General features: G+C 41.7%; 1 protein-coding gene across 2 annotated transcripts; it reads right to left on the bottom strand.

Annotated features, from left to right (window-relative positions):
* Positions 1–18,322: 18,322 nt before the first annotated feature.
* LOC126100755 (ceramide phosphoethanolamine synthase-like) lies at positions 18,323–89,024 on the bottom strand. 2 transcript variants are annotated; one of them, XM_049911380.1, is made up of 6 exons: positions 88,879–89,024; positions 88,338–88,522; positions 87,995–88,150; positions 82,239–82,597; positions 59,636–59,910; positions 18,323–20,718 (listed from the first exon to the last, which is right to left on the bottom strand). In XM_049911380.1, exons 2-6 carry the CDS (start codon positions 88,512–88,514, stop codon positions 20,312–20,314), a joined length of 1,374 nt encoding a protein of 457 aa, XP_049767337.1. In that variant the 5' UTR covers positions 88,515–88,522; positions 88,879–89,024; the 3' UTR covers positions 18,323–20,311. The 2 variants fall into 2 exon arrangements, with proteins under 2 accessions (XP_049767337.1, XP_049767336.1); XM_049911379.1 differs by lacking the exon at positions 88,879–89,024 and adding an exon at positions 88,683–88,855 and having other exon boundaries at positions 18,324–20,718; positions 88,338–88,520.
* Positions 89,025–107,249: the final 18,225 nt, after the last annotated feature.

Here is a 107,249-nt window from a genome sequence, read left to right as displayed (position 1 = left end):
CTGTACTTTCATAGAGAGTGCTGGGGCTGTATGGCCACCAGCAGGAGATAACTTCATCCGCTTCATTTGTGGGTGATTCACCATGGTGCTACCCACTCTGAACAGAGGCTCTCCCCATGGGTGCCAGCAATGGCTACCTGGCCAGTAATCCATTGCTCGGAAGCCCCAAGCCCCAGGTACAACAGGCACTTATTCCTCAGCATTCATGGGGAATTTTCAGCTCAGGCACCAGCAGTGTGATCCCTGTGTGATCAGGGGGCTACTGCCCTGTGGGTACTTGACAACCCCTCCCCACCCCCCCACCCCCACCCCCACAACAGGATGGCTAACGTGCTAAGTTTTGGATGTATTACTGTATTAAAGGGAAGGATGAACAGATGGAAAGACACAAAGGTGGAGCACACACCACACTGTGTGACCTTCCGTGTATGATCCACAATTCTGGAGAATTGGTGGCAGGTCAAACCCAACAATGGGGACCATGTGCTTATTTAATGAAAAGTTGGAGAATATGCCAGAAGAGGAAACTCAAGGCCCAGTCATAAACTAGGTCCAAGCAGGGTCGGCACCAAGAAAACCATCAGATTGAGAGGCACAGGGGGAAAGGGATAGTGGAAGTATAAGCATGCAGCACAGAAAGGAAGTAATGCTGCAAAGGCTGGGGCCCTGTGGTAGCCAAGCACGTACCCTCCTGGGAGGGAGATGGGGGAGGGGGGAGAGGGGGGATGGTAAAGTGCTGGGGGAGTGGTGGAGGGGGTTGCTGGGGGGGGGGGAATGGGTGGGGGTGGTGAGTGGGAAAGGAGAGAAGTTGAAGAGGGAAAAAAGAATATTTGGTGTGTTTGGTGGAACAGAAGGGTGTGTAGTGTTGGAGTGGGAGCTGGAAAGTGGATAGGTGGGACAAGGACAAAGACTAATGAAGTGTGAGGATATAGTGGTTATGGGAATGTAGTATATATTACTGTGAGGGTTCCCATCTGTGCAGGTTAGAAGAGCTAGGGTTGGTGGGGAAGATCCAGATGACACAGGCTATGAAACAGTTATTGAAGTAAAGAGTGTTGTGACAGTCAGCATTTTCAGCAGCTAGGCAGTCCAGCTGTCTCTTGGCACAGTTTGTTGGTGGCCACTAGTGTGAACGGACAGTTTTTTGGCTGCCATGCCTGTGTAGGATGCAGCACAGTGGTTGCAGTGTAGTTTCTAGATCGCATGAGTACATTCACATGCAGCTCTCCCTTTGATGGGATACGTGATGCCTGTGGCTACACCAAAGTAGGTGGTGGTAGCGGGACGTATGAGGTTCTGGAGGTATGTGGATAAGGTGTCTTCATCCTTGATCCTGAGCATGAAGGTGTCACCAATGAATCTGAACCAGGTAAGTGGTTTGGGATTATGCATGGTTAGGAGGGATTTCCCTAGATGGCTCACGGATAGGTTGACAGTGCCATTTGGGTGCCCATTGTCCCACCACAAATTCTAAGTTCCTTCACAGACTAGGTTATAACCTGACCTGAAATTGTAGATACTGCCAAAACCTGATGAAGGAGTTGGACATACTGTCAGCTACTGTTATTGGGTGACCCCTGGCAACAGCACATGGAGTTAATTCTCAGTGATACTGTGAAAGCAGCCTCCTTTGTAGCCTGATTGTTCATCCCCAGTATACTACCAAGAAACTAACATCTGTCACCTGCTTAACCCATGAGTGAGCCTACATGATCATTACATTTCTCATCTCTACGAAGTGTTGTACCCAAGTATTGGTATGAATATAATAGAGGGAAACATTCCACGTGGGAAAAATATATCTAAAAAGAAAGATGATGAGACTTACCAAACAAAAGCGCTGGCAGGTCGATAGACACACAAACAAACACAAACATACACACAAAATTCTAGCTTTCACAACCAATGGTTGCCTTGTCAGGAAAGAGGGAAGGAGAGGGAAAGACAAAAGGATTTGGGTTTTAAGGGAGAGGATAAGGAGTCATTCCAATCCCGGGAGCGGAAAGACTTACCTTAGGGGGAAAAAAGGACAGGTATACACTCGCGCACACACACACATATCCATCCGCATATACACAGACACAAGCAGACATTTGTAAGTATTGGGATGAGTTGACTGATTCTGACTGTGACTCACTGATACTATAGTCATAGGATCTGAGAGCTTCAGGCGCAGCATCAAGCAATGGTTGACTGTAACAGGGGAAAGAAATACATTAGAAGATAAATGGGTAGCTTTAAGAGATGAAATAGTGAAGGCAGCAGAAGATTAAATAGGTAGAAAGACGAGTCCTAATAGGAATCCTTGAATAATGCAAGAGATATTGAATTCAATTGATGAAAGACGAAAATTTAAAAATGCAGCAAATGAAGCAGCTGAAAGGAAATACAAAAAGGCTAAAAAATGAGGTTGATAGAAGATCAAAATTCCTAATCAGGAATGTCTACAGGACAAATGTAAAGATTTAGAAGCATATTTCACTCGAGGAGAGATAGATACTGCCTACAGGAAAATTAAATAGGCCTTTGGAGAAAAGAGAAGCAGCTGCATAAATAACAAGAGCTTGGATGGCAAACCAGTCCTCAGAAAAGAAGGGAAAGCTGAAAGGTGGAAGGAGTATTTAGAGGGTCTGTACAAGGTAGATGAACTTGAAAGTGATATTATAGAAACGGAAGTGAACGTAGATGAAGATGGGACAGGAGATATGATACTATGAGAAGGACTTGACAAAGCTTTCAAAGACCTAAGCCAAAACGAGACCCACGAGTAGACAACATTCCGTCAGAACTACTAATACCCTTGGGAGAGCCAGCCATGACAAAACTCTTCCATCCAGTGGGCAAGACATATGAGACAGACTTCAAGAAGAATGTGGTAATCCCAATTCCAAAGAAAGCAGTTGCTGACATGTGTGAAAATTACTGAACTATCAACTTAATAAGTCATGGTTGCTCAGTACTATCACAACTACTTTACAGAAGAATGGAAAAACTGGCAGAAGCAGTTTGGGTTCCAGAGAAATGTACGGACATGTGAGGCAATACTAATCCTATGACTTATCTTAGAAAATAGGAAAGGCAAACCTAGAGGTATAGCATTTGTAGATTTAGAGCAAGCTTTTACAGTGTTGACGGGAATACTCTCTTTGAAATTATGAGGGTAGCAGGGGTAAAATACAGTGAGTGAAGGGCTATTTACAACTTGTACAGAAACCAGAGGGCAGTAATAAGAGTCAAGGAGCACGAAAGGGAGGCAGTAGTTCAGAAGGGCGTGAGTCAAGGATGTAGCCTATCTCTGAAGTTATTCAACCTGACCACTGAACAAGCAGTAAACAAAACCAAAGAAAAATTTGGAGTAGGAATTAAAGTTCAAGGAGCAGAAATAAAAGCTTTGCAGTTAGGTGATGATATTGAAATTCTGTCAGAGACAGCAAAGGACTTGGAAGAACAGTTGAACGGAATGGACAGCGTCTTGAAATGAGGATACAAGATGAACAACAACAAAAGCAAAACATGGATAATGGAATGTAGTCAAATTAAATCCAGTGATGCTAAGAGATTCAGATTAGGAAATGAGTCACTTAAAGTAGTAGATGAGTTTTGCTATGATGATGGCTGAAGTAGAGAGAATATAAAATGTAGACTTGCAATGACAAGAAAAGTATTTCTGAAGACAAGAAATCTGTTAACATCGAATATAGATTTAAGTGTTAAGAAGTCTTTTCTGAAGGTATTTGTCTGGAATGTAGCCATGAATGAAGTGAAACATGGGCAATAAATAGTTTAGATAAAAAGAGAATAGAAGTTTTTTAAATATGATGCTACAAAAAAAAACTGAAGATTAGATGGGTCAATCATGTCAACTGATGAGGGAAATGAATAGAATTGGGGAGACAAGAAATTTGTGGCACAACTTGACCAAAAGAAGCGATTGGTTGATAGAACACATTCTGAGACATCAACAGACCACCAATTTCACACTGGAGGAAAGAGAGAGAGAGAGAGGGGGGGGGGGGGGGGCAGGGGGGGCGGTAAAAATTGCACAGGGAGACCAAGAGATGAAAACAGTAAGCAGATCCAGGAAGATGTATGTTGCAGTTGTTATTCAGAGATGAAGAGGCTTGCACATGATAGAACAGCATGGAGAGCTGCATCAAACCAGTCATCGGACTGAAGACCACAACAACATCAACAACAACAATGGAAGATGATTTTTCATTTTCTGAAGTGCACAATTTCTCCACATTTAAAGCAAGTTACAAATCTTTGCACCATTTTTAAATGTTATCAAGGTTTAACTGAATATTTATACAACTTGATTTGTACAGTACTTCATTACAGATAACTGCATCTGGAAAAAGTATGAGGTTACGATTAAACAAAATGAACAGCAAGAACGCAGCATGTCATTCTCAATGGAAAGAAGTCTTCCGAAATAAGAGTGATTTCAGGTGTGCCACAGGGGAGTGTCGTAGGACCGTTGCTATTCACAATATACATAAATGACATTGTGGATGACATCGGAAGTTCACTGAGGCTTTTTGCGGATGATGCTGTGGTATATCGAGAGGTTATAACAATGGAAAATTGTACTGAAATGCAGGAGGATCTGCAGCGAATTGACGCATGGTGCAGGGAATGGCAATTGAATCTCAATGTAGATAAGTGTAATGTGCTGCGAATACATAGAAAGAAATATCCCATATCATTTAGCTACAATATAGCAGGTCAGCAACTAGAAGCAGTTAATTCCATAAATTATCTGGGAGTACACATTAGGAGTGATTTAAAATGGAATGATTATATAAAGTTGATCGTCGGTAAAGCAGATGCCAGACTGAGATTCATTGGAAGAATCCTAAGGAAATGCAATCCGAAAACAAACGAAGTAGGTTACAGTACGCTTGTTTGTCCACTGCTTGAATACTGCTGAACAGTGCAGGGTTGATAGAATAGGGTTGATAGAAGAGATAGAGAAGATCCAATGGAGAGCAGCGCGCTTCGTTACAGGATCATTTAGTAATCGTGAAAGCATTATGGAGATGATAGATAAACTCCAGTGGAAGACTCTGCAGGAGAGACGCTCAGTAGCTCGGTACGGGCTTTTGTTGAAGTTTTGATAACATATCTTCTCCGAGGAGTCAAGCAGTATATTGCTCCCTCCTACGTATATCTCGTGAAGAGACCACGAGGATAAAATCAGAGAGATTAGAGCCCACACAGAGGCATACTGACAATCCTTCTTTCCACAAATAATACGAGACTGGAATAGAAGGGAGAACCGATAGAGGTACTCAAGGTACCCTCTGCCACACACCGTCAGGTGGATTGCGGAGTATGGATGTAGATGTAGATGTAGAAGCCTACCAGCACAATTCTAGGGTCTCGCCCGAAGTTAATTCTACATTTGCTGGTGACTCTCCATCCAAGATAACCAGCTGGGTCCTCTCAACCAAAAAATCCACAGTCTAGTCATAAGTTTTGCCTGATAGCCCATACTATCATATTTTTGATAATAAGCATACATGTGGTACAGAGTCAAATGATTTTTGGAAATCCTAAATATTGCATCTACTTGACTGCCTTCAGTATGTCAGGTGAGAAAAGAGCGAGTTGGATTTCACACGATCAATGTTTTCGGAATCCATGCTGGTTGACATGGAAGAAGTCATTCTGTTTGAGATACCTTATTATTTTTGAGCTCAGAATATGACTCTAAAACAAATCAAAGTCAGAGATATTGGATGGTAGTTTTGTGGGGTCATTTCTGCTACCCTTCTTGTTGGCGGGTGTGAGCTGTGTTCTTTTTGCGAGAACTGGGCACAATTTTTTTGTTGGAGATATCTATGATAGATTACAGATAGAGAGGCTAACTCAACTGTAAATTCAGTATAGGATCTGATATTGACTCCATTAGGCCCTCAAGCTTTGTTTAATTTTAACAATCTTAACTGTTTCTCAATGTCACTGACATCAATATGTATTTCACTTATCTTTTCAGTGGTATGGAATAAAATTGGGGCAGTAGTCCTTAGGTTCCCTCTGCAAGGAACATTTCGAAACAGAGTTAAGCATTTTTGCTTTTGCGTTGTTACTGTTAGTTTCAGCTTCTGTCTCATTCACAAGTAGTTGTATGGTAACTTTGGTGCCACTAACAGCCTTTACACATGATCAGAATTTCTTTCAGTTTTGTAAAAGTTCATTTGACAAAATTCTGCCCCTGTGGCCACTCAAGGCTTCAGACATTGCTCTCTCAACTGCCAGATGTGTTTCATTCAGCATCTCTCCAGCTATAGCCCTATGTTTTGTTTTAGTTCTATTATGCAGTAGTCTGTCTTTCTTAGAAATTGCTTTATAGTGACTGTATATCATGAAGGGATCCATCATGAACTATTTTACTGATCACATATCTACCCAGTGCATGATCAACTATTATTTTACACTTAAGCCATAGTTTCTTTACATGGTCTCACACTGTGCCAAAGTTTCTATTTCTTCATTGAGGTGTCACTGCTGCTTTTTTTATCTAGTGTACAGAATGTGTAAATGTTTCACTTGCTTTAGTTGTCCTTTGTACTTTGGTAATCACTGTTGCCACAAGGAAAGCATGGTCATTGATACCAGTTTTGATATGAACATCCTCGAACAGGTCCAGTCTATCTGTTGCCATTATATCTAATATATTTCCATCATAAGTGGGGTCCTGAACTGCCTAAGTAATTTTTAGAGAAGGCATTTTGTAATGTTTCCCAATTGATTGTTGGATGATTAAAGTCTCCATCAAAAATTACAGTATAAATGTGGAATTTATGCACTAGGGAGCTGAAGCTTTCTCTAAAGTTTTCAGTTATAATAGGAGGCAAGTCTTGTGATCAGTAGAAGAATCCAATGGCAATTTTATATCCACCCCAGATTCTAAGTTTTGCTCAAATAATCTCACATCCAGCTTTGATTTGTATCTTGATGGATTTGAGTTCCTTGTTTACTGCAACAAATACACCATCTCTATTTCCCATTAGCTTATTCTTTCAATGTACACTTAAATTTTCCCCCAAAATCTCACTCTTATTAATTTCAGGTTTTAACCAGCTTTCCATACCTAGTATTATATGAGCTTCACTGCTTTTCAGGAACACTTGAAACTCTGGCACTTCGTTGTGAATGCTTTGGCAGTTAATAACAAGGAATTTAATACTCTTACCTGTGGGGGCAGTATTTTGGGTCTTATGCTAATACTTTTGGGTCTCCTAAAGCTTTATTATCTGGGCTAGATGGAGTTGTCCAATATAAAAAAAAAAAACTTGGGTGCACCACACACACAAACAGTTACCTCTGAACTTTTATGATAAGTTCAGCTGTAACAAATCTTATGCACTGTGATTGCCAAACTTCATACTGATGTCCACAAAATGAAGATGTTGGGAACCACATTAGAGTTTCTGATACACTGCAGTGGAGGAGGAGAGGAAATCCTCAATCACATTGTCACAAGTGATCAAACATGAATTTCATACATCAATGTGGGGATAAAAAACAATCAATTGAGTGGAGCCAAACAAGCCTTTAAAGTGTCACATTTAGGTTATGAATGTCTTACATAACACCACCAATTTAGCAGTAAAAGAACTGTATATTATGCATAGTGTGTTTCAGACATTAGATATCGATAACTAATCTACTCAGACTACAGAAAACGGTCATCCAAGCCAGGGTGGAAGCTAAGAAAAAAGCACTGCAAACATTTATTTGAAAAGCTAAAGCTAATATCCAGTCCAGCATATATATTTATAAGACCAATTTTCACAAAGAGAAACCCACAACCTCCTCAGAGCAACTGCTTGTTTCCATCAGTATGAAACTAGACATACAAGACGTTACATATTACCTAATCACAAAATAAACCTATATGAAAAAATTCACATTGTAGAGACATGAAATTTATAGGTACAATCTTGAAGGGGAAGTGTAACCCAAATCTAAAAAAATGCTGAAAGAGACCTGGAAGAACAGTGAAAAGTACATGCTACCGTAGTGCAAAAGATTTCTTGAATGATAACCATGTAAAATAACACCCATCTGAAGAAGTAACACCACATGTTCTAAACTTGGATTATTTTTATTAAAGTGATAATATTGACAAGTCACCTATGTCACAAACTTTAATTGCATGAGGCACATTATGTGATGATACATATATGACAAACAATTATTGATGGATTTATTGACGAGCTGCAAAACATTTTCTGCGCAAAAACTGATAAATGTTTTTCAGACAGAAAGAGCCTTGTTGATTTTATGCAAAGATGAATTGTAACTCCAGATGCACTGTAACTCCAGAATTTACTTTTAATGCTTAAAAAGCAAAGAACAGCCACTCAGAACAAACGGCACAGGATGCCGAGTTCTCGCATTGTTTTTGTACACGATAATGCTAGGCCACTTACTGCCACGCATGCGGATTCAGGTACAGAACACAAGATAATTGCAGATACTTTCTGGTGGAAGGCCCAAACCCTGTAGCAAATAGGACAGCTCTTCTAAGAAAACCTGCACATTATTGGAAAGAAAGTCCATTGTCATCCCATTCTCCATTTTGTGTGTAACCTGGCTCAATCAAAATTGTGCCAGGAAGTACATCTCGCAAAATCTGAAGGGCAATGGGTGCTCAAAAGTGGATGCTGTCACAGCAACTTCTTGCTTGTCATGCAACATCCAAAGAATATACCTTCATCAAAAGTGCAAAACTAATATTTACAAACCATAAATCAATGGAGATGGATAGAAATGTGTTTAAACATTGAGTTTTAGATGTATTACATGGTTACAAATGTCGTGCCCCTACAAAGTCTCATAAATATGTATGCTGGATTGAACACTAGCTTTAGCTTTTCATGGTTTAGAGACTGTAGAGACTGTCAGAGACAGTGCTACTTATATCACAAAGTTTGTCTCCCCCTCCCCCCCCCAATCCTTTTCCCTGTTCATTTTAATACAATACAGGAAAAAATTACACAGTGGCTGCTACGTAAAAGTAGACATGTCACAGCCAGTCTGGCAACACAAGTACATTTGCAGTCAGTTTGACCTTGATGGCATAGCAGCAGGAATGAGCCAGAAAGATGGTGTCCAGAAAGCGTACATTCAGAAACAAAAATTTACAGAATTTACTTGATAATTTTAGTGTAGAGGACTGGATTATGTGCATGTGCAACATTGTAAACTTGTGAGATGATTTCACTGAGATCATTGTCATTGCGTCTGATGACAACTTTGATACTGAATTTTAAAAACAAAATAACAGCCTGCACAGGAAAAGGGCTTCCCTTAAGAAGTATGCACTATAATTCACACAAAAATACATTGAAGACAGAAAGGCTCACAGATGGAGACTTGGCTGCTATTCCACTACAGTATCTTTTTGTCTGCAGTTCATGGTCTAGTGACCAGCCTCTGGGTCCGGTAGTCCCGGGTTTGATTCCCGGCCGGGTCGGGGGTTTTCTCTGCCCAGGGGCTGAGTGTTTGTGTTGTCTCCAGCATTCCATCATCGTCATTCACGAATGTGATGAGATTGGACTGAGTAAAGATTGGGAAATTGTACGGGCGCTGATAACCGCACAGTTGAGTGCCCAACAAACCAACCAAACTACCGTATTTTCAAACATTCTCCCTACATATGTTTCTGCAACCATAACAAATTGTTTAAAAACACCTCTGCTTATGGCTGTAAAATCTTTATCCCAATATGCTGTTGGCCAATATTAACTAACTTAATTTTCAAATGTGCACCTCTAGTTCACTGTGTGCAGCCATCTCAAACCTAAGTCTGACTGCATTGCTAACAAGTTTAGTGAGTTCAGTTCAACAAGTGTGCCCGGAACTAAAAGCTTCTAATATCTTGTTAAGTGACATTTCACCACCACCTTAAACTTATTGCTGATATTTGATTTACAAGTATACAGCTGTTGTCTGGAGCATGATTCTCTGCTAACATTTTGTCTTCCACTGACGAAGACTTCTGATGCTTTAATGACTGAGAAAACTGTTAGAAAGTGAAACAAACTCAGCAAGCTTGTCGAGCTCATTTGAGTATTAACATTTTTCTCAGTCTTCATCCTGGAAGACAAAACCTTATGTAGAGAATATTGCCTCCAACCACAGCGGTATAAACGTAAATCAAATATTAGCAATAATGCAAATACTGGCCTGCATTCTATGATTACCTTTAAGTAACATTAAAATTATTTATTACTCAACCAGTATTTCGGGCAAGCTGATCAGGAATCTGACAGAGGATATAATAAATAAAATTAGATGATTAAAATCACCATTGTCATATCATATAATAAAAATAACCAAGCCTTACAGTGGAACTAACCAAGTTCCAGTTGGTGTCCTGTATACTGCATAGCAACTTTCAGTGTCAGTTTTGACAGATTGCTGATGACAGGGCTGGCCCTAAAAACCTGTCGAGTAATATATAATTTGGCACAGCTTAAGGCTTTTGTTTTCTAAAAAAATTTGTGCATCTAGTATCCAGAAGCTGCGTGTCCAGTGCAACTGAAATGTTCACTTCCGATTTCAGACAACTGAGGTCAAGCATGCAAAAAATGTGGAACAGGTAGATTCCGCACTCACCCCTCCAATTGCACATCTCTAGTGTAGTGTGTTGTGTGGTAACTGTTGATAAAACATTGCTGCTATCACAGGTGTCCCTGCCTCTCACACAGTACGATGTACAAGTACTTGCAACAAGTATCCAATAGGGTGTGCTGGGTGCATGCAATAGGCATGTTTTATACCTGGTTCTTTCGACATAGACATGACCTGTCTGGTGGGGAATCACAAGGTTGGCATAAGGCTGGACCAGGACATTTCTGAGGTTGAGTGGGCTACAAAGACCAAGTTTGGCAGGGCTCTCATTTCAGGGCACGATGAAACTTAGTCAGAGTCCTGGTGGAGGGTGTGCCACTGCTGCTGGTTAGTGCAAGTTATAGCACATGTGAACAGGACACAGGAGATCTCTCTGTGGGTTTCCTGCCTGTGGAGGTCTATGGGGGACCTAAGGCCTTTCGATGACATTCACCGTACTGGGCAAGAGATTTCTCATGGATGCAAATGTGTTGTCTGTATATAGTCTAACAGAACAGGAGACTTTTTGGTGTGGAAAAAAAATGTAAAGAATAAAAGCAAAGGCACTGACAGTTGTTGGTATGTTTTTTATTTATTTATTTATTTTTCAAACATTAGAAATGTTGGATGCAGACCTGGCACATGGTCTTTGCCAACTGTCCATTTGTTCACTCTACAAGCCTTACCATGAAGATCTCATCCATGAAATCCAGCACTAACCCTGAGGCTTACTCAATACACTCCCAGAGCTGCTACCCCCCCCCCCCCCCCCCGCCCTCCCTCAATCTCCTTCCTCACTTCAGAAACCCCACACACTCATCTGTCAACCAGTCATCAAGGATGCCTTATCATAGCTAGTTACTGGGCTCCCTTAAAAATAATCTTTACTGTAGGTTATCATTCACCTATATCTCACTCACACCGTATTACCATCCACCTCCATGCTCATCACAGTTGACACCACCTCCCAAAGCACTGACATACTCCACAATAACAGATTTGTCCACATCAAACACCACACTCCACATGTCTTACCTAAGCAAAGCCAGCTGCAGTGGCCGAGCGGTTCTAGGTGCTTCAGTCCAGAACCGCGCGACTGCTACGGTCGCAGGTTCGAATCCTGCCTCGGGCACGGATGTGTGCGATGTCCTTAGGTAAGTTAAGTTTAAGTAGTTCTAGGGGACTGATGACCTCAGATGTTAAGTCCCATAGTGCTCAGAGCTATTTGAACCATTTTTACCTATGCAAAACCCATGACCTCATTACTTACACAAAAGATGAAATGTATGCTCATCCACACTTACTATGTTTTGGAGGAAAGACACACAAACACACATCATGCCTCCACCATGTGCCAACACATTTATGCACTACTTAGAGGAAGCCTTCAGTCGCCCAAGATGCAAGTTCACTGATATTTTCACAATTTGGGCAAAGGGCCAATACACTGTCTCCATTTCCCGACAGCCTCAACATAATTTCTCCTATCTATTTCATCAGGTAATCTACAGCTCTATGTGCTCCCCTCTGGACACTGGCTACCATTCTGTAGGTTCTCAGTTTAAAATTCATCAAACCCCAACTGTACCTCCAAATCAGTAACTGCCATCTCAATAAGGAGGCCACTGCTTTGAAATATTGCTACTTCTTCAGATATGTTAAACATTTTATCTCCTATTATCTTTCTAATATCCACCATGTAACAATAGTTATATATGTGGCAACACAAAACATATATTTACAGTAGGCATCTATATTACTAAATGGCTAACTCTGTGCACAGTTCATGGTCTCATTTTCAGCTTTCCTATCTAATGACTTCCAGGGGGCAACAAGAATTTGATCTTCAGCATTTCATTTAATTAATGACCGAATTCAAAAACTTCGAATGTTGTTGTTATCTGCTCACTAAGAGGTATAATCTTACTTTAAAGCTTTAACACTGGAAGACAAGTATTACAGTTAGAAACTGTGTGTGTCTAAAGGGACAGCACCTCATGGCATTCAAATTACCCTGACAACATTCACCAAATATTTCATAATAAGAGTGCTTACAAACTCCCAACAAACTTGACATGATTGCAAGCACTTTCTAAACTTTTCTTGCTTACATGGTTAAAGTCAAATATTTAATATATTGATTCATTTGTAAAGCAATCACGTGTCTCAAGCCCTCGAATGGGCACACCTATGTATAAAGTCCACCAACTGAAAACAACATTGTCCTACATTTTTCCATTGCTGTTTTACAATTATGAATCTATACCTACTCCTTCGTTATTGCTTCAGCTGCCACAGTGGGAAGTTGTGTTGTCATATACACAAATGAATAACAGTAATGTAGAATAAACACTCAAGCTAGGTGAGAAAACATTTACATTCCGCACACAAAAATGACCCAGATTCTGAGCTAGCAGAAAAATCCCAAAATGAGGCAGTTGTCTATGAGTTAATTAGCAATTGCATAACCTGTTGGCTGGGATCTGATACAAATGAGCTGCTTAATGATTTGAGTATTTGGGTCACACCGATCACATTCTAACTGAAACATTTTTAACAACAAATACAATTAATTAATTAATTTACTGGGAAGTGAGCAGGCATTAAAAGATCTTCACAGACACCTTACCAAAGCATTCTTATAATGCTCATGTTTACCAAATACTTTCTATCCTTTACTTATATTGTTTCAAGAGAGATCTAGAGACAACGATGACGACGACGAAGCTGCTGCCGCCACCACCGCCACCGCCAACATACGTTACATAGGCATGCCAGTGCCCTGGTATTTTGTTTCTAAACATTATCACAGGTCCTCCTTTTCTACTTTTCACTAGTGCTATTACCAAAACTGAGCACTGCATGTTTATTTAAGCATCTCGTATTCTGGACAAAATCAGTACATATTGTTCTTCAAAAAGATGGGCCCAAATTGATCAGCTTTTATTTAAAGAAAAAAATGGTGTGTGAATAATCTATATATACTCGTAGATGGAATCATCAAGTTGTAAAGTTTGCAAACACAGATCACAAATGTTCAGTGTGGTCTACTACTACTACTACTACTACTACTACTAAACAGCAAACATCAAAGAAGAATTCTTCCCACATGTGAGTAGTAGTCTCATGTTGTAGAATACAAATCAGCTTTGATATGTTTTGCGAGTTGGCCAGAGTAGTTGGTGGAGGTGTAATGTAAACTGCCTCTTACAAAGCACCACTCTACAGAAAACTTTCTTCAATTTGTCTTATGTCACCACTGGAGACACATTGTAGTACATACTTCACTCTCTACAGATACATCCACTTGGTTGAAACTACTTAAACCAACCCTTATGCTTTTCATAGTTGGTAGCTTGAAGCGAAATCTGAGACAAAATGCCCTTTGCTCTAAAATTACCAATTCATTTCTTCTGAACTCAGAAACATAGAAAGCTTAATGCACCATGCTCTCCATCTCGTACACAATTGAGAAGCTGGTTGCTGTTGGCATGAGCATTCTAGTGGTTGTGTATGCAACTATTACCACTTTAGTGGTGGTAATCTAAATTTGGATCCTTTTCTTTCCAAGGTGTGAAGATTATTCATATCCAATTTATATGTTGTGACATAAACATTAATTAAATTGAATCATCCTTTTTCAGTAATCTGATACAACACTGAAGGTTAAGAGAGGCAAGAGGGAATTTACAGTATCAATATCTACAAAGGATAGGGAACGCCAAATATATTAAAATAATACTGGCAATATGTTTTTTTCACATTAAGCCGTTGTTTAGTTGTGCTGTGACTTATGACACACTGCACTTGTATGCTATGTCATGCTGTAGTCACCATGCTCACGTAGGCAAATAAGATAACATATTTACATTACCTATAAGACAATGAAGTCTAGTCTAGATGTATGCAGAACACTTCCCAAACAGAAGGCACCATCAGTTAACACCTTTTGACTGCTTACTACTGTTTAAGAGAAATGGACACGCTTATACCCACAAATATCAACACAGTGTGGCAAAGAGCAGAGAAGACACCAGAATTTGGTGTAGAGGTACTCCAGTATATTTTGGGGGGAAAAGCCTTCATTCAGTGACAGAAATCTCTGCTACTAATTAGCTTTTTTGGAATGTTGCAAATGAGTATTACATTTAGCCTTACCACATAAAGTCCCATGCTCTGAAATACAAGGTTATCCAAGGCAAGCAAACTTTGAGCTTGGCATAATAGCAGTTTCAGTGTCAACTGTGTGAATTTCACCCAATCCATTCTATAGATACATTCAGCTATTTTTACTTCGGGTGGGGGTATTCAACATGCACAGATTAATATTTGGTGCATGAAATCTCATTACTCTGAAGAGTATGGTTACCAGGAAAGATACTGGCAAATGTCTGGACAGGTATCAGCAGTAACAACTTTACTACTAAAGTTGTTATTGTTGCATTAAACTGATTATAAGGCCATAATTATTTTCCCTTTCTACAAGAGAAACAATTAATGCATTTACTGATGGAAGACATTTCCCTCCACATACACCACAGGATGATGTGCCAAAAGCATTGTGCTCTGGCACACTTCACTCCAGCAGGAAGCAAATATCTCAGTACAGTACAAGTGGACTGGTCATAGTTGTTCTGAAGAGTGGTCTCCCAAATGACCTGCATTAACAGTAATGCATGTTTTGTTTAGGATTTTATGAAACACATTTACTGAACACCTAGCACAAAAGCCAACAGCCCTGCTGCAGTGGAAACACCAGTTCACGTCAGATCACCAAAGTTAAGCAATGTTGGTCTCAGCTAACAATTAGACGGGTGACCACCCGTGTCTGCCAAGCGCTGTCGGCAAGTGGGATGCTCTCTGGCCTTTTGAGGCCAACTGAGGAGCTACTCAATTTGGAGTAGTGGCTCTGGTGACAGAAACTTATAATGGCCAGGAGAGTGGTGTGCTGACCACATGCCATTTCTTTTCTGCACCCAGCAGTGTTTATCAGCTGAGGATGACACGGCAATTGGTCAGTACTGTTGGGCCTTCCGAGGCTTGTTCAGATGGAGTAACAACATCCATAAGAGGTAGATACAAGAATTTTTGAGGGCACAGGAATAACTTACAAAATGCCACAAATTTTCAAGGGGGTATATTGTCAGTTTTTTGGCATTATCAGAGGCAAAAAGTTAAAGTATATGATATGAAAATGTGACTTAAGGAAGCAAAGCACTTTAAAAGTTGTTTGTTTTCTTACTCATCAGTGACATCATTTACAGACACTATTATGGTTGTTAGAATGAATACAATTGTTTTTGTTAGTGGATGATAAACGATTCAGGCAAGAAGAGAACAGCATATTTTGAAATGTGGTGCTACAGAAGAATGCTGAAGATTAAATGGGTAGATCCAATAACTAATGAAGAGGTAATGAATCATACTTTGGAAAGGAAGAAATTTGGGGCAAACTTGACTAAAATAAGGGATTGGTAGTAGGAACCATTCTGAGGCATCAAGAAATCATCAGTTTGGTAATGGAAGGAAGTGTAGGCAGTAAAAATTGTAGATGGAGACCAAGGCCTGGATACAGTATGCAGGTTCAAATGGATGTAAGTTGCAGTAGCTATGCAGAAATGAAGATGCTTAAGCAGGATACACTAGTGTTTAGAGATGCATCAAACCAGCCTTTGAACTGGAGAGAACCAACCCATACAGTATGAAAACTCAAATCGCATGCTCTTTAAGATTTCATTATTTACCAACAATGTATCTTACAGTATTTTGTACAGACTACTTGAGTGTAATTTCTGTAGTGCAATTTATTCACTTAAAGCTGGTGTGGGCAATCTTTGGTGACCTGCGAGCCCAATTCATATACATAAGCTCATGGACAGCATCATTGCACTGTGACAGCAACGCCCCTAGCACACAAAGTCAAAACTACACTGTGTGTGATTTTAACGTTTATGGGATAATGCAGAAATATTAAGGGCATCCCCTTCCTGATATGCCACGCTAAGAAATTATACCTCGAAACACATGTTTTTGAGAAAACTTTCTTCCGCAGGTTGGAGCAAGCTGTCGTTTGCCCACCAGTGCCTTAAAGCAACATAATTATGGTACTGTTAGCACCCCCGATTTAATGGTCAAACTCACATAACACAAAAATCCATCCTGACATAGCTAGCCTTTGATACAAAGCTAAAGGTTGTAGAGATTCTACTGTTCAGCTTAAGCAACTAACTTTGCCTAATTTAACCAGTATCTGCACTATTTAGTGTAAAAGATACTAGCTGGGAAACATTTTGATACATATTAGGCATATTTGTCACAAACTGGTATTTTACTGGTATTTTAAGGCCTCAGATCCACACACTTGAGTTTCTCATGTAAGGAAACAAAGACACCCAACACTTCCTCCCTATGCCACAACCCAGTTATAAATACAATATGAAACAAGAGAACATATCTCAAACTGTCATACATTGTCCAACAGCTGGGTGACTATGAATAAAATGTAAAAAGGTGGAAAACCTGGCAGTACGAACACAGCTGCTTTTGGGCAGCAAATAGGATATCACAAAGAAGTTAATGCTTAACTGTGAGCTTCTACTCTCTTCAAGCTCCATAGCAGATGACCATGTCAACATCACAAGCATTGATGATCATATAATCAGCAACCTTGTTATAAACACAAAGACTGTCAAAATGGTCTCCGTTACTTTCTCTGGCAGCACACATCCAAATTTAAAGTTAAAAGAACATTTCGATGTATAACGCTCACTGTAACAAATAATTTATATGTATTTTTGTTAATTGAATTTAAAAGGGACACTTAATTACAAATTTTGCTATTATAAATGATTATTCAAAGAGTGTGAAATACTATCTGTGGCGGAGGATGTGAAAACCACCACAGAAGAAATGATATGTAATTAAAAATGACAAAGACTGTGCAAGAATTATTTAAGATATAAGTAGGCAATATATTGTAATAGAATCGCTTGTCTTCTGCATGGACTGAATGGGAGAGGAACCCGTGACGTTGCATTAGGCTCTTAGGTAGTCTTCATTTGTCATTAGCCAATGTTCGAAGCCATTCGTAGCTGGGATTGTAAAAGGTGTGTAAAGATTTTAATTGTTTCTGTTAAAATATATTTATCTAGTAAAATCTGTTTGTAACAATTACTGCAAAGTTCGCACCAGACATTACCCATTTTATTTAAGAAATTTCAGCATTTTATTGGATATCACTGGTGGTGCAGAGCTGCACCACGAGCGAGCAGTCTGCAGCAGTGGCAGATTTAAATATATGATCACAATAACGACCACATCCAAAAAAAGGGTACAGGTAGAGGTGAAGGAAAATTATAAAGTGTTTCTTTTCACAGCTTTCCAGACACAGAATAAAAAGAGATAGTAGATTTTATCTTGTGCACTCACAGGTGGATACAAGCTGCAGCTTTTGTAAATTTTCATTCAGAAAAGTGATAAATTCTGAACATATCATAGAGTGTATTTAAAAGTGGATAATTTTCATGAGAGCTTAGCAATATAACATTTATATATATTTAAAAAAAACACATTTTCATATTTTCATATAGTAAAGATAGCCTTATGCTTCGCTTCAAAGCTAGTCGGGTTATATCCAGTTAAACAAAAATCCACTGCAACATGAAAATGTTTGCTAAGTTCAATGGACAATAATATTTTCATTCTTGTGCAAAAAGCTTTAGTACTTGAATAAAAGTAAAACTTGAATCATTATTTTGGAATATTCAAAGAAATTCATTTTTATTAATCTGCAACAGAATATTTCATACGTAAAGTAATATCACACATGAAAAATTTATTGCAACCTTCCCTGTCTCATGTCCATCCATATATATCTTAAGTTCAATCTCAACAGTTTCCCAATCAAATTAAGCACAAAAAGCAAAGAAGGTTTAAAACCAGACGGTCAACTCCCGAATAATTAAAACAGACAGAATCACATTAAATCTCCCAAGTACTACAAGACCCTCAACTCAGACCAATTTTACTGTGCAAGTTCATTTAAAATGACTGCTTTAGACATGAAAGAGAATGCATTTGCACAGTGGCATTTTTTTTTCTTTTTTACGAAATCCTTTGAATTCTGACTTTTAAAATACAAACTGTAAGCGAGCGAACAATTCACAAACTAAATAAAAGAACTACAAATACAGATTTCCAGTGGAACTCTGTTATTAACAGATTCACAGTCACTAAATTCTGAGACCTCTTAACCAGTGGCCCTATCTTGTGGTATAAATGCATAAGAAGTAAATAAGACACTGGCAGACAAATGGAGTTAACAAGCTACAGGCCGGGTAACATCAGATATTTAAAATAAATATACATCTCTGTGATTAAATAAAATATATTTATCTCTGATAGATAATACTGCTGACAACTCAAGTCTTTTTCATTATATTTACATTGTAAGACATCAAAATTATGAGCAGTATCAGATAACTGAAAACCAGTTGTATTTCAGCAATTTTAAAAACAAACAAAATATTTTAGTTTATAAACATGTATCACAGTGTCCGTTAACCTAGAAATTTTCAGCATGAAACATTTGGATATAAACAGTTTTGACTACATATTTTTCCTGTATAAAAAAATATGAGAGAATAAAAAGAGAACTGCAGGAGTTTATACAATACAGATCCACATTAAATCCCATGTCTTATGAATTCATAGCTGAAAATATAGCATAAATTTCAGTATGTGCATTACACTTTGTTCTATAATAAAATGTTAAGCACACATTCAAACATTAAAGTTTGCCAAAAATTTCTTTACATTGCATTAGATGCAGAAACTAAAACAGAAAAATTCTTACCAGTCATGTGGATGCTCAAGATTTCAAATTTGGCACAACAGAAATTAATGTTTATGAAAATAAACACAATTCATAAATAAAGTGACATCAAGAGAAAGAGTACACATACAATATGAAATCTGCATGTTTAAAAAAATCTTTGGTGTATTATTGAAACTTTGTCTTTTCATGTTATCCATTACACAAAAAGCAACAATCTGTGTTGCAGAACAACACAGTACAGTAGATGTGATGCATAAGCCTGAAGTTCCACTTCAGCTACTTCAGCACTGCTCTAATTTGGTAATGGATAGAAACAGCCTCACCCCCCTCTCCCGAAACATGTTCTTTCGAGGGGAACATGGTTCATTATTATAGTACATAACGATATTTACTTGTTTACAACAAGCGGATGGCCCCATAACATTTCTCTTAGCCATATATTAATAACACCTGAGATTCAATTATTCTCAAGAACAACAATGTCACATTTTTTAAACATTCTTCCGCAAGCAAATATCTTGACTACCACTAGGAACATCAACAAGTTGCAGATGTCACACTTGACAGCTTGTTGCAACATTATAATAAATTAAAAATGGAACCACATATGTACTTATATGAAGAAAAGTCAGTCGTACATACTGGCTCCCAGAAGCATCTTACAATTAAGAAGGACCAACACTTTGCACCTTAAGTACTCCACTTCGAAATTTTATTCGAGCACACAGTTTCATATTAATTCCTGAAAACATAATTTCATTGACACATTAAGCTTGCCAACAAAGGTATTTATCAGCACCAGTTAGCTAGCAGTGAATGGGAGGACAGACTAACTGAAAAATACAATCACTTGTTCTTTGAGCTGTTCAACTGTGTAAGAACCCTTGCTATTGAACTGTGTTGTTGTTCGTGCATTGTCCAGGTCACAAGTAACACAACCTTATCCTTCAGCCAAAATGCCAGCTTACGCAGTGCCACAAAAGGAGATTCATACTCATTTGGCACTATTCCATTCACTGATGACTCAAAGAAGCTGAAGAGGGGAAACCAGATCCGTGTACGGTTTGAATCGCGCTGCATTAGAGCTTGGTTATTTGCCAGTGTGTGATAATACAGAAACAGACGTGATGTGATGTAGAATGCCACAAAAACGTCAATTGAATAGTGCTCATGTGCAGCAAGAATGAAGAAAATGCCAAACATGTTTAACACCCAAGTAAAGGTGTGTAGGTAGTACTGGTGTCTCGGTGAATCTGAAAAGAAAAATACATAAGTAACTAAAAATTCATAAAATTACAAAAATGTTCTTAAGCTTATAAGTTGGGTTGGAGCACATAAGGTGAGTCAGGACTGAAGGAAATATGGTTAAATATAGCATTTTCATCTCAGAAAATAGTTTTATAGGATTCTTGTGTATGAGACTTGTTGACAGACAATCTAAAGTTTACTCGTGATGCCACACTGTCCACAGTCAATAGAAAATTTAACTTTTTAATGTATCAGATAGTTAAAAATTTAAAAAGAAAGTTACCTGAAAAATAAAAATTCTCCATGCCTCTGGATAACATATACCACACTCCATGTTTATAAAATGACTAGATTTAACAAAAAGTTTTTCAAGGAAACATCTCTGACAACTAACCACAATACTACATTATTAAAAACCAACAGATTAAACGAATCAAAAGGAGCAGGTAGTTTACACAAAATCTGGTACATCCAAAAAGTGAAATACTATTGCAGTGTCATTTATCTGTTTTTATGACTTATGTTTTTAAGCCAATTTCTCACTAACAGACATGGATATCACTGATTCAGTTTTAATGCTTTTATTTTTAAATTCACAGCCTGTTTTGGGCCAAAAAATGACCCTCAGATTGAACTACTGGAAAGAAACAACAGAAATACAGAGTGCACTAAAAAATAATCTTTACACACACTTGTATGCATAAAATAATGAAAACTAATAACTACCATTTATAAAATTGTAACGGCAGTCCGGCTAGATATGGTTAAAAGTGAGAAGAATATGTTCAATAACATAGTAACTACTACTAATAAAATAGAGAAACTGCCTAGGTGAAGAGGCTTGGTATAAGCTAAGAACCATGACACTTAGGTAATATGATGAGAACCAGAGCCCTGTGACATTAGATAGAGGTGACCACCAAGAGTGAGCAAGAGAACAGAGAGGCTACATGAGGAGTGAGCTTAGTTTGTAAACACTGGTGTGATGATACTATGACCATCTTTTAGGACAACTAGGAGTGAATGACACAGACTGACTAGCCCAACTGTTCACATTTAGAATGATAATTTTAAATGCAGAATAGGAGAAAGAATATTATAAAGTGGTGTAAATGACACGAAAGGCACATAGAAAATTATAATATGACAAATTTTAAATGATTAATTAACACATTAAAACGAGGAAACAAATAGGTGATAAAAACCACACTATAAAAAGCTAGTAGTTTAAAGAGACCTACACAGAATAAAAGCTAAATGAACAGTAAAGTTATTGCTGTAAAAGTGATAAGCAGTGCTATTTAGTTACTCTACATTTAGCAAGGTTCCAGTAGCATGCCATAATAAAAAGTCAATAAAACCATTAAAAGTCTGCAGAATTCTATTGGAAGTAGAATTCTTAAGTGTGCAGAACAAAAACTGAACCATAATGTTTCTATTATAAGAGATAGTCATATGCCATTTAGTGGCTGTACACTTAGAGTTCTAGTGCTGTGCTGTAGTTAGGAATCAATAAGACCACTGAAGGTACATATGCAATGCAAAATTATCAGAAACTAGAAATAGAAAAGGATGAAACTGGATGCTGCTACAGGAAGGAAAAATTATGTAATAGGGCTGTGCACTTACGGAAGGTTTGTTCATTCTTAAGTGTACAAAAGATCATGATTAATATTGCAGAGAATTTCAATTTCTTCTAGAATGTTTAAAACTTTTCCCTTAGGCTGATGATGGCAAGTACTGCAATCTATGTTTATGGCCAAAATAGAGTGAGTATTATTTTTCACATCAGTCAGGACTGATTTTGAATTGCTGAGATTTTTGGGTTTACTGAAACGTATATTAAAGGAGCAGCCAGGTTGGACTGTATAGATAGATGTGCAGCCGCTACACTGAATCAGATAGATACCTGACAGTGTAGTGATTGTATTCTATAGTTTTGTGGTCTTTCATTTGGTATCCGACTTTATCGGAGGCATAGAAGCCAGGTAAAGTTCCCACTTTCCTAAGCCATTTACCAAGCCTATCAGATATAATACCTACATGTTTGATCATAGAGTGGGCCTCGACTACTGCAGTGAAGCACTGCTTTGTCCAATTCAAAGAACAATGAATAACGGAACTAGCTGTTGTATGTTTCCTGAATATGTTAACATCAACTTCGCGACCTCTTAAAATTATTTCCAGATATAAAAATGGGAGGATTGAAGCCACAGTGGTGTTCTAATTTAAACTGGATTTTGGGGTGCATTTTATTCATTTCTTGTTGAAAACATTGCAATTGAGTGCCAGTTTGACTGTAAAGAAGCAGTGCCAGTCTGACTGCAAAGAAGCAAAAGTCACTTATGTATCTTCTGTAACCGATTATTCATTGAACATGTTGGGGATGGGTTGAGAAGAATCCATACTCGGCATGGTTGATGCAAATATTAGCTATTACGCTGGCACCTGGAGATCCCACAACTAACATCATCAATCTGTCTGTATATGGTATTTTTGTAACTATAATCCAGGACAGTTCTGAGTAAAATTCTGTCTTGTTTTGTTTTAGGGTGCAAAAACAACTACAGTCATATGCACCCATGTCAGAACCTTAGAACACTTATGAAAAAGGAGTTAAAAACGACTATGCATTAAGCCCAATCGAGGGAAAGAAAGAGAGCTAAGAACAAGGACTTCCTCTTGGAGAAACATTCACAAGATACGCTGTAGAGACAACGGAGGTTCCAAACTACAGATTAAATGTCCTTCGCCATGTTGCTATGATGGACAAAAAGACAAGAGCACACGAGCAAGCGTGCCCGCACACACAAATAACCACCAACTTCAGCATGTATGTGTCTTAATTGCGTCTTGTCTGCAACTTGATGTGTTTTCTTTACAGTAAGTAGCAATCTGACTTTTCCTACATGGTTGATACATTAGAACTTAAGTAGAAAAAAGGGCATTTGAACAGGAAGTTGTAAACAGTCAAGGGTTGATGACAATGAGCACAAAGTGGTGGGGGACCACCACTTAACAAATGTCAATGGCTAAACTGACAGCGCCTGATACACGACCTAGCTAAAATGATCTCCTCATGGCAAGAGGGCCGAGAGGAGGTCGTCCCAGCTGCTGGGAGAGGTTTAATTCCCCAGAGCTTGTTCCCACGAAGGGAAGACCAATGGTTATGCCAAAGGGACACAGACAGCAATACAGAGATCATCGGAAGGAATGGAAGAACTAGCAGGCCGAGGTACGAGGACTGCAGTCTTGGCAGCAGCATCAGCGGCCTCGTTTCTTCTCAGACCAATGTGACCAGGAATACACACAAATGTCACAGTGACTCCATCAAAAGTGAGCAAGTGACAGCTTTCCAGGACACGTTGCACTAAGGAATGGACAGCGAACAGCACACAGAGGCTTTGGACAGCACAGTGTGTCAGAGCAGATGACGCAATTGAAAAGCCTATGTTGCCGGATGTGCTCTGTGGCCTGATACAGGGTGAAGAGCTCCGCTGTAAACACTGAGCAGTGTTCTGGAAGCCAATATCAACAGTCAGTGCCAATTGAAGAAGGCACACCCGACATCATGGTCAGTCTGAGAGCCAACAGTATACCTGAAGGTATTATCACTAACTTCCAAGAGAAGGTCAAGAAACTTACACTGCTAGATAGAATCTGGAATAGTGGCCTTAGGAAGTGAATGAAGTCCAAGGTGAACACAGGCCGCTCCACAAAGCCAAGGAGGTGAAGGTTTCACATCCATCTGGAAAGTGGCAGGTAGCTTAGAGTCAAGATGATGGAGCAATAGCCAAATGCGAACTCCAGGAGGTAACAAAGAAGAGGGACATGCCCCGTACTGGAGGTCAAAGGAGTCATTGAAGGAGGAAGCACAGGATGGGTAGCCAGGCACGGCAGACAAATGGCACGTGTATCCACAGAGTAGAACATCACGTCAGTATGACAGCAGTGGTTCAGCAGCTTCTGCGTAGAGACTTTCATCTGGGCTAGTGTAAAAGGCGTCAGTAGCCAAATGGATGCCACGATGGTGAATAGCATTGAGATGGCATAAGAGGGACAGATTGCAGATGCATAAACAAAGCAACTGTAGTATAGCTTCACATGGACAAGGGACTGCTACAAATGGAGGAGAATAGTCCAATCCACTCTCTTCAAAGTACCGCTTAGGACATGTAGGACACTGAGGGACCAGGTACAGCAGGCATCCATTTAAGGCATTTGGGAGGACCAAGAAAGTTTTCCATCACACACAAGCCATAGGAAATTCACAGCTTCAGCAAATAGAAGAGCAGTAGGCCCAAGATGTAAAGACGGTGGAAGAAACTCATTGCACCACCAGAAATTCATACAAGCAGTTTTGTAGGTGGAAAAGCAAAAGCCATTGTTGATGTTCCATGCGTCAAGATGATCGAGACATTGTTGAAGACACTGCTTAAGAAAACAAGTCCATGGAGAACTGCAAAATCATCGACAAAAAGGGAGACGGAGATGCCTGGTGGGAGACAGGCAATAACAGGGTTAATGGTTAAAGCAAAGAGGACGACACTCAGGGTGGAACCCTGAGGCATACTGCTTTCCTGGGCAAGTGTGTCTCACAAGGTACAACCCACATGCACCTTGAAAACTCTGCCTTTTAAAAATTCCTGAAGGAAACGGGGTAGGTGGTCTCTGAAGCCCCACGTGTCGAGAGTATGGAGGATACCAGTCCTCCATCCGGTATCTTAGGCTTTCTCTAGATCAAAAAACATTGCCACAGTCTGTTATTTCTGCATTAAACCATTCACGACATGGTCGGACAAAGTGATAAGACGATCAAATGCAGAACAGTGCGCTTGAAATCCATGTTGTGCAGTGGTTACTAAATTGAGAGACTCAAGCCAATGTATCAGCCGGGCATGAATCATACACTCCATCACCTTGCAAAAAGAGCTGGTTAGAGAAATGGGGCAGTAGCTAGAAAGAAGGTGTTTTTCCTTACTGGGTTTAGATCTGGGTATGGCAGTGGCTTCACACCAGCATCTGGGAAACATGCCCTATGCCCAGATATGACTGTACATATGAAGGACAAACTGCTTGCCCCCTAAAGAAAAGTGCTGAAATATCCAAATGTGGAAATCGTCCAACCCTGGTGCTGAAGTTTGGGATGAAGCGAGACCGTAATCTAGCTTCCTCATAGTAACGGCGGCATTTTAGCATTCACGATTCTGAGTGGAGAAGGGTATAGCCAGTGCCGCCTCCACTTGTTTCTGATGGAGGAAAGCATGGTGATAGTGGCTGGAGCTTGAAATCTCTGCGAAATAGCGGCCTAAGATATTGGAGATAGCAATGGGGCCCACAATGACACCATCTACTATGGTCAGGGGAATGGACCTTGGTCCCTGAGAGCCACCACAGTTCACCCACATGACGGAAGAGGGAGTGGAACTGTTAAAAGAACTAGTAAATGAAATCCAGCTGCCCCCCCCCCCCCTTTTTTTTTTTTTTTTTTTTGCTATCCCGAAGAACGCAATTACACTGCTCTCACAACTTTTCGGGGTTCGTAACAAATACAGTGTGCCATCATAGTATGGCTGCAAAAACACGGAGAACATGTCTCTGCAAGCGAATTGCTCCATGGCACATCTCAGTCCACTAAGGGCCTGGGACAAGGCATGGTAAAGATGAAGTGCAAGGAATGGAATGTTCTGCAGCGGTAAGGTTAACATTTGAAAGGCATTCTACCTGGTCATCACAACTGTTGTTTGGCGAATTTCACCAGGGAGGAGTAAAGCCAGCAGTTGGACATACAAAGCTACCAATTGGGTTTACACATAGGTGGGGTAGGAGTTAGCAAACAGACAGTAAATGGGAAGTGGTCACTTGAGTACATGTCAGAGAGAACAGGCCACTCAAAACAACATGCAAGCTGGGCAGTGCAGAACGAGAGGACCATATGCAAATATGGTGTGCATGGAGTCTGAAAGAAATATGGGTGCTCCAGTGTTAAGGCAAATGATGCTGAGTTGATTTAGAATGACAGATAAAAGGACACATTTTGGACAGTTTCTAGAAGAGCCCCCAAGGGATGGTGTTCATTAAACTCACCAAGCAGCAAAAAGGGGTGAAGAAGTGGCCCAATAAGCTGGAGGAAGTCTGCCCTGGCAACACCAAATGACGGAGGGATGTAGACGGTACAAAGAAAAGGTGAAGCGAAGTAGGAAAATGGTCTGCAACAGTTGGCAGGACTCAGCAGGACCAGCCATACCTCTGAGGATGTCCAACGCAGTATTGGACGAAACGTTAGGAATAGAAAAATTCCATGGACCACGGCCATATAACCCCGAAGAATTATCAACAACAGGTCTGCAACAGCTTGTAGCTGGGTGTTCAATGAGATAGTGAGATGGTTTCTCTGCGATCATCATCCCAGAGGAGCAGCACAACTCCCCACGAGATGGAAATTCATCCTCTGAGGGATGGTCAACACAGATCAGAAAGAAATGCAGGAGGTCAAAGCAGTCACGAGGATGCAATTTTGTTTTCTGTAGGCAGAAAACAAGTAAATGCTGTGATTTCAATAGCAGGCATAATTCCTTCTTGTTGGATCTAAGGCCTTGAACATTCCATTGGGGAAGATTCGTGACAAGAAAAGGAGAGAAGGGGAAAAAATGAAGCATTGTCACCTATGTGGCTGTCGAGTGCCAGCCTTCGAAGACTCACTGCTACAGGGCACAGAGGGTGGAGTATCCTGTTCCATGAGATACACAGAGTCATCAGCATTCTGAGTTGGCCTGTATATTCCAGTGCAGAAAAATGGTTGGTGGTGTGCACTGGTGAAACAGAGAGGTTGGCCAGGTGAGGGTATCATGTGGCGACACCGTTTAAGAGGTTCTCCAAGTTGGGAAAGGAGAAGACAGTTTGTCTTTGTTTGATTTTTTAAGAGCCTTTGCGATTGGCAAATGAAGACTCAGATGTTTGTTGACTGCAGGGACATAAGAAGTTTTCAAGAAAGCATTCTTTTTGTGCCTTCCGGTTGTGAAGCATGGGGATTTCACCACCAGTGGCAAAAATTTGGAGGCTTGGGGCACAGCTGGAAGATAAGGAGACGGGGATGCTACCATGATAGTGGGTGATTTGATAACTGCGCAGTGCTGACTTTTACGTAATAAGTCTGAGTGGCCACATCCTTCATGGAGAGAGGCATAGCAAGAGTTGTACTGTTAAGTGGCAGATGGCAAAACACTGGGCTTTTGACTAACAAACAACTTGTAAGCAACAGGGTAAGGTACTTTTTCTTTCACCCGAATCTCCTGGACAAACCACTCTTCGAAATACACTGGACATTCTTGAACTGAGGTGGAATTGCCTCCTTTACAACTGATACAGTGGGGAGGTGGAGGTGGGCAATCGCCCCCTTGAGCATCCCTACCACAAGTAACACATTTGGCAGTGTTTTTACAGGACATTTGAGTGTGGTTGTGAAATTGACACCGGTAGCAATGCATGGGGTTTGGAATGTATTGTTCGACTGTAATGACTTCATAGCCTGCTTTCATGTTCTATGGCAGCACTACTCGACCAAAAGTGAGAAAAATAGTGTGTGAACGAACTAAGGTGGCATCAATCTTTTTAGAATGAAATTTTCACTCTACAGTGGAGTGTGCGCTGATATGAAACTTCCTGGCTCGTTAAAACTGTGTGCCGGACCGAGACTCGAACTCGGGACCTTTGCCTTTCGTGGGCAAGTGCTCCACCAACTGAGCTACCCAAGAATGACTCATACCAGTGAGTTGTCAAGTTGTGCCACAAACTCTTCTTCTCCGCTATTCTATTCAATACCTCCTAATTAGTTATGTGATCTACCCATATAATCTTCAGCATTCTTCTGTAGCACCACATTTCGAAAGCTTCTATTTGCTTCCTGTCCAAACTATTTATCGTCCACGTTTCACTTCCACACATGGCTACACCCCATACAAATACTTTCAGAAATGACTTCCTTGGCTGGTGAAAATAACTGACTTTAACAAAGAATTTTTCTGTATGAGCTATGTGTGGCATATAAGCACACTGCTGGGATTTCACAAAGCAGTTAAATATTGACCTCACTGAGGGTATTACTGTCAGTCATCTGGTAATCTCTGAACTCCTTCCATATCGACTCTGAGGAATAAGAATCCCAAGCCACCAGAAAGTCCACATATCTTTCTCTTTTATGATGTGCTGTTCTGCATTTCACCATCACTCAGCAGTTGTGTGTCAAAGCTTCATGCTTTAGTCCCAGTATGTTTGGCAGTTTAACTGTCTTGTTATTTCTCATGGCAAATCCCATAACTTTGCTCCAGATCAATTCCAGTGGGTTCTGATTGCAGTGTTAAAGTAACAACTGTAAAAATGCGGCATTTGTACAGTGTGCTTGATGCCATGAAAATTGTTTTCCATGTTTCTACGATGCTTATCACTTTGGCTCATATGAGACCACATCTGTCTTACAAAACAATGGGCATATTCAAACAAAGAGTATTTGATTTTTTTTATTTTTCCCTAAAAAATTTAATTTTGTAATGTTTTCTTAACTTCAACAACCTTTTACAAAATATATATAATTAAGAATGTGTATCTCCAATGAAAACCAGAATTTTGTGTGCAATATGTAATTAGAAACTAGAAAATGTGCATTTATCTTGAAAAAAAATGGTCAAGTGGAAGTTAATTACCATATATGTGATGAATTTCATATTGATTTGGGTATTCAAGCTGAACAAAAAATATTGTAGACTGCAATGGATTTCAAACAGCTCCCAACACACAATTATAAATCTATGACACTACCGATCAAACCACGCACATAATTGAAATATTCTTCCTTATATTTATAACATTGTGTTTCTCATAAAATGTCAAAGGTGATCTTTCTCTGTAATCTTGTGAAAAACTTTAAGAACAACTCATTTCTAACAATTAATGATGTTACACGTGCATGTTTCACTATGAAGCAGTGTCCTCCAGTGTCACAGCGAGACAATCAGAGCAGAAGTAGTGCTTACAGAGATGGTAGCTGTAGACTATTTTTAAAATAAAAATTACGTAGCTAAATTATGATGAAGAAAAATGTTGACGGTTGTTAATACATCAGAATTCTTAAAGTTTCATTTACAGTGAGATAGTAATAACATATCTAATAAATAAGATAGACCTACATTCAAGAGCGAAACAACAGTGTACAAGAGCTATGGCTGCTGATCAATAATCGTGCATGTATTTGTTTACATCAGGTTTATTCTTACGATTAACGAAGTGCTCTCCCTGTTTGCCATGGCAGGCTGTTTCCTGGGGTGTAGCTCATGTTGGTGGTATCCAATCACTTTTAACTCTTTCCTGCCAATGTTGAAGCCTGTCTTCTACCTTTGACTTCACTAAGGAAGAGGCACTTTAGATAAAACTTTTCCTGCTGCAAAGATGTCAAGCAACAGGTTCATGCCCATGAAGTGGGTGGGTCATCAGTGCTGACTTTGTTCCTTTAAGATTTTGCTGTTGCTGCCTGATATCAGGTAGAGCTATTCCAGCCAGAACCTGAATCTTCTCAACTGGAGGTGGTGTCAAGCATCCTAGTCACTTTGCAATAACTTTTGTGAACAGCAATATAAACCTGGTTTGAGTGGCAGGATTGGTACCACACAGGAGAAGCATATTCTCCTGCTGAGTAGCACAAGGCAAGAGCCAACATCGTAAGTAGATGTGGGCTTGCCCGGCAACTTGTACTTTTGAGTTTTTTTAAAGATATCTGAGTCATGGTTCCATTAAGTTAGTAGACTGTTCTGTCTGATGCCACTAGCTCAAGGGTAGTGTCAACTATTCCTCTTGCACCCCTGTTGCCAATATCTCTGAGGAAGTGTTGGTATCTGTGGGTTGTGTCCTCATAAGCTCCTTGCTTGCAGATATATATACGGATTCACTGGCCCGAGAGATGAGGCACCAAGTTTGGGCATTGGCAGTAGGGTTGCAACAAGAGGAGTCACAAGGTCTGAGTGGCCGAAGCCATGAGCTACACAAGGAGGGCCTGCACAAAGTAATGATACGGGAGTACTTCACTGGGGTCAGTGTTGACTACAAGCTGCAGGCCGACATCCCATCGGTTGGCTGGCAACAGTTGTGTCTGATGACCACTCGGGCCTGGCTGCCCCCTTCTACCTGGCTGTCATTGGCACCACTCAGTAACCGTCTTGATGTACCATGGATCCATGGAGTTACTTGAAAGGGGAGTAACATTCTGTAATCCTTGTGGTGATTGATGTCACTGTCTACCTGATGGCCTAATTATTTTCTGGTTTGTACCTGACCCTCAGAGTTTTACTCAGGTGGCCCTTTGTCGTAAATATAGGCCGTAGTATTTTACTAGCCACTAGCTGTCATTTGAAAATGTTCTGACATTATACTGCCCTTCCTTTCTAGTTTACACCCGATCATTAATGTTTTAATGAGTCAGCTCCTGGTCGGAAACACAGTCTGAACAATTGTACCAAGGCACACGTTGCCACTAAACAGGGGGCTTGTTGTTAGATTTACATGTTAAATGGTTCAATTCCTTGATTGTAATTGTATTTGAGATAATCTGAACTACCTGCTGTACTAAGGTGTGCGTTCCTGTCTTTGAAAGACCAGGTCATTGTTGGTGTATTTTTAATTTTTAACTGGATCTTGTGGTTTTCCTGAGAGAGTTTTCTTGTAATAAGTGCTCATACATAATGTTTTAAAATGTTCCTTCAGAGCAGCCTTCATAACTGAGAAGCAAGACATTAACAGCCAACTGTCACCCACGTTTTAGCCAGAATAAGACTGTCAAAAGGGAAAGGTTGGGATCCAGTCGCACCTTGGTTGCTGATTGAAATGGAAAGGTTGCACGCTTTGAAGCAAGCCTTATCATTGTCATAATGGTTTCCTAATTTGTTTAACCTGTAAGCACAGGTCCACATGTAAACCCCAAACCTTTCAACATAGATTAGATTAGATTAGATTAGATTAGATTTACTTTCATTCCAACTGATCCGTAGTGAGGAGGTCCTCCAGGATGTGGAACATGTCAGAAAAACAACAATACACGACAAATATTTACAACTAAGACAAGTAAGCTAATGTACCATTCCACAGGTCCCAAGTGGAATGATTGTCATTTTTAATGAACACTAAGTCATTTTACAAATACTAATGCACTGAATTTAAAATAAAAAAGTTTTCTATTAATTTATAAGGTAATAAACATGTAATACAACTACTGTAATACTTATTTACAATGAACACATTACTGCACTGAAATGGTGCAGAAGTTAGATTATACTTACACACACACACACACACACACACACACACATTTTCAATGAACACATTACTGCACTGAAATTGTGCAGAAGTAATGTTGTACTTATATACAAATCAGTTGGTTTTACTAAGAAATTCATCAATGGAGTAGAAGGAGTTGGCCACCAGTAAATCCTTTAGGCTTCTCTTAAACTGAATTTCATTGGTGGTTAAGCTTTTTATGGCTGCTGGCAAGTTATTTAAAATGTGTGTTCCTGAATAATGCACACCTTTTTGTACAAGACTAAGTGACTTTAAATCCTTGTGAAGATTATTCTTATTTCTAGTATTGATTCCATGAATTGAGCTGTTGGTTTGAAAAAGCGATATATTTTTAATGACAAATTTCATTAAGGAATAAATATATTGGGAAGCAGTAGTTAGTATCCCTAGTTCCCCAAACAGGCTTCTGCTGGATGTTCTTGAGTTCACACCACATATAACTCTTACTGCACGTTTTTGTGCCCGGAAAACTTTAGCTTGGCTTGATGAATTACCCCAAAAAATAATCCCATATGACATTATGGAATGAAAGTAAGCATAGTATGCCAGCTTTTTCATTTTTATATCCCTATGTCTGACAAAATTCGCATTGCAAACAGAGATTTGTTAAGACGCTTCAGCAGTTCTGTGGTGTGCTCCTCCCAGTTGAATTTATTATCAAGCTGTAATCCCAAGAATTTAACACTGTCCACTTCTTCTATCTTCTTGTCATCGTATGTTAGACATATACTCTTGGGACACCCCTTACAAGTTCTGAACTGCATGTAGTGTGTTTTTTCAAAGTTTAGTGACAAAGAATTGGCTAGGAACTAGTGATTAATGTCCACAAATATTTTATTGGCTGATCTTTCTAAGACTACACTTGATTTGCTATTTATTGCAATGTTTGTATCATCGGCAAACAAAACAAACTTGGCATCTGGTAATGTTACTGATGAAAGGTCATTGATATACACAAGAAAAGGTAAGGGCCCCAAAATGGAACCTTGTGGGACCCCACATGTAATTAGTTCCCAGTTGGATGATGCCTGATAGCTTGATACATGTCTCTTTCCTAATAACACCCTTTGTTTCCTGCCAGAGATATAAGATTTGAACCATTTTGCAGCATTTCCCATTACACTATAATATTCTAGTTTACTTAAAAGGATATTGTGATTTACACAGTCAAATGCCTTTGACAGATCACAAAATATACCAGTTGCCTGCAATTTTTTGTCTAATGAATTAAGCACATTTTCACTGTATGTGTAGATAGCCTTCTCAATATCAGAACCTTTTAGAAATCCAAACTGTGACTTTGACAGTATGTTATTTGAGATAAGATGGTTATAAAGACGACTGTACATTACTTTTTTGAAAATTTTTGAGAATGCTGGCAACAGTGAAATTGGACAGAAATTTGATGCTATTTCTTTATCTCCCTTCTTAAACAGTGGCTTAACTTCAGCATATTTCAGCCATTCAGGAAATATTCCACTGATAAACGACTGGTTACACAGATAGCTTAATATGTTACTTAGCTCAGAATCACATTCTTTAATTAAGAATTAACAGTTTCCAAATTAAATAAATAAGTAAATATTACATCCGTTTGGGTAGTTGAAACACCCTTGTCATCAATATTACTTATATGTTTTCATGTGTTGCAGAAGGGCATTGAATAAGAGAAGTTGTGTCCAGTGTGGTAGTAAACACTGCTGTTTCACCCGATAATGGGCGGGCTGCAGGTCCGGGCCCTTGTAATTATTGTCATGTTCTTGTTTTGACTTCTCTTGTAAAAGCTTATCCATTTGACAGATTTGTTGATTTGTGAAGAAAACAATTATGATTATATATTGTCAAACAGTTGGGTGAAAAAGTTACACTGGTGGGTCCTCCCTTCCACATTTTCCTTAGTACCAGTGAGTACCATATCTCAAAATTGTTTTGTGTTGTGGCCTTCATTCTGACATTGTCACAATGTTCTCCGAATGTCACTCCCCCAGGTATTTAGCAGTAGTGCTGTAACAGAGGAGTTCCCAGCCATGAGACTTTTACCCGCCGTCAGCTTATTTATTATGGAAATTGAAAGTGCTGATTGACTTAAAGCTGCTGGTCTTTTAATACTTTCCCCAAGACATCAAGAGCAGATGAAAGTTGTCTTTCAATGCCTTCAAATGACTTGCAGGCTGGGTAGAGAGGGTCATATTGTCAGTATAAATAAATGAGGTGGAAGCCTTGTTAAGTGATTGATCAGTGTACAAGTTAAATAGTGTAGTAGCAAGAACATGTCCTTGGAAAAGAGCAGTTTTTGTTTTGTGCCACTGACTTTTGGTATTCTGAAAACTAACATAGCAGCTCTGCAGTGATCTTCATAAAGCCACAATCTTTTGTTTTGTTGAACAGTTTTAGGATAAATTTCCTGATGTTTAACATGTCATTAGCCACACTGAGGTCAACACCATTCCACAATGGGGTACTTCATAAACGTTGCTCAGCAGTTACTTAAGATTTGGCAGAGCCAGTCAGTACCTCTTTTGCCAATGTGTTTAGCTGTTCTACAAGTACATTGTCTACCCTGACAGCTTTGCCACCTTTCAGAGCTCTGGTACCACTAGTGACTTCTTTGGTTGTGATAGGATCGCTGATGCTGTCAGTTTCTCATTTTATATCACCTGTTACCTTATCACCAATCTTCAATCTGCTGCACTTTCCATTAAGTAGAAGTTGATGAGGGGGTTTCATTTGCAGTGACAATGCTAAATCTTACAGGTTCATGGGGGTTGTTGAATAATTTATTTACTGTGGACCAGGCCTTCTTGCTGTTGTGCGGTCTGTCATCAGTTTGCACCACTCAGCTCCGAGTGATACTAACTTTATACTTTGGAGTCTCACGCAACTCCCTCATTACGTCAGAGAAAGGGTATTCCTCAATGCTATGACAGTAATCAGCATATATCAGTGCTTCATCATCCTTGTAACCCTGGTATTCAGATGGTTCTGCAGCACCTTGGGATGCTCTAACACGCAGCTTTATGCACGAGCTTGATGAATGCACCATTATTCTTTGGACTGGGATCTATTTTCAACATTTTGTCTTCAACCCAGTTTGGTGGGGATGTCCCACTTGGGCTATTCATAGTTGAATTTGTGTCTAAGTTGTGTGACTTGAGATTATAAAATTTTTTGAGTGGTACACATAACTGGTCAGTGTTGTGTGGAGAGTATTGCTTAGAGAACCAGCTTCTTTATTATCTGACTGATATCATACCTGAAAAAAAGGATATCAGGTTTGTAACTCTTCTTCCATTGACAGCAATAGAATGTGTTTGGTTGTATTGGGTAACCTATGAGTGAGTAATTTGCACTCTGCCCACCACTCAACATCAAGTCCATTGTTGTTACATGCGCTATATCTGCAATCTTATTCTTCTGTCAGTCGTTCGCACCATTTGCGCATGATATTTCAATGGTGTGACTCACTGTTTTCTTCAGTTGCTGTCCGTCTTCTTCAGGGAGCATCTGAAGAAGATGGCAAGTCACGCCGTTGAAATATGTTCCGAGAACAACACGAACAAAAGCCTAAACAATTACAATGTGGTGGGTGCTGAAGTTGCTGATAATGATTTTTTGGGTTGTGGTGATTTTCTGGGGATTAGAAAACAAATTCAACGGCAGAGGGTTTGGAGACAGAAGATACAGTGCACTTGTTGAGTTCCACTATTAAAATTTTGATGTCATCATCACGTTAGATATGTGGATTTTATTACTAGGTTTGGTTTGCAGAATATTACACTCCATACTTTGAGTGAGGCATCTCTATAACTAGTCTCGTGCCATCAATTCTCTGTTGGGAGTTCTTTGTACCACAGTGGATTACTCGTATGCATAAAATATCACAGTCAAGTAATTAAATGTTCAATTCTTGATTGAATGATCTGTATGAAAATAATAATGTTTACTGAGGAAACTTTACAGTTCTTTGGTCAACAAATAGGCCAGGAAATTAATACCCATTCAACTTCACAACTAAGTTCCTTGCGCAAATTGAGAAGGGTCTTAAAGAAACATTTCCTGTTCACGTTGCTCTTTTAAAAGAACTGTTACCAATGAACCTGAGATCTTCTACTTTCAGATCTGTTAAGCCACACAAGCCACAGGCTACCTTAAGGTTGTTTGTTATTGCTGTTAATTTCCCGGCTTATTTTTTGGCCAAGGAGCTGCAAAGTGACCTCAGTAAACATTTTGATCTTCATTCACATCACACATCCAAGAATAGATACCATTTAACTACACATCTCAACCAGGTATCTGTGACCAACAATACAAATCCAGCAGTCTGAACATAAGCATGTAGACAAATATCCCATTAAAAAAATGATTCCTATCATCCAGCCCAAGTTCTGGCAGCACTCTCACTTAGAATCACAAATTAACAAATTCCCATCTTGCTCAAAATCACCTTGGATTACAGCTACAAAAACACCTTATACCAGAAATTCCACAAAGTGATGCATGTAAAATAAGTAGCTTTAGTAACATAAAACCAGAAAAGTAATTGCAAAAATAGTAGTATAAGGCTTAAAAAACAGTAGCAGTTTTAGTAATTCAACATTTATTGTTTATCATTACAACCAATTCATGCACATACAATTCATATTTATAAGACAAAGTATGATAAATCATGTAATTAGAATTTTAAGTGTAATGTTGTTGTTGTTGTCTTCAATCCAAAGACTGGTTTGATGCAGTACTCCATGCTACTCTATCATGTGCAAGCCTCTTTATCTCAGAGTAACTACTGCAACCTACATCCTTCTGAATCTGCTTACTTTATTCATCTCTTGGTCTCCCTTTATGATTTTACCCCCCACACTTCCCTCAACTACTAAATTGATGATCCCTTGATGCCCCACAACATGTCCTACCAACCGATCCCTTCTTCTAGGCAGGTTGTACCACAAATTTCTCTTCTTCCCAATTCTATTTAGTACCTCTTCATTAGTTATGTGATCTAAACATCTAATCTTCAGCATTCTTCTGTAGCACCCCATTTTGACAGCTTCTATTCTCTTCTCATCTAAAATATTTATCGTCTATGTTTCACTTCCATACATGGCTACACTCCATACAAATACTTTCTGAAAAGACCGCCTGACACTTAAATCTATACTCTATGTTAACAAATTTCTCTTCTTCAGAAACACTTTCCTTGCCATTGCCAATCTACATTTTATATCCTCTACTTCGACCATCATCAGTTATTTTGCTCCCCAAATAGCCATCAGCTACTTTACGTGTCTCATTTCCTAATCTAATTCCATCAGCATCACCTGATTTAATTTGACTACATTCCATTATCCTTGTTTTGCTTTTGTTGATGTTCACCTTATATCCCCCTTTCAAGGCACTGTCCATTCAGTTCAGCTGTGCATCTGGGTCCTTTGCTGCCACTTACAGAATTACAATGTCATTGGCAAACCTCAAAGTTTTTGTTTCATCTCTGTGAACTTTAGTCTCTACTCCGAATTTTTCTTTTGTTTCCTTTATTGCTTGTTCAATACACAGACTGAATAACATCAAGGATAGGCTACAATCCTGTCTCACTCCCTTCTCAACCACTGCTCCCTTTCATGCTCCCTTGACACTTAACTGCCATTTGGTTTCAGTACAAGTTGTAAATAGTTTTTCACTCACTGTATTTTACGTCTGCTACCTATAGAATTTGAGAGAGTGTGTTCCAATCAACATTGTCAAAAGCTTTCTCTAAGTCTACAAATGCTATAAACGTAAAGGTTTGCCTTTCCTTAACCTATCTTCTATGAGAAGTCGTAGGGTCAGTATTGCCTCACGTGTTCCTACATTTCTCCAGAATCCAAACTATCTTCCCTGAGGTCGGCTTCTACCAGTTTTCCCATTCTCCTGCAAAGGATTTAAGTTATTATTTTGTAGCCGTGACTTATTAAACTGATAGGTCAGTAATTTTCACACCTGTCAGCACTTTCATTCTTTAGAATCACAATTATTATATTATTCTAAAAACAAAGATGATGTGACTTACCAAATGAAAGTGCTGGCAGGTCGATAGACACACAAACAAACACAAACATACACACAAAATTCAAGCTTTCGCAACCAACGGTTGCTTTGTCAGGAAAGAGGGAAGGAGAGGGAAAGACGAAAGGATGTGGGTTTTAAGGGAGAGGGTAAGGAGTCATTCCAATCCCGGGAGCGGAAAGACTTACCTTAGGGGAAAAAAAGGACACACACACACACACACACACACACACACACACACACACACACACACACACACACACGTGTGTGTGTGTGTGTGTGTGTGTGTGTGTGTGTGTGTGTACACACACACACACACACACACACACACACACACACACACACACACACACACACACACACACACACGTGTGTGTGTGTGTGTGTGTGTGTGTGTGTGTGTGTGTGTGTGTGTGTGTGTGTGTGTGCGTGTGCGTGTGCGTGTGCTTGTGTGCGTGTGCGCGCGCGCTTGTATACCTGTCCTTTTTTCCCCCCTAAGGTAAGTCTTTCCGCTCTCGGGATTGGAATGACTCCTTACCCTCTCCCTTAAAACCCACATCCTTTTGTCTTTCCCTCTCCTTCCCTCTTTCCTGACGAAGCAACCGTTTGTTGCGAAAGCTTGAATTTTGTGTGTATGTTTGTGTGTCTATCGACCTGCCAGCACTTTCGTTTGGTACGTCACATCATCTTTGTTTTTATATATATTTTTCCCACGTGGAATGTTTCCCTCTATTTTATTATATTATTCTTTATATCTGCCTGTCTCATACATCTTGCTCACTAAATGGAAGAGTTTTGTCATAGATGGCTCTCCCAAGGCTATCAGTAGCTGTAATGGAATGTTGTCTGATATCGGGACCTTGTTTTGACTTAAGTCTTGCAGTGCTTTCTCAAATTCTTCACATAGTATCACATCTCCCTTTTCTTCTTCCTCTACATCCTCTTCCATTTCCACAATATTGCCCTCAAGTACATCTCCCTTGTATAGACCCTCTACATACTCCTTCCACCTTTCCGCTATCCCTTCTTTGCTTAGGACTGGTTTTCCATCCGAGTTCTTGATATTCATAGAGGTGGTTCTCTTTTCTCCAAAGGAAAATTAGTTTTCCTGTAGGCAGTATCCATCTTATCCCTTGTGATCTATGCGTCAACAGCTTTATATTTCTCCTCTGACCATTTCTGCTTAGTCATTTTGCACTTCCTGTCAACCTCATTTGTTAGACATTTGTATTCCTTTTTGCCCATTTCATTTATTGCATTTTTATGTTTTCTCCTTTCATTGATTAAATTCAATATCTCTCATGTTACCCTTGTCTTTTTACCTACTTTATCCTCTGTTGCCTTCACTATTTCAGATCTACCCATTTTCTTCTATTGTATTCCTTTCTTTCTTTCTTGTCAATTGTTCCCCAATACTTCCTCCGAGACCATCTACAACCTCTGATTCTTTCAGTTTATCCAGGTACCATCTCCTTAAGTTCCTGCCTTTTTTGCAGTTTTTTAAGTTTTAATCTGCAGTTCATACCCAATAAATTATGGTCAGAGTCCACGTCTGCCCCTGGAAATGTCTTACAATTTAAGATCTGGTTCCTAAATCTCCGTCTAACCATTATATAATCAATCTGAAACCTTCCAGTGTATTCAGGCCTCTTCCATATATACAACCTTCTCTCACTATTCTTAAACCAAGTGTTAGCTATGATCAAGTTACGTTCTGCGCAAAATTCCTTTCTCATCTCCATATTTACCTACTACCTTTCCTTCTCTTCCTTTTCCTTCTACTGAATCCCTGCCCCATGACTATTAAATTTTCAGATCCCTTAACTATCTGAATAATTTCCTTTATCTCATCATACATTTGTTCATATGCGGAGCTAGTTGGATATAAACTTGTATTATTGTGGTAGGTGTGGGTTCTGTGTCTATCTTGACTACAATAATTGGCTCACTGTGCTGTTCATAGTAGCTTATTCATGTTCCTATTCATTATTAAACCCACCCCAGATTACCCCTATTTGATTTTGTATTTATAACCCTGTATTCATCTGACCTGAAGTCCTGTTCCTCCTGCCACAGAACTTCACTAATTCCCACTGTACCTAAATTTAACCTATCCATTTCCCTTTTTAAATTTTCTAACTTACATGCCAGATTAAGGGACCTGACATTCCATGCTCTGATCTGTAGAACACCAGTTTTGTTTCTCCTGACAATGTCCTACACAGTAGTCACCACCCAGAGATCCGAATGGGACTATTTTACCCCCAGAATATTTTACCCAAGAGGACATCATCATTTAATCACACAATAGACCTAAATGCCCTCAGGTAAAATTATGGCTGTAGTTTCTCCTTGCTTTCAGCCATTCGCAGTACCAGCAGAGCAAGGCCAGTTTGGTTGACATTATAAGACCAGATCAGTCAATCATCCAGACTGTTGCCCCTCTAACTACTGAAAAGGCTGCTGCCCCTCTTCTGAAACCATGTGTTTGTCTGGCCTCTTGACAGATACCCCTCTGTTGTGGTTGCATCTACGGTATGGCTGTCCGAATTGCTGAGGCACGCAAGCCTCCCTGCCAACGGCAAGGTCCATGGTTCATGGGAGTTGGGGTTATGTGTAATAAAGAACTTAAAAGGAAAGATGATGAGACTTACCAAACAAAAGCGCTGGCAGGTCGATAGACACACAAACATACACACAAAATTCTAGCTTTCGCAACCAACGGTTGCCTCGTCAGGAAAGAGGGAAGGAGAGGGAAAGACAAAAGGATTTGGGTTTTGGGTAAGGAGTCATTCCAATCCCGGGAGCGGAAAGACTTACCTTAGGGGGAAAAAAGGACGGGTATACACTCGCGCGCGCGCACACACACACACGCACATATCCATCCGCATATACACAGACACAAGCAGACATTTGTAAATCCAAATCCTTTTGTCTTTTGTCTTTCCCTCTCCTTCCCTCTTTCCTGACGAGGCAACCGTTGGTTGCGAAAGCTAGAATTTTGTGTGTATGTTTGTGTTTGTGTGTCTATCGACCTGCCAGCGCTTTTGTTTGGTAAGTCTCATCATCTTTCTTTTTAAATATATTTTTCCCACGTGGAATGTTTCCCTCTATTATATTCATATCATTAAAAAGAACTTAAAAGTATATACAAAATTAAAATTACATGCTGTCAGGAAAATGGCTCAAACAGTACACTTTAAGCTATTTTACTAAAAAGGAGACAATCAAATTTGACTGTCATTTATGAATAATCTCCAAAATCTCATCTTCACTATTGTCAAGTTCCCTTTTTCACATAATATTAATGTGCCTTCCATTATTCCCCCAGCAACCCTGACACCTTCCACGTCTTTCTTACTTGTTTCATCTTTCAGTCTGTGGTTTGCTTCTTTAAAGAAAGTATGAGAAGAATTGTTTGTTTCTTTTTTCTCCTGTGACACTGTCCTCAACTGCTATTCAAGTTTCTTCAATTAATTTTTTAAAATTGCAAGTTTTTGTATCTTTATTTGAGTCTGTTTAGCTGCTACTTTTTCTCTTTCTCAGCTTTAAACTACTTATCTTCCACTTGTCTTTGCCCTTCAACGTGATTTTCATAATATAATCCAGCTCCATAAACAAACTTAGGTAAATCTTTCGTAATTGCGTTATTGATACTTGTGCTACACTGTCATAAGCTGTCAACACATCTTGAATTTATGGCCTATCACTTAATAAACATTCTGCATAGATGATTTTTCCTCACAAAGAACTCTTAAAAATTAGGAAAAATCTCTCACCATCATTATACCTGTGTGATGCAGATTAACACAATTTTACCTAAAATTCCAAGAGATCAATATTTAACATAGCTATACTCACTTTTGCTTTATACAATACCCATAAAAATTCTGACTGGCTGTTCACATAGTGAGAGTCCTGCCTTTAGCACACACCATTCATCTTTCATGTCTAGATCTTTCAAACCAGTGAATGCTATTAGATTAGACAATTCAGTAAGATCATTCATGCTTGACACTTTTTTTTTTTTGCTTGGTGACACTGAAAATATTATATATTACCAGTTTCTGACACTGCTTTCTGAGTCAAATAATTGTAAGATGCTAAATAACGGTTTTGTATCTTGTGACAATACAGATTATCTCTCTCTCTCTCTCTCTCTCTCTCTCTCTCTCTCTCTCTCTCTCTCTCTCTCTCTCTCTCTCTCACTTAAGGATTTTGTGTGTCAAGCAGTTCTTTCCTAAAACACTAAATCCACAGACTTGAGAAGATAGACTCTTTGAATTGTTTTGTTGAAATCTATGACTCATGCTTGCAAATACTCCCTGATATTTTTCCCTAATATTTCTCAGTTCAGTAGAAAGAACATGGGTAAGTGGTTCTGGACATACAAACAATTTTATACATTAACAACATATTTCAGCAGATCTATGACAAAAAGTTCTGCAATGATATCACCAAATTCACTACTTTAACAATACATTTGTACTTCTCTGAATTTAGTAAGTTCTTATGTTATAGAACATAGTTCAAAACATAATCTGCAGTTGCTGGCCACTGTTCAAGAACTCACTCTGCTGCTGGACCTGCTGTCAGCCATATGTTTGTATGTTCAAGAAAGCACAGATTCAGAACATTTTTCTTATTCAATTTCTTAATTTTTTTTTTTAAATCTGAATAAACCAATAATGAAATCACATGCAGTGTCCCCATAATCTTCTAGATGTTCCAAAAGAATTTTTAAATAGTATGTAAGTTGCGTGTGCCAACACTCAGTAAGCCTTGTCCTCTTTCTTCAATTAGTTTAGTGTTTAACAATTTCCATACCTTCTTGTTGTCATTCAGCTCATGTGAACCAAACACAAGCAATTTTTTCAGAAGTGAAACAGCATTATCCACAACCTGGACTGTCTGATTAATAATTTCAACAGCAGGACATGTGCTCAAGAAAAACAATTTGTAAATTTTTACATACAATTTTCTCTCGCCTCCCAACCAATACCAAACTTCGAACAACAGTTCTTTTTTGTGGGCATTGATAGGGGTTTCATCACAAAGCAATGAAAAATACGATTTCTATCATCATCTAAATATTTCTCATGCATTATTATATAGGTCAGCTTTGTTCAACATAACTGAAAACCTGTGCAATGGTGTCAGGGAACACTGCAGTAAAAACAATTTTTGAGTCTTCATTGACAGTGGCAGCCATGTTACATTGAACTGATTTCATTGTCCAGATTAGTTCAGCTTTTGTCATTTCCTGTTTTGAAACAAATAGCTGTAATGATGTTACACAAGTGTTCTCTTTCCTAATATCTGCATTTAAATTTCCTCTTGAGGCTGTAATTTTCCCCGAGTTGTTTTTAACAGACACAATTTGCTTGACATTTTGGCTTTAATGTTTTCTTTATGCACAACATACTGTGTCAGAAATAGGAAACTGTTTCACAAATTTTTTTGTTACAAATAACACAAAATACTTTTATTTCATCACTCTTTTAGCACACGAAGAAAAAATATGACCTAGGCGGTATGTTGTTCTAAACCACTCTGGGAGGACATAAGTTCTTTCCATTTTTTGTTCCCTGCAAAAGTAAGAACGTCCAAGAACGGAGAATCCAGGATGCAATGTAACAATATAATGAAAAGGATAGTTGCTAATCACCATATAGCAGGGATGTTAAGTTGCAGAAAGGCACAACAAAAAGACTCAGAAAGTTAGCTTTTGACCAACAAGGACTTTGTCAAAAGCAGACAAAAAAACAAAACAAAACAAAAAATACCACACACACACACACACACACACACACACACACACACACACACGACCACAGTCTCTAGCAACTGGAGCCAGACTGCGAGCAGCAGAGCATTTTGGGAGAGGCGACTGCATGGGGCTAAGGAGGAAGCTGGGGGTGAGGAGGGGGAGGGATAGCAGGGTAGAGGTGGGAGGTGGTAATGTGTTGCTGGGAGCATCTGGGATAAGGTGGGGAGTGGAGCAGCTAAGTGCAGTCAAGAGGTTAGACAGAGGGCAGGGGAGAGGTGGGGAAGGGGGTAGTGGAAAAGGAGGGACATAAAGACTGGGTGTGTTGGTGGAATAGAGGACTGTGTAGTGCTGGACTGGGAACAGGGAAGGGCTAGATGGATAAGGACAATGACTAATGAAGGTTGAGGCCCAGGAGGGTTATGGGAACATATGATATATTGCAGGAAGAGTTCCCATCTGCGCAATTTAGAAAAGCTGGTGTTGGTAAGAAAGATCCAGATGGTACAGGCTGAGAAGCAGTCATTGGAATGAAAAATGTCATGTTGGGCAGCATGCTCAGCAACAGGGTGGTCCATTTGTTTCTTGGCCACAGTTTGTCAGAGGCCATTTATGTGGACAGACACCTTGATGGTTGTCATGCCCACATAGAATGCAGCACAGTGGTTGCAGCTTAGCTTGTAGATCACATGATTGGTTTCAAAGGTAGCCCAGCCATTGATGGGATAGATGATGATTGTGACATGACTGGGGTAGGTGGTGGTAGGATGGATATATGGGACAGGTCTCACACCTATATCTATTACAGGGATATGAGCCACGAGGCTAGGGGCTGGGAGCAGGGGCTGTGTAGGGATTGACGAGGATATTGTGTAGGTTTGGTGTGCACTGGAATACCACTGTCGGAGGAGTAGGAAGGATGATGGGTAGGACATTACTTGTTTCAGGGCATGACAAGAGGTAGTCAAAACCCTTATGGAGAATGTGATTCAGTTGCTCCAGTCATGGGTGGTACTGAGTCATGACAGGAATACTCCTCTGTGGGCAGACAGTGGAGCTTTGGGAGGTGTTGGGTGACTGGACAGATAAGGCATGGGGGATTGTTTTTGTACAAAGTTGGGAAGGTAATTATGATGTGTAAATGCCACAGTGAGACCCTCAGTATATTTCGAGAGGGGACCACAAATGGCTAGGCTGTATGGATGGCACTTCTTGGTATGGAATGGGTGGCAGCTGTCTAAGTGGAGGTATTGCTGATGGTTGGTAGGTTTGATAGGACATGGGTACTGATATGACGATCTTTGAGATGAAGGTCAACATCGAGGGTGGTGGCTTGATGGGTTGAGTAGAATAAGGTGAAGCGAATGGGGGAGAAGGTGTTGAGGTTCTGGAGGAACATTGATAGGGTGTCCTCACCCTCGATCCACATCACAAAAATATCATGAATCTGAACCGAGTGAGGGGTTTGGGATTCAGGATGTTTAGGAAGGATTCTTCTAGATGGTGCACAAATAGGTTGGCATAGGATGGTCCCATGTGGATGCCCATAGCTGTATCCGGAATTTGTTTGTAGGTAATGCCTTCGAAGGAGAACTAATTGTGGGTGAGGGCATAGTAGGTCATAGCAACTAGGAAGGAGGTCATTGGTTTGGAATCCATTGGGAAAGGTAGTGTTCAATAGCAGTAATGCCATGGGCATTAGGGATGTTAGCGTAAAGGGAGGTGGCATCAACAGTGATGAGTGGGGCACCATGTGGTGAAAGACCATGAACTGTGGAGAGTCACTGGAGGAAATGATTGGCATCTTTCATGTAGGAGGGTATGTAGCAGTTATGTCTATAAGGGCAAAGATTCTCTCAGTGGGGGCACAGTAACCCACCTCCATGGAGCATCCTGGGTAGTTGGGTTTATGGACTTCAGGAAGCATGTAAAAGATAAGAGTAGGGGGGAATGGTAGGAGTGGGGGGGGGGGGGGGGGGGGGGAGAGAGAGAGAGAGAGAGAGAGAGAGAGAGAGAGAGAGAGAGAGAGAGAGAGAGAGAGAGAGAGAGATATCCTGTTGGATTTCTGGAATGGGGCCATTGTAGCAGGTTTTGTAAGTGGAAGAATCTGACAGCTAGCTGAGTCCTTCTGTGAAGTAATCCTTGTGGTCCAAAACAACGGTAGTGGAGCCTTTGTCAGCAAATAGGATTATAAGGTTGGGGTCAGTTTTTAGGTGGTGGAATGTGGATCTTTCTGTGGGTGTAAGGTTAGTTTGCATGTTGAGGGATTTGGGGAATGATGGTAAGACAGGGTTCAAGGTTAAGAAATTCTGAACAGTTAACAGGGGGTGATTTTGGGGCAGGGGGGAGGGGGGATCACAGTTAGATGGAGGAGTGAACTGGAGTCAGGCAAGGTTCAACACTGATTTTTGGTTGAGTTTGACTAGTAGGGTTGGTGGCAGAAAGGTGTCTCCACTGTAAGGACTGGGAGAAGGAGAGAAGATGTGTAACAAGTCCTGCATGACTGAATTTGGAGGTGGGGCAAAAGGTGAGGCCTTTGGAAAGGACGTACTTCTGTGGAGCTAAGGCTTTTGGAGGAAAGGTTCCTGACTGTGTTTCAGGTCTGTTTAGGTTCTGGATTCTGTGTGGTGGTGGGAGGGAGAATACTGAACACCTCCCAAAGCCCCACCACCCAGCCACGGAGGAGCATTCATCTCATGACTCAGTACTACCCAGGACTGGAACAACTAAGTCACATTCTCCACCAGGGTTTCGACTACCTTTCATGATGCCCTGAAACGAGAAATGTCCTACCCACCATCTTTCTCACCCCTTCCATAGTGGTATTCCTCTGCCCACCGAACGTACGCAATATCCTCATCCATCCATACAGAACCCCTGCTCCCAACCCCTTGCCTCGTGTGTCATATCCCTGTAACAGACCAAGACGCAAGATTTGCCCCATACATCCTCCCACCACCACCACCACCACCACCACCACCACCACCACCTACTCCAATCCTGTCACACATGTCATCTATTTCATCAAAGGCCTGTGAAACCAGTCATGTGATCTACTAGCTAAGCTGCAACCATTGTGCTGCATTCTATGTAGGTGTGACAACCAACAAGTTGTCTGTCCACATGAACTGCCACCAACAAATTATGGCCAAGAAACAACTGGATCAACCTGTTGCTGAGCATGCTGTCCAACATGACATTTTTCATTTCAATGACTGCTTCTCAGCCTGTGCCATCTGGATCCTTCCCAACAACACCAGCTTTTCTGAATTGCACAGATGAGAACTCTTCTTGCAATATATCCTACATTCCTGTAACCTTCCTGGCCTCAACCTTCATTAGTCATTATCCTTACCCATATAGCCCTTCCCTGTTCCCACTCCACCCCTACACAGCCCTCTATCCCACCAACACATCCAGTCTGTTTACATCTCTCCTTTTCCGCTAACCCCCCCATCTCTCCTCCGCACTCTGTCTAACCTCTCAACTGCACCTAGCTGTCCAACTCTCCACCTTGTCCCTGCACACTTTCAGCATCACTTTATGTCCCCCACCTCTACCCTACTACCCCTCCCCCTCCCCCCTTAGCCTCCTCCTTACCCCTACCCAGTTGCCTCTCCCATAAAGCATTGCTCCTCGCAGCCTGGCGCACGCGTGCGTGCGTTTTAGGATGCAAAAACAACTAGGGTCACATGCATCCATGTCAAAAACTATAGAACATGAAGACAGAGAGGAGTTAAGAAACAACTATATGTCAATCCCAATGACAGCTAAGAACAGGGACATGAAGAATGGCCTACAAAATACACCATAAAGAAACAGTGGTACAGAACTAAAATTTAAATGGCCACCGCCATATTGCTATGATGGATAAAAAGTAAAATGCAGTCAACAGCCCACTCGCCATTTGCTAAAACTACCAATAAGTCAGATGGCAAACCCAAGTGGGAATGTAAATGGTTAAAAAATTGGCATTCCATCAAGCAATGGTGGACAGCTAAAAGCTGGGTGCAATGTGCATGAAGTGGTGGAGGAGCGCCACTTAACGAATGACAATGGCTAAAAAGGCAGTGCCCAATATGCAACCTAGTCAAAATGATAACCTCATGGCAGGAGGGCCGAGAGGAGGTCACTCAAGCCACTGGGAGAGGCTTAATAACCTGGAGCTGATTCCCATGAACATAGGACTACCTCCTGACAGACGGCAACACAGAGATCATCGGAGGGAATATAAGAACTAGGGGGCTTAGGTACAAGGATTGCAGCCTTGGCAGCAGTGTCAGCAGCCTCGTTTCCTGTCACACCAACATGACCAGGAACCCACATAAACAGCACAGTGGCTCCATCAAGAGTAAGCAAGTGACAGTTTTCCTGGACCTGTTGCACTAAGGGATGGGCAGTGTATGGTGCACAGAGGCTTTAAAGGGCACAGAGAGAGTTTGAGCAGAGGACACAATTGAAAAGCCTGTGACGCTGGATGTACTCCGTGGCCTGATTTAGGGTGAAGAGCTCTGTTGTAAATACTGAGCAGTATTCCGGAAGCATATATCACGAAACGTCGGCGCAATGACGGAGGCACGCCCGACACCATGGTCATTCTGAGAGCCATCAGTGTATACAAAGGTACAGTTGCGAAGGTCCGAAACTGAAGGCGATAGAGCAAGGCTGGAGTAGTGTCCTTAGGAAGTGAATAAAAGGCCAAGGTGAACATGGGCCACTGCACGAAGCCAAGGTGGTGAAGTGTTCACACCCATCGGGAAAGATGCAAAGAGCGAGGAGTTAAGCTGGCAGAGCAAGAGCCAAAAGCAAACTCCAGGAGGTAACAGAGAAGAGGGACGCACCCCACACTTGCAGTCAAAGGTGTCATCAAAGAAAGAGGCATAGTATGGGTGGCCATGTATGGCAGACAAAAGGCATGCATACCTACTGAGGAAAATGTCACGGTGGTAGGACAGTGGTAGTTCAGCAGCTCCGGCATACAGACTCGCAACATGGCTAGTGTAAAAGATATCAGTGGCCAAATGGATGCCGTGATGGTGGATAGTGTTGAGATGGCATAGGAGGGATGGTCATGCAGATGCATAAACAAAGCACCCATTGTCTAGTTTCGAACAGTCAAGGGACCGGTAGAAATGGAGGAGGGTGGTTCGATCTGCACCCCAGGATGTACCATTGAGGACACGTAGGACATTGAGGGACCGTGTACAGCGAGCTGCTAGGTAAGACACGTGGGAGGACGTAGAGTTTCCTATCAAGCGTGAGCCCCAGGATTTTCCTAGTTTCAATGAATGGGAGTACAAAAGGCCCAAGATGTAAAGATGGTGGGAAAAACCAATTGCACCACCAGAAATTCATATGAATGGTTCCGGCAGTGGAAAAACAAAAGCCATTGTCAACGATCAAGGAGTAAAGACGATCAAGACATCACTGAAGACACCACTCAGTGAGATAGGTCTGTGGAGAACTGCAATAGATGGCAAACTTGTCAACAAAAAGTAGTGATGATGATTATTTGGGTTAAGGGGGTGCACTACATCATGGTCATCAGTGTCCTGAAGAAAAGTCAGCATGCAAATTCATGGGTGGCGACTAAGGTTGTCCCCACATGCAGAGCAGTTTATAATGTATTAAAGTCTGCCACCCTTCCCCACAAATTTAGGGATGAGGCCTGACCATTCACAAAATTTCTCCAGCGAGACAGAGAGCTGCCCCATTATCAGTATATAAGACACACATAGCTGCAGTATGCTGAAATGTAAGCAGCAAGCCACACACTTCACAAAGTGGTGAATCCTCCCGCAGAAGGAGGATGCCATGTGTGAAAGGGCTGTGCCCAATGTGCAGTCTGGTAACAAAACCTCCCAGCGCTGACGCTGACATGAAGTCCGCCAAGCCTTTGTGGTCAATTTGAGTGACCGTAGTTTGTTGTCTGTCACCTGCAACCATTCAGTCTCCCATTGACACATGATGCATCTGTCAGAAAATGAGATGATGGCGTGCAACAGGATGGGACACTGATGGACAGCACCATTCCTACAGGATTGATTCACCATGTCATTACCCTGGATCACGATGTGGCCAGGTACCCAGCAAAACATCACCTCCTTGCCACAGTGTTGCAGCTGCTGTAAGGAGTCGTGGATGAGCTGAATCAGCAGGTCTACTGGATACATTTGGTGAAGTGCTTGCAGCGCACCAAGAGAGTTGGAACAGACAAGAAACCTTGTACAGTGATGTCTGTGAACCCTCTCCAGTACCATCAGAATGCCATGTAACTCCACATCATATTTTGTAAATTGTTTGGGAAGACGCATCTTAAAACCCTATCAGGGAAAACAGCAGAAAACCTGAGAGCCTTCTCCTGCTGGGATTCATCTGTATAAATAACAAAAAAAACTGTGGTATGTACTTAAAGTAGATGAAAACAAAGTTGTGAAAACAAAATCTGGAGTACAATTTCTCATGTACTGCTTAAAATCACTTTGGGCCTCTGAAAACGCCAAGGTGGCAGTGTATTCCATCCCTGGGTGTGTATTTTGATGTCTGAGAGATCCAGATCCTTGAGACAGTTTGTAGCACATATACCAAATGGCTCGGTCACTTGGGGTCGATTCCTGAACTGGCGTTCAAAGGTGGGTTGGATCAGTGAACTAAATGCCAATGACTGAGGTGACACAGAGATTTTCTGCACCTGTCAAGCCAAATGGATATGTTGCCGAATCCAGAGCAGTGGTTCACCAGCCTCTGCACACAGACTCTGAACTGGGCTGGTCCAAAAGGCTCCAGTTGATATCCGAATGCCCTTGTAGTGGACAGCATCGAACATCCTGAGGTGTGAAGGACAGGCCGATCCACAGGCCATGCTGCCATTATCTAAGCATGATTGAACAAATGCCCTATAAAACTGAATGAGGCAGGACCTGTCAACTTCCAATGTTTATCTGCCAAGGCATTTCAAAATATTCAATGACTGGAAGCCCTTTGTTTGTAGATCTTTCAGATGTGGAAGCCAAGTTAATTTAGAGTCAAATAATAAACCCAAAAAGTGCATTGTCTTGAAAATGTAAAATGTTGTTCACCATTGTGACCACTGGTTGGTTAAAACTCCGATGAGCACGGTTGAAGTTGACACATGTAGTCTTCTCTGGTAAGAACTAAAAACCAGTTGTCTGGCCCCAGGTTTCCAGCCTCTTAATGGTCAGCTGTAGCTGCCTCATCATTGTTGTAAGATCATATGAAGAGTAGAAGATTGCGAAGTCATCCACAAACAAAGAGCATCTGACAGGGCTCCTGACAGCGGAGGAAATGCCATTCATAACAATAGCAAAAAATGTGACTGAGGAGACTGCCCTGGGCAACCCATTCTCCTGAACATAGCAATCAGACGTGGCATCACCAATGCCATAACAAACACACTGGTCCTCGAGAAAGGATTGACTCAGAAGTGGCAGGCGTCCACATATTCCCCATTCTGAAGTTGAAGGATGCTGTATACCCAAGAAGTGTCATATGCTTTTTCGAGGTCAAAAAATACACAAACCAAATAGTTTCAGTGTAAGAAGGACTCCTGTATGGCCTTCTCCAGTAGAATTAAGTTGTCAAGGGTGGAACGGTAGCACCTGAAACCACTCTGGGAGCAGCTCGGGTGATCTCGGGACTCTAGCAGTCGGACGAGGCAGTGGTTGACCACGCAGTCAAAAGTCTTACCTATACAACAGGTAAGGGCTACACCCAGTAACTGTTAGGGGCACCACAGTCCTTGCTTGGTTTCCAGAATGAAATTAATATTGCCTCCTTCCAAGGCATGAGGTGCTGAACATCAAATCAGATCTGATTGAAACAGGAGAGGAGTCATCCTTTCGCTTCAGGGCACATGAAGCATGGCTGCAGACAAAGCTGATCCTAGTTCCCACATGGAGAATGGAAGGTTGTAGACTTCCTCATTATGCGAGATGAAATTTAGCTTCCTCATCTCTGCAGTCCTATGGAATACCTGAACAGTGGGAGCTCGTCTGCATGACGTAGTAAGAGTAAAGAAGTGTTCAGCTCCTACACGAGCCATGTCTTCTGGCGTGTCCACCAAGACCCCATTATCTGACAAAGCCTTAAGGGGCATTCCTGAAATCTGTCTTACTGATTCCCAAACTTGAGCAGTGGAAGTGGGCCAATTAATGGAAGTCTTTAATTCCTTACAGGAAGTCCTCTTCCATTCTTTGATCACTCACCTTGCATGTGCACTCACAGACCTGAAGGCATGGAGATTGTCTGGAGGTGGACAGATGGACAGAGCTGTTCGTCTGGCCCCGATTGCCAATCAATAGTCATCATTCCACCAAGGTAAAGGCCATCGTATGAAGTGGTTACTAGACCTGGGAAGGGACTCTGCGGCAGCCCTTTGAATCTCACAAGTGATCTGGGCCACCGTCTCCTGTGCACAATCCTTTTGTTCAAAAATAGCTGGTTGACTGCACTGTAACTGATTTGCCCTTTGTATCATCCATCTGTGTGGTCTCCTATGGGCCACCGTTCTAGTCAGCAGAGGGTTCCACACTGGGAAGTGGTCAATAGAATGTAAATCTGGAGCCACTTCCCACTGAACTTGGTCTGCAAACGATGGGGAACAAATACAAATGTCAACGGCTGTAGAGACCCTGTAGCTGCGGGAAAGTGAGTCATCTGATCCGCATTCAGAAGGCAGATATTCTCAGAATGGACGAATCGCTCGATCTTCCGACCCCTGGAGGAAGTGGTAGCTGAGCTCCACAGCACACTGAAGTCCCCTACTACAAGGAGGAATGGGTATGGGAGTGCCTGGAACAGTTCTGCCACTGCGACTGCATCCAAAGCATCATTGGGGGGGGGGGGGGGGGGCAGGTACAAAGAACACACTGTGATATTAAAGAGTGCGAAAACTTTCACAGCAATTGCTTGAATGGTCGTGGTAAGAGGGACAGGACAGGAGTGGCATCTGTCATCAAGGAAAACAGCCACTCCACATTTAGCCCTGTCTCCAGCAGTATCATCCTTCCTGTATGTGTGGTGGCCCCATAATGCAGGAGTGACAGTGACTAAGATGCATTCTTTGTAAGCAGATGCAGAAAGGTTTTTCCAAGACCAGTAGCTGCAATTCTTCCAAATGTGAGGGATATCCATTCAAATTCCAATGCAACACGAAAGTCACTGCGGAAGCCATTGGTTAGCAATGGTTGTTCTTTTCTTTCTCCCTTGGAGGCGGTGATTTACTGGGGAGGTCAGGGGAACATTAGCTGATTATTTGCTCTCCGGTTCCACCAATTGGAAGTCCATATCCTCAAGAGCATAGTCCCCCCCATCAGGTAGGGACAGAGCTCGCCGATCTGAAGGTTTACCTACCACATTCTTGGACTTAGAATTACTTTTCAAAGGAAGTTTTTCTTCACTGACAGGAGGATGTGGTTGCCTGGGTTGCGGAGATGGCTTAGTTGGCTTCTGACGTTGAGTAGTGGTATGTGGCTAAGTTGGTAAGCCTATTGCTGACTGCTTCCGAACGACATCAGTTACAAATGGAGCGTTCCCCCCACAGGTACAAGTGCATGTGCTCGTACTCGAATCTGTGGTCCGAGTTTGTGTGGAGGCATCACATATAGCGACTGGTGTCTTAAGGGCTGATGCGAAAGAAGTAGCAAAAACCAGTGGCTCAATAGCTTAGAAAGCTTATTTAGCCTCACCATGGGGTACGCGTCTCTTTACTTTCAACTCCTGAATTTTCCTTTCCTCGTTGAAAACCCCACACTTTCTGCTCTACACTGGGTGATCCCCAGAGCAGTTTACACAGTTCGGAGGAAGTATACAAGAATTACCTGACTCTTGAGCTGAGTCTCCACAATTGCCACATGTAGGCTTCCCATTACATCCCATAGTAGTATGGCCAAATATTTAACTTTTGTAGCACGCCATTGCACTGGGTTAGGAACAAACGGGCAAACCTTGAGGATATAGCCTGCAAGGATATGTTCAGGTAATTCTGGAGTACCAAACTTTGGAAAAAAGTCAGCAACATTTATTCTAATTTGCCACTGACTCTCCTTATATAATTCTGCACTTCTGTGATGCCCTTATTTTTCCGTTCTTCACATAACTCCACGGGATCCACTTCCATTATATCGGAGTAGGTAACATGCCCTTAGTAAAGTTAAGGGTGTTATGCAACTCAGCCTCAAATGGGTAGTCACCTAATGCCTTACATCCCAGAAGCTTAGATATTTGGTTGGAATTAGCAGTTTCAACCAAAAGTGTTCCATTACGAAGTCGTTTAACACTTTTCAGAGACACAGCTATACCTTCCAATGCCTTGTGAATATAGAAAGGTGATATCGTCTCAAAGATCCCCCCTGTTCGCTTGGTTACAATGATTCTGAGACTTCTTTTTTGGAGGACTGACCAACTGAGCGCTCTTTGAGGAGTTGGTGTAGGTACTGCCTGACAATACTCCCCTCCCCCATCAGTAGTAGTAGTTTGATGAAACCATTCCATAGGGATCCCACGAGATGCTAAGGAAACAACCATTGACCCAGGCAGAGCCCAGCATGTCTGGGCAAGCCTTATACAACAAGGGGGAGGGGGGGGGGGGGGTGCGCAACAGCCACAGTCGGGGATTTCTGCAGAAAACCATTCATGACATGGGAGGACAAAGTGACGGAGATGGTCAACTGCAAAATGGCACACTCTAAATCACTCTAAATCCACACTGTGCAGTGATTAGTAAATTGCAAGACTCAAGCCACCATACCAGCTGGACGTGAATCACATGTTCCATCACCATGCAAACACAGCTGGTGAGATGGGGCAGTAGCCAGAAGGAAGGAGTTTGTCCTTACCGGGCTCAAGTATGGGTATGACAGTGGCTTCACACCAGCATCTGGGAAATGTGCCCTCTGCCCAGATGTGGTTGTACATATTAAGCAGAAAGTCCATGCCCATAAGAGAAAGGTGCTGCAACATCTGAATGTAGACAGCATCTGGCCCTGGGACAGAGGATCAGGAGAAACCGAGAGCACGATCTAGCTCCCTCACAGCAAAAGCGGCATTATAGCAATCACGATTCTGAGAAGCAAAGGATATCACCAGTTTCTTCCGTTCGTTTCTGATGGAAGAAGGTAGGGTGATAGTGGGAAGTGCTCGAAATTTCCGCAAAATGGCGGCCCAAGGTGTTGTAGATAGCAATATGGTCCACGATGACATCGTCCGCTACTGTCAGACCGGATATTGGTGAATGCATCTTGGTCCCAGGCAGCCATTGGAGGTTGGCCCACACAACAGAGGAAGGGGTGCAACTGTTGAAAGAACTAGTGAATGAAACCCAGCTAGTTTTTTTGCTATCCTGAAGAACATGACAACACTGTGCATGCATCTGTTTATAATGAATGCATTTCGCCATCATAGGATGACAGTTAAAAATGCAGATAGCATGTCTCCACATGCAAACTGTGTCACAGCATGCCTCAGTCCACCAAGGGACCAAACACGGCATGGTAAAGATGAAGCACAAGGAATGGAACATTCTGCAGTGGAAAGGATAACGTATGTAAGATATTCCACCTGGTCATCACAACTGGGGAAATCTTGTTCTTCAAAGGTCAAAGGTAAAGCTGCCAATCAGCCTTTGTAGGCTGCCATTTGGGTGTGCATGCAGGTGGGGCAGGAGTCAGCTGACGGAAATGGTCGCTCGAGTCAGTGTCAGAAAGAACGGACCTCACGAGATAATAGACAAGGTGGGCAGTATAGAGGGATACGTCGAAATGGAAGTAAGTGTGTGAGGAGCTGTAAAGGAATGTGGATGCTCCTGTGTTAAGGCAGAAGAGGTTAAGTTTATTATGAAGGTCAGCCAAGAGGGTACCTCTCTGACAGATTGTGGGAGAACCTCACAGGGGATGATGTGCATTAAAGTCACCGAGGGTGATGTAGCTGCCCGATAAGCCAAAGGAAGACTGCTCTGTGACAGCGAATGACTGAAGGACATAAATGGTATAAACGGAAAAAGTCAGGTGAGGAAGGAAAAAAGTGAAATGCAACAGCTTAAAGATGGGTTGACTACGAACGTCACCTCATATGAGCAGCACGACTCCCCAACGAGATGGAATGCCGACTTCAGGGGGAAGGTCAAAACAGACCGGGAAGAAATTCGAAAGCTCAAAGCGGTCGTGAGGACACAATTTTGTTCCCTGCAATGCCAAAAGCAGCCATAAATCCTCTTTGTGGGATTGAAGGCCATGAACGTTCCATTGGAGGAGAGTCATGCCGAGGAAAAAATGAAGGGGTGTCACCTCGGCAGCTGCCGAATGCCAGCCTGCGAAGACTCTCTGTTACACAGGACACAGAAGCAGGAGGATCCTGCTTCATGAAGTCCACAGGAGCATTCGCTTTCTTGTGCTGTCAGTCTGTGGAGTCGAATGCAGAAATATGGTTGGTAGTGTAGAACGATATGGAGGCCAGCCAGGCTAAAGTATCACATGGCGACATCACTGAAGAGGATCTTAAGAGCTGGCGAAGGGGAAGACTATTTTGCCTTTGTTGGATTTCTTTAAGCCTTTCTGGTTAGTGCAGGAAGACCCAGGTGCTGGTTGGCTGGCGGGACAGAGTAAGTTTTCACAGGAGTACTACTCCTGTCCTTTCCGGCCTGCCGGTTGTGTAGCTGGTGGCTTCACCCCTTGAGGTGAGAGTTTGATAGCTTGTTGCACAGCTGGACGAAGGGACAGCAATGCTACCAGGACACTTGGCGATTTCACAAGCTGAGGTCGCACGTCTGTGTGGCCATGACCTCCATGGAGTGGGATGTAGCAAGAACAGTACTGTAAGTGTCAGACAGAAAGCAGTGTTTCCGGCTAGCCAATTAACTTGCGATCGACCAGGCAAGCCACTTTTTCCTTTAACTGGATCTTCTGGGCGGCCTGCTCATCAAGATACATGGGACAATCTCAAGAGGAGGCGGCATGGCCGCCATTGCAGTTGAAGCAGAGGGGAGGAGGCAGCAGACAATAGCCCTCATGCGCATTGCTACCAAAGGTTACACATTTGGCTGGGTGTCAACAAGGTGTTCTAGTGTGGTTGAAACAATGACACTGGTACCAGCGTATCAGGTTCAGAATGTATGGTCAGACTGTGATAATTTCATGGCCTGCTTTGACCTTGGTTGGAAGCACCACTTCATCAACATTGAGAAAAAAGAGTGTGTGGGCACTAAGGAGGAATCAACCTATTTTCATCACCCGATGGATGGCAATGACACCCTTATCAGAGAGGTATGATTGGATTTCGGCCTCTGTCAGACCACTGGCCAGTCTAGTGAAACAACACACTGGGCCTCGACACGAACAGGCTAGTCATGGAGAAGCAAGGCGGCAAGCAGTTATGCTGGAGAATCAGAAGTAGTCTCCAAAAGCAAAATGCCATTCCGTAAACGAGAGCAGGATTTCACAGGGCCGGCAACTGCATCAACACCTTTCTGAACAATAAACTGATTTACCATTGCGGAGAACTGACCATCTTCAGTACATGGAACCATGAGGAACCTTGGTGCAGCTAGAAGAGTCTTCAAAAAATTAGCCTCATTCTGTCTACATTTCATAGATGTTAATTGTGAAAATGATTGGCTCATTGTGAGAAGATCCCCATGATTCCCAGAGTCTCCAATGGGGCACTCCTTCCAACTGGGGGCCCCTTCACAAGGGGGTTCACACCTCAGGACACATCTCCCGAACATCAGACAGAGGGACCAATGGTCAATTTCGGAAGGTAGCAGCTCGGGCAATCACCCCTCCCTGGGCCAGTCCTGTATCAGAGGGTATGTGCAAATGCTATCTGTTGACCCGGGATTGGGAATTTTGCATTACCCAGTCACCTGTTAGATGTCAGACACATGGGCCATCCTTCAGGAGCGCACAGAGAGGAAGGAAAAGAAGAACCTCAAATGCTGGAGTGGAGGAAGGATAGGAGAATGGAAACAAAGAAAGGAAAAGGGAACAAAAACAGTGGTGAGACTGTTCTTATGTCAGCGACAGATAATGCAAAACATTCCCAATAACACCTCAGACATGTTCCCCAAGGGATAGCAAGAGGAAAGACATGCAGCACGGAATGGAAAAGATGCTGCAAAGGTTAGGGCCCCATGGTAGCCAAGCACGAACCTGTCAAATAGTGGTGAGCCCCCTGGGGATGGCTCACTTGCGGTGGTCACCTCTGCTCTACCTAATGTCACAGGACTGTTTCATCACACTACATTAAGTGCCATGGTTTTTAGCTTATACAATACCTCTTCACCTAGGCAGTTCCTCTGTTTTATTACTAGTAATTACCCCATTATTAGTATTGAAATCAATGCCAAGTTTATTTATTCAAACTTCCAGTAACTGAATGGTTCTTTACTTTATTAATTGAAGCTTACTCGTAACTACTGTTAAAAACCAGTTCAAGATCATGACTTTAGCATAATCTTATCCTGTATGAACTAATTATTCCACTAATCTAAAATTAATGTTTTTGAAACTGATTGCTTAATAAACCAAATTTAAGCAATCTTCATAAAACTGACAAAAATTGACAACTTTCTCAAACTGTGTCATATTAACAAAATTTGAACATTTCTGAAAAATCAGGCAATTATGATCAATCGTGTTTATTTATTGCACATAAAAGTTAATGTAGTGCGTGTTGGTTAATTCTGGGTCAGTCCCAGCGATACTGACGTATGCTGGGTGACTTTTTAATCAAGTGGAATTCAAAGTGAACTGAGTGAGGCAATAGTCATTACACAAAATTTTATTAGATTGTTCAGTTGCAACAAATGTGGACACACACGTCATGACAAATTTTAGTTACCACATTGGCTATGTGGGATTAGGTGATGGAAAAATCTTGGAACTTATTTTAGTTATGATAGCTAACAGGCCCCAACATGAAAGAATATCAAAATGAAAATAAAATTAATTGGAAAAATCAACAGGCAGGTGCATTCAAGACAATGTGGGAATAGTGCCACTGGGTCTGAATTTATGTACTGTGGGTGTCAGCTTTGACTGTTGAATATGTGACAAAAATAAATTCACAGAAGTGTTCATGTCCAGGAAATGCCCCAAAGGCCTTCTTGAGTTGCCTTATTTCTACTAGCTTTCCTACATGTGTCTCAATAGTATTCCTTTTAAGTTACCATGATTTGCTCATGACTGACGTGGTCATGTACATTTATAATCTTCACTTTACAGAATATCTCCATCCCTCACTCCGCAATCTGCTCCCAAATCTGCACAGGTTTATCTTTGACAGTAGTTGTTACGAACATTGGCACTCTCCAGGGCCTCGATTTCACTACAAAACAATTCACTTATGACTCATCTGTCCAGCCAAATAATGTGTGTATCTTCCTGGAGGTCACACAGTACAAAGTCATTACAACCAATTCCTAGTATTCAGCCTACAGCAAAAAAATTTGATTTTTGTTCTGAAATAGTTTAATACATTCATGGCTACTTAAGTATCTGCCTTCCTTCGCTACCCCCCCCCCCCCCCCCCCTCTTATGACAACTCCTGCAGTCTTCATGTCCATGCGCTCAAATATTTTCAAATTTTTCACCAAATGAAAATGAGAATTTTTTTTAAATTTACTGATATTTGAATTCCTAACATGTATAAAAGTGATCAATAACAGAAATGGAACAGCAGATGATGAAATAGTAGTGCAGGTAATGCAATAGAGTAAAAAGAATATTTCAGTTGTCCTAACTGGACAAATACAAATTACTCACATTCGGTGATGAAGAAATTAAGCATTGTGAGGGCAACAGTATGTCCACTGAACATATAGTCTCCACACGTCCTAACACCTTGGATGGACATCCCAGCACCACGCCAAATAAAGTATGCCTTCTGCACCTTTGTCCACACATCGGCACCTGGCCTTTCTGGAGGGCTGCAATCCAAGTGGGTTCCAGGCACGGACAGCGATGTGATCAGCATTGTAACACATCGAAGAAGGAACACTGTGCCAGATAGAGCAAAGAAGCGACGCAGCAATATGAATCTGTCAAAACAATTAAGCAAACAATGGGAGTTGACTTCTGTAGTTCTGAGCAGTAGATCTAAAACCTACTAAAATCTTATCACAAAATAATTTTTGTATAATACTTTATTTCAGACCAAAAATTAAACAATGTAAACTCCAAGCTGGAATGCTAACAATGAAACAAAAAGGAATTGCTACTTCCCATAAAGATGACACATTAAGTTGCAGACAGGCACAATTAAGACATTTACACATTAGCTTTCAGCCACAGCCTTTGTCAGAAAAAGAAGAAAGAGAAACACGTACCATTCATTCACAGAAGCTAGCACACCTCACACTCACTTGACACCATTCTTCTCCTAGTTGCCAGGGTCGGTGGTCATGCAAGTATTAGGTGTGCTTGCTGTGTGGCTGAATAGTACATGTTTCTCCCTCTTCTTTTTCTGATGGAGACTGTTGCCCAAAGCAAATGTGACACTGTCTTAATTGTGCCGGTCTGCAACTTAACATGTCGTCTTTACAGTAAGTAGAAATCTATCTTTTTTCCTTACATTGTTCACATCAACAATTATTTTCCAACAGTATCTAATAAAAAAAGAAAACAACAACATAATCTGCAAAGTAAAGTAATTATCAAAGAAAAATTCTCTCACTCACTCACTCACACACACACACACACACACACACACACACACACACACACACACACACACACACACACACACTCTTTGTGATCTTGTTTCTCTTCTAAACATAATTAGATTTTTTCCAACATTAGAAGAGTTTGCAGAAGCTTTGGTCATGTAAGCACATTTCATTGTCATTCTGTAAGCACTTGTCTCGCAATGATTTCTTCAGCCAAGTAGAGATCGATTGATTGATTGAGAGCAGTTATGGGACTAAATGGTGAGGTATTCAATCCTGCAATTCCAAAGTTACACACAGAAGAGAGGGGGGTCCACTAAAAGTGGACTGATCCAGACACAGAAGTCAAACTATAAAATGAGGAAGTTAAAATATACACAGCAGAAGGTATAAAAGGGTAGCCCAAATCTAAAAACTGGGAAAACAGAGGAATAAAAGTGTGGTCTTTGCAAGGGGGAGTGGTCACGGGTCGCAGACCGAGAAAACATGAGGAGAGGCCCCCAACTACAACCACCCTGCCCCTGCTCCAGGAGTAAAGCAAAACCTTAAATTTGAAAATAAATCCACTCTCACGGAGGAAACTGAGGACCAGTTCAACCATCCATGAATGGTCTGCTAACATTAAATTTAAGGAATCTGGAATACTATAGTTAAAATGAACTGGCGAAAGAAGGGGACATTCCACCAATATATGGGATACCATCAGTCTGGCTCCACAATCACATTGGAAGGGGAGGGGGAAGGGTGATTCATTATGCAAGAGGAAACAACGAATGAGCCTTGTATGGTCAATATGTAGACAGCATAAGACAGTAGACCACTAGAGTAGTAGTAGTAGTAGTAGTAGTAGTAGTAGTAGAGGGGTTTTTTGGGTGCACAACAGCAAGGTCTTCAGCGCCCGTTCAGTAACATAGTGAGACGGGTGTCAAGAAAAAAACTCTGAACATTTATATAAAACGGAACATAAAACACGGGGCACAATCATTGAAAAATATGTGCTCACCCACACCGAAGTGTGGGATGAAGCAGGGTGTCAGCAGTAAAACATGGACAACACAGGAAGAAAATGGTAGAGGGAGCTAAAACAATGTAGCAGATGGAAGTGGCTGGCTGACCACAAGGAAAAAAGGGAGGAGTCAGCCACCCTGCAATACACTAAAACCTCCAGCCTAAAAGTTTAGGCCAGAGCCCAGACACATCACAGAACTTAGAAACCCTAGACACACACGTCTCATCATTAGCTAAAACACAAGGCAGATCCCCATCAACTTGTGCTTCTGCCCTTGCATCACGGTATAAAATGCAGTCTGTTAAAATGTGCCGGACAGAGATGTGCACACCACAAGCATCACAAAACGGAGGATTCTCCCGCCGTAATAAATAGCTACGTGTGAGATGACAGTGCCCGATCCAAAGACGTGTGAGGGCCACCTCTTCCCACCTGAGCAACCGGCAGGAGGAACGCCACGGCCGAGTGGTTGAATTTACTGACTGCAGTTTATTGGCCGTCACCGCCAGCCATTCGTCCTCCCACAACTCCATGCACTTCCTGTGGAGTGCAGCGATGACTGACTGCAAGGGGATAGGACACTGGACCACATCCTGCCCCCTGCAGGCCTCCTTGGCAGCCCGATCAGCCTGTTCATTGCCCCATATGCCGACATGACCAGGCACCCATCAGAAGGATACCTCTTTACCCCACCATTGGAGCAAGTACAGTTGGTCATGTATCAGCTGGACCATCTCCTCAGTCGGGTATAGGTTCTGCAGTGATTGTAAGGCACTAAGAGAATCGGAGCAGAGAAGAAATCAATCGCCCCGAACACAATGCATCTGTTCCAGTGCCTTCAGGATCACGTGGAGCTCCGCTGCGAAAACGGTATATTCAGCAGGGAGGCGAATCCGTGTAACATGATCAGGGAACACCACAGAACAGCCAAGGAAAGTCTCCTGTTTGGAGCCATCAGTGTAAACGACAGTGAAACCGTGATGCACATTTAAAATGTTAAAAAACAGAGATTGGAATGTAAAATCTGGTGTGCCATCTTTCTTAAAATTAGTCAAATCTAAAATAAGTTTGGGTCTCCAGAGGAGCCAAGGTGGAGATCTGCTCCAACCACGACGTAAAACACGAAGACCAGCCATAGACATCGCACTGAGGCAATCATGTGTGCGAATCCCATAGGGCTGCATCGCACGTTGCCGGTTATGAAACAATCGTGCCAGAGGAGGCTGAGCAACGGTATGGTATGCAGGGGTGTAGGGTGTGGACAAAGTTTTATACGCCTGGCGCACTGTAAGTAGCCGTCGCCGCATATGAAGTGGCGGTTCACCAGCCTCTGCACAGAGGCTTGGTATGGGGCTAGTTCGGAATGCCCCAGTGGCCAACCGAAGCCCTTCATGGTGCACAATGTCCAACAACTTTAAGTAAGAAGGCCTTGCAGACCCATACACCGTGCACCCATAATCGAGCCGAGATCGCACAAACGCCCTGTAAAACTGGAGCAGACAAGTCCTGTCAGCTCCCCATGTACTGTGGCTAAGACATTTTAAAATACTTAAAGCCTTAAGTGACTGCCATTTCAGGTCTTTAAGATGAGGTAACCACGTGAGCTTAGAGTCAAAAATGAGCCCCAGAAATCTCACCGTGTCTTTAAAATTAAGAATAGTGTCCCTCATCCTCAACTCAGGAAAGGTTAAAATCGAACGAGAATGGTTAAAAAGAACACATACAGACTTCTCAGTGGAAAACTTAAAACCACTCTTCTGTGCCCAGTCATCCAAACGCCTAATCGTAAATTGCAACTGACGAGTTGTCATTGCAAGGCTTGAAGAAGAGCAAAACAAAGAGAAATCATCCACAAACAAAGAACACTGGACAGGACTTTTCACTATGGACGTAATGCTATTAATAGCGATGGCAAAGAGTGTCACACTTAAAACGCTACCCTGAGGGACACCGTTCTCCTGCACAAAGCGATCAGACAGGACATCACCAATTCGGTATCTAAAATATCGTGGCGAGAGGAAAGACTGAATAAAAAGAGGAAGACAACCATGAAAACCCCATTCGTGAAACTGCTCCAGGATGAGACACCTCCAAGTGGTATCGTAGGGAGCCATCTATGATGGGGGTAGCACCTTCATCCTGTCTCTCCGATGGGGCGGGGAGACCGCAGCAGGTGGAGGGGCAGGCGTGGGGCGAGATGATTGCCCCACACATACATCGTATTCCATCAACTCTGGGGAAGAGCCACATGAAGCCTCACGTAAAACAACATCCGCATGGTCAGATGGTTTACCACGGGATTTGACCCGCTGTTGCTGCTGTACAGGAGTTTTCTGTGGTTTGGTGGGCTTTGGGGGAGCTGATGTGGGAGTGGTAATTGGCGCACGGGGCTTGGGAACAGCCTCAGCTGTTGGAGGTGCCAGGGGCTGGCCCAAGTTCACCACTGTACCTTTGTCTGCCGTTCGAGTTTGGGCTACTGGCTCGGAAACACTGGCTGCGTTGCAAGTGCACTGACAGCTGCAGGTGTTAGTGCCAACACTCACCACCTCAGTCTGCATTGAGGCATCGACTTTTGGAGTAGGCTTCTGAACCAGGGATGCAAAAGATGTAGCAACTGTGGGAGGTTGCATCGACTTATAGATCTTCTTGGTCTCACCATATGGGATACGCTGGGATGTTTTTATTTCCTGGACTTCGCATTCCTCTAAACATATTTGGCAGTCCCTACTCCAAACAGGGTGATTTCCAGAGCAATTGATACATCTGGCTGGAGACGAGCAACCAACTCCTTCATGAGCAGCCTTACCACAGTTGCCACAAGTCGCTTCGCCTTTACACCCTAAGGTGGCATGGCCAAAACGCTGGCATTTAAAACAGCGCATCGGAGACGGGAAATAAGGCCTCACACTAAGGCGAAGGAAGTCAGCTTTAATATGTTCTGGAAGTTTCGTGCTACTGAAGGTCAGAATAAAAGAGTCCAACTTCACAAGATTACCATCAACCCTCTTCATGATATGCTGAATAGCAATGATACCTTCCAGAACCCACTCACGCTGCAGTTCGTCTTTGGGAATGTCGACTAGATCCTGGCATGTCACAACACCTTTGCTATAATTCAACGTGCTGTGCAGTTCAGTGTCTATGGCATACTCCCCAAGGCATTTAGCAGCTTGCAGGTTAGTGGCTTGCTGGGAAGTGGAAGTTTCCACGAGCAAGGTCCCATTACGCAAACGCTTCACTGATTTTAAGGAGCCACAGATGCCCTCCAGACCCTTTTGTATATAGAAGGGCGAAACCTTCTCAAAACTACCCTCCTTCTGTTTTACAATGAGAAACACATTCTGATTACCAGAATGCATTCTGTTACTAAAAACTTGACTTGTCAAAGATGTGCTGCAGTCTGGGGGACTGACTGCACGAGCCCTCTTCAGAGACTGCGTGTTAGAACCTTCCAGTGGCCCACCCTTTCCGCTGGGAGGAGGAAAAGAGGATTTCGAAGGATCCATCTCGGTCCCACGAGCAGCTAGGGAACTAGAAGTCCACCTAGACAGAGTCCCGCGTGCCTAGGTAAGTAGACCACTAGACTCCTCCTTAGAGGAGCAGAAGGAAGAGTGCCAAACCACAATAGACTAATTGAGGGTGCGGAGTTTATTACTGAGAGTAGCACCGCACCAGATGTCATTCACTTTTGGGCAAAGAGATATTTGACACAGATACGCATATCCGCAGCTGTAATCGTGAAAGGGAATTGGGAAGTGGGAGGGGGTAAATATCTGCTTCTGCTTCTCTAGCCAAATGGTCAGCCAGTTCATTCCCTGGGATGTTCACAGAACTCGGGATGCAGAGAAAATTCTGCAGGTGGCATGGTCAAGGGCAGAGAGAATGTCACGGATAGCAGAGCCAAAGGGTGAAGACAGTAGCATCGGTCGATAGCCTGCAAGCTGCTCATTGAGTCGGTACATATTCATATTCAAACGCTGTGGAGGGTGGCCTGAGAAAAAGAAAATGGAAGGCCCTGGTCCTGTAGATGGATAGTGGCTCTGTTGTCATGATTCCCACAATAAATGGTGTTCCAAGCCAGTAGGAGATGTGAAAGCATATCCTGTCTTATGTATCATCTTAGAACCATCAGTGTAGAAGACGGTGGCACACTGGAACTCTGCAAGGATGGAACCTACAAGACACCAGAAAACCATAGGGGTCACAGAGACGATGTCCCAACAGAGGCAAGTGAGACTCATTCCCACCACCAATCCCACCCTTGGGTGATTATCAGGAGGGAGACATCCCTCTTTTGCAAAGAGGACAGGGTACACAGGATGGTCAGGGAATCGGTGAATGGCAACTGCTTAAGAAACCGGGAGTTGGCTCCTCAGATGTATTTGTAGAGGGGGGAATCCTCACTTCTACGAGGAGTCTGTCAACAGGACTACTGCAAAAGGCACCAATAGCCAGACGCACCCCATAATGGTGAACAGTGTCAAACATTTTCAGAGTGGAAGGAGCTGCTGAGCCATAAACCTGACTACCATAATCTAACCTGGGAAAGACCAGAGCATGATAAAGATGGAGAAGAGTAGCACGGTCTGCACCCTAAGATGTGTAGGCCAGGAGGCAGAGAGCATTAAGCTTTCACAAGCACGTAGTCTTCAGGTGGTGAACATGGGGCAGCCACGCCAGGTTTTTATCAAAAATAAGAACCGACAGATGGGACTGTGCCACAACATTGAGGATCTGGCTGCCTAAATAAGGTTCTGGATTGGCGTATACTGCTGGTCGATGACAAAAGTGCATAATCCACTTCTCGCAGAGAGAAAACTGGAAGCCACGCGAGACGGCCCATGCAGAGGCACATTGCACGGCACCTCGGAGCCGGCGCTCAGCAGACGCTACCGAGTGCGAGCTGCGTCAGATACAAAAATTGTCTACATACGACACAGGGGTAACCACAGGCCCAACAGATGTTATGAGTCCATTGATGGCTATGAGGAAGAGAGTGACACTCAACACACAAATCTGTGGGATACTGTTCCCCTGAATCTGATGAGTGCTGAGTAAAGTGACAAGTCAAACCCAGAAGAGCTGGTGGGATAAAAATTCTCAGATAAAAATCTGAAGGGGGCTGCACAAGCCACAGTCAAGGAGAGTAACTAAAATGTGATGGCCCCGAGCCGTGTTGCGTGCCTTACGTAGGTCAAAGAAGACCACAACAAGGTGCCGACAGTTAGTAAAAGCCTGGCCGATTGCAGTTTCCAATCTGAGTAAATGGTCAGTTGGAGATCATCCTTCCCAGAAGCCACACAGATACAGGGACAAAAGGCCCACAGATTCGAGCACCAAACATAATTGGAAGCTAACCATCCTCTCGAGCAGTTTACAAAGTACATTTGTCAGGCTTATTAGGCAGTAGCTGTCGAGAGACATTGGATTCATCCCAGGTTTAAAGATTGAGATAAGTATACTGTCTCGCCATTGCAATGGTAAAGCACCCACGAGCCAAATTTGTTTGGAGACCCTGAGTATATGTTACCTCTGGGTAGCACCCAACTGTTTGATCATCTGGTTGTAGATGGAATGTGGGTCTGGGACATGCCATGTTTTTTTTTTTTTTTTTTTTTTTGTGGTTTTAGGGCGCACAACTTCAATGGTCATCAGCGCCCTGACTACTCTAAAAATGCACCGCGAGGCACAAGTTGACAACAACAACTAAAAGGGAAAACACAATAAAAGACAGACGGACAGGCAGAGGATTAAAAAACATCATCAAATGTCCTTAGCGAGGTTTGTCAAATTGATAAAACAAAGAACACGAGCAGCTGCTCGTGGGTGGACATGCCATGTGAAGAGGTAAGAGCATGCAGGAATTCCTATTCAGTGAATGGTTCATTATAGGGTTCAGAGTGATGGGAGTTGAAACACAAGGGGTTCTGCTCAACTCGGCATTTCTGCCAGAGAACGGTAACAGGATAGGAAGAGGATGCCGATACTGTCACAAAGTGTATTGCGAGATGTTCTTCAAAGACCAATGGATCAGTAAACAGAGTACATTGGAGGATAAGACCCTGGACTGTTGACTGCCGATGGTGCCCCAGAAGGCTACAGAGCTTGGAATAAACCTGCAAGAAAAGGGCATACGACCCCAGGGAGGAAACATAGTGCTCCAAACACTCCTCTTTACTCTGCTTAATATTGTTTAAATTGCTTCAGCACCCATTGGTGGTCTTGGGCAGCGACACTACTGGTCGATGACGAGGGGGACAGCAGTGCGAGCAACATGAAGAATAGTGGCAGAGATGGCCTGCACGACGTAATCTATGCAGTTTGAGAGAGAGGTATGAAAGTGCACAGCAGATATATATAAAGGCCAATTGGCCCTGCAGAATGCCCAAGGTGGGGGAAGGGGGGGAGGGGGCTGTCTGCCTGGCAGCGGAATGAGAGAATCACCTGAAAGTGGTCACTGTCACAAAGGTAATCATGAGATGGCCAATATAGGAAAGCCACGACAGCAGGGGAGATCGTGAGATCCACAGAAGTAAAGGTGCCATGAGAAGCACTGAAGTGGTTAGGGGAACCACCATTGATGAGACACAAATCAAAGTCTGTAATAATTTGGTCAATTAAGCAACCCACTACCTATTAAAGTGGAACTCCCCAACAGCAGGTGGCATGCATTGAAGTCCCTGAGGAGGAGAAACAGGGGCGGGAGTTGCTGTATTAAGGCAGAACATAAGGAACATAAGGAAATAGCCTACCTGGAGGGAGATTGACATTGCAAACAGTGACTGGCGAAGTCATTTGCCCTCTAACCACTATTGCGTCCAGGTTTGTCCAAACGGGAATCCAGTCACTAATGACATTGGAGCGAACCAAAGTGCAGACCCCTGCAGATGCTATACAAGGGCCAGCACAGTTCCAACAGAATGCCCAATAACCATGAAACAGAGAGCCATCATGGAAGTGCGTATCTTGAAGAGCAAGATAGAACGCCGAATAGGAGGAAACAAGACGACGTATTTCTGGTAGGTGACGATAGTATCCAGTGCAATTCCATGAATTATCGTGTGGTGAGATCCAGGTTAGACAAAGAAGTCGAGAGGAAGTCATATCACTTGATCAGTGGTCGTCACCGATAAGGATAGGATGACATCCATAAATAAGATGTCAGACTCAGGTTGTGACAGGGCATTGGGGGGGGGGGGGGGGGGGGAGATGGCACCTCTGGAGACACCAGGGGGGGGGGGAGGGGAGGGGGGGATTGTCCTGGGACTTTGGTTTCTTCTCCTCCTCCTCCTCCTCCTCCTCCTCCTCCTCCTCCTCCTCCTCTTTCAGAGATGGAGGCAAGCAGGGCACAGAGGGAGTACAGGCTTTTGCAAGATCCAGAACCAAAAGAGAGCAGGCGACATTGGGGTGCACAAATGGTGCATCTCATGGCAGTTTTAGTAGCCTTCCGGCCTGTGAAAGGCCAGGGAGAGGGGTCCTGGGAGGAGGGAAGGGGGGGAAGGAGGGAGGTAGGGGAGAGGCTGGGCACAGCCCCATCACTGGCAGGTCCCGAAGAAGGGGTGCACTTCTTCAGCCAGGGAGGGAGAGTGGTTCCCTGAGAGAGATCGTGGGAACTGCAGTGTAGGGGGAAGGGAGAGGGGACAGGGCTGGAGTAAGGAAGAGTTAGAAGGCAGAACGGATGTAACCGAGGCAGAACGGATGTAACAGAGGCAAAAGCTGAAGTATGTGACACTGGATGGAGTGTCTCATATTTCTGGCAAGCCTCAGTGTAAGACAGGCGATCCAGGGACTTTTACTCTTGGACCTTTTTCTCACTCTTGTGAGCTGCGCAATCTGGCAAGTGAGGGGACTGGCGATTATGACAACTGACAAATGCAGTGACTTCCCTCATGGAATGGGTGTCCAGTCACCACACAGAGGGTCCACACCATACAGCAGGAAGACATATGGCTGAAACACAAGCACCTCGTGCATTTTGAGACGCACAGCTTCACCTCGCATCTGTTGCACATAACCTTGACCTTCTCCGGGAGGGTATCACCCCTCCAAAAGAAGGGAACTGCCAGTATTGGTGTGGTTGTCTCTACGACCCTTCTGCACATATCGAACAAAATGAATGCTGCTGCATCACTACAGATTACCCTGGAGTTCTTCATCAGTTTACAGGAGGAGGTCCCTACGAAAAACCACTCCCTGGGCCATATTCAGAGATTACTGAGGTGTAATAAACAATGGGACATTGCCAAGAAGATCACAAGCACAAAGAGCTGCAGATTGGGTGGCAGAAGAAGCTCTGATCAACAGGGAGCCCGACCGCTTCTTACTAAGAAACTTCACTTCACCAAACTTGTCCTCTATATTCTCCACAGAAAAGACAATGGCTTTGTGGCAATGAATGTGTCCCCGTCCATCCTAATACAGACTAAGTAGTGGGGAAAGTGTTTCATCCCAAGATGGAAAGCCTGGCCCTCCTCCCATGGTGTAGCCAGGGAAGGGAAGGCTGCCAGGTCATACGAAGTAGCATTCAGTGATCCTTCACCAATTCAAAGAGAAGGCCATTTGAAAATGGCCAGATTTTTGCACCTACCAGTGCATGGCACATATTACAATCTTTAGCACCATTTTGTTTATAACCGCTTAATATTTTTGACAAAAAAATTTAATGCAGCTAAAAGACAGATGAATAAAAGCATATAAGCATTGTCTGACTTATCTTTCAATTTCATGTCAAATGTTGCAAATGAGGTACAAATTGGACCTATAGACCAGAAAATCCCCTTAAATTCTGAAGGTGCCTGTCAAGACTTGAGTTTACAAGGCTAGTTGGCTCCCATTTCAGACAGAGGCTAACGCAGAAGTAAAGTGGAGCTTTGTAAGCACGACCAAAGCAGAGCCGAGTACGAAGATGGGATATCAAAGGTAAAAGGACCCCAGTACTCCGGTATCAGACTACTAAGAAGTCTGCCCAAAAACCTGCAAGATAGTGTACTTCATAATGACTTTCCAAAGAAACTTAAAGACTATCTCATTGAAAAAGAGTTTTACAGTGTTGCAGAATACTTATGCCATTAAATTTGTATATATGGTTACTCATTATCAGTGATGTAAAAATGTAAGCCAAAAGTGTAGAAAAATAAGTGATAAAGAATGTTAATACTTTGACATGTCCTATATTACACATACAGGGTGTTTCAAAAATGACCGGTATATTTGAAACGGTAATAAAAACTAAACGAGCAGCGATAGAAATACACCGTTTGTTGCAATATGCTTGGGACAACAGTACATTTTCAGGCAGACAAACTTTCGAAATTACAGTAGTTACAATTGTCAACAACAGATGGCGCTGCGGTCTGGGAAACTCTTTAGTACGATATTTTCCACATATCCACCATGCGTAGCAATAATATGGCGTAGTCTCTGAATGAAATTACCCGAAACCTTTGACAACGTGTCTGGCGGAATGGTTTCACATGCAGATGAGATGTACTGCTTCACCTGTTCAATTGTTTCTGGATTCTGGCGGTACACCTGGTCTTTCAAGTGTCCCCACAGAAAGAAGTCACAGGGGTTCATGTCTGGCGAATAGGGAAGCCAATCCACGCCGCCTCCTGTATGTTTCGGATAGCCCAAAGCAATCACACAATCATCGAAATATTCATTCAGGAAATTAAAGACGTCGGCCGTGCGATGTGACCGCACCATCTTGCATAAACCACGAGGTGTTCGCAGTGTCGTCTAAGGCAGTTTGTACCGCCACAAATTCACGAAGAATGTCCAGATAGCGTGATGCAGTAATCGTTTCGGATCTGAAAAATGGGCCAATGATTCCTTTGGAAGAAATGGCGGCCCAGACCAGTACTTTTTGAAGATGCAGGGACGATGGGACTGCAACATGGGGCTTTTCGGTTCCCCATATGCGCCAGTTCTGTTTATTGACGAAGCCGTCCAGGTAAAAATAAGCTTCGGCAGTAAACCAAATGCTGCCCACATGCATATCGCCGTCATCAATCCTGTGCACTATATCGTTAGCGAATGTCTCTCGTGCAGCAATGGTAGCGGCGCTGAGGGGTTGCCGCGTTTGAATTTTGTACGGATAGAGGTGTAAACTCTGGTGCACGAGACGATACGTGGACGTTGGCGTCATTTGGACCGCAGCTGCAACATGGCGAACGGAAACCTGAGGCCGCTGTCGGATCACCTGCTGCACTAGCTGCGCGTTGCCCTCTGTGGTTGCCGTACGCGGTCGCCCTACCTTTCCAGCACGTTCATCCGTCACGTTCCCAGTCCGTTGAAATTTTTCAAACAGATCCTTTATTGTATCGCTTTTCGGTCCTTTGGTTACATTAAACCTCCGTTGAAAACTGTCTTGTTGCAACAACACTGTGTTCTAGGCAGTGGAATTCCAACACCAGAAAAATCCTCTGTTCTAAGGAATAAACCATGTTGTCCACAGCACACTTGCACGTTGTGAACAGCACACGCTTACAGCAGAAAGACGACGTACAGAATGGCGCACCCACAGACTGCGTTGTCTTCTATATCTTTCACATCACTTGCAGCGCCATCTGTTGTTGAAAATTGTAACTACTGTCATTTCGAAAGTTTGTCTGCCTGAAAATGTACTGTTGTCCCAAGCATATTGCAACAAACGGTGTATTTCTATCGCTGCTTGTTTAGTTTTTATTGCCGTTTCAAATATACCGGTCATTTTTGAAACACCCTGTACATTTACTGTACACAATGTAATCTTACAGGATCAAATAAAATTCAATTCAATTCAACAGCCAGGTATCTCTTAAAGGGTTATTCTCTCCATAACAGGTTTCAACTCTTCCAATTTCTTCCCACCTCTTCCTCTCATTCCTTCCACTTTTCCCTTTATAATTCTTTCTGGCAGATAGTTCTTATGCAGTATATGTTCCAGCCAAGCTTTTTTTCCTCCTGATGACCACTTTTATAATCTTCTTTCTTCTCTTCATTCCACTATGTACGTTCTTTTCTTCAATCCACTTTACCTTGAGCATTCTTCTCCATAACCACACTTTGAACCTTTCTAAACTTCTTTCTACTGTTTTAATAGTCCATGATTCATTACTGTACAGTTAAGGATTTTACTTTTTCTCCATCTACAAATCTGTTGGAGCTACCTACTTGCTTATTCTCATTATGTTTGTCTTTCCTATATTTATCTTCATTCCATAGCGACTGTATCAAATTATGTGTCTTAACATCATGAGTTCAATGTAGCAGAACTGAGTTTTATAAACAATGATTGCAAAAACACTGATTTGCACTATCGGTCAACCAAATCTGGCACAATTCTAAGTAAAATGTCCTACAGGAGCTGAACTGTAAAGTGAACACATTCCGATACAGTTTGTCTGAAACTTGGCTGAATTTGAAATTTGATTAAACCCACTCGATTAAATTGACTGTAAATACAATCTATCACATGTATCAGGAACAAAATGTCTTAACCTAAATCTTTACTCCTTCCCTCAATTCATTTGTGTTTAATATGTAGGTTACTTCTGTGACAAATTAAGTATCATGCAGTTTGATGAAGACATCCCTCAAAAAATTCATACGTGATGTATGCTACATAAAATTAAGAGCAACACATAGATGAGCAGAACAGTGTGTTCTGTGCTCATATGCCACATTTATGTACTTATAAACATTGTGACAGTTGTGCGTGGTGGTGCACCTCATATTTTCATTCTTATTTAGTGTTTTCTGAGGTCATAACGTGAGTATTGTTTGGAGGAACTTTCCTAATTTTTTTTTTGTTTCAATTATGCTCCTGTTAACATAATTTTGTAGTAGTAGTGAACACAACTAGTGTGGTACAGTTTCCTGACATCTTAATCAACATCTGCTACCCCTCAGGGTCTTTAGTGGTCCACTGGACAGTTGGTGGTGAGTCTTGGTAGCACTTAGCGAGATTTTAACTGTCTCTGGGCAGCAATAGGGTGAGACTGTTTCAGCACTTTAAAATTGTATGACAATTTCTGAGTGGCAAGTGGGCACTCCAATATTTTAAAGGTGGTTTTGAGCATTTTGTGTGTTTGCAACTGGAACACTAACTTTGTGCAAGTAACAGTTTTATTTCATGCTAGGCTTCAACACACAGTAAAGCAGCATCACTACAAGCTTCAATATTAAACACAGTCATGGCTTGGATTTTGGTTCTGTTTCGACAGTGGCTGATCTAAATGGGGAACCTGTCAAATTTCATTTGCTGTTCACCCACTTTTAATTGCTCTTAGCTACAATCTTAATTCTATAACCTTGATGTAGAAATCCACATGCATTTAATGCTTTTATTAAGGTCCTCACATTTATTTTTGTATCTCAAGTGAATAAATAGAACATTTAACATACTGTGTTGACTACAGTCTTTATTAATTTGTTTCCATTGTATTATCATTCATGTTATTTAACTTATTTAATTGTTGTAATATAGAGTCATTACAATGAAAGTTCCCATTTCAAAACACTGTACAAAAATGAACCATGTTTTGAGAGACATCAAATTTTAACAGAATATGATTGAATAAGTGGGGTGCATTATGGAAACAAAAAAATTAATGTAAATTTTGCCATACGGTGCTGTAAGCAGTAGAATTTGTAAATAAAACACTCAGGGTACATGACTGTTCCTCAGTTTCGCAGCGCGCGGTACCAGACCGCCCACACTGTTCAATTGCATACAGGGAACCATGGATAGCAATGACCAAGGGATGGCAAGGGTGGCACTGGTCAAGAGCTTGTGAACTGCTCAAGGAGTCTCTGCAGAATACAAAGGATCCACCAGTGTATGAACGGATATGCTCAAGAACAGGTGAGACAGCTACCAACTCCGCAGTGAAAACACTCCAGTCATCTGGCAAGGAAAGCAGTTCAGTATCTCCTGCTTGAGTACAAGTAAAGCCTACTTCACCAGCAACCACCGAACCATCAGTGTAGATGACTCCTGAACCCTGGGATGTGCCACGGATGGAGAAAAATGGCAGCAGAGGCCTCAGGATGAACCGAGTCTTTTGGATCATGTGGTAGGTCAAGACAAGGCTGTGGCTGAGGGATGCACCACAGAGGAGTACAGAAGTGGGTCCAGAAGAGAGGTGGCAGACTAAACAACTGAAGTACTGAGTACAGACTGTATGCACATTGCAATCATATTCCCTGATCGGTGCCGCTGTTGGGGAAGATGGATTACTGCGTGTGGAAAGATGAGACGGTAGTTCACATGCTTAGAGAGCTGCGAACGTCGGTAGCATAATTGATGAACTGTTGTTGGTGGCACCTAATCCGCAATGGAAGGACCCCAGCCTCCACAAGTGAGCTGTTCACAGTGCTAGTTCAAAAGGCTCCTGTCGCAAGTTGAATCCTGCAATGGTGTACTGGATCCAGTATCCGCAATGCTGATGCTGGTGCCTAACCGTATGCCAGAATCCCATAATCGAGGCAGGATTGTGTCAGGGTTTTGTAAAGCTGCAGAAGGGTAGTGTGATATGCAGCCCAGCTGGTGTTAGGCAGGAAAGTGTACTAAGGTGCAGCTAGCACATTTGCTTAAGCTCGCAAAGATGGGGAATCCATGTCAGCCAAGAACATTACGATGGCAACAGAAGTGCATGAAACGAGTCTTGGCGGTGGAAAATCAAAAACCATGGGTGAGGGCCCTTGTCTCCACCTTTTGTATGGCACCCAAGCAGAGTGATAATGGGGACCTCGCCACTAGTACTAGATCGTTGACAGCTACTGGAAAGAGAGGGACACTTTGTACAAAGCCCTGTGGTACCCTATTCTCTTGGATATGGGGGCTAAGGTGTGAAGTACCAACTCAAACCTAGAACTTACAGTGTGACAGGAAGTTCTGAATGAAAATTTAGAGCAGACCCTGGAGACCCCACTCATGTAAGGTAGCAAGGATGTGGTGTCATAAGCCTTTTGCATGTCTAAGAAGGCAGCTATAAGGTGCTGTCGTTGGGCAAAAACTGTTCAGATGGCAGACTCCAAGTAAACCAGATTATCAATAGTGACAGCCTTAGCAAAAACCACCCTGCAATGGAACCAGAAGACCCCGAGACTCACGGAGCCAATGTAGCCACCGGCTCATCATGCATTCAAGTAACTTATAGAGAACATTGGTGAGAGTTCTTGCATGGTAACCGTCATTCTCTAGAAGGTGCTTACCTGGTTTCAGTACTGGGACAATAATGCTTTCTCACCACTGTAACGGGAACTCAGTCTCACTCCAGATGTGCTTAAAGATGGCAAGGATTTGACGCTGACAATCCACCAATAGATGCTTGGTCATTTGGTTGTGGATGCGGTCAGGTGCTTGGACTGTATCAGGGCTGTGGTCAAGGACACTGATGAATTCCCCCTCACTGAATGCAGTATTATATGGCTTCAGGTGGCATGTAGTAAAAGATACTTGTTTTTGCCCCAACTGCTGTTTTAGAACACAAAAGGGAGATTGATAACGTTCAGATGCTGAAATTTCAGCTTAGCGCAGAGGAAACGGTTTGGTAACAGCCTCGATGTCAATGTAGACAGTGACATTTGAGGTAATATCAGGTACACCTGCTGGTGTCGTATCGAGAGAGAGATCTCATCTTAACCCAGACCTGCGAAGGAGAGCCTCATGGTCTGATAGTTGAAATGCACCATTCGCAGTATTGTCTTCTGTCTCTCTATTAGGTGGTGGATCGGAGCATGGAGCCATTTAAAGGCAACGAGGTGTTACATCAAAATGTGCCACTTATGTCAGAGAGCCTGCCTGTGATCTCAAATGGCCTCCGTTATTTCCAAGGTATTGCCTTTCATACGGGTTGGCTCGAGGAACAGGGGATCAGTGAAACAGCTGCTGAAAGAATGGCTGTAATTTTATTCTGGACTCCCTCATCAATATCTCCATGCAGCAGGGAGCCAAGCTAACAGCGGAGATGAAAGCATCTCTGTGAGCAATGTTGAGAATCCATCTGGGCAGGCATCCAGGGGAGTGACAACACTGAGGCAGGTACAGGAACTTTGGGAAGGGGTCATGCCACACAGGTCATCGAGGACCCTCCAGGGGATGGATGGGAGATGACAAGGGTACAAATGGAAAGGTCTGTCACTGAGAAGGTTCTGTGTACCATACTGGTGTGGGGGTGCAAAGGTCAACTTGCGCCAGGTCAACTTGCGCCAGGTCAACTTGCGCCAGGTCAACTTGCGCCAGGTCAACTTGCGCCAGGTCAACTTGCGCCAGGTCAACTTGCGCCAGGTCAACTTGCGCCAGGTCAACTTGCGCCAGGTCAACTTGCGCCAGGTCAACTTGCGCCAGGTCAACTTGCGCCAGGTCAACTTGCGCCAGGTCAACTTGCGCCAGGTCAACTTGCGCCAGGTCAACTTGCGCCAGGTCAACTTGCGCCAGGTCAACTTGCGCCAGGTCAACTTGCGCCAGTAAATTTTTGAGGTCTTTACTGCAGCCAGTGACCATAGTTCCACCCCATCAAGTGTTATGAGCATTGAAATACTCCAAGATTAGGAAAGGTGGGGTAGCTGAGACACCAGTGCAAACAGTATGTTCCGAGACACTTCATCATCAGGATGGAGGTAAACACTGCAAATGGTAATATTTTGTAATGCCCTTACCTAAATAGCCACAGCCTCCAAAGGTGTATTATGAGGCACACGTTCACGATATAGTGTGTCTAAAACATATGTACAAACTCCGCCCAACATCCTGTCATAGGCAGCATGATTCTTATATCATTTCTGGTATTCACAAAGGGCTGCAGTCTACAATGCTGAAAACCAAGTCAATGCAGAAGGCAGGAGAAGTGCTTAAAAGATTTCATAGCTCAGCCAGGTGTTGGAGAAAACTGCTACAATTCCACCGGAAAACAATGTTGTACACTGAAGCTATGAAGGGACCAAGGGCACAGGTTATGCCTTAGGGTCACCTGTTGCTACTTTTTGAGGGGTTGTGGCATCAGTACACATAGGTTCCGGGTTCTGCAGTGTGGTTCGAACCAGGTCCTCAGGGATCATCTGAATATCCACCTCGGCCACAGGAATGGACCAGATGGGATCTGGTGGCATGGAGGCCACTAGTATGTCCTCCTCCTTAGAAGACTTTTTCTTGTCTTTCCTCTCCTTAGAGGATTTCAATAATTGCAAGGTCTTTAATGCATCAGTTTCAGGTAGAGATGATGGTGGCAATGTCCTGCGACCAGCAGCCTGTGGCTTCTTCAGCCACTGGCTGGCACCTGTTTGCAGACCAGTGGAAACCTAAGAAGAAAATGTCCCAAGCAACCCCTTCCTGGTGAGAGAAGCCAGAGGAAGGTGATTTGTCTCTGGTTGGGAGGTGGGGACCAATGTCCATGGTGGATGGGAAGCCACTGATTGCAAAATAGGTTTGGGGGGAAGCAACAAGAGGGGAGCCGCCAACAATCACAGGGGCAGGCATGGTTGTGCAGCCCTGAGGAGATGTAATGGTCAGGAGCACCAATACCAAAGGGGACGCTGTCATAGATGTAGCATATGACATTAGTTGACATGCTGGGTGCAGCCACTGTTACATCTTCTTGGCCTCTTGGTAACCGTGTTTGTCCAGAGTCTTGTACTCGAGAATTTTCTTTTTCCTCTGGAAAACAGCGCAATCTGGTGAGTAGGGAGAATGGTGCTTTCCACAGTTGACACAGATGGGGGGAGGTGCACACAGAGCATTCACATGTAGTGCTTGTCTACAATCTCTTTAGATTGCAACATGAAGCTGTGTGCTCAAATTTCAAGCAGTTGAAGTACCGCATATGGAAGTATGGTGTGGGGGCTTGACATTGACACTGTGTCAGTATACAATCACCTTGTCCTTTTCAGGCAATGAATCACTCTCAAAGACCAAGACGAAGGCACTAGTAGCAACCCTCTTGTCCCTCGGCCCCATATGAACATGACAGATGAAGTGTACACCCTGTCACTCCAAGTTTGCACGTAGCTCATCATCAGCGTTTAAGACTTATCTTCTAAGTGCTCCACATAGAACAAGGGCTTTGTCACCATGAAGGAATCATTCCAGTTCTTATACAAACAAAAGTATTGTGGGTGATAACTTCATTAACTTCATTTGTGGGTGAACAGACACGCGGCCAGTAATCCATTGCTCGGAGTCCCCTTGCCCAAGGAAAAATGGACACCCACAACAGGATGGCTACTGTGTTGGGGTTTTGGGTGTATTACTGTATTTATGGGAAGGGTTCACAGCTGGAAAGGCACAAAAGTGGCACACACACTGCACTGGATGACCTTCCCTGCATGATCCACACTTCTGGAGAATTTTGAAAATTGGTGGCAGGTCAAACCCAACAATGGAGACCATGTTTTTTTCCAACTAGGGTGCAGGGGAATAGTAGCACAGTCATAGACAATATTTTTATTCATTCTTCATTACTAGATGGGCATTCTGTTAGTAAAGGGGTCAATGGCCTTTCAGACCATGATGCACAAATTTTAACATTAAAAGGTTTTTGTACTCAAACCAACGTCGTATTTAATTACAAACTACGTAGGAAAGTTAATCCAACAGCAATAGAGAGTTTTTCAAAACTTGTCAAGGAATAAGAGTGGCAAGATGTTTATAGTGCCGACAATATAGATGATAAATACAATGCTTTCCATAACACATTTCTCATGCTCTTTGAGAGTTGCTTTCCATTAGAACATTCTAAACGGAGTACTAGCAGTAATGGACAGCCCGGTTGGATGACTAGTGGGATAAGGATATCATGTAGAACAAAGTGGGAATTATATCAAAATGTAAGAAGTAGTCACAATCAAGCTACAGTGGCCCATTACAAACAGTATTGTAAGGTGCTTAAAATGTTATTAGCAAGGCAAAAAGTATGTGGTATGCAAATAGAATAGCTAATTCACAGGATCAAATTAAAGCCACATGGTCAGTTGTGAAGGAAGTGTCTGGTCAGCAGCACTAGGTTGATATATAAAGTCAGTTCGCAGTAATAATATTTCTGTTACTGATAAATCAGATATATGTACAGTATTTAACAACCATTTTCTGAGCATTGCTGGTGAATTAAATAAAAATTTAGTTTCTACAGGAAATAGTATAAATTTCTTAGCAAATGCCTTTCCGAGATTGACGTCTGAAATACTCCTCTGTGATGCAGACAAGAGGGAGATTGAGTCAATAATTAAATCACTGAAGACTAAGGACTCTCATGGTTATGATGGAGTGTCTAGTAGAATATTAAAGTACTGTGCTGCACATGTTAGCCCTGTATTTAGCCATATTTGTAATTTTTCCTTTAGGAATGGTCAGTTTCCTGAGCAATTAAAGTACTCAGTAGTAAAGCTGCTTTATAAAAAGGGTGAAAGGGATAATGTAGATAATTTTAGACCTATTTCTATGCCATCAGTGTTTGCAAAAGTTATCGAAAAGGCTGTGCATGTGAGGTTAATTGATCATTTTATAACACACGATTTGCTATCAAATTTACAGTTCGGTTTTAGAAGTCGTTTGACAACTGAAAATGCTATATTCTCTTTTCTCTGTGAGGTACTGCATGGGCTAAACAGAAAGTTTCGAACGCTTGGCGTATTTTTTGATTTAACAAAGGCATTTGACTGTGTTGATCTCACAATATTGCTCCAGAAGTTGGATCATTATGGAATAAGGGGAGTAGCTCACAATTGGTTCACCTCTTACTTTAGCAACAGGCAGCAAAAGGTCATTATTCACAATGTTGATAACAGCTGTGATGTGGGATCTGAGTGGGGTACTGTCAAGTGGGGGGTGCCCCAGGGATCAGTGTTGGGGCCGCTCCTGTTCCTTATTTATATAAATGATATGCCCTCTAGTATTATGGGTAACTCTAAAATATTTCTGTTTGCTGATGACACTAGCTTGGTAGTAAAGGATGTTGTGTGCAACATTGACTCGGTTTCAAGTGGTGCAGTACATGACCTCAGTTCATGGCTTGTAGAAAATAAACTAACATTAAATCACAGTAAGACTCAGTTTTTACAGTTTCTAACACACAATTCAACAAAACCCGATGTTTTAATCTCACAGAACAGGCATACGATTAGAGAAACTGAACAGTTCAAATTCCTAGGTGTTCAGATAGATAGTAAGCTGTCGTGGAAAGCCCACGTTCAGGATCTTGTTCGAAGACTTAATACTGCCATTTTCACTATTCAAACGGTATCGAAAGTGAGTGATACTTCGACATGTAAATTAGTCTACTTTGCATATTTTCATTCACTTATGTCGTATGGTATTATGTTTTGGGGTAACTCTTCCCATTCTAGAAGGATAATTTTGGCTCAGAAACGGGCGGTTCGGGCAATAAGTGGCGTGAGTTCACGAACCTCTTGTCGACCTCTGTTCACAAGTCTGGGTATTTTGACATTGGCCTCTCAATATGTATATTCCTTATTGTCGTTTCTTGTTACCAATATTAGTTTATTTTCAACAATAAGCAGCTTTCACTCGGTTAATACTCGGCAGAAATCAAACCTCCATTTGGACCGGACTTCCTTAACTCTTGTGCAAAAAGGAGTGCAGTATACTGCTGCATCCATTTTCAATAAGCTGCCACTCAAATTCAAAAATCTTAGCAGTAATCCACACGCTTTCAAATTGAAACTGAAGAGTTTCCTCATGGGTCACTCCTTCTACTCTGTCGAGGAGTTCCTTGAAAAATTAAGCTGATTCTCATTGTAATGCTGATAGGATTTGCTTAAAGTTATGGACTGATTTTCTTTCAGGTTCATGAACATTTATTTTTATCTGTTATTACTTTTATGTTGTAAGTTCATGTACTGACACGTTCCATGACCTTTGAGATTTTCTCCTCAATTTGGTCCTACGGAACTTGACATGTAAATTAAAAAAAAAAAAAAAAAAATGCGTTTATTAAAAGCTGTAGAATATGCTGGAAGTGGAAGCTCGAGGCTCAATCATAAACCAGGTCCAAGCAGGGTCGCCACCACAGAAAAGTATCCAAAGGAGAGCAAGAGAGAGAGGGAGAAAGGGATATCGGAAGTACAAGCGTACAGCATGGAAGGGTAGTAATATTGCAAAGGCTGGAGCCCCATGGTAACCAAGCACATACTTGCTTAACAGTTGTGAGGCCCCAGAGGGAGGGAGGGGAGGTACATAATTTTGCCCTCATGGTTCTTATACAAGACTAACATTGGAAGAAGTAAGATCATTATGCAGTCTGTCACAGATATCAATCCTCGTAACATCCTTAACAAAGCATAGAACATACTAAACTTGCACAAGCTCCACAGAATGATTCAACTAGTTTCCTACTTGGTATCCAGCAGCCCATCTTATTAGGCACTGATACTGCCTTTCCACAGAGAGCACTTATTAGCGCAATCTAAACAGTTATGGCATTACTTTATGTCCACATAAGGTCTTGTCCCAGCTAGTCAGTCACATCACATAGAAATGATATGCTACATCAATAGAACTGCCAAGTTTTTGCAAAAAAAAAAAAAAAAAAAATTGAAATCACCTTCGAACCTCTAAAAAATTTCTTAAAACACCAAAGCTCTAAATGCCACATTAATATACATGTTAGGAGCATCACATTCTCACAAGTGATGCAGCAAAATGAATGTAGCAGTACACAGAGCTCTCTCATTCAATCCTAGATAGCATTCCTACCTGTGCTTATGCATTGCCAGCACCATGAGCCATATCAGGAGCAAAAGTGTTCCAGTCCATTCACACATTCCAAAAGCCCACGGAATATGTGGAACATTGTCGAGGAAAATGTCTGGCAATGGAGGATATTTCTTCATATCAGGTACACGGTCATGTACTATAACCATCACAAAGGATGTGATCCAAGTCACAACAAACAAATATCCTAAGCTTATGAGGGCTTTCCATATCTCGGGTTGAAGTTGAGTAGCACGACCATCCTCAGAGAGTGGCGGTGAGTGGTTTGCTGAATACTGCTGCTGCTGCTGATCGAGGGGTGTGCTCCCACCATACAGGTACAAGAGTGAGTCTCCATTGCCCTGCAAGTAAAAGTTTTTTTACAGAAGTAAAATTTATGCTAAAATAAACAATTTTATTGAATACATGTTTTCTACATATTTTATACATGCACTATTACATGCCTGTCTGTACACCTGTCTTTCAGTTAGCATTGTAGTAAGCAGAGTGGAGGGAGGGAGAGGAGGAAGTTCTATCTCTATGCTCCTATTCAAATGGGTCAAATAGCTATCTCTTTTAGGGTAGTTGGTGACGACATGCAAGGGAAGAACAGAAATTGGATGGAATGGGAGAGGTTGTAAAAGGAATAGTATAGCAGTGTGGCATTGTTGGGCAAGAGGCCCAAGCTGTAGCATCGGTCAGCTGATTGCAAAGATTTGCTTTCTTTGTACACACTGGCACATTTCCTTGCCAAATATGAGTGTGTCAATGACTGATGACTGCATGTAGAGCTTGCAGAAGGGGATACACTACGACTGTGCAGGAGCAGAACATTCAGGTGAATACAGACACAGGGTAGGAGACTGCTGTAAGAAACTCAGAGTAAAGCACAAGGGAAAAATTTTCAATAAGGGAAATAGGGCGATTAATCTGTAATCCTAATTTGCGAACTGCCAGTTTGGTGGAAAACTTTTCATGCACGAGTGGATTTATATAAATATCTATGGCCGGAATACTTTATAAATCTAGATTCCAATCCTGTACCAGTGTGCAACTATTTTTAATAATAAATTTATGCAGTTCTCTGTATACTTCTAACTGCACCAATGATGATTAAAGGAAGTTGGAGATGAAAATGTTCAAAGCAAGCTAGGCAACAATAATTGATTTAACTATAAAAACATAGTAAATTATATGGTGGTAGGAATTAAAAAACACTGAATCTTTAACCTAAATAGCTTTTGTGCATGTAGCCATCTTGAGATGAAATAGCTTTGCATCATAAAAGCAACTGTCAAAACAATAAACAGAAATGAGTTAAAAATTAGTTACTGTTTACACAATAAGTGAAAGTTTGGGGTCAACCAAAGCGCCCAATTCCACCCATCGGCTTTGATCCGTGATGTAAGGCGGCTGTTGTGTGTGAAGTCACTGAGTATAGTTTGTGAGAGCAGCGTGTTTGTAGGTGTTGTTTTGATGTGATTGGTGGTGCGTTTGTGTGTTGTGTGTTAGGTGATGTTTTTGGTTTAGTTTGCGCGTGTGGCGTGTTTATAGGTGGCATATTGTTGCGGTCGGTGGTTATCTCTGGTGGTGTGTTTATGGGTAGCGTGTTATGTGGCATATGGGGTTCACTTGCATGGTAGCATTGCACATGTGTGGTATCGGTGGTGACTGTGCTTTCAGCAGAATATTTTTCAGGGAGTTAACGATTTTGGTTTTGTTATGTCGATGTCATTGTAGTTTTCTTTCTTTTTTCCCCCCCTGTTCGTTGTGTGTCAATTCTCGTAAATTGCTTTGTTTATGTCTTTGGTAGGTACAGATATGACTGACTAGGTCAACAGTTTTCAGTTGTCGGCGATGATGGGGGCCAGTGCGTTGTCTCTAATAAAATTTCTTCAGCTGTTGGCTGAAGTCGTGAAGTGTTCTGTGTGTCGTGAAGAAATGAGGGTTACTAAAGTTCTGGTGTCTGGGACCAGGGACAGCTATATGTGGAGATGTCGTAAAGATAACAGGTCGAGGAAAGTGTTCAATTCCAATTTTGTTGGTTTGTTGTGTTTTTTGTATGTCAAGGGAAGTGTTCGATTCCATTGGATATTGTTTTTAGTTTATTTTTTTAAGGATGTGGTCATTTTATTTTATCATTTTTGTCATTTGGTTTAGTGGCGTGTGTGTATTTTTAGTTTGTCCCCACCAAAAAAAACCCAATTTCTACCACTTTTCCCATTAGTTTCATTATATTTTTGGAGGCATATGTGTTTGATGGTTTTTCGATTTATTTTAGTGTTTGTTGTCATGTTTACGTAATGACGTCAGTCGCAATATGGGAGTTTCCACCACATTGGTCAAAGCAGATGGGTGTAATCGGACGTTTCCATTAACCCAAAGTTTGTACTTATTTGCATATACAAATATTCTAGTAGTTTCTTAGGCAGGAATAAGTGGTTTCTTAGGCAGGAATATGGCAGATGTCAATAACAGTGATAATATTCTTACGATAAACCACTGAAAATAACATGGGATCTAGACTTCACTCTTATATGCAAACAGAAAGAAATAACAGCACAAATGAGCTTGAGACTAAGCCAATTAATGTGAAAGAGTTACAGACTGCTGCTGTTGTGGTCCTCAACCCAAAGACTCTTTGATGCATCTCTCCCCCTCCTACTTCCTTCCAACACTTAATTGATCATCCCTTGATGTCTCCAAATGTCCCCTATCAATCGATCCAGATCTAGTCTACTTATGTCACAACTTTATGGTTATATGATATAATCATCTAATCTTCAGCATTCTCTTATAGCACCACATTTCGAAATTCTCAACTGTCTTCTTGTCAGAAGTGTTTATTGCCCGCATTCACTTCCATACAGGGCTACACTCCAGACAAACACCTTTGGAAAAGATTTCCTAAAGCTTTAATCTATAGTCTATGCCAAATTTATCTTCTTCAGAAGCACCTTTTTTTGCCATTGCCAGTCTACATTTTACATGCTCTCTACTTCTGCCATCATCAGTTATTTTGCTGCCCAAACAGCACAATTCACTCACTACTTCTAGTGGCTCATTTTTTTTATCTAATTCCCTCACCATTACCTGACCTAAATCCACTGCATTCAATTATCCTTGCTTTACTTTTGATGATTATCGTATTTCTTTTGTATCAAGACACTGTCCATTCTGTTCAACAGCTCTTCCAAGTCCTTTCCTGCCAGACAGACTGGCAAATCTCAAAGATTTTATTTCTTGTCCATAAATTTTAATTACTTCTCCAAATTTGTCTTTGGTTTCATTTACTGCCTGTTCATTGTACAGAATGAATAACAGCCCTTCTCAACCATGACTTCCCTTTCATGCCCCTTGACTCTTAACTACCATCTGCTTTATGTACAAGTTGTAATAACCTTTCGCTCCCTGTATTTTACCTTCTCAACCTTCCAAATTTCAAAGAGTGTTCCAATCAACATTTTAGAAAGCTTTCTCCACATCTACAATAGCTGTAAACATAGGTTTGTCTTTTCTTAATCCATTTTCTGAGATGAGCTGTATGATCAGTATTGCCATGCATGTTTCTACATTTCTCCAATGCTCCAACTCTGAAGTTTGCTTTTACCACTTTCCATTCTTCTGTAAAGAATTCATTTTAGTATTTTACAACCATGACTTATTAAATTGATAGTTTGGCAGTATTCACACATGTCAGTACCTGCTTTCTTTGGTATTGGAATTATTACACTCTTGTTGAAGTTTGATGGTATTTCACCTATCTCACAAATCTTGCACATGAGGTGAAGTAAAGAAAGGAAGATCACAGTTTAATGCCTTGTCAACATTGAGGTCATTAGAGACTGCACAGGCTCGGAATGATTCCAGGACGGGAAAGGAAATCGGCTGTGCCCTTGTGCCCTTTCAAAGGAACCATCCTGGCATTTGTCTGGAGGGATTTAGGGAAATCACAGAAAACCCAAATCAGGATGGTCAGATGTGGATTTGAACCAATGTCCTCCTGAGTACGAGTCCAGTGTGCACCATGTGGGATAGTTTTGTCACAGCTGGCTCTTCCAAGGACATCAATATCCCTGACAGAATGTAATCTACTCCAGGGGCCTTTTTTCTATATTTAGGTTTTTCAGGGCTCTGTCAAACTCTTCTCAAAGTATCCTATCTCACATATATATTCCCTCTTCCCATTTTATAATATAGCCTTCAAGTTCATTTCCCTTGTATAGCCCCTCTATATACTTCTTCCACCTTCATTTCTTCATTCTTTGCTTTCGCCTACTGAATGTGATGACGTATTATTTTTCAAGCCTCTAGCATCTATGTTCTGTGGAAAGTGAAGTGCCCAGTAAATATTGAAAACAAATTTAATTGTAGAACAAAGGTAATAAGATCAAAATTACAAGAATGTGCAAAAATTATAAAAGAGCACAAAACCAAAAAATCAATTCATTTACAAGTTTGTTACCAGGGACGACTGCCATAGAATTTAAACTACTGCACAATCCAAACAGGAACACACATACTAATATGTATGTAAAGTAACAAGGCTTCAGTGAACTTTGTGTAGTTATTTGAAAATAGTGTGCAATGATTGAGTTGGTTGTACAGAATACTGTCTATCATATGGATTAAAGAAAGTTACATGTGAGCTAACAAATCTAGTTATAGGGACACATGAAAGAGGAAGCAGGGAATATGTGGAATTATGGACATTTCACTATTACATTCTCTGAAGTTTTACAGAGAGGAGACTTGGGAACACAAATAGAATCTACTGTAATGAAAAGGTCAACCTGTTCTGATATGAGGCAAGCATTCCTGACTATCTACAAAACATATTACAATATGCTCCCAAATATTTTGGTCTTCCGAACCAGTGTCTATTACACAGCACAGTTGTTAAAAATGACAAAAATCACATGATCATTTCTAAGATTTCCTGATTGGCTAGACACACTAACCTTTTCATAATGACAAGAGCTTGTCATGTACAATTCAAGCTTCAGTGTAAAGTTATGTGGACAATACTAGTTACTAAATATTTATCTTAAACAGGAAGGGGAAAAAGGTTACAGTTTAACATCGTATTTATGACATAGTCATTAGAGTTTGAGCACAGGTACAATTTGGTAAACAAGTGCTTTATTCCACATACCAGTTCCCAACGATATTCGAAGATAAGTGTAGGGAAACAACTGCTTAAATCTCGGATGCCAGCAATAGAAGAGGATTACAAGGGAACATGTGAATAAAATGACAAGAACGGCTTAATGCTTTTGTATCTAACAAAGAAAATCTGGCAGAAGGCAATTCTGACAAAATGTGTCTTCAGAAACTTTAATGTATGCTACACACTTTAGAATCCTCCATATTCCAACTTGCTAATGACATTTTACTGCCTCAAGACCATTTTCATTGTTTCACAGAGTGTGGAATTGCTCAGTGACAAATGGTCCATTGTACACAGATAACATTCTACAACAGCTCATTTAGTCTAGAGTCTGTGCTGATCAGCATAATAGCTACACAATCAAAATATGAGCTCATACAACAGTGATTCATCATATTTTATCCATACAGAAGTTCAGACAGTGAGGGGGTTATACAAGTGTTTCACGTATGTGTATTTCAATATAAACAAATGCTCTGGCAGACGAATGGATGATCATACAACTACAAGAACATCCTACTAAATTGTGTGTGTTTTCGAACTACGACCTAAAACAAACTAGAAAATAGAGAAGGTATCAATATCTTACCTCCACACGGGACACACACAGTTGGTTTGGAAGAAAACCAGTGCACGAAAAATGCAGGAATATAGCTGGGTCATAGCCCAAAGCGATAATAGCCTGTTGGTTCTGTAGCTGTAGGCGTCGGATGTCTGAAATCAACTTCTTCAAAACGCCAACACGCTAAACATGTAAAATAATAAATGTGTCATTGATATTGGCCAACAAAATGTATTATACACTGTATCATGTACATTGGTGTTTTTACCACACTGCAACTGGTCAATTCCAGCACAAAGTTTGTTCAATCATAACATGAAAAAGATCCGAAGTGAAATAATTCAAAATTAAAAAAGGTATTCTACGTTACCTGGGGGCACTGCTGAAAAATTTCATGCCGTATATCTTCCTCAGTTAACAGCAGTAGAGCCCTGCCATCAATTTCGTTCTCAACGAATTTCTTAACTATTATTTCTTTGTGGTCGTGGGATTCTAACCACTTCGCAACACTGTCAACTGTCCATTCCAAAACTGTGCCAGGTGCCATATCTCACTGTTACAGAAGGAAACATAATTTAAATAACTCAAGTGTCATTTAAACAATTAATAAACTTTACAGGATAATCAAAGAGCATTTTTGTCTCAAGAAGGAATGCTTCCGAGAAGCTGTCGCTATCGATAACATCACTGTTTACGGCACTTGCTATACAGTTACCATTAACACGAACGAATCAATTCATGTCGCCAAATTTCCAGCATCTTGCACTCCTGCGCAATGACAGCATTTTGACACATGCTGCTTTCTGCTGCGTCAAAGATACACTCAAGTCTCAAAGATATACCGCGACCTTGTTGCGCTTCTGTTATGTTTCAATGCTCCCGGAAGTTTAATACCTTTCGTACCTCGTACTCGTAGAGCTACTGCTGCTCCACTCCAGTGAAACTGTGTCATGTAGCGGTTTGCTGCCAGTGGTCTACTGTACTGCGCTTACAGTTTTCAGTACAGAACCACTCACGGTCTAAATGTGATTCACCACTGCCATCACCTCGTACTGAAGCGGGCGAAGGTTTGTGCTCCTTATCATCCGAGATGAGGCATGCGGAAGCATTAAGTAAACAAATGTCGTACTGTTGTGACGCGCTTGATACACCTACTGTATCATATGTTCTTAGATAGCCATTTAAGTTTTTAATGAAATAATAAAACATCAATAACAGGAATAAGATACGTACAAAAGAGCAGTTTTGTGAAACAGACCTGAAACACTAAATGACACATACATTGGACCTACAGTCTCCGACGTCTCTATAAATGGTTCGCGACGTCGGTTGTTATAACATTTAGGGCCCTTTATCTTAAGTTTATAGAAGTTCGAGGGGAATAATAAGTCCTGAACGGTTAGTTACTACGATCCTTCTAAGTGTACTCTAGTAAGTTTCCGCAATAACTGATAAAAAAACCGACTGTTCAACTGAAAGAGATTTTAGTTTCCTTAAGTAGAGGTAAGATATACATTTATTGTGATTAAAGACACGTACAGAATACAGCATATTATCATTTATGATAGTAAATTGTTAATATTGTTGTTTGCGAAGAGGGCACGATATTCTTATAAATATTAATTCTGTATAGAAACATTCTTTTAGCGGGGCACAGAATAACGTGCAAATAATCTGTGGAGCGTAAACAAGAACCACAGAGTAAATCGTGCGCACAGAGCTTTCATTCTAGTTACTAAATTGGAGCTACTCTTGGTACATCGGAAGGTTATATTTGATGTGTGGCAGACTGTATTTTGTTATCCTAAAGACAATATGGTATGTTATAATGAGTATGCATCACGGCTGTACCTGTTTCCACAAAGATACAGTTCTCTCTTTCACAGCAGCCCTTTACTGTGGACTGGACGGCATTGTTAGGCACCGAACAACGCCCTCTTCGTGGATAGTTTCTCTAATTTCTTTGTAGCCAAACTCTGTTCATTTAGTATCATTCAAAAGCGAAAAACGTCTCAGTATCTAGTGCAGCTGTACGTTAGGCCTACATCACTCAATTTATGAACAATGAAATAAATATATTGAAATTTTATACAATCATCTTTAAAAAGCACAAAATTACGTTATCCAGACACAGAACTTTGAAACTGGACCAAAAAACACAGTCTGTATAAGTCAACTCTCCCAGTCTGACTGCTTTTTCTCATCTACTCTTTCATAGTCACTAGCTGTGGCGTCAGATCATCAACTGTTCTATTACTCGTAGTCATAAGTCTCCAGCTGGATCTAGATCAAAAACATTCTTCCAGTAAGTAAGTCTGTCAGATTAAAAATTAATCACATCATTCACAACTGTTCGTAGCATCTTTGTCCATTGTTTGCTTCATATTATTCCACAAAATTTTCAATTTAAATATTGGGTTGACGTATAAGTTTGTAGCGATTTTGTTTTCCATCCTGGTATTCTGGTTGCTATTGGTTTATTCATAGATGTCATTTTTTTATTTGTAGCTTACTGTTGCTATTTGAGTTTACGTATTGTCATTTTCTCATTTGGATATCGTGAGCGGGGATGTGGACGCTAGAAAACGGAGTGCCAAGTGGATAAATCAGAACATTACGACATATTCTTCTGTTTAAGTTGAATAGAAGGGTAACACCAGCACAGGCGCTCAAAAACATCTGCGCAGTGTATGGAAATATTGCTGTTGGTCAGTAAAATGATTTTCTCGTTTTAAGAAGAATCATTTTGATATTAGTGACTTTTCATGTTCAGGAAGACCATCAGGTTTTGAAGAAGATTGTTTTACCGTATTAATCCACAATGATCCACTTCATTGTAGTCGAGAACTGGAAAATGTGATGAATCATGAGCGTTCAACCATCGTGCAGCATTTGCACGAAGTGAGAAAGGTTAAAAACTCGGGTGTATGGGCACTGCATGCTCTAAGCCAAAATCACAAAAATCAGTGGCTGAGCATATTGCGCATCTCTGCTTGCTCGTCATCAATTGGCTCATGAAAGACACCGACCATTCCTATCCTGTATCGTTACTGGTGACCACCATCTACAAAAGATAATGTTATGCATCTGGTGGTACAGCGATGGTTGTAGTGAACTATGAATTGTTCCCGCGAAGTGAAATCGCCACCATTGACATTTATTATCGACAACTGAGACGACTCGCAGATGCAATCAGAAAACAACGACTACATGGAGTGATGCTACCCTGCAATAACGTCTGCCCACATTACTACTCTAGACTGACAAAAAAGCACCATACAACAGTTCGGTTGGGAGGTCATTCCACCCCTACCTTATTCACCTGATTTTGCACCATCAGATTTTCACCTTTCCTGCTTTCTATTGTACAGCCTTCAAGAAACTTCCCAGTTGAAAATGCACTCCAAACATGGCTTGACGAGTTCTGCTGTATTTATTAAATTTATGGAAAAGCACTAAAAACTTATGCAACAACCAAATAAATAGTTAACTAAATCATCACTGAAATTTTAATTGAAAACTTCAACAAAAGCTGTATCCTACATTTAAAGTTTATAAATACCATCAAATAATCTACAAAATGCCATCCAAATTACTCAGACAGAAGCAGATCACATTATTTATTTGTTTATTTATTTAAGGTTCTGGCGATCCATGTTGTGAATATGTCACAGGATATGAAATTGTCAGTTTTACAAGTTTGTTGTGGTCATATTCTACCGTATGGTATTATATAAGGTGAGCCTTTGATGATGTTACAAACGTTGGGGGACGATGAAGAAAAGTAAACGTATCAATTCGAGGTAAGGGAGCCTGGTCTGGAAAAGACTGAGTCGAAAGTTGGAAGCAAAAATCATTCTGAAATAGCCGACAGAGACCAAAACAAGGAAAACAATGCACTGTTACTCCAAACATGGGCTCCATAGTGCAAAGCTCAAAAGTTATGACCGCTTGTTCAACTTTGCTACTGTGAAACTCATCTCTCCTGCTGAAAGAGTGATCATAGCTGATAAAGCATGTTTTTTAAGCCTATGTTTACCAGACAACTTTTTCCTATTTTGGCCATACTACCTCCTCCGAAAGTATGGAAACCAAAGAGCTTGCAGTACAAGAGGTCTACTATCAGAGCCGTCAGAACGGTGCCTTACCTCAAATTTATACATTTACTCTTCTTCATTACCCCTGAAAGCTTGGAGCAGCATCATGGAATCACCCTGTTCAAGCAGCTCTACAAAATTTCATATTAAGGTATCTACAGCTTACATTGCATTAAAGAAAAATAAAAGTATTTAAATATGTTTGCAATAATAAATAAACATACACACAAGTAAGCATTTGCGAATGTATTAGAGGGTTACAGCTACTTGGATACCATATAGGTGTGCTTGAGGAACTCTTATATAGTGTAAAATTACACTCGCAGTACAAATTGCCTTATGTTGTTCAAACAAGAGCTTAACATCAACTACACATGTAATTTGTAAGGAGATGGCATTAAAAACCTTGCAGCCACTGAACTGAAACGCCTCTTATTCCATACTCAGATCTGAATGCTCACAGTCGATATATTCTAGTATCATGATTAAGACACATACTATTAGCTTTAAGGAGGAGTGTTTTTCCCATAAAAAACACGCCAGTGGTAATACATATTGTGCAGTGGATGTGCGGATTTCAAGCTCCTTAAAAGGTGCTCTAGAGGGCCCCCTGCCTCTTTTCTGTGCGTAAAGCACTTTTATAGCCAGTGGCTAATTTCCCCAAAATAGGAGTCTAGATGTCAAAATGGCGTGAAAATAACCATGATAAGCAGATTTTATGGTTTCCATGTTTATGTAAGAACAAATAATGCAAAAGAATAAGTTGCAGGACACAGATTTTGTAGAGATTCAAGATGTCATTCGATCAGTTTAGTTTGCTATCAACATGCAAGCTCAGGTATTCTAAGGATCCATCCTAGCTATATGCTAGTTTGTCTCCTAGTTCTTCATCTTTAAGACTGTGTGAAACAGAATAAAGTTGGTTTTACTGTAATTGAGAGAGAGACAATTTACGTTAAACCAGTTAACAATACCCCTAAAAACCTTATTAGCTGACACCTCAAGTTTTTGTTGTAAATTGTCAGTAAATATTGCAGTCACAGAAAAGATATCAATTTATGGTAGTCTGTAGATGGAGATACCATAGGTCATTAAGAAAAATAATAAAAAGCAGAAGGCCCATAGTTGAACTCTGAGGAACTCCACATGTGATGGTACCCCATTCTTGATTACTTAATACAACTTCCTGCTTCCTGATAGAAATGTGTGCCACTTCTCTGCTGCATCACTTATACATAGGAACATAGCTTTGTGTAAAAATGTTTAGTGACTGAAACAGTTAAACAGGATGCAGAAGGCAATGGAAACCACTGCATTAAAGACACGTAACGTGTATCCACAGGACATGTGGCCTGTAATTGAAGAAGTGTCATGATGATCTCTCCATTGGCAAAAGATTCCGAAATAGTCCCCCATTCGGATCTCTGGGAGGGGACTGCCAAGGGGGAGGTTACCATGAGAAAAAGATTGAATAATCTACGAAAGGATACCGTTCTACGAGTCGGGCCGTGGAATGTCAGAAGCTTGAACGTGGTAGGGAAACTAGAAAATCTGAGAAGGGAAATGCAAAGGCTCAATCTAGATATAGTAGGGGTCAGTGAAGTGAAGTGGAAGGAAGACAAGGACTTCTGGTCAGATGAGTATCGGGTAATATCAACAGCAGCAGAAAATGGTATAACAGGTGTAGGATTCGTTATGAATAGGAAGGTAGGGCAGAGGGTGTGTGACTGTGAACAGTTCAGTGACCGGGTTGTTCTAATCAGAATCGACAGCAGACCAACACCGACAAGGATAGTTCAGGTATACATGCCGACGTCGCTAGCTGAAGATGAACAGATAGAGAAAGTGTATGAGGATATTGAAAGGGTAATGCAGTATGTAAAGGTGGACGAAAATCTAATAGTCATGGGCGACTGGAATGCAGTTGTAGGGGAAGGAGTAGAAGAAAAGGTTACAGGAGAATATGGGCTTGGGACAAGGAATGAAAGAGGAGAAAGACTAATTGAGTTCTGTAACAAGTTTCAGCTAGTAATAGCGAATACCCTGTTCAAGAATGACAAGAGGAGCAGGTATACTTGGAAAAGGCCGGGAGATACGGGAAGATTTCAATTAGATTACATCATGGTCAGACAGAGATTCCGAAATCAGATACTGGATTGTAAGGCGTACCCAGGAGTTGATATAGACTCAGATCACAATATATAGTGATGAAGAGTAGGCTGAAGTTCAAGACATTAGTCAGGAAGAATCAATACGCAAAGAAGTGGGATACGGAAGTACTAAGGAATGACGAGATACGTTTGAAGTTCTCTAACGCTATAAATACAGCAATAAGGAATAGCGCAGTAGGCAGTACAGTTGAAGAGGAATGGACATCTCTAAAAAGGGCCATCACAGAAGTTGGGAAGGAAAACATAGGTACAAAGAAGGTAGCTGCGAAGAAACCATGGGTAACAGAAGAAATACTTCAGTTGATTGATGAAAGGAGGAAGTACAATCATGTTCCGGGAAAATCAGGAATACAGAAATACAAGTCGCTGAGGAATGAAATAAATAGGAAGTGCAGGGAAGCTAAGACGAAATGGCTGCAGGAAAAATGTGAAGACATCGAAAAAGATATGATTGTTGGAAGGACAGACTCAGCATACAGGAAAGTCAAAACAACCTTTGGTGACATTAAAAGCAACGGTGGTAACATTAGGAGTGTAACAGGAATTCCACTGTTAAATGCAGAGGAGAGAGCAGATAGGTGGAAAGAATACATTGAAAGCCTCTATGAGGGTGAAGATTTGTCTGATGTGATAGAAGAAGAAACAGGAGTCGAGTTAGAAGAGATAGGGGATCCAGTATTAGAATCGGAATTTAAAAGAGCTTTGGAGGACTTAGGGTCAAATAAGGCAGAAGGGATAGATAACATTCCATCAGAATTTCTAAAATCACTGGGGGAAGTGGCAACAAAACGACTATTCACGTTGGTGTGTAGAATATATGAGTCTGGCGATATACCATCTGACTTTCGGAAAAGCATCATCCACACAATTCCGAAGACGGCAAGAGCTGACAAGTGCGAGAATTATCGCATAATCAGCTTAACAGCTCATGCATCGAAGCTGCTTACAAGAATAATATACAGAAGAATGGAAAAGAAAATTGAGAATCCGCTAGGTGACGATCAGTTTGGCTTTAGGAAAAGTAAAGGGACGAGAGAGGCAATTCTGACGTTACGGCTAATAATGGAAGCAAGGCTAAAGAAAAATCAAGACACTTTCATAGGATTTGTCGACCTGGAAAAAGCGTTCGACAATGGTGCAAGCTGTTCGAGATTCTGAAAAAAGTAGGGGTAAGCTATAGGGAGAGACGGGTCATATACAATATGTACAACAACCAAGAGGGCATAATAAGAGTGGACGATAAGGACGAGGTGCTCGTATTAAGAAGGGTATAAGACAAGGCTGTAGCCTTTCGCCCCTACTCTTCAATCTGTACATCGAGGAAGCAATGATGGAAATAAAAGAAAGGTTCAGGAGTGGAATTAAAATACAAGGTGAAAGGATATCAATGATACTCGCTGATGACATTGCTATCCTGAGTGAAAGTGAAGAAGAATTAAATGTTCTGCTGAACGGAATGAACAGTCTAATGTGTACACAGTGTGGTTTGAGAGTAAATCGGAGAAAGACGAAGGTAATGAGAAGTAGTAGAAATGAGAACAGCGAGAAACTTAACATCAGGATTGATGGTCACGAAGTCAATGAAGTTAAGGAATTCTGCTACCTAGGCAGCAAAATAACCAATGACGGACGGAGCAAGGAGGACATCAAAAGCAGACTCGCTATGGCAAAAAAGGCATTTCTGGCCAAGAGAAGTCTATTAATATCAAATACCGGCCTTAATTTGAGGAAGAAATTTCTGAGGTTGTACGTCTGGAGTACAGCATTGTATGGTAGTGAAACATGGACTGTGGGAAAACCGGAACAGAAGAGAATCGAAGCATTTGAGACGTGGTGCTATAGACGAATGTTGAAAATTAGGTGGACTGATAAGGTAAGGAATGAGGAGGTTCTACGCAGAATCGGAGAGGAAAGGAATACGTGGAAAACACTGATAAGGAGAAGGGACAGGATGATAGGACATCTGCTAAGAAATGAGGGAATGACTTCCATGGTACTAGAGGGAGCTGTAGAGGGCAAAAACTGTAGAGGAAGACAGAGATTGGAATACGTCAAGCAAATAATTGAGGACGTAGGTTGCAAGTGCTACTCTGAGATGAAGAGGTTAGCACAGGAAAGGAATTCGTGGCGGGCCGCATCAAACTAGTCAGTAGACTGATGATCAGAAAAAAAGTTGAAAAATACTCAAAATCTTTATATCTTGTTCATGAACTTTAAAACATTGTTAAAATTTCCTCAGTCATGTCCATCATCACAAGAAGTAATGCACTGCTATCAGCTTTGAGAAATACTTCCAGAGCAACTAAGTATAACAATTTTTCATCTTCTACAAATGGATATGGTTTCACTAACTTACTTTAAACAATATCAAGTGCTCCAAATACATCTCAAGCAACGACTTGCTTTGCACATCCATGGTTTCCACTACACTTGAGGTTGTGTGAAGATCAACAACACTGGACTGTGGATGACTCGAAACGAATTATTTGAACTGATGAATAACGCTACATGCCGTTGCAGTCCAATGCAAGAGTTGCGATTTGGCAAATTACTGTAGAATGTTGGCTCTGAGCACTATGGGACTCAACTTCTGAGGTCATTAGTCCCCTAGAACCTAGAACTAGTTAAACCTAACTAACCTAAGGACATCACACACATCCATGCCCGAGGCAGGATTCGAACCTGCGACCGTAGCGGTCTCGCGGTTCCAGACTGCAGCGCCTAGAACCGCACGACCACTTCGGCCGGCACTGTAGAATGTTACCTGCCGTTATGTGTCATGGAGCTAACAGCGAAGTAGGGGGAAAGAGGTGTTGCAGAACGGGAGAGTTATTCATGGTTAGGGTATGATCCCTTCATAGGTGTTAAGAAAACGCTAAACGTGGGAAGATATGGACACATTTTACATCAGTGTGTAGTTTGTACAATAGCGGAACAGTCTTGGGAGAATGATTGTTTGTATCAGCCTGACAGCAAGTGAGTAGCCGAAAGGGGGGGGGGGGGGACCTCCTCCTCCCTTCACACCACCTAAAAGGAATTATACACGTCCTAGTCACCATTTGGTGAAATAGAAAGATATTTTGATTTTCAGTCATACGACAGAAAAGGGATATGCCCTATCGATGGTCAACAAGTCCCTCGCTAGATTCTATTTCATGATCGCCAGTCCTGTTGTTAAGTTTCTAACTGTTCTCATTTGTCCTACTTCGCACTACTTTCGTCTTTCTTCGATTCCCACTCAGTCTGTATTCAGTAGTCAAAAGACTGTTACATTTCATTCAGCAACTCCTGTAATTCTTCTTCGCTTTTATTGAGGATAGCAATGTGACCAGAGAATCGTATCGATATACTTTCACCTTGAATTTTAATTCCACTCCTGAACCTTTCATTTCCATCACTTCTTCTTCGATGTACAGATTGAACAGTAGGAAGGAAAGATTACATCCCTGCCTTACATCCCTTTTAATCTGAGCGCTTCGTTCTTGGTCGTCCACTCTTGTTAATCCCTCTTGGCTCTAGTACATATTATGTATTACCCAACCCTCCCTACAGCTGACCCCTACTTTTTTTCAGAATTTCGAGCGTCTTGCACCATTTGACAGCCGGCCAGGGTGGCCAAGCGGTTCTAGGCGCTACAGTCTGGAACCCCGCGACCGCTACGGTCGCAGGTTCGAATCGATATACTTTCACCTTGAATTTTAATTCCAATCCTGAACCTTTCATTTCCATCACTTCTTCTTCGATGTACAGATTGAACAGTAGGAAGGAAAGATTACATCCCTGCCTTACATCCCTTTTAATCTGAGCGCTTCGTTCTTGGTCGTCGACTCTTGTTAATCCCTCTTGGCTCTAGTACATATTATGTATTACCCAACCCTCCCTACAGTTGACCCCTACTTTTTTCAGAATTTCGAGCGTCTTGCACCATTTGACAGCCGGCCAGGGTGGCCAAGCGGTTCTAGGCGCTACAGTCTGGAACCACGCGACCGCTACGGTCGCAGGTTCGAATCCAGCCTCGGGCATGGATGTGTGTGATGTCCTTAGGTTAGTTAGGTTTAAGCAGTTCTAAGTTCTAGGGTACTGATGACCTCAGAAGTTAAGTCCCATAGTGCTCAGAGCCATTTTTGAACCATTTGACATTGTCGAAGGCTTTTTCCTGGTCGACAGAGCCTATGAATGTGTCTTGATATTTCTTTAATCTTGCTTCTGTTATCACAGAACGTCAGAATTGCCTCTCTGGTGCCTTTACCTTTCCTAAAGCCAAACTGAACGTTGACTAAAAAATTCTCAATTTTCTTTTCCATTCTTCTGCATATTATTTTTCTCAGCAACTTAGATGCATGAGATATTAAGCTGATTGTGTGATAATTCTTGCACTTCTCGGCTCTTGCAACCTTTGGATTGCGGATGACGTTTTTCTGAAAGTCAGATGGTATATTGCCGGACTCATACATTCTTCCCCAGTGGTTTTAGAAACTCTGATGGAATGTTATCCCTCCCTTCTGCCTTATTAGATTCTAAGTCTTCCAAAGCTCTCTTAAATTCTGATTCTAATACTGTATTTGCTATCTCTTTTATATCGACTCCTGTTTCTTCTTCTATGACGTCATCGGACAAGTTTTCCCCTCATAGAGGCCTTCAATCTACTCTTTCTACCCATCCGAGCTCTCCTCTGCATTTAACTGTGGAATACCCATTGCGCTCTTAACGTTACCACCATTGCTTTTAATTTCACCGAAGGTTGTTATGACTTTTCTACATGCTGAGTCAGTCCTTCTGACAATCATTTCTTCACATTTTTATGCAGCCATTCCCCTTAACTCCCTGCACTTCTGTTTATTTCATTCCTAAATGACTTTTATTTCTGTATTCCTGAATTTCCCAGAACATTTTTATACACTCCTGGAAATGGAAACAAGAACACATTGACACCGGTGTGTCAGACCCACCATACTTGCTCCGGACACTGCGAGAGGGCTGTACAAGCAATGATCACACGCACGGCACAGCGGACACACCAGGAACCGCGGTGTTGGCCGTCGAATGGCGCTAGCTGCGCAGCATTTGTGCACCGCCGCCGTCAGTGTCAGCCAGTTTGCCGTGGCATACGGAGCTCCATCGCAGTCTTTAACACTGGTAGCATGCCGCGACAGCGTGGACGTGAACCGTATGTGCAGTTGACGGACTTTGAGCGAGGGCGTATAGTGGGCATGCGGGAGGCCGGGTGGACGTACCGCCGAATTGCTCAACACGTGGGGCGTGAGGTCTCCACAGTACATCGATGTTGTCGCCAGTGGTCGGCGGAAGGTGCACGTGCCCGTCGACCTGGGACCGGACCGCAGCGACGCACGGATGCACGCCAAGACCGTAGGATCCTACGCACCGCCACTTCCCAGCAAATTAGGGACACTGTTGCTCCTGTGGTATCGGCGAGGACCATTCGCAACCGTCTCCATGAAGCTGGGCTACGGTCCCGCACACCGTTAGGCCGTCTTCCGCTCACGCCCCAACATCGTGCAGCCCGCCTCCAGTGGTGTCGCGACAGGCGTGAATGGAGGGACGAATGGAGACGTGTCGTCTTCAGCGATGAGAGTCGCTTCTGCCTCGGTGCCAATGATGGTCGTATGCGTGTTTGGCGCCGTGCAGGTGACCGCCACAATCAGGACTGCATACGACCGAGGCACACAGGGCCAACACCCGGCATCATGGTGTGGGGAGCGATCTCCTACACTGGCCGTACACCACTGGTGATCGTCGAGGGGACACTGAATAGTGCACGGTACATCCAAAGCGTCATCGAACCCATCGTTCTACCATTCCTAGACCGGCAAGGGAACTTGCTGTTCCAACAGGACAATGCACGTCCGCATGTAGCCCGTGCCACCCAACGTGCTCTAGAAGGTGTAAGTCAACTACCCTGGCCAGCAAGATCTCCGGATCTGTCCCCCATTGAGCATGTTTGGGACTGGATGAAGCGTCGTCTCACGCGGTCTGCACGTCCAGCACGAACGCTGGTCCAACTGAGGCGCCAGGTGGAAATGGCATGGCAAGCCGTTCCACAGGACTACATCCAGCATCTCTACGATCGTCTCCATGGGAGAATAGCAGCCTGCATTGCTGCGAAAGGTGGATATACACTGTACTAGTGCCGACATTGTGCATGCTCTGTTGCCTGTGTCTATGTGCCTGTGGTTCTGTCAGTGTGATCATGTGATGTATCTGACCCCAGGAATGTGTCAATAAAGTTTCCCCTTCCTGGGACAATGAATTCACGGTGTTCTTATTTCAATTTCCAGGAGTGTAGTTTCTTCCTTTATTGATCAACTGAAGTATTTCTTCTGTTACCCATGGTTTCTTTGCAGTTACCTTCCATGTACCCAAGTTTTCTTTGCAACTTCTGTGATTGCCATTTTTAGAGAAACTTCTGTGATTGCCATTTTTAGAGATGTTCATTCCTTCTCAACTGATCTGCCTACTAAGTCATTCCTTATAGCAGTATCTGTAGCTTCAGAGAACTTCAAGCATATCTCTTCATTCCTTAGTACTTTCGTATCCCACTTCTTTGCGCATTGGTTCTTCCTGACTAGTCTCTTTTAACTTCAGCCTGCTCTTCATTACTGCTGAGTTGTGATATGACTCGATATTTCTTCCTGGATAGACCTTACAATTTAGTATCTGATTTCGGAATCTCTGGCTGACCAAAATGTAATCTAGATGAAATCTTCCCGTATTCCCAGCTTTTTCCAAGCATACCTCATCCCCTTTTGATTCTTAAACAGAGCATTCGCTTTTACTAGCCGAAATTCGTTTCAGAACTCAATTATTTTTTTCCACTCTCAATTCTAGAACCAAGCTATATTCTCCCATAACCCTTTTTTCCACTCCTTCCCCCACAACCGTATTCCATGACTGCAAGATTTTCACCTTCCTTTACGTACTGTATTACCCCTTTAGTATCTTCATATACGTTTTCTGTCTCTTCATCCTCGTTTTGTGATATCGGCATGTACACTGGAACCATTGTCGGCGTTGGTTTGCTGTTGATTCTGATAGGAATAACTTTATCACGGAACTGTTCTCAACAACTCACTCTCTGCCCCACCTTCCTATTCATAATGAGTCCCACTCTCGCTATGCCGTTTTCTGCTCCTGTTGATATTACACTACACTCATATGACCGGAAATCCTTGTCTCCTTTCCATTTTGCTTCACTGATTTCAACTATTCTAGATGGAGCCTTATCACTTGCTTTTTAATATTTTATAGCTTCCCTGTCTCTTTCAGACTTCTGACATTCCACTCCCCAACTCATAGAAAGTTACCCTTTCGCTGGTAATTCAGTTGTTTTCTCATGGTCATCTCCCCTTTGGCAGTCCCCTCCCAGAGCTCTGGAGGGGAGGGGGACTAGTGTGGAATCTCATCATCATGACACTTTTTTAATTGCAGGCCACATGTCCAGCGGATACACGTTGTGTGCAGTGCATGGTTTTTATTGCCTTCTGTATCCTCATACCGTTGATCATTGCTGATTATTCCGCCTTTAGAGGCAGTTTTCAAGGGCAACCTCTTTCTGCTCCGTCATCGTCTTTAACAAGGCTGTTGGCTGAATGAGGTGACTTCTTGCACTGGAAGTCTTCAGTCGCAGTTGTTAACGATTTTTATTCCAAATTAAAGGGGTGCTGTGGTTCGAACCTGGGGACGAGGACTTTTTGATTACCCACCAAAGACACTACCCCAAGACCAGTGCATGCACACACACACACACACACACACAAACACACACACACACGCTCTCTCTCTCGCTCTCGCTCTCTCTCTCTCTCTCTCTCTCTCTCTCTCTCTGTTGAAATTATATGTTATACTTATTTAAGAAAATAATTTTTTGCGTAATTTTATAGACCAGATACTGTTGAAATTATATGTTATACTTATTTAAGAAAATAATTTTTTGCGTAATTTTATAGACCAGATACTGTTTGTATGAAGGATTCCTGAAAGCAAATTATGTATCTAAAATGAAAATAAGTAAAGTTGTCTTCAGAATAAATAAAAACGTGAGCCTTTTTAGGTCCTCTATAACAAACTGCACCCCTCAGTTTACAAAATCCAGGCCACGTCATTGCTGACAGTGCACCCTATTATAAAGCAACATGTGTGAGGCAATGGTTTGTAGACAATAACATTTCTGAAATGCATTGGCCCATTCAGGTCCCAACCTGACCGTAATGGAACAACTTCTGGGATGAGATAGAACGTCAGTATCTCTCCATATCCTGACATCTGATATCGGCATCTTGTCTGGTTTCGGCTTTTACGGAGGAATGGGTTGTCATTTCTACACAGAGAATCAGGCACATGACTAAAAGTGATTGTAGACCTAGTTTCAGAAAACTAAAGACTATGACTCTGCCATCTTTATATGTCTTCCAGTGTGTAGTGCACATTTCAGAGAAGCATTTTGGATATTGGTGATGTAATGCTGACATGAGTGCAATACTAGGAACAAACGTGACTTGGCATCACTCCACTTAAGTATAAGAAGGGGTTTGTAAACAAATACATTAAATTATTCAGTGTCATACATCAGTGCGTCAGGAAGCTACTAGGTAAATAGTCCAAAAGAAAAAGTAAGGAATTGTGTTACAATTGAGTCCTCATAAAGTTAAAGAATTTTTAAGAGAAGAAAATGTAGCATGTATGTTGCTGTACCTGTAGAACTAGGGTGTGATACATAATTAAACAGCAATATTGCATATATTTTATTTTAACGTTTTAAATCATAGAAAAGAGAAGAGGTTGTATGTGAATGTGAGATGATAGATACGACACTGCGAAAAAAATTTGACAGAATATGGGAAGCCCAAAGCAGAAATAAGGCGCTTGGAGTAATGACACTTTCCCAGAATTATTGAGATCCTTGAGAGGACATACCATGTGGTATGCGCGTATATGAGCCAAAATACCCCCAGATACCCAGAAAACAGTGGTTGTAACAGCACAAAAGTATTTGTATTATAATTTTAAATAATATTGTGTTTATACTGGTTGCTGGTGAGGATGAAAGTTAGTTATTAGTATTTTATTAATGATCTCATTCATAAGCAGCCGTATCACAGTCAACACAGTCGTTCAAGTAAGTTATAATTAAGCTATACTTGTTTAATCAGAATCGGAGGATGACTCTCCTTGTCCCCAGTCTCGATGATTTGAAGCGATCTGTAATTCTGTATAAATAAAATGTCTTGGTTTTCTTGCGTTGCGTAGTTAGTCGGGAAACCTCAGACCAAGCGGAAAGTTTCCTTTGGTAGAGTTTAATTATCCGATGAAATAATGGAGTTCATGGATCTAATAATTGCAGGTTTGTTTCCAATTCATCGGAAATTCCCTTCTGATTACCAATGAAACGACACCTCCATGCAAATTTCCAATTAGAGAATACATATATAATGAAATTCCTTACACACCTTCGATGTAAATGCTTAGTATATATTTTCTTGAGCAGCATACAATATATTTTCAATCTCTTTCTTCCAGTAAGCTCGATAGCAAAATTACAATTATTCACTGCGGATATTTGGCAGGTAGAAGATCCTAGAACTCCTCTCAAAGAGTAATTATGTGCTCATGGAATAGTAATAGTACTGTACTAGTTTGTTCATCGATTCTGCGAGAATATAGATGGTCAAGGAGGAAACGTTATTCACTCATAGAATTGTGCAGGGGTAATTAGTAGAATATAAAGAGATATTACAGTATTACAATTTTGCACCATCACTAGACAAACACTCACAAGTTAACTTGCTCAAAAAAATTGATTATAATTTGGTGAGTTCTGCATAAAGAAATGAGAATAAAGTAGTATTTCTTGTTTATTGTTATAAAAAGATTAGATGCTTTTCTAGTGTTAATTTATGTTACAGAGTTTTCGGACCAATGCGGAATGGCCATGTAATATGGCAGTGTGTCTTGCAAGTTTGTATAGCATGTGCTTGCCACAGAGTTTCTAGCACTCTGGCCAACACACCTCCAACATCTAAAGGCTCTGCAGCAATGACAATTCCAAGAAAGAGCTACTTGGTGTAAAAAATTTGTTTCTTAGATGATTATTGTTCAGGTTTTTCGTCCAACCAATAAGAACAGTTAAAACGACCAAGTGATGAATAAATGAGCTTAGTTTTCAAGAATGCATCTCATCTCAGGTAATTTGAAGTTTTTCCAGATACATTTACAACAAAAAGAGAGAAGTCACGAATGACATGCAGAAAAGCATTGTAGTGTGGACATTAACAAATGATAAGCTTAATACGTCATGTTTGCAGAATACTGTCAGACATTATTTACAGAAGATTGAAAATATTAATAGAAATCAACCTCTATGAAGTTTCGTTTGGATTCTGGAGACATTGAGCAACATACAAGGCAGTACTCACAGTATCTCTTCTGCAAAGCTCCTTAAAATATCGAAAGCAGCACAGAAAAATATTGATGAAAGTGAGGTAAGTTCCATAAAGTGGCATTCCCATTCACACCACAGTAAGTGTGATCAGAACCCATCGAGTCCGTCTTCATCATCCATTTAGACACACAGTGCAAATAAAAAATCAGCAGTGGTATGCATTCACGCAATTCCTTTACTGCCCAACCTTACTGTAACACCGGGCATTGGCATCCAGAGTGTCCTGATAGTTTTGCTAAACACACGTGCATTGAGTGCCCGTATGGAGAAATGCACTTGTGTAGTGCTATAAAGAAGTACATGTGGCGTCAGTTTACAAAAGTGGCATCACGCCGCACCTAGAATGCCACAGCAGCATAAGCGTGTTACAGGCACGGTTGAACTCTTTCACAGAGCAACCACAAAACTTTTCTATCCCATTAATGATCAACAATAAATTACTAAAATTTCTTATTGATAGCTTCTATTATAAATGAGTAAATATATGCTCACAGTAGTTCTTTGTCCCTTCAGCCAACACCACGAAGGTTACTAATCTTATAACAAGCACCACAAACTTACGTGCAATGAATCCACAGTAACGACGTTGTATAAAAAGGTCGTGCTGCCCAATTACTTGCTTAGGTGTCATCACATCAGACCCAAAACATTTTTGTGATGGACACTTTTTCATCTTTTGGTTTTAAAATAGTAGATGTGATCAACATTGTTTCAGCAGTTGTGTCATTTGATGATTGTGATTCACTATGGATTGAATTTTCAGACTTATTTTTACTTGCCTTAGGGTGTGGAAATAATTATGTGGCTCACATTCAGCTAACTTCTTCTGCAGCACATCGTTATATTAGAGTTAGACCAGTGTCAGTAGCTCTGCAAGATGACGACATCAAGTCCGAGTTAGATCGGCTAGTGTAACAAGACATCTTCACACTCGAGACATCCACCCAATGGGCAGGACAGTTGTGTTATAGAAACCAAATATGGTGACTTTAAATCTTACATAGATTATAAATGCGAAAGTTTATACATGCATGTGTGTGTGGGTTAGTATGTTTGTTACTCATTCATGCTGCAAGATCTGTGTAGATTTGGATGAAGTTTGGTATGTTCAACATGACTGCTGTTCCCAAGCGATGGCCAACATGTTTAGAAAGTCATGTATGAAAGTTAACTTTCGAATGAATGCATTAAGCTTAGCTTAGAGATTAGTTCTGTTTTCACAAATGAAATATGTACGTACACAAATCCAGGACAAGCGAAATATTTTTGTAGGATAACATCATCAGCCAACTCTGTAACAATTTAAAATATGCACATGAAAATATTTCGCACCATGTAGAATGGCGCGGAAGTGTACTAGATTGCGATATTATTGGGGATCTTGAACATTAACTTGGCTTTTCAGTATGGATTTGAATGATTATTGTTTCTTTTGTGATTTCATTTGTTTTTAGGATCCCAGTAGTTGAGAAGAATTATTGTTGAGAACTTGGATTCTGAAAACGTATTGGATTCTGATATTATTGGGATTCTTGAACACTGACTTGCATTTTCTGTTTGGATCTGAATGATTCATAGTTTCCTTCATGATTTCATTTATTTCTAGGGTCTCGACAGTTTGCTTTCTGGATAGGTCTGTTGTTCCTTTCGTACATTGACCTGACACTGTTTCAGATTATTGATTGTGCCATCGATTTTATTGTAGATTATATGTACTTTATCTCTCTTTATTAACTTGACTTACTTCTGGATTTTTGATATTTGCATTTCGAATAGGTTTCTGGTTGTGCACACTAAAAAAAGAAAAGACGCACCTAAAGTAATTATCCGAATGGGACGGAACTCGGTATATACGATGTACATGTACATACAAACAAATGATTACAACTTGAGAAAAATTGGATAATTTTTTCAAGAGAAAAAGCTTCACAAACTGAGTCATTAATGCGTTGGGCTACCTGTGGCCCTTATGCTAGCAGGTCTTCGACTCGGCGCTGATTGATGTAGTTGTTGGATGTCCATCTGAGTGACAGTGCGTCAATTTCTGTCCGATTGGCGAGTTAAATCGTCAAGATCCCGAGGTGGCTGGAGGGCCGTATGAATAATGCTCCAGACATCCACAGTTGGGGAGAGATCCGCCGACCTCGCTGGCCAAGGTAGGGTTTGGCAAGCACGAAGACAAGTAGTAGAATCTCTCGGCACCTGTGGGCGAGAGTTATCTTGTTGAAATATAAGCCCAGGATGGCTTGCCACGAAGGGCAACAAAGTGGTGTGTAAGGATGCCGCAGATGACAAACAAAGGGGTCCTGCTATTAAACGAAATGGCACCCCCATAGCATCACTCCTGGCTGTCACGTCAGTCCATGTGGCGGGCAACAATCAGATTGGTATACCACAGCTGTGTGGGGCGTCTCCAGACACACCTTAGGCATGCAATCTCATTGACTGGAGTAGAATAGTACGAAATGATGAGTCCTACTTCGAATTGAGCCCTGATGACCAGCAAAGACGTGTCTGGAGATGCCCTGGACATCAGTGGAATACCAACCTGACTCTCG

This window comes from Schistocerca cancellata, chromosome 9, assembly GCF_023864275.1.
Source record: "Schistocerca cancellata isolate TAMUIC-IGC-003103 chromosome 9, iqSchCanc2.1, whole genome shotgun sequence".
NCBI classification, from domain to species: domain Eukaryota; kingdom Metazoa; phylum Arthropoda; class Insecta; order Orthoptera; family Acrididae; genus Schistocerca; species Schistocerca cancellata.
Note: the sequence above shows the minus strand (reverse complement) of the source record. Positions and strands in the feature narration are given on the sequence as shown.

Excerpts from the sequence above, each read along its gene's own strand:
- LOC126100755 (XM_049911380.1), bottom strand. The coding sequence starts at position 88,514 with ATGGCACCTGGCACAGTTTTGGAATGGACAGTTGACAGTGTTGCGAAG. Across the intron at positions 82,598-87,994 it reads TGTGTGTGTCCCGTGTGGAG|GGCAATGGAGACTCACTCTT; the intron begins GTAAGATATTGA and ends TTTTACTTGCAG. Across the intron at positions 20,719-59,635 it reads TAATTTCTTCATCACCGAAT|ATTCACCGAGACACCAGTAC; the intron begins GTGAGTAATTTG and ends TTTTCTTTTCAG.